Source organism: Lissotriton vulgaris, chromosome 11 (assembly GCF_964263255.1).
Source record: "Lissotriton vulgaris chromosome 11, aLisVul1.2, whole genome shotgun sequence".
NCBI lineage: Eukaryota > Metazoa > Chordata > Amphibia > Caudata > Salamandridae > Lissotriton > Lissotriton vulgaris.
In genome coordinates this window covers 135,470,220-135,614,398 of record NC_141699.1, presented here as the reverse complement: position 1 = coordinate 135,614,398, position 144,179 = coordinate 135,470,220, and the positions used below count along the sequence as shown (strand labels likewise).

The following is a 144,179-nucleotide window of genomic DNA, read 5'->3' as shown; positions in this document are numbered from 1 at the left end:
TCAGCAGCGCTGCAATCCGCGTCGCCAATATACAGGAGTGTGCAGCCCCGTTCACATCAGGGTTCCCAAGCAGACTCACTACCCCAGGTGCCACAGCGCAATCACCCAGGTCGTCCTCCCTGACTCTCCTCTGCGAGTTGCCTGGACGGAGGTGAAAAACGCAGACTCGTAGGTCCGCTCGATCGAGACCAGTGGCATGCGCCGCTGCGGCGGGAGCCTGCACAAGTGTCCGGCCGCTACCTCGGCCCCAGCACCCCCTGCTCCCCAGGGTCCGCCGCACCGCAGACAGACCGCCCAGCAAGTGACCAAGGGAGGGGATTTTGTCTCAGAGGGTGTTCCAGGGGGGGCCCGGATGCCGAGCACAGCAGCAGCAAACGCGGCGTAGCCCACCTTCAAGGAGCCTGGCGGGCCGTTAAAGGTCCGTAGTCGCGTCGGGGGTCCAAGCGCATTGCGCGCGAAACAGTCTCCGTATCCGTTTGCTGCGGGGCTTGCAAAATCTCCAAATTGGGGCCACGCAGTGCACTCCCCCCTCTAAAAAAAGGGGGGGGGTGGCGCGGGACGTCCCAGGGAGCCTCACCGCACTGCAGGCCGGCGCTTCTCTCCGCCGGATCGTCGCGGGGGTCACCGGGTCACAGCTCCCTCAGTGGCCGCACGTACAGGCACGCACGGCGGCCGGGTATGCAGGCAAGTCCGCTGCCTCAGGCCCAGTCAGCAGACGTCGTCGCACTGCCGGAGCTCCGCGGGTCTACCTCCGATTTCGCCGGTGGCTTCACCGATCGCTTTGGCAAGGGCCACAGAGCAGGTCCCCACCCCAAAAGTCCGGTGGTGGCCGTTGCTATAGGATATTTTGCAGGATATTTCGGGTGTTGGCGCGGAGCTCAGCACACACGCGTCTTACATTGACGCTGGCAAGCTCCGGCCCCCAGATTTAATTAAGATTAGAAGGGCGGAATTAAAGCAAGCAATCCATCATGCAAAGGTGGAATGGGACTATTCCAACTGGGATAATATGCTGGCCACTCTTCAGACTAGAGATGCCCGCAAATTCTGGCAGATAGTGAGAACAGGGTCTGCCGAGCCGACTCAGGCTGTGGAGGCCAACATAGCGGCTTCAGTCTGGGAGAACCACTTCCGCAGCCTCTATGAAGAGGTTAGCCCTGGCCCGCCTAAGCACCGAGATGACCTGACACCCGAATACCATTTACCTTTTGGCGGGTCTACTGCCCAATTTGAAATTGAGGAGGGCGCTGAGACACTGCAATTTTCCTTGGGGGAGGTCCTTAATATAATATCTTAACTGCCCTCGGGTAAGGCCCCTGGGTTAGATAAAATCCCAGGAGATTTATTTAAGGACCAACCCAGGGTTTGGGCCCCGTATCTGTTGGAAGTTTTTAATGCAATTCTCGGGGGAATGGCGGTCCCTAGTACTTGGCTGGGAGCAGAGATTGTACCTATCTTCAAGAAGGGCTCTCCTCTGCTCCCAGCCAACTATAGGCCAATCAGCCTCATTGATGTTGCACAAAAAACTTTTGTGAGGCTGATACTTGACCGCCTGCAGGAATGGATGATGGACCACTCTGTTTTAAGCACATTCCAGGCAGGGTTTAGGAGGAAGGTCTCGATGACGGACCAAATTTTTCATTTGGCCCTTTTGTTTTGGAAGACGGTGCGGGTGGAGGGGGGTACGTTGTACACCGTCTTCGTTGATCTCCGCGCAGCCTTTGATTTGGTTCCGCGGAGTAAACTATGGGCAGTACTCGCCGATCTTGGTATCCCTCCTGCTTTTTTAGACATCATTGTTCGTTTGCATACCCACAACTATGCACAGGTTAGGTGCGGGAGGTCGGGTACCCTCTCACAAAGATTTCCCGTTGGCAGAGGGGTAAGGCAGGGATGTGTTCTTGCACCAACCCTGTTTTGCCTCTTTGTCAACGGGGTAATCGATCACCTAAATAATTACCCCAATACAGATGCACCAAGACTCGGCGGCAGGAGGGTGCCCGCAATCATGTTTGCGGATGACACCCTCCTGCTGTCGAAATCCCCAATGGGGATTCAGTGTATTCTTCAGGGCTTTGAGGCATTCTGTCAAGATCACGGTCTCGAAATAAATGCCCTGAAGACTAAGTACATGATTTTTAATCCCCCCCAAAAAACACGCTCCAATCCCACCATAGGCCTGAATAGGCTTGAAAGAGTCCTTACGTTTGAGTATCTGGGTGTGACCTTGAATGACAAACTGGAATGGGGTGATCATCAAGTCAAGTCCCAGCTCAGATTGGGCCAAATAGCAGGGGGAATAAGTAGGCTAGTCAATGCCAACAAATCATCTATTAGACTGATAGCCCCCCCCTTGGAGATCTATAGACTCCAGGCCAGAGGTACGATTCTTTATGGCAGTGAACTTTGGGGACACACCTGCAAGAAAGAGCTGGTCACAGTTGAAAACAAGTTTCTTCTTTCTAAAGTTACCGGCTAGCACCCCACTTCTGCCTCTCAGGTTGTATCTGGGCCTAAAACCCTTGGACGCAGTTGTTGGTGTAAAGCCTCTAACCTTTTGGAGAAGATTATGGTCTACCCCTGAGCTAGCCAACTATAGGCAGGAATTGAAGGAAATTCTTCCTCTTCCTACTATAGAGAAGATCCCGTGGTTTAAATATCTAAAAACTGAGTTTGCCCGGTTGGATCTTCCTACCCTTTGGAGTGACCCTGAAATGGCCTGCCAGGGTTTGTCCCGTAAACACCTGGTGGCAACCTTTTATGCTTGTAATCTTGTATCCCACACACAGGGTTTACGCCCAGACTCCCTGGTTAACATCTTTCTTGGGGTGAAAGACTCTTAAAAGTTTGAACCAGTCTTTGATGATATTTTTCCGAACTTGGCCAGGAAATTATACTTCCAATGGCGGTATGGTACTCTTCCGCTTAGAGCATTTACAAGTAAATGGAAGTTCCACACCCTGGAAAATTGTCCTGGCTGCAATTGTGGGCTTGAAGACGAATTGCATTTAGTCTTCTTCTGCCCCGCCCACAGTGCGGCTAGAAGGTTCTGGATAATGCCACTCTGCAAAAATCTAGGGTTTGTTAAATGCTCTGAGGCCTTTAGAATTCTCAAGACTGATCTCTCAAAAGCAACTGTTTTTGCGATGGCCAAATTCCTTGAAGCAGTATGGCACTAGAGACGGCTTTTAATTTCTAGGATACCCCATCCCTGACCAGATCATGTACTACTGAGTGTGCAACCCTTTTGTATTGGTCACTTTTTTAACTAGAATCTAAATATTATATAGAATTGTCTCGTTTTTTAGATAAATAGATTGTCCAAATAACTAATTAGTATTGATCTATTGATTGTTTTTACACTATAGGTTGCTATGTATTGGGGCACCTTCTTGTTTTATTTGTATGCTATTCCGCTACTGATGTAACATAGATGTCTGATCTTGGTTTGTATGTAATTTTATGTTCATCTTTTATGGCAACTGCCGAAATAAAGATTAATGAAATGAAATGACCAAACCTGGCCCCATGCTAGCAAACCTGGACACTGTAGTGGGTCCAGTAGACCAGGTATATTGCTTCAGAGATCCCTTGTTAAAGAGCTAAGCAGCTTTGTAACAACATTTGCTGCTCTTGATAAGTTGCAACTCTAGCTAAAGAAGATGTTTAGTCCTGCAATTTATGCAACAGTTAACTGTCTTAGGTGCTGCACCTTCAGCCAAGGTTACCCTCAGGGCAACCAACGATTTCAGCGTTACAGGCAGAGAGGCAGGTGGATTCAAAGCAAGTTTGCATCCTTCTTTCCTAAAAGAGGCCAGTTCCACCATTTACGATTTAGGGGCCAAACCAGAGTTGCAGACAACTTCCAACCAGTACTCTCAGGTGAGTCTAATACTTCCTTCCGAAGTAATGTTAGGGGGCAGCACCAGAGAGTTCTTCCTCAACTGGCAACGCCTTACAACCGATGCATGGATCTTTCAGAATGGCCAAAGCTTTCAGATGGAGTTTTTTGCTGCCCAACGTTGTTTATGAGTTTCTTCCCAAATGTTCTTTTCTCAACAGGAATGGCTACTTATAGACAAAAAGGTCAGAACCCTCATGCAGAAAGCACTGGTTTGTGAGTTATTTTTGTACTTAAATGGCTTTGCAAGCCTGCTGTTTTTGTAAAGAAGAAGAATGACGAAGGTTTCTGCTAAGTAGCCTGCTTAAAGGAACTGTACCCATAGATCCTCTACCGCCCTTTTACGATTGAGGGCATACATCTTCTACAGGACATGCTCAAACAAAATGTTTGGATTTAAAGGATGCATACTTGATCATCCAAGTTTTTCCTTCTCATTACTTAAATTTTCTATGGAGGGGTCAGACGTACGTGTTCAGAACCCTAATATTTGGTCTTTCCTCAACTCCTTGCTGCTTTACCAAGGTGATGCTCCCAATGGTCAAACACTTGAGGATGCTGGGAATGAGACTGATTGTTTATCTCAGTATTATAATTTTCATATGGGAAACAACCTTTACATTGCAGATTTTACTTTGCAATACAATCACAATGTGGTCGGTACAACGACTGCGTTGTAACCACGCAGTGTCATTACTACGCAAGTCATTACATCGACTTGCAGTAGATGGGGCTCTAACATAGTATAGTTTACTATTCCAATACCTTCCCTACTGTTATGTAGGCTGGAGTTGGAATAGTAAATTATACATTTCTAAAGTTACGCCGCCATCTACTGCAAGTCGATGTAATGACTTGCGTAGTAATGGCATTGCATGGTTACAACGCAGTTGTTGTAACAACCGCGCTGTGATTGTATTGCAGAGTAAAATCTGCGTTGTAAAGGTATATATTCTTTCCATATCTCAGGACCCATGCTTTCTCAGATTGCAGTTGCATTAACCCTTTCTTTGCCTCCAAATCCTGAAGTTTATCATCAGTTGTCCCAGATCAGAGTTAATGCCCAAGCAACATATAAATGTCCTGGGCTTCCTTATTGACTTGGTGCCATCAAATCTGATGCTGCCCCTGATAAAGTCCAGGTTACTAAAGAAGGAAATTGTCTTACCCATGACAGGGATCAAATTTCATTAAGTCAGTTTCCGAGGACATAAGTCCTCCTATCCGCTTTCACTCAGTCCATTTTTCCGGGTCTCCTCCTCAGTTAGGTACTTTAGAAACAAAAGATTGGCCAATTGCAGAACGGCCTGCCTTTTGTGGACCTGATTTCCTTGTCTCAGAAATCCCGCACAGAGCTTCATTGGGGGTAACAACACATGGAGGTGATGAACAGCAGGGCGATCTTTGGATGCATTGTTGTAGTTATCTGACACCAGATTGTGCTGGGGGTCAGGTGTGCCTCTGCAGCTCCTGGAGGTACCTAATTAGAACAGAAGTTAGGTGTTCACATTAACCCTTTGGAGTTTTTAATGGGTTCTTTTGTTGGCAAATGCTGGACAAAGAACAGAGGCAGCTGTTTTGTTCTTCTGAAGGGGAACAACTTTTCGGCAGTTTGTTACACCAACAAATTAGGTGGGATGAAGTTGAAAATGCTAGCGGTTCTGGTCATGGATTTATGGCATAACTGCCTGAGCAACAGGGTTTCAGTAAGTGCAAAGTATTTGGCAGGGAAAGTCAACATTACTGCAAACTGTGCAGAGCCTAATGAGAGTTCTTGGGCCAAACTCAATAGATGTATTTGCTTCTCAACTGAATGACCAGTTACCAGGATTCCACAACTGTTGCCCAGACACCGAAGAGGAAGCATTGGATGCTTTCCTACAGGACTAGAGGTGAAGCGAAAGGGTGCATGCCATTCTCCATTTTATTCTCAGTTGAGGTGTCAAGTTGCAAAATTGATCCTTCTGTCATCCTCTTTGGAAGACTCAGGTTTGGTTTCCTATTTTATTGAAACTGTCTGTAGCATCTCAAATTCTCCTCCCTCAGATGCCCCACTTTCTCAAGAATCCCCAGGGACAGTCTCACACTCTGATCGTGTCAAGACACATTTTCCTTGTGGCGTTGAAACTATCTGTGGATGATCACAAAGGTTGAAGCGCTCTCACTCAGTTACTTTCTACCTATAAACCTCCAAAGTTGTGCAAATCAGCATTTCCGAGGTGGTCTATTTGGTGAATGGAACGGTATCTGGTTCCCATAGAAGCATATATATTTGATACTTTCAATTTGTTCTCAAAATTCGCCCAGGATGTGTTTTTATGTGGAACAATTAAGCCAAATATATCTGTTATTTCAGGGGGCATGGATTGATTTACAATCTTTCACCGGGTGCTCACCCTTTAGTTAACTAACCTAAAAAAGATCATGCTTGTCAGTTCGTCTGAAGATTTGATATTTCACTTAGTGTGATGTCAACACAGTGTTACGAATCCTGCATGCGTGGCTAGCCAATGAGGATTTGATACATAAGCTGCTATTGGTCAAGATGGTCATGGTTTTATGCCTCATATATTGTGCAAAAGTGTCTGATGTTAATGCTTTGTACTAGGAGGGCAGACCTTTACCTGTGAAGGGTTAGAACTAACAATTCATCCCAATTGGTTCTGTATTCTTTCTTTCCCAATCAACAACAACTTTGTGTTGTACTGTGCTCTAAGGGGGGCATCTTAGGGATGCCAAACAATTGCTAATATCTTGTCTCTACTGCCACCATAGTGACATGGGAAAAATGGGTCATATCTGAAGCCAGCATCAATGTTAACATATTTGGAGCCAACTCAGTGAGCGGGACCAAGATAGTGAAGTCTTATCTGGTAGGTACTTCTTTAGAAATATTATACAGATGGCCGAATTAGACTCAAATTCAGTATTTAAAATATTCAATTTCAAGTCTTTTATGAATATGGCACCTACAGTAAATAAAAATCTCTGAACAAATATAGTGGTCACTTCAGGCCCTGTCAGAGAATACAAAATGTCCTAGCTTTTCGGATCTGAGAGTTTCACTTCTATTAAGGACACAGAGACAATGATTATCCCACCAGATTTGTTTCTAAAAATTAACCAGCTCACCAGTGTCACAAGATCAGACTATATACTCTGCCAATGCTTGTTTAAAGTAGGGATGACATCTTGATACCTATGCAGCGTTTTTCTCCTGTTTTACCTCTCCAAGTATTAGTGTGATGAGGATATTTTGGATTTGGCAATGTGTGATATGTTGGTGAAAGCGTGGTTTCTTCTCTTTGATTAGGTTCATTTCAGAAACAGGAACAGTTTTCTGCAGATTCACATCCTGACAAATGGAAAAGAACTTTGTTTTCTTATACTTAAATTACCCTCGAGATGTATTTGAACAATGCTCTCTTTTTCTATAACTATGCTGGCCACCCATCTGGATTTCAGTAGATGTGTCATGCCTGTCTCATGGACAGCAACTCCCAAATGCCAAATGTCTTGCTTTTTTAACTCTATGGGGGGCAAAGGCTCCTCAGTTTCAAACAGATTAATGGGTATGACCATCTAAAATAGGAAAATACATTAGTGACATCATGAACATTTGGAATCTATTTCCGCCACTCTGGGACATGTTAGGAGTTAGATATTGCTGCACATCTTTATTGTAATATTATGTAAGGGCAAAAACCAAACACGAGACTAGTGTGGTATTGTGTCTCGTTACACAGGAACAGCGGCAGGTCAGGAGGTAATTGCTTGGCAAAGTTTGGACATGATGGCCCATAAATGGACAAAGGCATAGGGAGAGTTAGATTTGCCCATGATCAGACGGCTCGGCCAAGTAAGGGAACCAAGACTGTAAACTCATTCTAGGATCATATCTTTCGCACTATGCCACTTTTTTGTGAGTAGACCATGTTTCTGGTCCACAACTGTTCCAGGGTAATAGTACATTTATTGTATTACTTACTCATTATGGAGTTTATTTAGCAGGAGCCTAACCACATGGGCATCTGAGTACTTCAGATTTGCCAACAAACTGCGTCGGAACTAGAGAACATCAAACTAGAGGATCTAGCCTCAAGGGCAGTGGCGCACTGCATATATAACACAGAACATCAAACAAGAAACCTTTGCAACACGAAAGAGGGTGCATTAATTTTCAGGTTTCAGGTTGAGTCTGAACAGGGGAGTTTTAGAGCCTTTCAGACAGCTAGGACGTTTTCATTGATTCTGAGTTCTTCTGGGAGAAGATTGCAGGTTCTAAGCCCTTGACAAGAGAATGCTTGTTGAAGAGGTTTTTAGTTTTTGTTCATGGAGATTATCAGGAAGTTAGATGTGGTTTAGGTTCCAGGTTTCCTATCACACATTTTGTGTCCTCATGTAGCCTGATTCCAAGTAGTTTAAAACATTGGATTAGAATAATATTTTCAAGAAGTGATAGCCAAAGAGTTCCAGATATGGTTGATCGGGAGGCTGGATTTAAAAACCATGGGGCATATTACCAAGGGCCTTGTCGCAGCTGTAGCGGCCTTTTTTGCTGCTAAAGCGGCAATATTTTTATTGCCCTATCAGCAAGCTGTCGCTGACGAAAGCAACCGGTTTGGGTGCCGCCCTGCATGTCAGAGATATTTATCACTAATGGCATGCAAAGTGGGCGTTCCCGACCAACAGACCTGAGAAACACCCGCTAACAGGCCTATCGCCTATTAGCAAGGAGGCCCTGGCCCCGGTTAGCAACGTAAAAAGTTGCGCTAACCAGGGTCATTGCCGTTTTTTTAACACCTGCTAATATCAGGAGTTAACAATACCTAACATGGGGGGGATGGATTATACTGATACGACCACAGGGCCGTATCAGCAAGGATTTCCACCTTCCCCATGCAACATCGCTGGTTTTCTCGCGATGTTGGCCCTTCCCTCCCGCTATCGCTGGAATATATATCACCATGGCGCTAATTGTTGCTACTACAGTGTTAGCGTGGTGATATATTCCAGCGATAGCTGGCGATGGAAATATTTGCGCTAAAAGCGTTCTGCGATATTTTTCGCAGCTTCTTGTTAATATGCCCCCATGTCTCCTCCTTGCTCATTTTCCAACTTGGCATTACATCCCAACTAGGTTGGGTTTGGTCTTGATGGTGAGAAAATACCAGTATGTAGAGATTCCTGACCAGATTTTTAATGCAGGGTTGTCAGCATATTTTGTTGTGATAAAACAGAAATTTAGGGCAGGGTGCAGCTTTAAGGGGGTGTTACACCCCCCTAAGAAATATTTATTTCTGGTAAATAGTTGGGTACAGGTGCATTCAGTCGAGAATGGTGAGGTGTCAGTCGGATTTCAACAGGAAGTTTTACACTGATAAGCGTGGTTCAAATCCACCTGAGTGACTTACCACACTTACCTATAGTTACTCAGTAAGAAGTCAGCCGGACAGTGGAGAAGAATAAACAAGGTCATTTTATTAGGCCACAAACTCCCATATGAGAGGGCCCTGTCCGACCTCACCCCAAAGAGTGCGCCGAGAGGACTAACTCATATCATCACAGTAATACATTATAACATGGTACAGTGAAGCAAAACACGCCCCTTCTGGAAAAATACTGAACCCCAGAGAGAGGAACAATGGCATCATCCAAGAGGCATCTGCACCTGCAAAGGCAACATTTGGCTATCTCTGCCCAAGGCCGCGGAGCCGGGCCTCAGCGTCTCTGGTGCATGAGAACATTACTGATAAGGAACTTGTTAGTTTCTGCCACAGCTAGCTGAGAAACGAAAACTGCTGCATTAGGGTTTTTCTTATTCCTACGGGAGGGGGGGAATGAGCGAGTGCGACTCGCGGACACAGAGGAATGCTCAAAATGGAGGCACACAAGCTAAGCTAAGGAAACTAAATATCACCACACGTATAAATGAATAATCACATGAAGAGTAAAAATAACTTAAAGGCATAAGTATATACTTCATTAGTTAGACACATGATGCTAACTTGCATATGTAAATGTTAATGGGTGGGGCATCGAAAATGAAACCTATCAGACCCTCCTTTTAGCATCATTTGGCTAACTGGAGCGTAGCCTTTATTAGCTAAAAAGGTAGCGCCTTTACATTCCATTCTAGGGGCGGGGCACACTTCAATCAAAAATATCATTATCAATAAGCATCAACCAGCGAATATCTGGAATTTCAATTTCATTAGAAGCAGTATATTGACCAGTCACTTTTCTTGAGGGCCGTAAATTACTAGCACACATTGAGCAACAAGGGGGAAGGCAGTAAACACAAAGGCAGCACGTCAGGAGTACACCCACTACTCCTACTATCCCCATTAGTATTTTCCAGCCCCACGAGGAGAAAACACCCCAGAGCCACCCCTGTAGTGACCATGTCCCAGTATCCTGATGAAGTTCAGTCGCTAATCTATGGAGTTTTTGTACCGCTAAGTTAACTGTCGGGCCGAATCTGGAATATACACGCAGCAAGACGTCCCGATGACGTGGCAGGCTCCGCCCCTATCAGCAAGGATGACGTCTAACACCATCCTGTTTTGGATCGTGAATAATCTCATAGCCTGCATCTCAACAGACATATTAGCAGCAATGTCTGCTTCAGTATTGACCACTTTCTCCATCACCCTCGACAATCTACGGATGGCCCTACTGTTAAATATCGGACCCCAAAATGGCAATAAGCCCTTAGAGAAATCTGTCCATTGTTGTAAAGAGGTGTCAGTCTGATCTACATCTTCAACCTGGAGTGCCCTCATGCGCTGCTCTGGCGGGCTGATAAACCTACGATGAGTCTTATGATAGTCAGAAGGTGCCACATACACAGGTGGAAGCATATAGGCCAGGTAACAGACTCCACCCCAACCCTCGGGCAGCCATAGATACACATTGTCTCCGCATACAAAGTAAATATTGGGGGGCGTTACTAGAGAAGGACTAAGAGGCAGGCGGATCGATGCAGTCATGTTGCAAGAACTGTTCCCAACCTTTATAGGACCCCTCCCTGCTATACAAAAGAATGATGACGGTCCCACAACTGCTAAGGGCATCAAAGACTTATTGCTACCGTTCCCTTTTGGGGGGTGTCTATACGACAGAGAGGAATTTAACTGTAGAAAACTTTCCCTAACTTTGTCAGTGTCATTGGGAGTCATACTTTGTTTGAACATGTCTCCAAAAATATTTGATCAAAACGTCCGTCAGTAAACAACTGTCCAAGAGAAGAAGCGGGCATAGGGCGTACCCGCATTGTCATAGTAGATCCTCTGTCTGATAGTCGGGGAGATAGGAAATCCGGCTGTTGGAAATATTTGACCATACCAATCAAAGTGTACCACCCCACACAACTATTCACCGGTGTCAGGGGAAGTGCTAGAAATCTATCTTTTTTATAAGCAGCAGAAGGTAACAATCCACAAACCCAACAATCGGTCACATTATATACTGCATGAGCATGATGTAGAGTCTTAATAAAAACATTATCTCTATAGCCTTTACGTAAACTTTGTTCACCATAATCAACAGTAATCATGTTATGTTCGGGGATGGCAGAAGGCGTGGGGGCAAACACATGTACAGGATAGACTTTGTCCATAAAAAACAATATTCCCAGGACCACAATGAATGCAATGAGCAGTATTACAATGACCACTATTTTTCCTTTGCGTGATAAAGCCATCCATGGGGAATCAGGCTCTGGTCTACGAGGAGCTGCAAAAGGCTGCTCCTCGTCGGGGACGGAACGACCAAAGGGGTACATTTCTTTTATCAAAAATCAAAAAAACCCAAGAAAAAGAAAACTAAACTAGAAAAATAGTCCCAGGCACTCCAAAACCGGCCAGAGGGGTCTTCAACCCTAAAAAGGGATCTTCGTCCCTGTGTCCGTTAAAGCCTCACAGGTAGGCTTCTATTGTTCGTTCCCTAATCCCTCGTTGGAGTTGCACAGCTGCAGCAACTCAGGAGCACTAATCTGGGCCCAAACTCTGCTCTAATGTCTCGTGAAAAAGAATCTTCGGCCAAACATCAGGGCTCTTGCTAGTCCATCCCTATCACTAAGCTATTCGGTGAGATATTGTCCACACCTCTTCCTGTTCCAGTACCCTATCTAAGCCCTTCTTCCAGTGTTCAGTCCCTCATGCCTTTCTCCTTTCTGGGCCGCAGATTATAGCGAGTGCTCCCTCGCACTTCAGGATCTGTGAACAGAATGGGGATGTCTTTGGCAAGTATTGCGTCCTCTGATGTCTGATCACTCTTTTCAATGGGAGCCTTGGAGCTTGCAACAATTAATTTCTTTCTCTTTACTGTACTCAGCTCCTCTCCCCTCAGTGAAGCATCAGAGAAAGGTGTGTATCTTGGTATCACTTCACACTCTTGGTCAGCAACGCCTTCTCTCACCCATTTGTCATACGGCAATGGCAGTGGAACCCTCTTTACATGAGATGCATGGGTCCACGCCTTTTGACCCTCAACTCGAAGTGCGGTGCGTGTTGTCAGGAGCACCTGCCTCGGCTCCGACCACCTTGGTTCCAGGCAAGACTTCCGCTGATACTTCTTCACCACAACCCAGTCCCCGGGTTGTATGGCATGTCCGGCCCCTCCGGCAACGGCTTCAGGGTGTCTGCTACCTGCTGGTGAATAGAACGAAGATCTTTAGTCAAAGCATACAAGTAGCCTATCAACAGAGGGTACTCAATTTCTGAAAAACATTTTGGTCTTGGTACTCCCCACACATTAGCGGGGCGGCCGAATACCACCTCGTGAGGGGAGACACCCGTTTTGGAATTAACTGTCACTCTGGTAGAAAGTAAGGCTAGGGGAAGGGCATCTGGCCAACGGAGTCCTGTACTCTCCTGTATTTTGGACATCTTCAATTTTAGCGTTCCATTAAATCTCTCCACCAGTCCCGCAGCTTGAGGGTGTTGGTCCGCGTGGAACTTTTGGGAAATCTGCAGACCCTTACATATCTGCTGCATCAATTCAGCATTAAAGGATGTGCCATTATCACTCCAGATCCCTCTAGGCAGGCCATACTGGGAGAAATACTCCTTTATCAACATCTTGGCTGTGGAAATGGCAGTACAATCTTTTGTTGGGAATGCCTCCACCCACCTGCTAAAAGAGCATACAACCACCAGGACATATTTGAGGTTGTTAACCCTTTCCATTTCAATATAATCCATCTGAATCACCTCGAAAGGGAAAGAAGGGGGAGCGAAATTGCCCACTGGGACAGGTGTTCCCTTTCCTGGATTATGCCTCAAACATACCATGCACTGTTGTACTAAATGGGTAGCTACTTTAGAAATATTCTTGTTGCTCCACACTGGGTCCAGTAATTTGCATATACCCTTGGCACTAATATGTGCTGGCCCATGAGCCATTGTCACCACTGGGAGGACATATGCGTTTGGGAGTAACCATCGTCTTTTGTCTGTCACATCTGTCCAACATTCATCAGAATCCAATCGCCCCCCCACCATCCTTCCATGTCCTCAATTTGTCCTCAGTCGCCTTTTCTTGTATGTTCTTTACGCTCTGCACAGTATCTGCAAACATATTAACGTCTGGTACCCATCTAGCTGGTCCTGCCACAAACATTCGTGGGAGTTTCGTCCTAGCTGTCTCCTTTGCTGTCTGGTCTGCGAACGCGTTTCCCCGTCCTACATCATCCACCACCGCCTTGTGTGCACTACACTTTATCACAGCCAGTCGTCTGGGTAGCGTCAATGCTGTAAGTAGTCGTAATATCAGTGGGCCGTGTTGAATTCTCTGTCCGTGTGATGTCAAAAACCCCCGTTCTGCCCACAGTCGCCCATAACTATGAGCCACGCCAAAGGCGTATTGGCTATCAGTGTAGATATTCACATCCAGTCCTTCACTCAACTCACACGCTCGCAACAAGGCTATTATTTCTGCACCCTGGGCCGAATGATATGGAATCCTAGAAGTCTCCACTACTGTCTGTAATGTCGTAACTGCATATGCTGCAGTCGACGTACCGTCTGCAAGTTTAAAACAAGACCCATCAACATACAACTCCCCATCAGGATCATCTAGGGGTGTATCGGTCAAGTCAATTCTCCCTTTCGTCTCCTCCTCTGTCCGAAACAAACAATCGTGTATTTCATCGTCCTTTGTATCTGATGGGATGAGTAGCAACGTGGCTGGGTTCAGAGTGGCACATCGTTTTATCGTGACATGGGGTGCGAATAGTGTAATTTCATAACCAGTAAGGCGAGCACTAGTTAAGTGCTGCGTCTGCGTTCTGTTCAATAGAATATCCACAGCATGTGGTACCATTACTGTGAGGTCTGAACCCAGCACGAGCCCTGCCGATTGTCTAATAGAGACCGCAGCAGCCGCTGTAGCCCGCAGGCAGCTCGGCAGCGCTCTTGCCACATTGTCGAGCATAGCAGAAAAGTAAGGACAAGGTCTCTGTTTCCCCCCAAAACATTGTGTTAGGACAGACAACGCGCAACCTTCCGCCTCATGTACATAAAGCACAAAAGGCTTCTGGTAATCAGGTGTTCCCAAAACAGGTGCAGAACATAAAGCAGTTTTTAGTGACTCAAAAGCTTCCTGACATGCGGGGGTCCAGGGTAGGGGTTCGCGTACCTCTTTAGTAGTCAGATACAGTAGGGGTTTTGTTAGTAAAGCATAATTGGGTATCCACTGGCGACAATACAAGGTTATGCCCAAAAACGCGCGCACCTCTCGCTGTGTTTTAGGTACAGCCATGTTAGTTATCGCATTTATGCGCTCCGGTGTCAACCTCCTCCCCTCCTTCGAAAGGAGATGACCTAAGTAGGTTAACTCCGTTCGACAATATTGGAATTTAGGAAGGGACACTTTGTGGCCCTTGTGTGCCAAATGATGTAATAGTTTAACCGTAGCATCCCGACAACCGTCCTCGGTGTCCGATGCGATGAGAATATCATCCACATATTGTAACAGAACATTGCCTGCGGGTAGTTCCAAGTCATCCAATTGAGCTTTCAATGCCTGGCTATAAATGCTGGGACTCTCGGTATAGCCTTGAGGAATTCTCCTAAATCTAAACCTTCGGCCAGCCAATGAGAATCCGAAGAGATAACGGCTATCTTCATGTACAATCAATCAATCAATCAAAGGCATTTATAGAGTGCACTACTTACCCGTAGGGTCTCAAGGCGCTGGGGGGAGGGGGGTGCCGTTACTGCTCGAACAGCCAGGTCTTCAGCTTCTTCCTGAAGGAGAGGTGGTCTTGGGTCAGGCGCAGGTCGGTCGGGAGGGAGTTCCAGGTCTTGGCGGCCAGGTAGGAGAAGGACCTTCCTCCTGTTGTCGCTCTTCGGATGCGGGGGACGGCGGCGAGGGCGTGGTTGGCTGATCGGAGGTGGCGTTTGGGAGCGTAGAAGTTGATTCCGTTGTTGAGGTAGCTCGGGCCTTGGTCGTGTAGGGCTTTGTGTGCGTGGGTGAGGAGGCGGAAGGTGATTCTTTTGTTGACGGGGAGCCAATGCAGGTCTCTCAGATGTCCGGAGATGTGGCTGGTTCGTGGGATGTCGAGGATGAGTCTGGCTGAGGCGTTCTGGATCCGCTGGAGTCTCTTCTGGAGCTTGGCAGTGGTACCGGCATAGAGGGCGTTGCCGTAGTCCAGTCGACTGGTGACGAGGGCCTGGGTGACGGTCTTCCTGGTCTCGGTGGGGATCCACCAGAAGATCTTCCGTAGCATGCGTAGGATGTTGAAGCACGCCGAGGAGACGTTGTTGACTTGCCTGGTCATGGAGAGGGAGGAGTCCAGGATGAAGCCCAGGTTGCGTGCGTGGTCTGTCGGTTTGGGTGCGGTGCCCAGGGCGGGAGGCCACTAGGAGTCGTCCCAGGCGGAGGGCGAAGAGCCCAGGATGAGGACCTCCGTCTTGTCTGAGTTCAGTTTCAGGCGGCTGGTCGTCATCCACTCGGCTACCTCTTTCATCCCTTCGTGCAGGTTGGCTCTGGCGGCGGCGGGGTCGTTGGTCAGGCAGAGGATCAGCTGGGTGTCGTCGGCATAGGAGATTATGTTGAGGTTGTGTTGGCATGCGATGGCCGCGAGGGGGCTCATGTAGACGTTGAAGAGGGTGGGGCTCACCGAGGATCCTTGAGGGACGCCGCAGATGACTTCGGTGGCCTCTGACTTGTACGGTGGTAGGCGGACTCTCTGTGTTCTTCCGTCGAGGAAGGAGATGATCCATTCCAGAGCCTTCTCCTGGATTCCGACCTTGCTGAGGCGCTGTACTAGGGTGCGGTGGCAGACAGTGTCGAATGCCGCGGAGAGGTCTAGGAGGATGAGGGCCGCTGTTTCTCCGTTGTCCATCAGGGCTCGGATGTCATCGGTGGCGGCGATGAGGGCGGTCTCGGTGCTGTGGTTGGCTCGGAGGCCAGACTGTGAGGGGTCGAGGGATCCATTCGTCTCAAGGAAGGCGGCCAGCTGCTTGTTGACGGTCTTCTCGATGACTTTGGCTGGAAACGGGAGGAGCGAGATGGGGCGGTAATTCTTGAGTTCGGTGGGGTCCGCTGTGGGTTTCTTGAGTAGAGCGCTGAGTTCGGCGTGCTTCCAGCTCTCAGGGAAGGTGGCGGTGTCAAAGGAGGTGTTCATGATGTCTCGCAGGTGGGGTGCGATGACAGCGTCGGCCTTGTTGAAGACGTGGTGAGGGCAGGGGTCGGTCGGAGATCCGGAGTGGACGGAGTTCATCGTGCGGACGGTGTCTTCTGTGCTGATCGGAGTCCAGGCGCGGAGGGTGGTGGTGGGCGGCGGTGGTTCGGTCGTGGTGTGCGTTGGTTGGTTGTTGAAGCTGTTGTGTATGTCCGCGATCTTGTTGTGGAAGTATGAGGCGAGGGAGTTGCAGAGGTCTTGCGATGGGGTGATGTCGTTGTTTCCTGCGCTGGGGTTGGATAGCTCTTTCACGATGTTGAAGAGTTCCTTGCAGTTGTGTGCGTTGTTGTCCAGCCGGTTCTTGAATGCAGTTTTCTTGGCGGCGCGGATCAGCTGGTGGTGCTTCCGGGTGGCGAGGGCGTGGTTGGCTGATCGGAGGTGGCGTTTGGGAGCGTAGAAGTTGATTCGGTTGTTGAGGTAGCTCGGGCCTTGGTCGTGTAGGGCTTTGTGTGCATGGGTGAGGAGGCGGAAGGTGATTCTTTTGTTGACGGGGAGCCAATGCAGGTCTCTCAGATGTCTGGAGATGTGGCTGGTTCGTGGGTTGTTGAAGCTGTTGTGTATGTCCGCGAACTTGTTGTGGAAGTATGAGGCGAGGGAGTTGCAGAGGTCTTGCGATGGGGTGATGTCGTTGTTTCCTGCGCTGGGGTTGGATAGCTCTTTCACGATGTTGAAGAGTTCCTTGCAGTTGTGTGCGTTGTTGTCCAGCCGGTTCTTGAATGCAGTTTTCTTGGCGGCGCGGATCAGCTGGTGGTGCTTCCGGGTGGCGAGGGCGTGGTTGGCTGATCGGAGGTGGCGTTTGGGAGCGTAGAAGTTGATTCGGTTGTTGAGGTAGCTCGGGCCTTGGTCGTGTAGGGCAAGCTTGAGGGTGGTCATGTTGTCCGGTGTTGGTTCCGTTCTCCAGACTTTCTCGAGGGCTCGGCAGTTCTTCTTGGAGCTCTTGAGTTCGTCGGTGAACCATGGGGCTTTCTTGCTGCCGGGCCTGCTGGGCGGGGTCCTCAGTGGGGCAAGCTCGTCCGCGCAGTTGCTGATCCACTTCGTGAGGTTGTCGGCGGCCTGGCTGGGGTTCGCTGAGCTGGCAGGAGGGTGCTGGTGCTGGGTGGTGGCGGGAAGCGGGGAGGGATACAGAGGGACCAAAATACAATTCTAGGCAAGCTAAACAAATAGACAAATAATACAATTCTAAGCAGCTAAACAATACTGACAACAGGGCACAGGGAGAGAAGCGACGCTCAGGAGCGAGCACGGACCACGCCGCTCGAAGGAGGGGGTGTGGTCACGTGGCGGCAGCCGGACAGCGAGGCAGTAAGGCGGATGGGGCACACGCAGCAGCTGGTGGCCGTGCGGCGCGGGGGTGTCCTACAAGTAGGTCAGGAATACTGAAGAAAGCATTCTTCAGATCCAGGACAGAAAAATATTTAGCCGATGGGGGAATCATTGTCAAAATCGTTGTAATGTCAGAAACCACTGGGTACTGGGGCTCAACCACCTTGTTAATGTGGCGTTCTACTACGGACGCAGGTACCGACTCAGCGTAATTCAGTGCTGAAGTTACGGGTCTATCACCCAATTGGATTCCCGCTCACGACCTCACATCTACCTCACTAGCGCCACAAATCCAGCAGTGACCAGGTCACCACAAGACCCACGCTGCAGACAACAGGACGCCCAGCAATCCATGATCTGCTTACAGTGGCTCCATCCCGTGATGTTGTAGGTTAATTCTAGACCCACGCAGCCTTCTTCGAGACAATCAGTCTTCAGTTTCAGCTATCCTATGCCCTACGCCCAGCTGGGTTATTATTGACTCAGATGCAAGCGCTCTAATGCACCTCGGTTAATTAGCCGTGACCACGTCCGCCCGAGCACCATTGGAATTACCGTGGGCAATTCACCGTCTTGATGTTTTTATCAGGCAAACAATGGTAGTCCTGATGATGATCCGTTATCTATGAAAGGATCGAAACGCCGTCGACATTATATGTGGGCTTAACACTAGTTCACTATTATGTGCATAATTTGTTTTGTTCCCCACATTTGTGAAGCAAGTATATTACAGAGTCCCTTTCTTGCTCCATTTTTCGTTTACATGCCTGATGTATTTGTATATGTCTGTATTGTCCTTGAGTCTGTGTAAGCATTGAGGATACAGGACTGTGTCCCACTGTTTTATTGTTCCTTTTCAACTGGTTATATGAACTAATTAATACATTTTGCAAGTCCGGCTGGACTTTGTTTGCTATTATAGTGCACATTGTGGCCTATAATTATTATATCCTCCTATCTTTGTGTCAAGGGCCATTGTTTTTCATAAAATTGATACCCCAGGTCCTTGCCTACCTAGTGGGTTCCCTTGTTGTTTATAGTAGTACCCTCGCTTTCTGTGCCATCGTCTGCGCCGCCTTCTTCTGGGCCACCTTCTCCTCCCTCAATTGAAGTTCCCTAACCTCCTTCTGCCACATCCGTAATGAGTCAAACATGCTCTGACGACTACGCCTAGCGAACAATTTGTCTTGTAAATAGTCTAATTTAGCCACATCAAAAGAACCTGTCAAGGGCCACTGCAAATCCACATTGTCTTTGGTATATCTGTGCCACAAAGTACCAAACAAAATCGGAGGCAATCCATGTTTCACATACATATCAAAATTAGGAGAGCCCTCCACCGGGGCGGGCTGGCTTTCGGCCAATCTAGATTCCGATGCGCGGCAGCAGCATCCGAAGCACCGTAACTTACTGAAGCACGGCATCTTTACACCAATGCAATCACACCTTCTCACAAATTCTCTTACCTCTGTTCACTAATTACCTACTACACAATAACTCCTAACACATCCGCACATATATTATATGCATTAAATTCAAAAACACACATACATCCTATACATCAAAATCCTGCCAAACACGTGTTACCAAAATGGGACAAGACCCTACCGCAGACTGAACAGTATACTAACTGTTCTGAGGCTAGGGGACACATCCACACCTCGGGCAACACTGCGGATCGCTGCGCACTTTACCACAGGAGGCCCAGAACTCACACCTACCAAATCGCCAGCCTTAGGCGTTCGGGGTGAAGTCCGGGACCCGCCGCAATGAGCCACGCCTCCACCACAGTGCCACCGGGTCGGATGACCGCAAACAAACATCCCCACACCTCCCGTTAAGTCTGTCAGAGCACCACTCACACTCTGAGTTCCCGGGAGCACACTAGCCCCAGGAGCGCACCGGCTCCTCAAACCATTAGAGACACCCCAGTCTCTCGGAGCACTCCAGCTCCTTCAAACAACAGGCGGACCACTCACCTTCCGTATGCGGTACCGACCTCTACCGTTCTCCACCTCCGGCTGCCAGGAACAACACGGTCAGCTCCAAGTTCCGCCTTCCGGACCCCGGCGTAGGATCCGAACTGGGACCTCTCCCGATTAGCAAGGTGGGGCAGCGCTGCGAGAACCAAGCTCGGCATCAAAGTGGGTACCCAGACCCACCGTGCCGACCAGGGGGTCCCCGGTCTTCTGCTACCCACCTACGGGTGAGAAAGATCCTTATCGCGGGGTCCCTGTTCGGACGCCATCTGATAAGCGTGGCTCAAATCCACCCGAGTGACTTACCACACTCACCTATAGTTACTCAGTAAGAAGTCAGCCGGACAGTGGAGAAGAATAAACAAGGTAATTTTATTAGGCCACAAACTCCCATATGAGAGGGCCCTGTCCGACCTCACCCCAAAGAGTGCGCCGAGAGGACTAACTCATATCATCACAGTAATACATTATAACATGGTACAGTGAAGCAAAACACGCCCCTTCTGGAAAAATACTGAACCCCAGAGAGAGGAACAATGGCATCATACAAGAGGCATCTGCACCTGCAAAGGCAACATTTGGCTATCTCTGCCCAAGGCCGCGGAGCCGGGCCTCAGCGTCTCTGGTGCATGAGAACATTACTGATAAAGAACTTGTTAGTTTCGGCCACAGCTAGCTGAGAAACAAAAACTGCTGCATTAGGGTTTTTCTTATTCCTACGGGAGGGGGGGAATGAGCGAGTGCGACTCGCGGACACAGAGGAATACTCAAAATGGAGGCACACAAGCTAAGCTAAGGAAACTAAATATCACCACACGTATAAATGAATAATCACATGAAGAGTAAAAATAACGTAAAGGCATAAGTATATACTTCATTAGTTAGACACATGATGCTAACTTGCATATGTAAATGTTAATGGGTGGGGCATCGAAAATGAAACCTATCAACACACACAGACAAAAAACGCACACATACTCTTTCCCTCTCTGATTTGAAATTCTTCAAACATATGGTTTATTCTACAAAATATTGTTTCTCTCATTAGTACGCTTTCCAATCCACATTTGTCTTCGTTTCCACTGCCCCTTTACCCACTCTCGTGCACTCTGCTTGTTGTATAATGTATTTGAACATTACATGCCAGCATGATTGCGGGACACCTGAACCTCGCCCCCACCCTTCCCCTCATTCATATTGACCTAGCTACGCCCCTGGGCTGGGGTTACGGAATAAAAAGCCCAAAATGCACCCAGTGACTGGTAGTCACCACCCAACACCCACACCTAAATAAAGTGTTCTCATGGGGTGCAAGTCTGCAAGTATCCCCACACGTAAAAGTGCCCTGCAACATGATAGGAAAGTTGAGCTACGAAAGGTGAGGATTGACTGCTATCTGTGATTTTCGGACCTTATAATATTGCACTGCTACTTTGTGTGGTTGTATGTATTAGAATAACTCTCAAGTTTTGAAAATGACATCGAAGGAAGTAATTTCACATAACCAATGACATCAATGACAGCACCGAACATTACATCAGTTAATAGAAAAACAGAAGTTAAATTAAATAAAAGTAGAATTAATAAAATAACAGCAAATCTTCACTAAAGTAGTAGACTGATTACCTACAAAAGTACCGGAGAAGCACTCTGTCCAAAGCAGCCACTACCATCCAGGTAAAAGGTGGTGGTGATGGATTAAACCCAGATCTTTTGACTGGGTGTGAGTGTTTGATTGATTCAGATGCTCCGTCCATCGCCACCCCCTTTTGTACCGCTTTTGGCCGCCATAAGTGTGGTAGGGTATGCTCAGACGTGAGTCCCTTGCTCACTTTGCCACTGGATTCAAGCAAGCCGGGTTGAAGACGGCTGGAATGCCAGAAACCAGTCCTCGGAAGCTTGTTTCCCGTCCAGGGAAGACATGGCTTGGCAGTTCGGGCTGGACTGTTCCCATGAGGCACAGAGTCAGACTGATTTGCATATAGCCATGTCTGAACTGGGGTGGCAGAGTGGGCTAAAGAACAGTGATGGATTAAACCCAGATCTTTTGACTGGGTGTGAGTGTTTGATTGATTCAGACGCTCCGTCCATCGCCACCCCCTTTTGTACCACTTTTAGAAAGCTAGCATTTGCTTGTCTAACCATTTCAGCCCGCCTCTGCCAGGATGTGTATCTGCTGTCTGGGTTGTGTGAGTGACAGGGCTGGGGATGACAGGTGGTGAATGGAGGGAGTACACCAGAGTGGGTGGTGGGAGTGCCCCTTGACTCTGAATAGGGCTGTGCTCTGCCGGAGGTGATATCTCACAGATCTTAATTTAACCCAGCACATTCATTCACCTACCCACCAGAAAGGTCACAGCCTTGACCAAATCTGGACGCACAACTTATGTTATGTTATGTTATGTTATGTGGTTTTTATTAGGCGCGCAAATGCTCCAGCTAAGGAGCGTCTTGGCGCCAGACAAGGCAGCTACACAACACAACTAAATAAAACAGCACAGAACACACAAACTAAGGAAATAAAAATGTTTTTAAGGCGCGACGAAAAGAGAGCACATCGCTCATGGCGCGAATTGCCGGGGGCAAGGAGTTCCACAGAGCAGCGGCCCGCACTCGGAATGAGCGACCACCGGCCCTGCTTCGCTTAAAGCGCGGGACCACAGCCAAATCGAGATCACTACCTAACCCTGTTATCAGTCCATGTATATGGTCGGATCATTTTATTATTCATTTCACATTAGAAGTACGAGGGAATGTCAAGTCCAGACCATGCAAGAGCAAAGAATTCCGCAAATGGAAATCTATGGACCTTCCGGGATTCATTGATGTTCTAAGCAAAACTGTACCTTTGCCGCACGATGACCTGGACACTGGTGAGAGAGCGCTGTCTAATTGGCTACGCCACGCAGCTGATCTCTCAGCCCCCCTGGTACTGGTCCCTAGTATTAGAGGGAATGAAGCCCACAAATGGTTTTCCCAAGAACTGAAAGAGCTTAAATTGGGGGTACGACAAAAGGAACGGAAATGGAGACAAAATTACTCCCCACAAGCCAGGAAAGTGTACTGCGCCGCAAGAAAGGAGTTTCAAAAAAATCTTGCTCCAACATAAAACCAACTACTTTTCCCTAAAAATGTTAACCTCTTCCAACAAAACTAAAGATGTTTTTAATATAGTCAATGAGCTCTGTGACGATGATAGGACAGCTCCCTCAATAGCTCCCACCCAGAAGTTGTGTAACTCTCTGAATGAATACTTCAGAGAGAAAATTGTAACTATAAAACGCAACATTGCTAGTTCTCCTAAATCATCTCCTTTGGATGATATTTTTAATAACCCTACTACATTAGATGCCCTCCCTGCCATAGACTAAAACTTTTTCTGCTCTCCTGGCACGGGTCAAGTCTGGCTCACCCGACGACATCTGCCCACCCTACATCTTCACAGAAATAGGGCACTCTATCCCCCATGGGATCCTCCCTCTGCTTAATGATTCACTCGATCAGGGAAAGGTACCTGCAGGGTTTAAACACGCTCTACTTATTCCCTTGATTAAAAAACCCGGCCTTGATCCTCATGATCCATCAAACTATCGCCCGATATCCTTGTTGCCATTCCTTTCAAAGATCCTGGAGGCACACGTTGCTAGCTGTCTCTCTAGCTTCGTTGAAACTACTGGATACCTAGAGCCCAATCAAGCAGGGTTTCGACCGGGGCATTCTACCGAGATGGTGACATTGGCGGTCCAGAATGTACTAAGATGCAATGCAGACAAGGACACTCACCAAGCACTAGTACTTCTTGACTTGTCGGCCGCGTTCGACACGGTCGACCACACCATCTTGGTCGACCGTGTCGAACAGGCGGGCCTTAGAGGCTCGGCATTGAGATGGATGAAGTCATTTATCTCGGAACGTACCCAGGCAGTGAGATTAGGAACCTTTACAGCCCCTAAAATTAAAAACGAATGCGGAGTCCCTCAGGGCTCGTCCTTGTCCCCACTTTTATTTAATTTGTACTTACGACCCCTGCTGTTTTCATTAAAAAAGTTTAGAGCCTTAATTTTTAACTATGCAGATGACCTGCAACTGATCTTCCGTCTGGACTCCCCTGGTGCGGCCACCGAATTTCGGGAGGCCATGGTCCACATTCAGAGATGGATGAGCCTAAATCATCTGAAACTCAACCCAGGCAAAACTGAATTGATTTTGCCTGGGAAGAGTGAACTGTACTGGGGGCCACATTTTTGGCCTCCAGAAATGGGAAACCCTCCAGCTAAGTCTCAAACAGTAAAAAGCCTAGGAGTCACTTTTAACGAAGATCTTTCGCTTAAAAGTCAGGTAGGGACCGTGGTATCTGCAAGCTTTTTCCAACTTCGTAAGATCAAGAAGATTGCCCACCTATTAACCCACCCTGCTCTGATTCAGGTCATCATTGCTCTTGTGCTGTCCCGCCTGGACTATTCCAATAGCTTGTATTTGGGTCTTCCAGCTGGGCAGCTCCAGAGACTTCAACTGGTTCAGAACCAAGCGGCCAGGCTGATTTGTAAGATTCCCAAATGGCAGTCCATCAGGCCGGGATTGGCCAGTCTCCACTGGCTGCCAGTAGCGCAGAGAGCAACATTTAAAGCTGGATGCATTATCTTCAGGGCTCTACAAGGCAAGGGCCCTGGATTCATTAGCAGCCTACTTGTCAGTTACACCCCCTCTCGTGCTCTCCGCTCAGGTCAAAAGAACTTGGTAGTGGTGCCTCGGATCAGGAAACAACGCCAGGGAGGCGGATCTTTTCACTTCTTGGCCTCCTCCCTGTGGAATTCTCTGCCACTGACGCTAAGGCTTCATGAAGACCTGCTAGCCTTTAGACAGACTTTTAAAACTTGGCTCTTTAAGCAAGCTTACCCATAGTTAACTCCGTTTCTTTCTGCTATATGTTATGTTTTTGCTAATCTTCCTACAGCGCCATGAAGCCTACGGGCGTACGTGCGCTTAATAAATTTAATTTAACATAACACCACAATGCTGGCCCCAACTCCTGGAGAGCGACTGATGACTCTGCCCGACACCGGGCCCAGGAAGAGGGAGGACTGTCAACAAGGTACTCCTGGCTGTACTTGTCATCTCAATGCTGGCTCCACCTCCTGCTGTCCCTGCCCAAACCCTGAAAGGAGAAGGCAGAGTCTGCACAACAAAGTGCTCCAGGACTGAAAAGGACTAAGCAAAGGCCCCCCTGGCCTGAAAAGACAAAAGAAACTGACTATAAATGTAGGAGCCCTGCTCATAACAAATCAGATCCAGTTTTCCCACAACGAACCTCTGCCCAACTAGAAGGACTAAGAAGAAGCTGAAGGGACTGGCCTGCAATTTGTCTTGCTGAGGAAGGAGATGAAAAGATCAAAGAGGACTTTGCTTTGCTGTGCTGATAACTATCTCCAAGGGCTTGTCTGAGCTTGCCCCCTGAATTGAACCCCAGGACCAGTGGGTTCCCTGTGCTTTGGCTCGCCTGAAACTTGAAGCTGTGTGTTTCCTCACGCCGGAGGTGATATCTGCGCCCCCTCGCCACCCCTAGGGCCGTGGTACCCGTGAGCTCGCCTGCCTTTCTGCCCGTTGAGAACTTCGCTCTACGAGAGCCGCTCTCGGCCCCTCGGGTCAGGCCGCCTGCTCCTCTGCCACCATGCCCGCAATTGGAGTGCCGGGAGCGCTTCCTCGCCCCTTCTGCCGGAATCCAGGTCCTGAGCGCATCCCTAAGCCTGGACGGCCGCCCGTGCGCTGCATCGCACCCGTCCGCCCCGCTTTGCCCTCTGACCACGGAAGAGGCCACACCTCGAAGGGATCATCCTCGAGTACGGGCCATACTGAGAGGTCCCGTGCTGCACCCCGCATGCTGGAAACCATCCACCGCCGACAAAGACCCCAGGGTTCGCTCCGCCGCCTAAACGTACTCCCCAAGTATGTCTCGCCCTACTGAGGGCGTCGCGTGGCCCGGAGCACCCCCAGAAACTTCCGCCACCTCTACGCACAGTGCTTGTCACTGGCTCGGGGCCCGCCTCGTTCTTCTTTCCCCGTAAAGCACTGTGCGCTGCAACTTGCTTCTGTACGCTCCTTACCCGCTAACCTAGTACGACTCGTACCCTACAACAGAATTGACCGCGCTGTACGCGCGGCACCGCGAGACGCGTGAGAATCGGCAAGGCCGATTCTCCCTACCCGAGCGAGGCGAACGGAAGCGTTACAGAGCGCACAGACGCAACGAACCTTGCCCCAGAACCCTTACCTAGTGCCCTGAGTGTGGTGTAACTGGTTCTAAGGTAACTAGAACCAGGTGGAAGCAACCTAAGCATTCTTACCGACTTTAAAAGAACACTTACCATTGGGAAATCTAGTGGCCCCCATTTTAGAACGTTATAAAAGGTCTTGTGATAATTTACCTGCCTGCATATATTTTTACATAAAGAATACGTATTTTTATAGAATTAACGCCTGGTGTCTATTTGTGGGGGGAATCAATGTGTTTACTGTGTATGATTACAAATGCTTAACTGACTTAACGCTCCTGAGTTTAGCCTTGACTGCTCGCGCCACGCAACCTAGAGGGTGAGCAGGGGTTATTCTTAAGGGGTAATTCCCTTGCCCTGACTAGAGGAGTGGGTCCCTGCTTGTCACAAGTGCCTTACCTGTGCCAACCAGAGACCCCAATTCTAACATTGGATGCAGCGGAAGGGATTTTCGAATTTGCATTTGTGATTTAGTTACAGTAAATTATTGATCACCACATAGTGAGAGCAGACCTATAACGCAGCCACAGATTTCTGTTTTTTTTTATTTTGTTGAGAGAACTCCAATAGTTGAAGTCATGCCTGGCTCACTCCATGCTGGATGAGCATCTTCCATAATCTCTGAAATAGATGAAGTAGATTTGGAACACCGGGGACTGGAGGGCTACACAGTAGAGCAGTTGAGAGGCTACTGTCAGAAGGTCAGAGTTGCCCCCACTGGATGCAAAAAGAAAGCCCACTACATCAAGGCGCTGAGAGCCTGGAGGGAGTCAAGAGAGCCACAGAATGCGGTGGTAATAGAACCCCCAGAAGGCGTTGTGGATTTCAAGTCAAGTCAAGTCAGAATTTATATAGCGCACTACATACCAGGAGGGTCTCAAGGCGCTTGAGGAAGGGGGGGGAGGTTTACTTATCGAATATCCAGGTTTTAAGCTGTTTTCTGAAGGCTAGGTGGTTTTAAGTAAGGCGTAGGTGGGTGGGAAGGGAATTCCAGGTTTTGGCCGGAGAAGGAGAAGGATCTTCCCCCCATGGTGGCTTTGTGGATGCGCGGCACATCGGCGAGGGCTTGGTTGGACGAACGCAGCTGGCGGGTGGGGGTGTAGAAGGAAAGGCGTGTGTTGAGACCATCAGGTCCAAGTTCGTATAGGGCTTTGTGTGCGTGGGTGAGGAGACGGAATGGTATCCTCTTGTTGACGGGGAGCCAGTGAAGGTCTTTCAGGTGAGCGGAAATGTGGTCTGTGCGGGGGATGTCTAGTATGAGTCTGGCAGAAGCATTTTGGATGCGTTGGAGTTTTTTCTGCAGTTTTGCGGTGGTACCGGCGTAAAGGGTGTTTCCGTAGTCCAGACGGCTAGTTACCAGTGCGTGGGTGACCATTTTTCTTGTTTCGGTGGGGATCCAGCGAAATGTTTTTTTGAGCATGCGTAGGATGTTGAAGCATGATGATGAGACGGCGTTGACTTGTCTGGTCATCGAGATTGAGGAGTCCAGGATGATGCCCAGGTTCCGTGCGTGGTCCGTCGGTATGGGGGCTTTTCCTAGGGCCGTTGGCCACCAAGAGTCGTCCCAGGCGGAAGGGGGTGCACCTAAGATGAGGACTTCCGTTTTGTCCAAGTTCAGTTTTAGACGGCTGTGCTTCATCCACTCGGCTACTTCTTTCATCCCTTCATGTAAGTTGGTTTTGGCGGAGATTGGATCTTTGGTGAGTGAGAGGATCAGCTGAGTGTCATCAGCATAGGAGATGATGTTGAGGTTGTGTTGACGTGCGATGGTTGCGAGGGGGCTCATGTAGACGTTGAAGAGGGTGGGGCTGAGAGATCATCCTTGCGGGACGCCACAGATGACTTCGGTGGCCTCTGACTTAAAATGGGGGAGGCGGACTCTCTGAGTTCTTCCAGCGAGGAACGAGATGATCCAATCCAATGCTTTTCCTTGAATTCCGATGTTTCTGAGGCGTTGTATCAGGGTGCTATGGCAGACTGTGTCGAAGGCTGCTGAAAGGTCAAGGAGGATGAGGGCGACTGTGTCTCCGTTGTCCAATAGTGTTCGAATGTCGTCTGTTGCTGCGATGAGGGCGGTCTCGGTGCTGTGTTTGGCTCGGAAGCCAGACTGTGAGTAGTCGAGTGATTTGTTGGTTTCGAGGAAGGCGGCGAGCTGATTGTTGATGGCTTTCTCAATGGCTTTGGCAGGGAAAGGGAGGAGCGAGATGGGGCGGTAATTTTTGAGTTCGGTGGGGTCAGCTGTGGGCTTCTTCAGAAGGGCGCTGAGTTCAGCGTTTTTTCCAGCTTTCTGGGAATGTAGCGGAGTTGAGGGAGCAGTTGATGACGTCTCGGAGATGGGGTGCGATAATGGAGTTTGCTTTGTTGAAGATGTGATGGGGGCATGGGTCTGTAGGGGAACCTGAGTGGATGGAGTTCATTAGGCGAATGGTGTCTTCTGTGGTGATTGGGTTCCAGTTGAGAAGGTTATTCGGAGGAGTTACAGGTTCGGAGGTAAGTGAGGTTGAATTGTATGCAGGTTGGTTGTCAAAGCTGTTATGAATGTCGGCGATTTTGTCATGGATGAATGAGGCGAGGGAGTCGCAGAGGACTTCAGAGGGGGTGATGTCGTTTGAGCTGGCAGTGGGGTTGGTGAATTCTTTGATGATGTTGAAAAGTTCCTTGCTGTTGCGGGCGTTTTTGTCTAGTCGGTCTTGGAGTGCTGATTTCTTGGCTGTCCAGATTAGTTGGTGGTGTTTGCGGGTGGCGTTTTTGAAGGCGGCTTGGGTGATGGTGTTTGGGTCTTTTTTCCACGTTTTCTCAAGGGAGCGACAGAGCTTCTTGGATTTCTTAAGGTCATCGTTGAACCAGGGGGCGTTCTTGCTTCCTTGCTTGATTTGATGTTTTTTCAATGGTGCTAGTTTGTCGGCGGTTTGGGTTAACCATTGTGTGAGGTTGATGGCGGCTTGGTTAGGGTTCGTTGAGTAGGCCGGGGGTTTTTGAAGAAGCGATGTGAAAATCTGTTCGATGGTGATTTTGTTCCAATTTCTTCGCAGAGTTGGTTGAGGGTGGTTGTGGATCGTGGTCTTATTGTAAATGAAGTGGATGCAACTGTGGTCCGTCCAGTGGAGGGGTGTGGTGTGCGTAAGGAGATATGCTTGCTGGAAGTGAAGATAGGGTCGAGTGTGTGTCCTGCATAGTGTGTGGGGGTGTTAACAAGTTGTTTGAGTCCGAGATTGGCGAGGTTGTCCAGGAGGGTGGTAGTGTTACTGTCGTTGCTCTTTTCCAGGTGGAAATTGAGGTCTCCCAGTAGCATGTATTCTTCTGAGGGGAGGGCGTGTGGGGTGATGAAGTCAGTGATGTCTTCGCTGAATCTAGTGCGGGGTCCTAGTGGCCTGTAAAGGAGGGTGCCTCTAAGTGTGGTCTTGAGGTCGGTGTGGATCTGGAAGTGAAGGTGTTCGGCGATAGCGAGGTTGTCTTCTGAGCTGGTTGAGACGCGGATGGTGTTCTTGTGGACGATGGCGATGCCTCCTCCTGTTTGGATGGTGCGGTCCTTACGGATGATCTTGTAGCCGTCCGGGATGGCTATGGCGATGTCTGGAGCTGAAGAGGCATTCATCCAGGTTTCTGTTAGGAAGACGATGTCCGGGGAAATGGTGTTGAGTAGATTCCACAGGTCGATGGCGTGTTTGTGAACCGAGCGGGTGTTGAGAAGGATGCATTTAAGGTGATTGGTATTGGATCATTTCAGCAGAGTCCTGTCGCCAGAGGAGCTGGCGGACAGGGCAGCAACCAGGGCACATGAAGTGGAGCTGGCGAAATTAAATGGACAAATGGAAATGGAGAAACAAAGATTGTCAAAGGAGGAGAAAAAGCTCCAAATGGATCATGACATGAGAGTAAAGGAGTTGGAGCTGAAAGCGAAAAGTTTGGAAACATCTCCTCCTGGTGGCAGCACAACACCGGTGCAGGTAGAGTCAAGGGTGTACATGCCTAAGGATGTAGTAAAAGAGTACTTCAAGGGGGATGACATAGGACAGTGGTTCCGGGCATACGAAGTAGCCATGTCCTCCCACCGGGTCCCTGAGAGAGATTGGGAAGCGGGGTTGTGGGGGAAGTTCCTTAGCGAGGAACGGGACACACTGCTAGACCTACCCTCTGAAGTTTACAACTCTTATTCCCACATGAAAGATGCCTTAATGACCAGGTTTGGGTTAACTCCTGAAATGTATAGACAGAGGTTCAGAGGGTGTACTAAGATTCCTGGGAGTACCAGGGTCCACAAGGGTCCAGTGGGAGACTCAGCCAAGGGTGGGCAGGATCCCTAGCAAAGGAGTGGAAGGGGGGGGCAGGGGTAAACCGAAAGGGTTCCAGAAAAGCACCCAAAGTAATCCCAAGGGAACCAGCAGAAAGGTTCTCAGCCTCCCCCACCCCCGAAGCAGACCGGGGCCCGACAGGTAAACCTGTTCAAAGAGGGCCCATCACCTGTAACAGATGTGGTGACTAGGGTCACAATGCCACTGACCCTAAGTGTCCCCTATTTGGAAAACCCGCACCCACTGGTGCTCCACCCGGCAAATAGCTAGTGTTAATTTTGGGGAGGGAGTAGCAGTCCAAGAGGGTGGGGGTCCTGTTCAGATGACCCTAGTCTCTTTAGGAGACAGTGAGATGGTCCTTGAAAACTACTTACCCTCTAACACTAAGAAATATGGGCAAGTAGTGACTGTCAATGGGAAGAAAGTAGAGGCTCTTAGAGATACAGGAGCAAATGTGACTGCAGTGAGGCAGCACCTGGTGTCTCCAGAGCAGGTTGTACCCCATGCCTACTGCCGTGTTGTCAATGCTGACAATTCAGAGAGTCGTTGACCCATGGCTCAAGTTCCGTTTGAGTGGGGGTGGGGGGGTCTCTGGTACCCTGCAAGTTGCTATGAGAACTGCCATGGCTGTTGACTGTTTGCTAGGGAATGACCTGGAGAGCTCCCCTTGGGAAAAGGTGGAGAAGACGGCTCACCTGCGGATGGTGGGTATACCCGACTGGGCATGTGTGACCACCCGGTCCATGGCAGCCAGTAGGGGTGTTGAAGAGGTCCTGGAGCTTGAGGGAGAGGCCCAGGACCTGCCTTAGAGGGAGGGCGCAGGGGGCGTGGGAAACTGGCCCCCAGAAGTTCCCAAGGCCCAGGAGGAAGCAGACCTTGAGGGGGATGCCCTGGAGCCTACCGGGGAACAGATAGCCGAACTGGGGGACCTGCCTGAGCTGACCCATTGGCAGCAAGAAGGGGGCCCCTCCAGGGAGGAATTCTGCAGGGAGCAGAGAGAATGCCACTCTCTCATAGGTGTGTGGCAGGAGGCTGCCGACCAGGCCAATGGTAGTCAGTCCGGTACTCACTTCATTTACTGGGAGAATGACCTCCTGTATTCAGAGCCTAAGGTTGCTGAACCTGGGTCAGCCCGTGCTCTGGTGGTACCCCAGAAGTTCAGAGCCTTCCTACTGGGGCTGGCTCACGACGTTCCATTAGCAGGACATTTGGGGCAAGACAAGACATTTGAAAGGCTTGTCACCCACTTTTATTGGCCCCAAATGCGCAAGAGCTCAGATGTGCATTGCAGGACCTGTCAGACTTGCCAGGCAAGTGGGAAGAGTGGGAGGAAGCAGAAGGCTCCTCTCCAGCCCTTCCCGGTGGTCAGTACACCATTCCAGCGAGTGGGAATTGACATAGTTGGGCCTCTGGACCCCAGGACAGCCATGGGCAACAGGTTGATCCTGTTCCTGGTGGATCATGCCACCCTGTACCCTGAAGCCATCCCTCTGAGGACAGTGACGGCCCCCGTGGTGGGACGAGCGCTGATGGGAATTTCTTCCCTAGTGGGATTCCCTCTAGAGGTGGTGTCTGACAGGGACACCAATTTCATATCCAAGTATATGAAATCCCTTTGGCAAGAGTGTGGTGTAACTTACAAGATCACCACCCCTTACCACCCCCAAGGAAATGGGTTGGTTGAGAGATTCAACCGAACCCTAAAAGGCATGATCCTGGGCCTAGAAGGACCAATAAGGCGTAAGTGGGACGTCCTCTTACCGTGCCTGCTCTTTGCATACCATGAGGTGCCACAGAAGTCTCTAGGGTTCAGCCCCTTTGAGCTTTTGTATGGACACCCAGTCAGAGGACCTCCGAGTTTGGTAAAGGAAGGCTGGGAGCAATCTCCTAGGAAACCTCCCCAGAATGTATACAGTTACATGCTGGCCTTCAGAAACCAAACCAGGCGATTCAGGCAACTTGTTGAGGCAAATCTGGAAGCCAGCCAGGAAGTGATGAAGCGGTGGTACGACCAGAATGCCACTCTGGTAGAGCTTCAACCTGGACAAAAGGTGTGGGTCTTGGCCCCAGTGGAGTCTTGTGCACTTCAGGATAAGTGGACAGGTCCATTTGAGGTTGTGGAGCGCAAGAGTCCTGTCACCTACATGGTGGACTTGCAGGCTCCCAGGAATCCTTTGATGGTCCTACATGTTAACCGCCTTAAGCCCCACTTGGAGAGGTCCGAAGTGGGCATGCTCTTGGCAACTGATGATGGGATGGAGGAGGAGACTGAGCCTCTTCCTGACCTCTTGGTAGCCTCAGAGCGAGATGGGTCAGTGGATGGAGTTAACCTTTCATCTACCCTGACGCCAGAACATAAGGATGACTACTGCCAATTGCTGGGGAAGTTTCCAGATCTGTTCTCCCTGGTTCCTGGTATCACAGATTGGTGCGTCCATGATGTGGATACAGGAGACAGCTTGCCTGTAAAGCACAAGGCTTACAGAGTAACTGACAGGGTCAGAGCCTGCATCAAGGAGGAGGTCTCCAAGATGCTTGCTCTTGGGGTGGTTGAGTCTTCCAGCAGTCCTTGGGCCAGCCCAGTGGTCTTGGTCCCAAAGGCTGCAGCGCCGGGAGCCACACCTGAACTCCGGTTCTGTGTGGACTACAGAGGACTCAATTCAGTAACCATGACTGACGCGCACCCCATCCCCAGAGCTGATGAGCTCATGGATCGGTTAGGGCTGGGGTCTCCAAACCGGTCCTGGTGGGCCGGATCCATGCCAGATTTTTAAAATAACAACATGTATCTCAATGGGGATATCCAAAAAATCTGGCATGGATCCGGCCCTCCAGGACCTGTTTGGAGACCCCTGGTTAGGGGCTGCTCAGTTCCTCAGCACGTTTGATTTAACGTCTGGGTACTGGCAGATCACCTTGACTGATGGAGCCAAAGAGAGGTCAGCATTCTCCACACCAGATGGACATTTCCAGTTCCGGGTTATGCCATTTGGTATGAAGAATGACCCTGCCACCTTCCAGAGATTGGTCAACCAGGTGTTGGTTGGACTGGCTGAGTTCAGCGCCGCCTACCTGGATGGCATTGCAGTGTTCAGCAGCACATGGGAAGAACACTTGCGACACCTCTGGGAAGTGTTGATGGCACTACGCAAGGCAGGCCTCACGATCAAGGCCAGCAAGTGTCAGATCGGGCAGGGTTCAGTGGTGTACTTGGGACACCAAGTGGGGAGCGGCAAGGTGGCGCCCCTACAACCCAAGATTGAGACCATCCTGGCTTGGGAGTCCCCCAAAGCCCAAACTGCAGTGAGAGCCTTCCTGGGTCTCACAGGGTACTACAGGAGGTTTGTCAAGGGATATGGCACCATTGTTGCCCCCTTGACAGAGCTGACTTCTAAGAAGCAGCCCAAGAATAGGATCTGGACTGACACCTGTCAGAAAGCTTTTGACACCCTGAAGACTGCCATGTGCGCCCGTGCTCCTGGATCCTGATTTCTCCAAGGAATTCCTAGTGCAGACAGACGCTTCAGAGCATGGTGCAGGGGCTGTTCTCTCACAGATGACCGAGGAGGGCTGGGACCAACCTGTAGCCTTCATCAGTAGGAGGTTACTTTCCCGGGAACAAAAGTGGAGTGCAATCGAGCGAGAAGCATTTGCTGTGGTCTGGGCATTGAAGAAGCTAAGACCCTACTTGTTTGGGTCTCACATCCGGGTTCAGGCAGACCACAGGCCCCTTAGATGGTTGATGCAAATGAGGGGTGAGAATCCAAAACTGTTGAGGTGGTCCATTTCCCTACAGGATATGGACTTCACGGTGGAACTTCGCCTTGGCACAGATCACGCCAATGCTGACGGTCTGTCCAGGTTTTTCCGCCTTAGTGATGAGGAACTCCCTGGGGTAGGGTAGTTCTCCCCACATTTCAGCTGGAGGGGACACGTGTTAGACCTGGCACCTTGGCGTGAGTCTACCCTTCCACTTTTTCCTGATGTGCCTCAGATGTTTTGCTGGTGTTAGCTGCTCAGGGCACTGCGCCACAGCCAATCCGTGCCGCAGTGCAAGTGCTCCCAATGTAAAGTGTATACATTCATTGATTTCCATGATTGGCTTATTTGGTTTACTATCAGACCCCAGTAAGGTGCACCAGGAGTGCCAGGGCTTGTAAATACAAATACTACTAGTGCAGCTGCAGCGCAGGTTGCGACACCCACATAAGCAGCCTTTCAAAATGTGTCTAAGGTCTGCCATTGCAGAACCTGCATGCAGTCTGGTACTGTCATGCTGGCTGGGCAAGTGCACATACTTACCAGCCTCTAAACCATGGGTACTCACAAACTTTCTCTCAGGGGCCAATTTTACTGTGTGGTTTGTGGCCGAGGGCCGCAATGGTGGGGTCGGGGTCAGTGAGAGAGGGGGGCGGGGCTAGAGCCAAAAAAAAAACTGTGACCATGAGGTTGAACACAGGCCCCTGCTGCGTGTGTCTTCGTCCACGGAGCCAACAGACCCAGCAAACACACATCTCTCTCTCTCTGTCTCCCTCCCCCGCTCTGTCTCCCTCCCTATCTCTCTGTCTCCCTCCCTCTCTCTTTGTCTCCCTCCCTCTCTCTGTCTTTCCCCTCTCTCTCTCTCTCTGTCTCCCTCTCTGTCTTCCTCCCTCTGTCTCTCTCCCTCTCTGTCACGCTCCCTCTCCGTCTCCCTCCCTCCCTGTCATTCCCTCCCTCCTTCTCACCCTCTGTCTCCCTCCCTGTCCCCATCCCTCCCTCTGTCTCCCTCCCTCTCTCCCTCCCTCCCCCGGTCTGTCTCATTCACTCTCTCTGTCTCCCTTCCTCTCTCTCTCTGTCTCCCTCCCTCTCTCCCTCCTTCCGTCTCCCTCCCTCTATCTCCCTGTTTCCCTCCCTCTCTCTCCCTCCCTTGACTCTCTCCCTCCCTCGTCCTCCCTTGACTCTCTCCCTCCCTCGTCCTCCCTTATCTCTCTCCCTCCCTCACCCTCCCCTGACTCTCCCTTCCTCAGTCTCTCCCTCCCTCGCTCTCCCCTGTCACTCCCTCATTCCCCTGTCTCTCCCTCCCTCGCTCTCCCCTGTCTCTACCTCCCTCGCCCTCCCCTGTCTCTCCCTCCATCGAAGAAGAAGTCCACATGGGTCAGCATCAGCAACATTCTTTTGGTGCAGATAAACACAGAAGAGATAGGGGGCTTCAGTCCCTGCTGCATGCGTGTAGGGTGCTGTCTTATAGCGCCCCCGGGAGCTGCCGTACACTGGACAGCGCAACACAGCCCTAAATATGTAGACATCCCCTGCTGCTTCACAGCGCTTAGAGAACGGCGGGGACGGACGGGATAATGCAAGCGTCTGCAGATTTGCGATTAATGACACTCCTTGCTTTAGGGAAGGGTTTCTCGTAACAGTGACTTATTTGCATGAGGTAGGAACCCTGGTTCACTAGAAACCCCGAGTGAGGGGTGGGCTACGGTTAGAATCCTTATTAATTAACTAACCCGAGAAAGAGCTTGCACAGTATGATGCATAGCCGCTACCCCCCCCCAACATACACACATTTTGACTGTACCCTTCACCCACCTAATAGACTTGTGAAATAAAAGGTTTTTCAAACTGTGTGTTTTTAAAAATGTTATTGCATAGTGGCTCACTTATCCTACTCAGATATGTTTTAATATGTCGTGAGGAAGTTGTCGTAACGTATGCATTGTATACACCGCATATTTAAAGGCATTGTCAATGTTGCATGATTGGTTAAATGACCTCCGTGTTCACACACCAAGCTTTGCTCTGCTGGGTGCTTCCTGAAGCAGATCGCCCAAGGATGCCTAAAGATGAGCGTCTATCTCCTTCTGTGCAACACTTAAGCTTTGAGTGATGCTCTCAAATTGGAGGGGAGCTTCTCGCCACTGCATCTGAAGGGATTGGCTTTGTTAGGGAGACGAGCTGATTCGGAAGTGTGTTTGCATGTGTGCGAGGAGGACGGGAGACTAGTCGAGGTGTTTGACTGCTGGAAATACTGCGAGAGTTTACACAGCATAACCAGATTGGTGTGGTGTCAGCCCATGTGCTGTCCGCACCCCACTAGTGACGCCTCTGAAATATCACGAAAAGCAAGAGCTCTTTGCTGCACACATCGAACCACCTTCCCCAGCCTTCCAAAAATTTGCAGCACATTAGTAATGACACCCTAATGTAGAGTGTGCACGAGAGCCAGCTGGACCGGTGCAGCAGAGATTAGGTGTAATCCGGAGGGCAGAGATTCCAAGTAAGGCTGGGCTGGCTCAGACTATCATCCCCTCAGTGTTGATAAAACAAATGCTACACGGGGGAGCATGAGCTTCTACAGAGGTAATATCTGTGCCACATACAGGCGAGCAACGCCTATTGAGTTCAAATGGCCCCCTCCCCCGCCACCCCCCCCCCCTTCCTCCTCGTGTGTGGCAGCCCGGGATGATGACAGCTTGCCTGGCGCGCACACAGCCCCGACCACTTTACAGGTCTTTGAAAGACCATTAACGTGTTAATGAGGCTTTGTTCTGTTTCACCTCTTCTGAGGCCCCTGCAGCTCCACTCTATGGCTGAAATCTCCCGGCCCCCCTAGAGCAGAGCCTCTCCGAGTACAGGCAGCTGCAACAGGCGATGTTTCCTGACACTCTCGAAAAAAAATGTTTTAAAAACTGGTACGATGTCTGCAAGGTCCGCGGGCCGCCGGGGAAGGCTTGCCGGGCCGCTGGCGGCCCGCGGGCCGTACTATGAGAAACTCTGCTCTAAACCTTTGTGGAATTTTAGTTTGCGAACTGAACATCATCTGCGCCATCTTGTCATCCATGTACCATATGCGCGGCAGCTATTTTAGGTACCATGGTCTCCCTGTTCACGATCGATCGCCAGCGCGCTCCCCTGACCCTGCGAGCATCCCCTGCACACCCTGGCTGCCCCCGCTCTCACATGCACAAGCCATAAACCCTCTCCTTCCGCATGACTCTGTCCTTGGGAGTTGCACCCGCGCCTGACCAGCACTTCCTTTCCTTTCATGAATACCCCTCTTTTGATAAACTCTTCCTCTGCGCTCGATTGTCCGCGCGGACCATTCCTTTCATGAATATCTCTCCTTTGATGACCCCTTCCTCTGAGTCCGATTGTCCGCACGGGTCCCAGGTCATCACCTAGCCGGGGGATACAGTTTATTACCCCCTATTGTATGGAGTCGCTCCTCTTCAAAGGAGCTACTATTGATCATGGCCTCCCCACCCCCTGGGATACGATCAGGCGCACACATCCTAAGAATCGGCGGAACACTCAGCTGCGTGATAGCCCCCTCCTATTATATGTGGGGTGAGGACCTCTATTGTGGATACGTGTGGGGGTGGGTCTGAAACGGGGATTCCGGAGATGTCTTCAAAGAGTCTTTTCTGCAATAAAGAATGCTCACATGTCATAAACCAGAGTATAAAAGGCCAGACCTCAGAGAGGCTGTTAGAGCACCTCGAAACGATACCTTGTTGTCTGATCTGATGTGTTCTGCTCCGTCGGAATAAAACTTCTGTTTCCTGCCTTCCAGTCTCCAGCGCCTGCCTCTTTGTTTGATAACTAGAATGGTATAAGAGGCGGTTAGCGCCGGGCAACTTTGGAAAAGGCCAACAGCCCTACCTTTTCCCACAATTGGCGCCCAACGTTGGGCCCATCAGTGACTCGTGGATCCAGTGGGAGAGGCCCTGAAGATAGAGTGAACGACTGCAACGATCGGGAGAGCTCCTGTCCGATAGACCCTCGTCTGACAGCCGATCATCCGAACTTCACTGATTCCGAACAGACCTCTCTCGAGTGATCTACGTTCCTGACTGGGAACCATCAGGAGTGGCGCGAAGATCACGAAGAATAGAGGACGATCGGGCGCTGGATTCGGAAGACAGGAAACTGTCCATGCGGTCCGGGTAAGGTCGTGTAAGCGCGACAAATTGTGAAATGATTGTTTGATTTGGATAATACTAGTATTACTCTTTTGTTGATTTGTTTGGAGATTCGCTGTCTGCAAACAGAGAAATAACAGGCTCTCTCTTTGCAGGTAGCGAAGGATAGGTAACGCAGACTTTTGTCCCCGTTGTAATCCGTCGTGCCTATCTTCCTCCCCCACTGATTGATTGTTTGGCCCGAACTATTGTTCGCGGATTGTTTTCCGGAGATTCTCTGTCTGCAAACAGGGAAGAACAGGTTCTCTCTTTGCAGGTAGTGAAAGGGTAGGTAACGCAGACTTTTGTCCCCGTTGTAACCCGTCGTGCCTACTTATTCTCCCCATTGATTGTTTGATTGACCGAACATTGACTGTTCGATATTGGTTCTTTTGAGGTATTCACCGCCTGCAAACAACGAAGAATAGAAATATTCTGTCTAGTCTTTGCACGCAGTGATAAGATAGGTAGTGCAGACTTTTGTCCCCGTTGTAATCCGTCATGCCTGTCTTCTCCCCACTGATTGATAGCCTGTTTAGCCCGGACCGCTTATTAAAGATGAACCATCCGGCTCCACTGGAAGGCACCCCTAATAAGGACATGTTCATTAAGCATGGACTAGTCGCTATAGCTTATAACAAGTTATGGCATAAATATACAAAGAAGGACCCCGAAAGTCAGTGGCCACTGATAGGTTCCTTTGATGATCATAAAATAGAAACATTAGAAGCAGCGCTCCAGAAAAATAAGACTACGCCCACCATGCTCGATAGTATCGGCATGTGGCGCAAAGAAGCGGAACAACGAAAGAACAGAGAAGAAGCAAAAATAGGGAAAGAATTACGAAAGGCAGCCCACCTAGCCGCTAAGCAACTAGAAGAAGAAATAAAAGAAAGGAGGCTACACAAAAGCAAGAATCAGGGTTGACAGGCCAATGCCCTGTTAGGAACCCTTCTACGCTCTACCCTGAGCTGCCCTCCAAACAACGGGCGAACGATGAGTTACTGCTAGGTCCTCCAATCATCTACATGCCCCCTCCGTATGCCCCCTGCCAACCTCTGATACAGCACCTACCAGCTCCAAATACAAGCGAGAGTGACCTTAGCGCTAGTGCCCCGGCCCTTGCGGCCTCTGCACCGGCTGCATTAGTAACGACACCAGATGACCCCGAGGCTAGCAAGCAACCACCAGCCAGACCAAATAGATTGAGCAAAGATGAGCGGGATGGGATTGACAAGATAGTGAAGACACTAGTACAACGGAAGGAGAGCGAAGAATACACGATGGATATGCACAATTCACATGCCGGTAGCCACAGACGGCATTTCATTTTACGATTCAGCTACCACACCCTGAACGCATATGAGGATAGGTATCAGAATAAGGGCCCCGCTAAATTGACAACTTTATATAGAAAGGTCGATGTTGGAGATGGGACTGAACACGATGTGACGGACCTCTTCATGCAAACGCTTGAAGTCTTCCGCCACCTTACGGAACAAAAACCAGAAGTCAAGGTTACGGTCCCTGAAACGACCGAGGCCTCATTAGAAGTAACCAACACTATGATGCCTATCAGAGAAGCGGCCCCTTACTTGGTTCCGCCACGAGGTCAGGGAACAAACGACGATATCAACCACACAGACGCAAAGGGGAGGGTTGTGTACAATTGGGTTTATCAACCCTGGGATCGACAAGATATCTTAACTTTTAGGCAAACCCTGCCCGATTTAAGAAAGAACCCGACAGCATTTTATACCGAATTAGGCACAGCCTTGGGTTCGACGATAATGACTTTAGCGGACATTGACTTGTTTTTCGGGTTATGTCTGCCGGCTGACGTGTGGAAGCAAATCCGGAAAGCTGACCACACAGATCTGTTCGGACATACCTGGAATCAACTCGGTGAACTAGATAGAAAGCGAGAGCCCGGAAGGAAACCTGTAAAAGACGTACTGGGACTCCCAGACAAAATAGTTCAGAAGCTAAAGACATTAATCCCAGAGAAAAAGGTAGATTGGTCGATAGTCACGGCTTGCCGTCAGAAACCCCAGGAAGACGTATCGGAATACTTCTCCCGATTTGAGACGGTGTTCTCCGACTACAGTGGCCAAGACATGACCACCGCCACTGGACAACACCTGTTTGTACAAAATTATGTAAAGGGTCTATCACAAGAGATCTCCCAAAAGTTACAGACGAGTGAGAGTAGTTGGGGGGCCTCCAAACCCGCAGCTATCCTTCAGATGGCTCAGTATTACGAACACCAAAAGAATGAGAGTGATAGGGCATCCGAGAGAAAGAAGAAAGATTTGAAAGAAAGGGTGATGATAGCCCAAATACAAGGGGTAGCGGTCGGAAGAGAACCCCACAGGGGGAACTACCAATCAACCACCCCTAGAAATCCACCTCCTAAAGATTGCACCCCAACACCCCACATCGGACGTAGAGACATTAGCGAGGACCAGTGTGCCTACCTGCAAAGGATTCGGCCATTGGAAATCCCAGTGTCCGGTTCTGTTAGAAATGAACAGAAATAGGGACCCCAAGGACGTAGCGGGTGGACCGAGAAATAGGGGACAGGGACGAGGGTAAACAAATGACACCAACAACGACAGACCAGGGAGATCGAACACGTTTGACCGTCCCCGACAGAACCAGTATCAACTATCCGACAGCGAGAATGCCCCCGACGTTGCATAGGACTGCCAGGGGCAAGGGAGGGATCCAGTCGAGCTCTGTGTTGACCAGCAAGGTCCTTACGTCACCGCTAAGGTCCTGGGTACAAAGTCTCCATTTTTGGTAGACACAGGGGCGACACGTAGTGTGTTATCGAAACGACTGATTCCAAGGGCACCCTTGTCTGGCTCACACATTACATCGATAGGTTTCGATGGGACGCCCTCCACTAACCCCCTGTCCGTACCTATCTCCTTTGACCTAGAAAACAACCTCACGGACACAACATTTTTGCTATCCTCCAACTCCCCTGACGCCATTATGGGCATTGATTTACTAAAGCATTTTCGAGCTACCATTAGGTGTTCCCCAGATGGAGTCCGAGTCATCCTGTACGACAACCCGAGCATGTCCAAATCCTGCCCAGCACGACACATGTACTCCATAGCTGACGCTGACCTGTCCCTGCTCGACACCCTGCCCCCGTACCTATGGGCCAAAAATGACTCTGATGTGGGACGAATGATGATTGACCCTATAGACATAACGGTAAGACAAGACGCAATACTCCCGAAACTCCCACAGTATCGGATATCGCCCAAGGGCGAGAAGGCACTGGTAGCGATCATTCAGTCCCTGGTAGATGCAGGAGTGGTCGAGGAAGTAGTTAGCAATGTCTGCAACAGCCCTATCCTACCCATTGTTAAGAAGCAAGGCGAGGGAGATAAGAAAGCGTACTGCTTCATCATCGACCTGCGGGAGGTTAACAAAGTGGTCGTACCCCAGTACCCTGTAGTCTCAGACATCACCACCATTCTGACCCTCATCCCGCCCACTGCCACCACCTTCACTGTCATTGACCTCAAAAATGCATTTTTCTCTATCCCCATCCACCCAGACAGCCGTCATCTCTTTGGCTTCACCCTAAAATCCCGCTCGTACCGATTTTGTAGAGCTCCCCAGGGCTACACTGAAAATCCCAGCATTTACAGCCAGGCCCTCAAAAGACAGCTGGACGCCGTCCAGCTACCAGATGGAGTGGTGTTGATCCAATATGTCGATGATATCCTTTTGGCGGCCGACACCACCCCACTTGCAATCACAGCCACTGTCCAACTCTTACACTTTCTTGCAGAAAATGGCCACAAAGTCTCTAAAAAGAAATTGCAGTTCTGCCAGCCTCAAGTGACATACCTAGGCCATCTCCTGTCCAAAGAAGGGAGGAAACTTACGCCCGATCGAATCCAAACTATCCTAGACACCCCATCCCAAAAACCCAAAAGCAAGTCCGCTCTTTGGTGGGTCTAACCTCTTTCTGCAGACAGTGGTTACCAAATTTCAGCCTCATAATAAAACCCCTACTTTCCTTGTTGACCAAAGATGTCCCCTTCCCTCTCCCTTGGACCCCCGAATGCCAAACGTCCTTTGAAGAGTTGCGGAATGCCCTTTGTTCAGCACCTGTCCTGGGAACACCAGATTACACAAAGCCCTTCTCCCTCTACACTCACGAAAGGGAGGGGTGCGCTTTATCTGTCCTGACCCAGTCCATTGGCCCAAAGCAAAGACCGTGCGCTTACTTCTCTGCCACTCTTGACCCCGTAGCCAGAGCCTTGCCTGCCTGCCTTCGAGCTGTAGCTGCCGCTGCTATCTCTATCCGACAGAGTGAGGGGATCGTGCTCTCGAATTCCCTCACGGTACTAGTACCCCATGCAGTTGACACCCTCCTGAACCAAACCAAGACGCAACACCTGACGAGTGCCCGACTGACTGGATACGAACTGACTCTGCTCGCACCCCACATCACTCTGAAAAGATGCACCACACTGAACCCGGCAACTTTGTTACCCCTACCAGAGAACGATCCCAATGTGCCCCCTGTACACGACTGTGTGACCCTCACGGACGAACAGACTAGAAGTAGGGTTGACCTCAGAGACACGGCTTTTCCTGACCCTGACGGAGAGCTGTGGGTGGACGGCTCTTGCATCAAACTCCCCGATGGCACCACTTCAGCTGCCTATGCAGTCACCACGGTCCGAACTGTAGTAGAGACAGCCCGCATTACACAACGATCTGCACAGGCAGCGGAACTGATTGCCCTGACACGAGCATTCATCCTAGCAGCAGGAACCACAGCGAACATATACACCGATAGCCAGTATGCCTTCGGGGTGGTTCATCATTTTGGGCTCTTATGGAGGGAAAGGGGATTCCTGACGTCCCACGGCACACCCATCCTCCACGGGGATCTAGTCTCTGCCCTGATCGAAGCAGTACTACTCCCCAAACGGTTAGCAGTGATCAAGTGTCAGGCACACAAGAAGGTGACGGACTTAGTCGGACAAGGAAATGCGCTGGCCGATATCACTGCACGAACCACAGCTGAAAATAGGACAACGACACGCATGTATGTGACCAGGTCGCAAGCAGAGAAATGGACTGACGCTAGGGAGACGATTAGAGACATCCAGTCGGCCAGCACACCTCACGAACTGACTGAGTGGGCACGGGTGGGTCTGAAGGACGATGAAGGCTGCTGGCGGACAAAGGATGCGAACAAATGGTTGCTGCCTGACTCATACCTGATCCCCATACTGACTATGGCACACTCCCCCGCACATATAGGATCTGCCCCCATGGTCGAGCTCATTTCCAAAGTCTGGCACAACGACAAAATCCCCGACTCAGCCAAACGTCTGGTTCAGCAGTGCCTTATCTGCTTGCAACACAACCCCGGGAAAGGAACTGTAGTGCCCCGGGGAGGGTTTGGGATCCCCGACCACCCCTTTGAGATCCTCCAGATGGATTACATTCAGCTAGAGAGATGCCAAAGCTTGAAGTATGTACTGGTCATTGTATGTGCCTTCAGCAAATGGGTGGAAGCCTATCCAACCCGTGATAATACTGCCATGACTACTGCCAAAGTACTACTGAAAGAGTTTTTTCCTCGCTACGGCCTCTGTCGAATTTTATGGAGCGACAACGGCCCCCACTTCGTAGCAGAAGTTATCCAGCTAATTTTGAAGGGGTTGGGTGTGAGGCAGAGGTTCCATGCGGTCTTCCACCCCCAATCTGCTGGTTTGGTGGAGCGACACAACGCTACATTGAAGCTGAAATTGTCAAAAATAGTGGCCACCACAGGACTTAAATGGCCAGATGCCCTCCCACTGGCATTGCTATCAATGCGCTCCACTCCCACTAAGCACCATTTGACCCCCTATGAGGTTGTATTCGGGCGACCAATGAACCTTTGGACTGCCCCCAAACCGACCTCCATTCATGACGTCCCGGACGTCCTGCTGTCTGATTACTTGTACAAATTAACAAAAACATTGTCTGTCATTCATCAGCAGGTGCAGCAGGCCATCCCCGATGCTTCTAGGGGTCCGGGCCACGACATCCAACCGGGGGACTATGTATTAGTCCGGAATTTTCAACGAGCGAAGAGTCTGGAACCCCGGTGGACGGGCCCCTGGCAAGTACTAATCACCACCCGGACGGCTCTTCGAGTGGAGGGGAAGCGGCACTGGCTGCACGCACACCACTGCAAGAAGGTCTCCTCGACCCTGGCCACCACCGAAGACATCGACAACCAAGAAGAGCTCCTGAACAAGGATCGACCATCACTGAACTGCTATCCCGATACCGAGGCACTTGAACTTGCAAAATTCCCTGATCCCACTGTGCCAACCAGGGAAGGGTATTTCCTGCGTCAAAAGGAGGGAGCTTCGGCTAAGTAGACCACGGACTAAGTTAAATCTCAGAACGGTGACCCAAACACCACCAAGGGTTACCCGGAGAGAAGCTAAACAAAGTCTGTGGTTCTGCCCGCTACCGAGCACCTTGAAGATGATGGAAGCGCCAGATAAGAAGATGATGGAAGCACCAGATAAGAAGATGATGGAAGCAGCCGGAAATACCCATTACAGGAACCCAAAGACTGACAATATGCACAAATCAAAGACAATCGCCTTCCTCATTGCTTTCCTCTTTTGCCTCCTCCTCATGACTTCCTTCTGGATCTTGGAGGAAAGCACTCCTGCTCATCAGATATTGCTAACCACTGCTCAACCAGCCACTATGAAAGAGCATCACCTGATCTCCCTCTCACCTCAGCTCCGAGAGAGGCGTAAGGAGTTCTGGAACAATTACTTTGTATAACTGTTGCACCAGCACAACCTTGCTGCAAATGCCACCAACTGCTGGATCTGCGGACTGCTCCCGCATGCCACCGGTCACTCCATCCCCTTCATCCCTTCTCCTTTCTCAGTTCATGGCTCCTGCCTTGCCTGGTTGATCCTCATGCAAGAAAGCCACAAGTACAACACCATTTCTGGTCAAACAGTGTCACACTTCTACCATGGGTTCTGGCTGAACACTACCGGAAGGACATCTGCTCCCTTGTGTCCTGTTCCCTCTGGTTCCGCCTTCCTTATGGACATCCCTGCAAAGGAGCGAGTAGAAATGCAGGTGCTCCATAATCCAGCAAGAACCACCTTCTCCCACCTGCGGATGCGAACCGCCGCCACTCTGACTGTGGCCCTGTCTGTCATCAACGTCACTGGCCAGGTTTGCATCAAAGGCCTGGGAAGACAGCTGGTAGGTCACAGTGTCTGCCACATCACAAGGACACTGGACTCAATTGACCCCCTCTTATGTTGCTTCTCCGAATATGTACTTTGTTTGTGGCACCAAAGCTTACACCTGGCTCCCGAAAGGTTGGAGAGGCACTTGCTACATCGCTTTCGTCCTCCCCCCCCGTATGTCACCGGCAGAGACGCGCAAGTGACCTTGGACAAGCCGACTCCACTGGAGCACAGTTTCTGGATGCAGCGAAGGGACTTGTTCCTCTGTGGGGCCCGATGGCGAACAGCGGCGCCATCCGACATCTGACCCAGGCAATAGAAACAACCATCAACATCACAGCTGGCGCCCTCGCTAACAACACGGCTGAGCTTCAGGCGGTCCGCCTTGTGACCCTTCAAAATCGCCTGGTTCTAGACGTTGTTCTAGCCGATCGTGGAGGAGCATGCCGCATCATCGGATCTAGCTGTTGCACCTACGTGCCAGATAACTCGCCCTCAGTCTACAAGGCAATTGAGCACCTCCATAGACTTTCCTCAGAAGTTCATCAAGAGCAAGAAGGATGGTCGCTTGGGAGCTGGTTTTTGGACACTCTGAAGGGCTGGGGATGGAGGTTGTTTACATTCATATTGATACCGATTGTGATACTATGTGGGTGTTGCCTAGGTATTCAATGCTTGCCATCTTTGTGTGTACTCATATCTAACTGCATGTGCCCTAAGACTTTGGACTTCCGAACTGAGCACATGAGTCCCCTCTACGAGGTAGAAGTACGTGGCCTTATGGGGGATAGACCCGAATTGACAAGTTGGCGAGACATGTTAAAAGGGAGGACTGTGGAATTTTAGTTTGCGAACTGAACCTCATCTGCGCCATCTTGTCATCCATGTATCATATGCGCGGCAGCTATTTTAGGTACCATGGTCTCCCTGTTCACGATCGATCGCCAGCGCGCTCCCCTGACCCTGCGAGCATCCCCTGCACACCCTGGCTGCCCCCGCTCTCACATGCACAAGCCATAAACCCTCTCCTTCCGCATGACTCTGTCCTTGGGAGTTGCACCCGCGTCTGACCAACACTTCCTTTCCTTTCATGAATACCCCTCTTTTGATAAACTCTTCCTCTGCGCTCGATTGTCCGCGCGGACCATTCCTTTCATGAATATCTCTCCTTTGATGACCCCTTCCTCTGAGTCCGATTGTCCGCACGGGTCCCAGGTCATCACCTGCCGGGGGATACAGTTTATTACCCCCTATTGTATGGAGTCGCTCCTCTTCAAAGGAGCTACTATTGATCATGGCCTCCCCACCCCCTGGGATACGATCAGGCGCACACATCCTAAGAATCGGCGGAACACTCAGCTGCGTGATAGCCCCCTCCTATTATATGTGGGGTGAGGACCTCTATTGTGGATACGTGTGGGGGTGGGTCTGAAACGGGGATTCCGGGGATGTCTTCAAAGAGTCTTTTCTGCATTAAAGAATGCTCACATGTCATAAACCAGAGTATAAAAGGCCAGACCTCAGAGAGGCTGTTAGAGCACCTCGAAACGATACCTTGTTGTCTGATCTGATGTGTTCTGCTCCGTCGGAATAAAACTTCTGTTTCCTGCCTTCCAGTCTCCAGCGCCTGCCTCTTTGTTTGATAACTAGAATGGTATAAGAGGCGGTTAGCGCCGGGCAACTTTGGAAAAGGCCAACAGCCCTACCTTTTCCCACACCTTCCCTTTACTTCATGTGAGTCACCCCTATGGTAGGCCCAAGGGCAGGGTGCATTGTAAGTATAAGGTAGGACACGCCCTGATGTGTGTGGCATGTCCTAATAGTGAATTACAGCCATTTTCGTTTTTCACTATTGTAAGGCTACCTACTCTCCAAAGGCCAGAATGGGCTGCTGGAATTATTACACTATATAATCCCAACAGACTCAGGGAGCATGGTAGAAAGTCAAGTTTAGTATGCCTGAACTCAGAATAATAAAATACTTATTTTAGTAAAGTTTATTTTAATATCCTGTGTTTGCAAATGCTACTTTTAGAAAGTTAGCATTTGCTTGACTAACCATTTCAGCCTGCCTCTGCCAGGATGTGAATCTGCTTTCTGGGTTGTGTGAGTGACAGGGCTGGGGATGACATGTAGTGAATGGAGGGAGTACACCAGAGTGGGTGGTGGGAGTGCCCCTTGACTCTGAATAGGGCTGTGCTCTGCCACCACAATGCTGGCTCCACCTCCTGGAGAGCGACTGATGACTCTGCCCGACACATGGCCCAGGAAGAGGAAGGACTGTCAGCAAGGTGCTCCCGGCTGTACTTGTCATCTCAATGATGGTTCCACCTCCTGTGGAGCGTCTGCTGTCCCTGCCCCACACCCAAAAAGGAGAAGGCAGAGTCTGCACAACAAAGTGCTCCAGGAATGAAAAGGACTATGCAAAGGCCCCCCTGGCCTGAAAAGACAAAAGAAACTGACTATAAATGTAGGAGCCCTGCTCCTAACAAATCAGATCCAGTTTTCCCACAACAAACCTCTGCCCAACTAGAAGGACTAAGAAGAAGCTGAAAGGACTGGCCTTCAGTTTGCCTTGCTGAGGAAGGAGAGGAGAAGACGAAAGAGGACTTTGCTTTGCTGTGCTGATAGCTATCTCCAAGGGCTTGTCTGAGCTCGCCCCCTGAATTGAACCCCAGGACCAGTGGTTCCCTGTGCTTTGGCTCGTCTGAAACTTGAAGCCGTGTGTTTCCTCCTGCCGGAGGTGAACATTTTTCCCCCCACTCCCCTCCTAGGGCCGTGGTACCCGGAGCTCGCCTGCCTTTCTGCCCGTTGAGAGCCTCGCTCTACGAGAGCCGCTCTCTGCCCCTTCGGGTCAAGCCGCCTGCACCTCTGCCACCCTGTCCGCAATTAGAGTGCCGGGAGCGCTTCCTTGAGCCTCCCGCCGGAATCCAGGTCCTGAGCGCATCCCTAAGCCTGGACGGCTGCCCGTGCGCTGCATCGCAACCGGCCGCCCCGCTTTGCCCTCAGACCACGGAAGAGGCCGCGCCGCACCCCGAAGGGATCATCCTCCAGTAGGGGCCGTACTGAGAGGTCCCGTGCCGCAACCCGCCTGCTGGAAACCATCCGCCGCCGAGTAAGACCCCAAGGTACACTCCGCCGCCTAAACGTACTCCCTAAGTACATCTCGCCCTACTGAGGGCGTCGCGTGGCCCGGAGCACCCCCAGAAACTTCCTCCACCTCTACGCACAGTGCTTGTCACGGGCTCGGGGCCCGCCAAGTTCTTTTTTCCCCGTAAAGCACTGTGCATTGCAACTTGCTTCTGTATGCTCCTTATCCGCAAACCTGGTACGACTCGTACCCTCCAACAGAATTGACTGCGCCTTACGCGGCGCACCGCGAGATGCACCGGGAGACGCGTGAGAATCGTCAAGGCCGATTCTCCCCAACCGATCGAGGCGAACGGAAGCGTTACAGAGCGCACAGACACAACGGACCTTGCCCCAGAACCCTGACCTAGTGCCCTGAGTGTGGTGTAACTGGTTCTAAGGTAACTAGAACCAGGTGGAAGCAACCTAAGCATTCTTACCGACTTTAAAAGAACACTTACCATTGTGAAATCTCGTGGCCCCCATTTTAGAACGTTATAAAAAGTCTTGTGATAATTTACCTGCCTGCAGATATTTTTCCATTAAGAATATGTATTTTTATAGAATTACCGTCTGGTGTCTATTTGTGGGGGGAATCGATATGCTTACTGTGTATGATTACAAATGCTTAACTGACTTAACGCTCCTGAGTTTAGCCTTGACTGCTCGCGCCACGCAACCAAGAGGGTGAGCAGGGGTTATTCTTAAGGGGTAATTTCCTTGCCCTGACTAGAGGAGAGGGTCCCTGCTTGTCACAAGTGCCTACCTGTGCCTACCTGTGCCAACCAGAGACCCCCAATTCTAACACTGTTCTTGGCTCAACGGGTCGGATAGAAGGAGGAATTACCATTGTAACTGGAGTCTTGGTAACCTCCTCTATGTTGCTGGTACTGACCACGCGGGGCGCTTTGACTGTAACCCTCGCCAAACAACCGCCCTCGGAATCGCTCGGCCCTGCCAAAAACCAAGCGGAAAGCCTGTTTAAGAGATCCCTGAGCCTTATCTAAACCACTAAAAGTGACTACAAACTTCGTCAGCTCCTTAAGGAAGGGGTAACCAAAGAGGAGGCCTTGAGGCAGTGGACCCGATTCGGAAGAGGAGAGCTCTGCCAATTTTAGATCAAGTTTCAGAAGTATTGAGCGACGTCTTTCGCTGGAAATAGCGTAATTCACTTTACCCAGCTGACAGACCGCTCTTTGTGCCCATCCAATTAATCCATCCGGGTTAATAGCCATTACGGACTCCTTGGCTCAAAAGCCCAACTCCAAAATCTTAGTGAGGGGACCTGTCAAATCGAAAAGTTTGTCTTGGCATCACCTCCATGCCCGGTATATGCCTTTTTTAGGGTCTTTGGAATACTTTTTAAGATAAGTGAGAATAGAAGGATCCACCTCCGGTGTCTCCGCCACCTTATCTGTCAAGTCAGGGCTTGGGCACTACGATCTCAGCTGCACTCTCACATCTTTATCGAAAGCCCGCCTACTGTGAGATTAACCATACTCTGCCACCTCTGGAGGTGGAAGGCAGGCAGTGGAATTTAGATGCACTATCTCTGCCGGTTCAAAGGTTAGGGTTATAGGAAACAAGGGAACCCGAAGGTAGTACACTAGGGACCTTGGGCATTTAACTTATTACAAAAAACAGTGGACTCTAGTAGTTTGGGGGATCACAATAGGATCATATGTACTGAATATGCTTGTGAATGCTATGTACAATGGCCACTCAAACTACAATCAAGTCTGTTCACTGATTATAAGTATACAGACCGATTTTCTCACTCTTGCCTATACTTGTTGTTTTGTCTTGTTCACTGTAGGTCACGGGCTGTGCCCCCTTGACATTACTTTCTGATTGTGTGCATTGGCAAATAAATTCCTGTCCGGCTGGACAAAGGACATAAATACTATTCCAATACATGGTTCAAAGGTTAGGAGCTTAGGTTGTGAAAGTGCGTCAACATAACGCTCCTTAACTTCTTGGAAGGTCTAGGAGTCTCCCCCTGGCATGATGCTTGTTCTGAGGAGGTATCATCACCATCATCCTGAGGCAACTCAGTGATGGTTGCTGCTTAGCGGAAGTGCCATTGTCATGGTCAGAAACCCTTGCTTTGGCTAGCTTTGCAAAATCTGCCGCATGGGGATTCTTGGACCCTTTCCAACTGGCACTAGGGTGACTGCCTGAGTTGGGGAGCCAACCCTGCTGTTTTGCATAGGTGCATGAATGGCGCTTTAGTGGCTCTATGGCCCTAACCAGGGCCCTATTTACAGAGTGCTGCACTCCTGCATCTAGCGCATCCACAAGGTCCTGTCCCATGGACCCAGAGGGCTCCTCATCATAATGTTCCTCCTCAAAATGATACTCCGACATTGTGGCCTACTTAAGTGACACACTTTCTCACAGGAGGAATTGCCTGCCCCTCACACGAAGGGTTAGTGTATATAGGCAAGAACTTGTAAGCAGTTGTAGCTGATATTCAATAATGGAGAGTGGAGAAACCTCAGGCAAGCCAAAGTAGTGATAAACAAACAGTAATGTGTAAACTGTGCAAGGATTATCCAGCCCCACTCAACAATTAGAAGGGGCGTCGCCAGGAGCCTGCCACTAGCAAGTAGGAAAAGAGCAAAGACAAGCACTGCTCCCGCGCTCACTCAAACCTGAATGACGTTTCAAAAAACTGGCAAAATGGCTGCAGAGCATGCGCAGTACCGGACACCCGTCAACACAGAAAGAGGACTACGCGTCGGAATGATGCGTGTCCTTGCTCCCCTAAACTCCCTCTCGACCGGGACTCAACACGGGCACAAATGCGCCCGGTCGGGGAGGCAGAGCGCTCGCAAAACACAAGCGCTATTAATAGACTGACCCATTGTTGGACTTGGCCCTTTTCCCCCAAAAAATTTCGCCTTTCGCCCCCCTAATTTGAGATGTCTCCCCCATGGTAAAGGTTACTGAATAGGCCATGTGTGGTGTGAGACGCCATGTTAATGTGTAATGTCATGCAATAGTGTGTGCACTGATTTAACCCCCATGGTAAACAAGCACCCCAATGAAATGCTGTATATGAAATGGCTGCCATGGCTGTGCGTTGTGCTACCTGACTGCAGGAGGTTAGCAGTCTAGTTGTTAGGTACCCAGCCACCCCTAGCTTTTGGAGGGAAAGCCTGGCACCCAGGTTGCCATATTCCTCCCACTGAGCCAGCTTAAACCAGTTTGCCACAGAATTCTAGAAGGCTCTGGCACTGTCTGGGAGGAGGGTATAAGTAAGGGGGATGTGCCACCAGAGGGAGAGACAGAGCTGGGACAGGAATGTGAGGGGACCTGCTGCCAGGGGATACCGCCACTTGGGCCTGTGTGCTGGACCCTGCACCCATCTAGGACCCCCCCTACAACCTCCAGGGCTTGTAAAGCCCCACTTCAGGAGTTCAGGCTGCTGTGTGGGATAAGGGCCACGCTGCAGTGGGGATGGTGAAAGCCTACCACCCTGTTTTTTTTTTTTTTAATTTTTATTTTTGTTGTTGCTATCACATGTTAAACAATGGCAAGCAATCGTTCTGTAGAGCAGCTTCAACATTCCGCTGTCTACAATCAATAGACCAACTTTTTATATTTTACCCCCCCCCCAACATAAAACTTGCTACTTCAAGGGTTGCAATGCATGATCATGAGTTGTATTCTAATGCAACATCGGTATGTATCTAGGCGTACAGCAGCCCTAAAGACAGTCTCTGGTGATTACATTCTCTCCATCATTTATGTTCCCCAGGTCCCGGGTCAAACTGCGCATCTGGGCCTCCCCCCGCCCTTCGCTCATTACTCCAGATCCTCGTCTTCCCCTGAGCTGTCCCCATCTTCCTCTTCGGGCAAAGGCTCACAAATGTCCCCCCTGTAAGTGTTCCATGGAGTCCAAATTCTGTTCCATTTACGTGGGTTATGTCTCTGTTGATACACTGCCCTCTCTGTCACCATGAGCACATCCATATTCCTGCACCATAGCGCTAGCGTCGGTGCCTCTAGTGCCCCCCAGTTTGTCGCGATATCACGTTTTGCCATCATTACGCCAATGGTCACCCAGCCCTTTGCATGCAATGACAAATCTGTTGGGCCCCATATATTTAGGAGGCATGTTCTGGGGTCAGGCGTAAACGTGTTCTGGAGGGCCTGGCTGATCGTGCATGTGACACGCCTCCAGTATTCCTGTATGATTGGGCAGGTCCAAATAGTGTGGAACAGTGTACCCTCCTCCCCACAGTTTCTCAGGCAATACGGGTGTTCTGCTCTGTGTATTTTGTATAGTGTGGTGCGGGTGTAGTAGACCCTATGAAGTACTTTGAGTTGTATCAGCCTAAATCTGGTGGAAATACCTGCCTCCCTGGGCGATGCTAGGGCTGCGTTCCAGTCCGCCTCATCTAGGTCTCCTATCTCGTCCTCCCAGTAGCCCTTCAGCTTTCCAAGGGGGTCCGGCAGGTTGTTCATCAGCTTGCGGTAAGTGAGGGAGGTTGCACTGGACTCCATGTAGTCCGTAAGCAATCGGTCCTCTAGCGGGCCGATTCCGGAAGCGCCACACCTGGTTCCAACACTGACAAGAGTGCGTGCCTAATTTGAATATATCTGTACGTTTCGGTCACCTCCATGTTATACTGCTCCCTCAGGGTCGCAAAGGAGAGCACGCCCTCTCCTGTCCATAGGTCACCCACCGAGGAGATCCCAATGGTATCCCATTGATCAAACCCCTTGGAGCTGCGCAGGTTGCCGAGGGCTTTGGTGTCCCATAGTGGCGTGAGTTTAGTGATCACTCCCTCCCAGGCCAGTCGCCTTTGCGCTTTGTGCCAGATGGCTACCGTGTGTTTGGTGGGTCCCTCCAATTTTCTCACTATTCCTTTGTTGTAGAGTGGGGCCAGAAGGGTGGACGTGCCCAGCTGGTGCCTATCCGCCTCATACGCTGGGTCGTCGTGTGCCGCGTGGACCCATTGGTTGATCACCTTGAGGTGAGCGGCCCAGTAGTACAGTTCGAGGTTGGGGAGGGCTATCCCCCCCACTGTACCAGTCTCTGGTTAACTTCGATTGGGCAACCCTAGCCGGTTTGTCACCCCACAGTAGGCCAGACAATTGTGCCGACACGTGGCGGAAGAATGATACGGGGACCATCGCCGGTGTGTTTTCCAAGACATAGAGGAAGCGAGGCAGCGCCATCATCTTAAAGAGCGCTGCTCTACCTAATAGAGTTAAGGGGAGATTTTTCCAGTGGCGCACGTCTGCTTTCAGCCTGTCTAGCTGGGGTTTAAGATTCAGGTCGAGGAAGGTTGAGTGATCTCTCGTGATCCGTATCCCTAGGTACTTAAAGGAGACGCGTTCTATGAGTAAGTGGCAATCCTCAGGCAAGGCTGGGGGGTCACCCTGTACCATGAAGAGTATAGACTTGGACCAGTTAAGTTTATATCCAGAGGCTGTACCGTGGGTTTCGCACAGTGCCAGTAGGACCGGGATGCTGTTCGTGAGGTCCATGAGGTAGACGAGCATGTTGTCGGCGTATAGGGATACTCTATCTTCCCAGCCACCTCCCCATTGTATGCCTTTCAACAGCTGGGTGGTTCTGATAATTGTGGCTAGGGGTTCCAACACCAGGGCGAACAGTAGTGGCGAGAGTGGGCACCCTTGCCTCGTGCCCCGTGCCAGCGGAAACTCCCTGGATACGTGGCCATTTGCGGTTACCCGCGCCATGGGTTCGATATACAGTAATTTGACCCACGAAATAAACTTCGGGCCCATACCCATGTGTTCCAGGACCGCAAAGAGATAGCGCCACTCCACCATGTCAAACGCCATTTTGGCATCTAATGATAGTACCGCCGCTGGTTCCTCCAACCGTGGGGCTCGGGCCAGCACCCCGTTCAGCCGTCTCAGGTTCAGCGCCGTACTCCGGTGCGGCATGAAGCCCGACTGGTCCGGGTGTATCAAATACGTCAGGTGGGGCAGGAGTCTGGTGGCCAACAGTTTTGCCAGGATTTTGCTCTCGGCGTTAAGGAGGGAGATCGGGCGGTACGATCCGCACTCCTCAGGGGGTTTGCCGGGCTTGGGTATCGCGACAATTGTGGCCGTGCGTTGATCAGGAGGCAGTCGCCCCTGTTCCCGACACTCCTGGAACATATCGAGCAATGGCGTGGATAGTGTTTCGGACATAGTCTTGTACCATTCTATCGGCACACCATTGGGGCCCAGTGCTTTCCCCGGGTGTAGTGCTGCTATGGCTAACTGTATTTCTTCCGCTGTCAGGTCGGAGTCAAGCTCATCCCGTTGGTCGGGGGCGAGAGTGCGAGTCGGCACTCCATTGAGCGAGCTCTCTGCCATCTCCCGTGTGACCTCATACTCGGGGGTGTACACGGAGAGGAAGTGGTCTGCCAGGAGTTCCACTATTCTTGCCGGACTGGTATGCATCTCGCCAGTAGGGTCTTTCAGCTGGAGTATGGCCCTCTGACCTCCCCTTGCTTTCTCCAGCCATGCCAGGAGTTTCCCTGCTTTGTCGCCTATGTCATATACCCTACTCGTGGTTGCTGACATGTGTTCCCTCACTTGGCGGCGCAGAAAATCGGTATGGCGTTGCTGGGCCATTCGGAGCGCGTGCTGTGTGTCCCCGGTTGGGTTCCTTTCGTGGTCCTGTGTCGCTTCGTCAAGTTGTCCCTCCAGACCTGTCAGTTCCTGACGCTGTGTGTGTTTGTGTCGTGCGATCACTGAAATCGCCTGTCCGCGGAGCACCGTTTTATAGGCCTCCCACAGGATCGTAGGCGACGCCACTGAGCCCACATTTTCGGTGAGGTAGGATTGTGTAGTTCTTTTCAAGGCCTTGGCTATGACAGGCTCCCTAAGGTAGCCCGGGTAGATAGGGAAGAGTCGCCTACGGGTCCGTTCCTGACTGGAGAGAGTCAGTGTTAGTGGGGAGTGGTCGGAGACCCCTCGTGGTCTAATCTGAGAGTCAGTGTAAGTGAGGAGACCCCCTACCAATGTCAGGAAATAGTCAATCCGCGACATGCTGTCGTGGACCGCTGAGTAGTATGTGTATTGCCGGTCCACTGGGTGGAGCCGCCTCCATATGTCCACTAAGCCCTGCGCTTCCATGAAGTTCTGCAATTTGGAGTGTGCCTGTGTTTGTGTACGCATTGGGTATCGGTCTAGAGAGTCTTGAGCCACTGCATTAAAATCCCCTCCCATTACGAGCGCCCCCTCTGGAAGGTCCAATAGGAATTTACCTAGTTCCGGGAAGGCTATGGTGTGTAGTGCCGGCGGGATGTATACTGAGACCACATTAAGTGGTTTTCCCTCCCACTGTCCATGCACCGCTGCGAAGCGGCCCTGTGTGTCCACTGCTACTGATTGGACTACAAACCTGGATGAACGGTGAATTAGTATCCCGCTGCCCCGGGATCCCCTTGTGAACTCAGAGTGGGCCACCATGCTATAGCCCTTCCTGTCTAGGGCCTTAGTGGCCGTGCCTGTGAGGTGTGTTTCTTGTAGTAGGACCAGGGCGGGATTCTGTCTTTTTATACTGTGCAGGACCAACCCTCGTTTAATTTTGTCGCCCAGACCCTTCACATTCCAGGACATAAGGCTCAACGGGGACGCCCGCCCTACATCAGTGCCCTCCCCCATCGTGTTCGGGTATGCGGAGTGAGAAGTCGTGCTCGTGGAGGACCCGGAGGTCTGTGTGTTGACTCCGCGTGCAGTATCGTGACAGTACCATTCTGTGTTCATGCGCCCCTATGTAGCAATCTTGACCCCGTGTAGAAACTAAGAACCATAACCCCATCCTACCCCCAACTCCCCCCCTCCCTGCCCCCCTGCTCGACGGACTCAACACTGCCCGCCCCCCCAACTCAGCAGAGTGCTTGATCCCAACCCATAACATAGTACTTGCTCGCTGGAGTGAAGGTGTCTCCGTGGTCGGCGGCCCCCTTCCTCAGCTGCGGAGGCCTTTCCGCCCAGTGTCCAAAGCGGCCTTGTCAGTCTATGTTGTTCATCGATTCTTCCATTCAGCAGCCGCGATTCATAGCCCTCCGTCAGCACTGTCCTCATGATGATCGGTCAAAGGAGAATGTATCTCTGCGTCTTCGTCGTTGGCTTGTGGGCCCTGTCGAGAGCCGGCAGTACGGTGCTTGTTCTGTCTGTTGGACCGACGGGGGAGGCCTGTCGTTCTCCATCCCTCCAACCAATCCTGCGCCACCTCCGGGGAATCGAAAAACCAGGTCTTGTTGTCCGCCACGACCCGGAGCTTGGCCGGGAAGAGCATGGAGTACGGGATTTCCCTGGCCCTCAGTTCTTTTTTGACTTCAAAGAAGGTCCTTCTCCTCCGTGCAACCTCGGCCGTGTAGTCAGGAAAGAATGCCAGCGTCGCGTTTTGGATCTTTATGGGAGGTGAGTTCCTCGCCGCCTGTAGGATGGCGTCCTGATCCCTGAAATTGAAGAGTCTAGCTATTATTGGTCTGGGGTTGGTGCCCGTCTTATGGCGTCCTCCCGGTACCCGGTGTGCCCTTTCCACTGTGAAGAAGGCAGAGAGTCCTTTGGGCTTCAGAGTCTCTTTGATCAGGTTTTCCACGTATAGATCCATCGCCCTCGTGTCTTCCGATTCTGGCACACCTATTATACGGATGTTGTTCCGCCTCGAGCGCCCTTCCTGGTCATCCAGCTTGTCGCGAAGTTCTTTATTTTCTTTTGAGATGCGCTCCATGCTGATTTGTAGTTCCGACACGTCTTCAACCAAGGATTTGGTCACCACCTCCATATTATTCACCTTCTCCGTCATTTTATGAAAGTCCGCCCTTATAAGTGTAATCTCAGCTGAGATCGACCCCACCGTGGCTTGCACCTGTGTGAGGGCCCGCATGACGTCGTCAATTGTCGCCTTCTTGCCACTGGGCACGTCGGCCGTCTTGCTAGATTGCGATTTGGCTTCTTGCGAGGGAGAGCCGGGCTTTTCATACGCAAACCGGTCCAGGCGTGATTGGGCCGCTCCGTTTTTAGGCCCTTTGCCGGCCATTTCGGCGTCCCTTGGGCCGGCCTGATGTCGTGTGGTCGCTTCACCCCAAATTCCACTGGGGGCCGTGCCTGCCTTACCTCCTCAGACAGGTATTCGGGGATTGCCTCGGGGTTTTGAGGGCCAAGCTAGGTGCTAAGTCCCGTAGGGGTACCAGGCTGGCCAGTGCTTCGGACGTTCGATAGTATGAGGCTGCCAGTAAGGTTCCGGGCTAGTTTGCGTGGTAGGCAGTCCTGAGGGAACTGTCCCTGCCCTCCGTAATGTCCACGTGTGCCACCTCCTGCTCGTGGCCGTCGGACCCACTGCTCGGGACCTCTGATGTAGGTGGGGGGCCCCGGGCGCCCGACCCCACCGGGTAAAAGATGAGCGCCTCGTGTAAATGTCCGTCAGGTGTCAGGGCCCCAGCCTTGCGGGGGTGTCTCGACGTCACTCCTGCACGCGGGCTCTTCGCCGCTCACTGCACCTTCGGTGGCGGGGGGGAGTCACTGAATGGCGCGGTTTACCGATCTCCTGCCCCCGCGCTCAGGCCGCCGCCGGCCAAGATGGCGGTTGCCGGCTCTGTGCGCCTGTTTCCTCCCTCGTCGGGTGCCCGCAATTGTGTCTCTCTCACCTCCGATGCGTCCCACTTCAGGAGTCGCGGGCCCCCGATGTTCGGTGCAGGCGGCTGGGTGCTCCGGGTCGTCAATCGCCGCTGTTCTCCGCGGCCGTGCACTTCCGGTGGATTTGGTGCCCACGGCAGGTCACTTCCTCCCGGGCCCGCCGCTCACTGTGGTCCCCGGTCTGTATGCCACGTACAGGCCCCTCCTGGATGTTGTCGGAACCGTACTTCCCGACCTCGGATTGAGGTCCCGCTGGTCCGGTTCGTTGCCGCTTGGTCCTGGGTGTCTGTGCCTTCCCGCCCGGGAAGTTTTAAAACTCGGATAGTTGATCGGATTGATCCGGGAGCCGCCTCAAGCACGGAGCTCTCCTTCTAGGCTGCCGCCATCGCCGGCTGCTAGCCACGCCCTCCCCTACCACCCTGTTTTGATGATGCCCCCACTATCTGCTGACCTGGCCCAGTAGTGCCTAATGCTCTGTCCCCCGGCCCCTGAAGAAGGAGGGCCCCCCAAGGTCCCTGAAGCTGCCAGGACCTTGAGCCATGCAAGCGCTGCGCAAAGAAGCGCCTAGAAGGGAAGGAGTGTTGTGGACTGGACCCCCCAGGAGGTGAGAAGAGTTACTCTGGGACCCCTGGGCTTGCTGCTGGGACTGTCCGCCCCCCCCCCTGCGCTGTGCTGTAGAAGTGCTGTCTGGCCTGAAGGAACTGATTGCCTGCTAAGCGCTATAGTCTGGGAGCGCTATACCTGTCAAGCGCTATCCTCGTGAAGCTGTGCCCCTTGGAAGCGCTGTGCTGTGAGGAGCTGCCTGTTAAGCGCTATAACTTTGAAGCTCTGGGGAAGTGCTATATTCCTGCCCCCCTGTGTGCCAGAGAAAAGCAGGAACCTACCTCGCGCCTCAGAATTGCTTCAGAATTGGTGTGCCGATTGAAGAAAGAAGGAGCCTACCCCTCGTGGCCGCTGTTATCACCGTCGTGGCCTGGCGCTGTATTGAGGAGCCCCCTGCTGTTGCCATTGTCGTTGCGGCGGCCCCCGGTACCAGGAGAGGGCCGCGCTATGCCCCAAAGCCGAAAGTGCCCGCATCACGTGACGGGGCGCCCGGCCGTGTCACTGGCCGCGCCCCCGCCTTTCCTGCGCTGCTATTGGTCCCCGAGGACGACACTCCTGGCCGGCCGCGCTGTGATTGGCGGCAGCGCACACCCTCCACGAGCCGCGCATGCATTAGGAGTGAGGCCGGGAGGCCTGAAGAAGCCAGCCGGCGGTGTTGCGGGGCTCCCGTGGCGAAGAGGGAGCCCCGTTTGTGCATTGAGACCGGAGCGGGTGCCCACCCCGCCGGTCAGTGCCCCCGCGCCGGAGTGGAGGAGGAACATTGCCCGCGCCGGAAAGAAGCCGGGGGAAGAGCTGACTTCGGCGGGGCTCTCGTACACTGAGAGAGTGCCCCGCGTGTTCCCCGCACCAGCATTGAGGGAAAGGAGTCCCGGGAGGCCAAGGTAGAGCGCTGAAGCTGAGTGGGCCCTCCTGAAGTGCCCCCTCGACACAAGGAGCCAGCATTGTGGTGAAGGTCCTGGAGGAGCAGGGGACAGTCGAGGCACATACCGGTGCCTGTCCCCTGCTGGAAGACGCCCGGTGGCCGCACCGAGAGCCTGATGAGTCAGGGGCTCATTGGTGAACTGGTGGAGGGAGGGGAGGTAACGGGGCACAGGATCGGTGCCCGCCCCCCTATGACTATATAAATTGACTGGGTTACATCCTTGCCCCGCTGGACAAGGGGGCCTTTGTCATGTCGGGCCCCCTTCAAATCTACACAGAACGTCCGCCTGGAGAGTGTCAGTGGTCCTTGCAGACAAGTCGGAATCCAGCAGGTTGCCATTAGGGAATGTCTTTGTGTTGGGCCTAGGGATGACGCACCTGTGTGAGTAGGATGCCCAGATGTCCCTCTGCTGATGGCTGCCATGCCAAAGTTATGCTTCTGTGTCCTTTCTATGGGATGGGGCCTGATGTTAAGGTTTTGCACCTAATGTTGATTTGATGGTGTACTTACTTGCCCCAGTGTGCTCCAAAGAGTTATTGATGCCCTATGGTAAATGTGATTATGCCTGCCTAGGCCTAATATCCAAGTTGCATGCCTATGCCAGACGTTAATGCCAGGTGCTGCATGTTTCTTTTCACAGGAGATGCAGGCCCTAATGTGTATTTACTGTCTAATGCTTGAGTTTACGCTTACAGCTACTCCGAGGTGAGGCCAAGGATTAAGGCCTGAGTTGGCCCTGCAATATTGACCCTGGGTTTCAGCATTAGTATTTCTTTCCCTCACATATTTGGCTAAGGTTTCATGCCAATGATAACATTTTTATTTCAGCTGGACACTAATGGGCTTCCTTAACCCTTTTTCTTATTTCTCCCATTTTTCCTTGTAAATAATCCCCCTGGTATACTTTGCTCTGGCGCCAGTTGGCGCCCCATTGTGATTACTGCTGTAATTGTATTTTACCTTTGCAGGTTGGAGATAATACAAAACGTATTCGTTTTCCAACCAGAAGTGGTGTTGTGTCTCTTTTGTGGTGTGCTTGGTGTGTCGTCTGTGGGTACTGCGTGAAAGCTTCACACATGTCCTCTGAAGTTTGGCCTGCCCGCTCTGCTCCATGCTACCCCCTGTAGAATTGGCAAACCTCATTTCTAACACCCATAAAATGAGAAAAAACTGCAAAATTAATCAAATGAAAATACGCTCATCAGCGCAAAGCATACAATGAAATAGTCGTGCAACAATGCGATAACAGATAGTATTAAACAACAAGAAAAGCATCAGAATGAATAATAATACCCAACATCAGATAGAACAAATATAGTAACTGTGAATGCACTTAACTGGCTGTTGAGCAGCAAAGAAAGAGGACGCTGCCATCAGGACTGGAGTTTATATAGGGGATACTCTCTATGGTTTGTCTTGTGACACAAAGTGTATTCATGGGTACTGAAGTATTTCTGGTTTCTGCATTTTTATTGGCTGCTGAGAAAATTATCAGTAATGAAATGAGAAGCATAATCTGAGCCTCCGGTCCTGACGTGTGGCTCAATGGTTAGAGCGGCAGACCCTGATGCAGAGGTCTGGCCCGGGACCAGAGTTCAATTCCCCGCCTCGGCGGGACTTGGGCTCAAAAATTCCACAGACCTGATAATTCTCGCCTCGGTGCCTATTCCAATCATGGAGTCCCACTCTGCAACTCTGGGCAATAGCTTGCTTAATCTCCACAACGGCACCCACAACGCTAAGGATGCCTGGCTCCACCTTGGGGGTGCCCAGGAGTGGACGCCTCACAGGGAAAGCCAGGATGGGTTCCTCAGCGGTATTTGTACAAGCGCCTTGAGACCCTTGCGGGTGAGTAGTGCGCTATACAAGTATCAATTTACAATTACATAGAAATGTACTTGTCCCACTGGAAATGACCACATTTATTGCACCACCTCCTAGCAGCTGGACACTCTGTGCTGTTAGCAAGATGTGACTTGGATCCACATCTATAACAACTAGATTTGATAGATTTGTTACCACTAGGTTTAACATTGTTTCTTACCTATCTGAATTGCATATACAGTACTGTTGATCTTACTGTCTTCCGAATGCAAAACTTTAGATGACTGAATAGATCTCTCTATACCCTTAGCTATATCTAAAACCTCAGCTAATGTGGGATTATGACACGCCAATAACCTTTCCTGGATTTTCTTGGACTCACAGTTAAACACAAATTGATCTGTGTTGCGAGGCAAGTGGGGTGAGAGGAACTGAGACAGAGGCTTTGCTCGTGCTTTTGAGGGAAGGCTTTATTTTTCCAAAAACTCTTCTTTTTCTGCTAGTAAGTCTCTCTCTAGCGAACGCCTCCGGGTCTGTGTGGGGGTTTCTTGATGAATCCAGTCTGTGGGATACTGCAAACAGGATGCCACGATCCAGAGCTCCCCTCGGTCGGTGATACCAAAAAGAAAAGAAACAAACAAACCAAGGTATTAGGACAATTGTCCTCTTCTTATAACGCTCAGGGCTGGGAGTGAAGGAAACCGAGTGCTCAAGTGCCCCAGGACTTTGGTTCAAGTGCTCGGTTCAAGTGCTCGTGCTCGTGAGGAGGGAAGGCATATATGCACTATTTACAACTATGTACAAGCTTTGTACATATATGACATGTGGGACGTTTAAGGCGTTGCAGGAGGGTTGCGTCGTCCCACCCAGCCCGCTACCTTGGCCCGTACGTGTTGGAGCCACGCTCCTCCCGTGGGAACGTGGCGGGGCGACTCTTGGTAACGTTGGCCTCCTGGCTTGCAGTGGACACTCTCCGTGCTCAAGCCTTGGCACATCTCATCCGTCTCGTCTCCTTCCTCCGGGTTAGCTCTTCTCCTTCTCTCACGCTAGCCTTCCACCTCCTGGGAAATTCTGTCCGTCGTCTTCCTGGTTCCACCTTCTTTTTCTGGATCCTGCGTGCCGTCGTCATCACGAAGAGGAGGAGTCCAGTCTGGTTGGAATCCCCAGTTCAAGGAGCCGCGTTCTGTTTCTTCTTCCTGACTCCATAGGGGGCGATCGTCTGCAAACCATTCCTCATTGGGAAAAGGTTGGGGTGGCTGTTGAAAGGGGACAGAGGTTGGTGAGAGAGGAACGGCAGACCACCATTCCCTTATTTCGTCTTGTCCCATTGGTGTCCGACCCGCTCCATCACATACCTCCACCCCTGGCTTCTCCCGATCAGGGAGAGGGAAGACCCTGGACAGGTAATCAGCGTTTCCATTATCTGAGCGTTTTTTATGATGAACAGAAAAGGAATAGGGCTGTAGGGACAAGAACCATCTGAGGACCCGTGGGTTGTGGCTCTGGTTGTTATACATCCCCTTCAAGGAAGCATGATCAGTATATAGGATGAATGGATTCCTTTCTAGATAATACTGCAGCTTTCAATGGCCCACTTGATTGCAAGGCACTCTCGTTCTATTGTAGGGTACCTACATTCCCTAGGGAATAGCTTCCGGGTAACATAGAGTACAGGGTGTTCCAGCCCATCCTCCCCCATCTGCGATAAGACTGCCCCTATTCCTACGTCTGAGGCATCTGTTGCTAAGATGAAAATTTTGTTAAAGTCGGGGGACATCAGGATGGTGATCATTTTTTGAGATCCCCAAAGGCAGATAATGCTTCCTGGGAAGGATGAAGTAGGTCCTTGGGTTTGACATCTTTACGGAAGTGATCAGTTAGGGGGGTGGCCAGTTCAGCAAACCTGGGGATGAATCTGCGGTAATAACCGATGAAGCCGAGAAAGGCCCTCAAGTCTCTTTTATTACATGGAAAAGGTGTTTGTTCGATGGCCCTTACTTTCTCGGTCTGGGGTGCGATTGTCCCATCTCCCAAGACATAGCCCAAGTATTTTACTCTAAGAAACGCAGCTCTGGACTTTTTCGCGTTAACGTGGAAGCCGGCTTGTTTTAGTGCTGTTAAGATGATGGTCAGATGGTGTAGGTGTTCCTCTCAGGTATGGCTGTATACGACTATGTCGTCTAAGTAAGCCGAGCTGAATGAAGGATATGGCTGCAGAATGGTATTCATCAGACGCTGAAACGTAGCAGGTGCTCCGTGAAGTCAGAATGGAAGTACCGTGAACTCAAAAAGTCCGTCGTCTGTTATGAAAGCCATTTTTTTCCGGTCTTCCTCTCGGAGGGGCACCTGACAATATCCCTTCGTGAGATCCAGGGTAGTGATGAAAACCGCATCCCCGATTTTCTCAATTAATTCATCGACCCGCGGGATAGGGTACGCATCAAAGGTGGATATGGAGTTGAGGGCCCTGAAATCAATGCAGAAGCGTTTGGATCCATCCGGTTTGGGAACCTTGACGATTGGGGATGCCCAGCTGCTTTTTAAGGGGCGGATAATAACAAGGTCCAACATATCCCTCACTTCTCTTCTTACCGCTTCTCTTCTGGCCGCTGGGATTCTATAAGGCCTTTGCTTCACCATTTTACCAGGGTGGGTTTCGATGTTGTGTTCAACCAGTGTTGTTTTCCCGGGTAAGGCGTTCTTCAAGTCACCCCTCATCTGGTTGGTCAGTTCATTATTCACCACAAGATTATCCAAAGTGGACGATACTCCGGGTCTTGTAGGTATTAACAGGTTTGTTCTTTTGGGAGCAGGGCCGAACCATTTCTTTAACATGTTGATGTGGTAACTTTGTGACTTGACAGGAGTTAGTTGTAGCCTACAAGTTGTGTCTCCTATTGTATCCAACACCTGATAGGGGCCCTCCCATTCATTCTTACTTTTGCAGGACGCGGATGGTAATAGTAATAGTGCCCAGTCTCCGACCTTCAACCTTCTCAGCTTCTTCCCTCTGTCGTAATATTTCTTCTGTTTGTTTCGTTGTTGCTCGAGGTTTGAATATGCAAGGTTTCTTAGTTTGCCCAACTTGGACCTCAGTTGGAGAGTGTAGTCCAGTAGGGATTTCTGCTCTAGTTCTCCTTCTGTTTCCCAAGTATCTTTCGTCATTTCTAGTAATGACCTTTGGTGACGTCCATATAGTAATTCGAAGGCTGAACACCCCAGGCTGCTCTGCTTCTGTGCCGGGAGTACATAGAGGGCTAAGGGTAGTATACGATCCCAATCAGGACCTTCCGCAGTAAGCATTTTTTTCAAAGTAGACTTTAGAGTCTGGTTATATCACTCCACAAGTCCATCAGTTTGTGGATGATAGACTAATGTCCTTATGTGATGGAGGTTCAGAGTTTTGCAAACCTCCTTCATTAGGCGTGAAGTGAACGGGGTCCCTTGGTCCCTTAGGACCTCCTTCGGAAATCCTACCCTTGAAAATAATTCTAGGAATTTTTCCGTAATGTTGGACGTTGTTGGGGCCCTCAGGGGGAATGCCTCAATGAATCTTGTCGCATAATCAACAATCACCAGTGCATATAGGTGCCCCCTTGATGATTTTGGTAAGGGACCTATTAAGTCCATACCCACTCTTTCGAATGGGGTTCCGACTATGGGTAGAAGTCTTAAGGGGGCTGCTGGGGGTCTGTGAGTAGTCCTTTGGCAGACCTCACATTTCATGCAGTAGTTCTGGACGTCTCTATATATTCCAGACCAGTAAAAATGGCGCAATAGGCGGGATGGACACTTTGTGACACGTGTGCATTTTCCCAGGCATTATATAAGGTTGTATCATTAGCCTAGGCAAACCTAAAGCTAAGGGTCTAGGACCCAAAGGTTCAGGAGTGAGCAGGGTGTTTTTAGGTTCGACTGTCTTTTCTTTGGGTCTAGTTATGGTATCCTGAAATAAGGCAAGAAACCCTGGGTTATCTACCCCTAGTATTACATCTTCGGGTAGTGAATCTACAACCCCCACTCTAACAGAGTATGATTCCTTGTCTGTAAGCCTGAGGGTTACCTGGGCAAGGGGGTAGGGTTTAACGTCCCTGTGTACGCAACGAATATGAACCACCTCCCTTGGGACATATTGACTGGGGAGGACAAAGCGTTCCTGAACCACTGATCCACCAGGGAATTGGGTTTCTTTTCCACCATCTTAGAAGGAGGCATGCTTTTTCAGGTTTTCTCATTGTCCCAGCCCGGAGTTTGTGGTTGTGCCCTGGCATAGCTGGCTGCCATCTCAATGGCCTGTTCGATGGTGAGTCCTGAATGCAGCCTCAGCCATCTTTGGGAGGCATAGTGGAGGGCCTCAATAAACTGCTCGAGATATATTTTGGCCAACACTTCCTCCTTAGTGCTGGTATCAGGTTTTAACCACTTGTCTGCGGCCATTTTGAGGCAAAAAAAAGAGTTTTGGGGTTCTCGCCAGGTGTTCCCCGTTCTTTTCGGAAATGGACCCTGTAGACCTCAGAGTCCAGTCCTAGATGATCTAATATCACCTCTTTAATTAGGTGATAGGGAGCGTTCCCCATGGGGTTGGCCACTTGGTATGCGAATTGTGCTTCGCCTGTCAGTAACGGAGCTAAAAAAAATGGCTACTTCTACTCTGGCCAACCCAACGTTCGGGCAGCCCTCTCGAAGTTTAATAGGAAAGCGTCCGGGTCTTCCCCATGCACATATTTTTGTAGTGCTATTCCTGAGGGATTAGAGGCTTTGGTTCGAGTCTCACCAGTTATCACCATGTTTGGAGTCGACGCAGTCTTCTGGAGGCTTTCGATATGCGCTGTGATGGTATTCTGAAACAGTTCTCTGTCGGCCTTGGCGGACGTTAGCTGCCTCTCAACTGCCCATTCCAACTTTTCTTGCCCCTTTATCGTGTGTTGGATGAGGGCGTCCATCTCAGCGGTACAGATGGACTGGGATGTTAATCCCACTTCTGACACCAGGTGTTGCGGGGCAAGTGGGGTGAGAGGAACTGAGACAGAGGCTTTGCTGGTGCTTTTGAGGGAAGGCTTTATTTTCCCAAAAACTCTTCTCTTTCTGCTAGTAAGTCTCTCTCTAGCGAACACCGCCGGGTCTGTGTGGGGGTTTCTTGATGACGGGTCAAGGTAGCGGGCTGGGTGGGACGACGCAACCCTCCTGCACCTCCTTAAACGTCCCACATGTCATATATGTACAAAGCTTGTACATAGTTGTAAATAGTGTAAATATTCCTTCCCTCCTCACGAGCAAGAGCACTTGAACCGAAGTCCTGGGGCACTTGAGCACTCGGTTTCCTTCACTCCCGGCCCTGAGCGTTATAAGAAGAGGACGGTTGTCCTAATACCTTGGTCCCCGGAAGCTTGTTTCCTTCCCAGTATAAGAATTGGCTTGGTAGTTTGGTCTGCCTTGTTCCCATGATGCACTGGGCCAGGGACAGACTAATTTACATGTAGCCAGGTTCTGAGCTGGGATGGTGCAGTGAGCTAAAAAACGGTGATGGATCAAGCCCTGATTTCTTGACTGGGTATGAGTGTTCTGTTTAATTCAGATACTCTGTCCATCACCACCCCCTTTTCTGAATCCTAGATAAGGTTCAGTCCCCCCTCAAATGGGTTTTTCACCCGTTTTTTGGCCGTACCGGACGATATAGGGGACGGTCGTTCGGCCGCGGTTTTCACCAAGGAGCCCAGCGTGGCTCTCAGTACCATCATGGAGGTTATCAAGACTCCGGATATAACAATACCTCCTCCTTCTATCCCACTCGCAGAGCCCGCAACAAGTTCCGGAAAGGGCGTTATGGTGGAAATCAAGGAGGACACCAAAATTCCTCCGCTTCAGGTGAGATTGATTGCATTTTCAGAAGTTTTGTTGCGGGGCAGAATCCCATTTTTTCTTCGCAATTGGCAACGGGTCTCGAATGATGTATGGATTTTGGATACTGTAAAGGGTTACAAAATACAGTTCTTCAGTTTCCCCATTCAGACTCTGCCTCCATCGCCCCTAGTTTTTTCCCTTCCGGATCAAGCTGACATTTCCACGGAAATAGATTCTCTTCTGAAAAAAGGGGTCATTGTTTGGACTACCCATCATCCTCAGGGCTTCACCAGCAACATCTTTCTGGTTCAAAAGAAAGGGGGCGGGTCCAGACTAGTTCTCCACTTCAAGGACTTCAATTGCTGGGTTGTTTATCGACACTTAAAGATGGAAGGCATCCATCTTCTTCAAGATCTTCTTCAGGAAGGGGACTGGATGGTCCGCCTAGATCTGAAGGATGCATATCTGTTAGTTCCCATTTACGGTCCTCGTCGTCAATTTCTGCAATTCCATTGGCAGGGAGTCTGGTCCGAGTACAAGGTTCTCCCTTTCGGCCTATCGTCAGCACCTTGGTGCTTCACAAAACTTCTGAGGCCTGTCATGGAGTCTCTGAGAGCCCGGGTGTTCGAATGATAATTTATTTGGACGACATTCTCATCATGGTTCGTTGTCCTCGTCTGTTACTGACTCATTTGGAGTGGTCTATCGATCTTTTACAGTCTCTCGGATTTGTAGTGAATCCACAGAAGTCCGTTTTTGTCCAGTTCAATCAATAGATTTCCTGGGTTTTCTGATCAATTCCCTCAGTTGCCAGCTCCACTTACCCAATCAGAAGACCAGGTCTATCAAGAGGGAATTGAGATTGATTTTGCACAAACAGATTGTATCATTGAGATCTGTAGCCCGGATAGTCCGCCTGCTAGCTTCCTCGATCCAAGCGATATTCCCAGGTCCTCTCCACTACCGAGCACTTCAGCGACTCAAAATCCGCCATCTCCAGAAAGGCCTCAAATATTCAGATCAGATTCCTCTTTCGGAGGAGGCGAGGTGGGAGATGTTGTGGTGGTTAGAACACATGGAGTCTTGGAATGGTCGAGCCCTATTCGGAGTGTCTCCGGAAGTGGTGATAGAGTCCGACGCCAGTCGGTGGGGATGGGGAGCCTGTTGCTGTCAGGTAACTACAGGGGGCCAGTGGTCTCAGGATGAATTGCCTCTCCATATCAATTGTCTGGAACTTCTACTAGGATCCTTTGTGATCCGTCGTCTTTCTCCTCGCAAGACAAATTGTTGCATTCTTCTCCGCATGGACAATGTGTCAGTGGTACGGTATGTGAACATATTGGGGGGACGAAGTCCAATATTCTAGTAGAAATTGCCAAAGATTTGTGGCACTTTTGCCTTCAGAGGAAAATCACAGTGATTGCGGAGTATCTTCCGAGGTTCAACAATCTGATTGCTGATTGGAATTCTCGTCATCTCAGAAATTTCAGGGATTGGAGGCTTCATCCTTGTGTCTTCAGGTCTCTAATTCAGCTTTGGGATCCGAGTCAGATCGATCTATTTACCTCTCGACTCAACAGGCAAATTCCAATGTTTTCCAGTTGGCGTCCAGATCCGGAAGCTCTGGCCATGGACGCATTTCTGCAGGAATGGCCGTCACATCTGTCTTTCCCCCATTAGTGATGATTCCCAGGGTCCTAGCAAGCACAAAGCGTTATCAGTCAGAATTGATTCTGATCACTCCTCTTTGGAGGGCTCAGGCTTGTTTCCTGGTTCTTCTGGAGATACTTTGTGCAGTGCTGCAACTTCTTCCCCAACTCTGGAATCTTTTGCTGGACCCTCTCAACAACCCGCATCCATTGATAGAATCGGCACAACTCCTTCTAGTTGCCTGGCGGATTTCGGGGATCGCTGGAAAATCCCAGGCCTTTCGCGAGACGCTACCAGATTTATCAGCAAAGCTTGGTCTACCAAAACAAACAAACGTTATTCTACAGCCTGGAAACAATGGTGTAATTGGTATGCTCAACGGGAAGTGGATCCCGCTACAGTGGATGTCTCTTTGATTGTGAATTTTCTTGCAGCCATTGCTTCTTCTGGTCTTGCCTATAGAACGGTTAATAATTTTCGATCTGCCATTTCTGCAGGCCATATAACAGTCAATGAGAAACCTGCTGGTGAGCATCCCTTAGTCTGCAAGCTACTCAGAGGTATCAGGTTGATAAAACCTCCTTGCCCTAAATACTTTGAATTATGGGCTGTATCTACTGTTTTACGATTCTTGGAGGCTTGGCCCTCCAATAAATATCTGTCACGCAAACAATTTTCTGCAAAATTAACCATGTTATTATGTTTGGTTTCTTGTAAACGCAATTCTGATATCCGTGCGCTGAATCTTGCAAGTCGTAGATTTTCACCTGAATGTGTCACTTTTGCTCTCTCCAGACGCACTAAGTGTAATACTGCCTGTATTACTTATCCGAGTTTTCCTAATAATCCTAAACTTTGTGTAGTGCAATGTATTAAGGATTACGAGGTAAATACTGCTGATTTTCGACAGGATATGAGTAGCCATTTGTTGATTGCTCTGCAAAAACCTTTTTTCCCAGTGACCCCGGCTACATTATCAAGATGGGTGAGATGACTCAGGGCTGAGGCAGGAAAAAATGTTGCAACATTTGGTGCACATTAAGCTCTTGGAGCTATGGCTTCCAAGGCTTTTTTTATGGGGGTTAGTTTACTGGACATTATGAATGCAGCTGATTAGTCATATGATTCTATGTTTAAGACCTTTTATTATAAACCGATTGTGGATTTTGCATCTGTAGTGGTGGCGCAGCTTTAAACAAGCATAATCGGAGCCTCTGGTCTTGACATAGATTTAAAAATATGCGAACATACGTGACAAGAATTTTCAATTCTATTAAGGACACGGAGGCGAGGATCATCCCACCCAATTCTGCATTACATATTGTTGTTTACATTATCTGTCTTAACTGCATATGTATATTTTTATACTGTATGTATATTCCTTGTACTTTTACTGTACTTTATTCTATGAGGGAATGGTGTATTATGACGTTACATTTCTTTTCAGGTTCTGATCCCAAATGATGGTCGTTGATCTTTCTCCATGAACTATCTTATGGATACCTACAGGTTCGGGTTTTTCTGAAGATGCACACATCAAGTCTTCTGTTTCCAGCCAGTTGTGCTGTTTTCAGACCTCCAATTTCTTTCTTTCCACGTTCTTCACAAATGTTGGACTGGTTTTCCTCATCTTAACTGTTATGCTTACCAAAGAAAGAGGATATGGTGTTCTCTTATGGACCTTTTATAGGGGATTCTCTATGGTTGTCATGTGATACCCAGTGTGTGTTCATGGGTATGGTAGTGTTTATTTTCTTTATTGTTATCTGACTGGCTGCTGAGATTTCTTCAGTAAAGAAATGAGAAGCATAATCCTCACCTCCATGTCCTTAATAGAATTGAAAGTTTTTGTCACGTATGTTCGCAAATTTTGAATTCCTGCATGTGGTGACGGTCTAGTGTGCCAGGTAGGCGGAGACCAGAACCGGAAGGGCGGCCATTATAGGTTAGCGGCGGGACCCAGAGAAAGCGAGAGCGTTTCCCCGGCGCTCCGAGAAATAAACGTTACTTAAACTCCAACGAGGCTCCTGTGTGTTTATTGGAGGCGAAACGAACCTCTATAAATGGCGACGAGGCGGGACACTAGAAACAACGAGGACCCACGAGCAACACACAGGCAAAACGAGAAATAAATAAATAAACGAAGAGAAAGTTACGTCGGAGCGTGGCAGAGGGTGTGAGCCACAAGGGGGCCACAGGCACATTACGAAAGGCTGAAAAAGACACCGCGCAGCAGCGGAACACCGAGCTGGGCACAAACGGAGCCGGTGAGTGGAAAAAAATGCAGGATGCAGAGCAGCACGTGCGGCAAGGAGTCACAGCACTAGGTCAAGCTCCACACAGAGCGATCCGAAGGCTAGAGAGCACACACCACAGACCTCTCGAATAGGGGAGAGAACACCTCGGCCCAGGGGGGTGAAAAGCAGGAAGCAAACCTGGAACCCCGAGGGGCAGCAGGCGGCGACGACGGCAGCCAGGACCAGGAGGGAAGAACAGAAGAGAGGCAACCACCAGGCAGCCCGCCTAGTGGCAACGGTCAGGCCCAAGGAAATCCAAGGGGCAACAAAAGGATGGCCACACCCTCCACATCACTCACCAGCATGGTGCCTTTCCTGCCTAAAAGAGGAGACCCCACGATGCCGTGGGAGGACTGGAAGAGGTACTTCCTCAATTATCTGTTGGCACTGGAGGAAGAGCGTGACGCAGAATACTCCAGCCCAAGGAGAAAGAAGATACTCCTGCACAATTTAGGGCCGGAAGGCATAAGAGTCTACGACAACATAGTGAAGGTAACAAGGCCAACGACGGACACAGACATGTTCCAACTCGCGATAGATGATCTAGATGCGCACCATAGACCAGTCGTATGCGTGGCCATAGATCGATGCAATTTCTTCCAGAGGAAGCAGGAGAGCAGAGAGACCATTGACGAATACCTCGCAGCACTACAAAAATTGGCCTTGACGTGCAAGTTCAGTGACCTACATGATGAACTGGTGAGAGATCAAATCATCATGCACACGTCAAACAAAGGAGTACAAGAAAAGTTGTGGGTGAATGGAGATGCGTCCCTCAAAGAGCTATGGGCCTTGGTGAAGAAAGCTGAATTACCCAAAAGGTGCGCGGAGGCAGCCAGGAAGGACTCAGGGAGCAAACAGACAGTATGCAGAGTGATGGTGAATAACAAAGGGGACAAATCCAAACAATCAGGACCACCCAGAAGCCAATACGTGAAAAGAAACCAGCAGAGTGCGGGAGCGCCACCGAAGATGAGTGGGGAAAGGAGGACAAGTTGTTACAGGTGTGGTAGCACCTCACATGTGGGCAATGACAAAGTAAATGTAAATATGGGATATTAGTAAAGCGCACTGTTACTCTACCTGAGTGTCCTGGCGCTATAGACCGCTGGGGAACACGTCCTGGTTTTCCATGTGAGATGGTCCCTTACTGGGTATCTCCAGGGTGAAACCAGGCATCCCCGTCGTCTGTGGGGGGCCGTTGTGGAGATGAGCTAAGCTTAATGCCCAGAGTTGCCGAGTGTGTTCCCTGGTTAGAGTAGGCACTGAGGCGAGAATTATCAAGTCCGTTGACCCTGGTCCAAGACCCTGCCGCGTCGGGAATTGAACCCTGGTTCCGGGCCGTTCTCTGCTTACAGGTCTGCCGCCTCTAACCAGTGAGCCACACCACTCCACGAGTGTGTCCAGCATTCAGAGCGAAGTGTGCATTCTGCGGCATATTGGCCATTATGAGAAAGTCTGTAGACGGAAACCCAGAGGAGCAGCAGTCAAGTACATCGACCAAGGTAGCCCCGACGAAGAAGAAGCACAAGGAGGAGAAGAGTACATTGTGGAAGTTCTCTACATAGCGGACCAAGTGTTGGACGTGGACTGCAAGGGTTCTAGCAAACCGGTACTAAAACTGAACATTGGAGGTGTGATGATTGACATACTAGCAGACTCAGGATCTCCCATCACGATCGTGCAGAGGAAGGTATGGGAAGAAGAATTCCTAGAGGTAATAAGGAAAGAGCTACATTCCATGGATTTGAGACCAGTCCCCTACACAGGACAAAGGATACCTATGTTGGGATATTGTCCATTATTGTTTGAATTCAAAGGACGCCAAGCGGACTGTAAGCTGTATGTTTCGGAAAAGGGGCCCTCGGTGCTCGGATGGAAAGACTAAGGTGCTCTGGGCATTCAACTTAACCCGGGAGGAGTGGAGAAGGTGATGCTTATGGACACGGAACAAGGATACGAGGGAGAAGCATGAAAAAGAGAGTATCCCGAAGTGTTCCGCGGGCAGATTGGAAAATTAGCCAAGTTCACGCACATGATACACTTGAAGGAAGCGGCCAAACCTGTGAGCCACAAGGCCCAAAACATACCGTTCCGATGCCGAAAAGCCGTACAAGAAGAACTGGAAAGGTTGGAGAAGGGAGGCATAATAAAGGCCATTGAAAGTGCGGAATGGCTATCGCCCTTAGTGGTGGCACAAAAACCCAATGGGAAGGTGAGGTGTGCGTGGACCTCTTCAACGTCTACATGAGCCCCCTCGCAGCCATCGCACGCCAACACAACCTCAACATCATCTCCTACGCCGACGACACCCAGCTGATCCTCTCCCTCACCATCGACCCCGCCACCGCCAGAGCCAACCTACACGAAGGGATGACAGACGTAGCCAAGTGGATGATGAACAGCCGCCTGAAACTGAACTCGGACAAGACGGAAGTCCTCATCCTCGGATCTTCACCCTCCGCCTGGGATGACTCCTGGTGGCCCCCCGCCCTGGGCAGCGCACCCAAACCAACAGACCACGCACGCAACCTCGGCTTCATCCTGGACTCCTCCCTCTCCATGACCAGACAAGTCAACGCTGTCTCCTCGTCGTGATTCAACATCCTGCGCATGCTACGTAAGATCTTCCGGTGGATCCCCACCGAGACCAGGAAGACGGTCACCCAGGCCCTCGTCACCAGCCGTCTGGACTACAGCAACTCCCTCTACGCCGGAAGCACCGCCAAACTCCAGAAGAGACTCCAGCGGATTCAGAACGCCTCAGCACGACTCATCCTGGACATCCCCCGTCGCAGCCACATCTCCGGACACCTGAGAGATCTGCACTGGCTCCCACCCACGCACACAAAGCCCTACACAACCAAGGCCCAGGATACCTCAACAGCCGCCTCAACTTCTACGCTCCCACACGCCAGCTTCGATCGACCGGCCACGCCCTCGCCGCCGTCCCCCGCATCCGAAGAGCCACCACAGGAGGAAGGTCCTTCTCCTACCTGGCCGCCAAGACTTCGAACTCCCTCCCGACCCACCTCCGCCTGACCCAGGACCACCTTGCCTTCAGGAAGCAGCTGTTCGAGCAGTAGCGGACCCCCCCTCCCCTAGCGCCTTGAGACCCTCCGGGTGAGTAGTGCGCTATATAAATGCTTTGATTGATTGATTGATTGAGAGAGCTCAACAAGAACATACTGGTTGACAAATTCCCCCTGCCACGCATAAACGAGATGCTTACGAAAACCAAAGGAATAAAGTGGTTTTCTACTGTGGACCTATCGTCGGCATACCATCAACTAGCCCTGCACCCCACATGCAGCCACCTCACATCGTTCATAACACCGTTCGGATGTTACAAATTTGTGAGGATGCCGTTTGGACTAGCGTCAGCGGCAGCAGTCTTTCAAAAACTTATGCACAAATTGTTCCAAAAAGTTGAGGGGGTACAGTACTTCCAGGACGATATACTCGTAATGGGGAAGTCAAAACCTGAGCACAATGACAAGCTGCATGCAGTACTGGTAAAACTACAGAACAATGGACTCACAGCTGAGTGGACGAAATGCAAGTTTGGTGTACCATCTGTGACATATTTAGGACATGAAATAAGTGATAAAGGTATTGAGCCAAAGAAAGCCAACCTAGCGGCGATAAAAGACGCACCAGCCCCAGCTAGGAAGGAGGATGTCAGGTCATTCCTAGGGATGGCTGAATTCTACAGCAAGTTCATCCCACATTTTGCTACAAAAACACATCACATACGACATCTACTGAAGGAGAGAAACGGGTTCAATTGGGACAAGGAAGAACAAGAAGAGTTTGAGGCTTTGGAAAAGGAGATGAGTGAGGCCATACCCCTCAAAGGTTTTGATCAGTCAGCGGCATCCATACTAACCACAGACGCCAGCGACAGAGGGCTGGGGGCGGTGCTGATGCAAAAATCAAGTGCGGGAGAGGTCTCTACGGTCTGCTTTGCGTCCAGATCCCTGGCCCCAAATGAAGAAACATTTAGTGTAATTGAAAAAGAGATGTTGGCCGTAGTGTGGGCGATGGAACGTTTCAGGCAATTCCTATGGGGGGCTGAGTTCTTAGTGCTCACGGACCACAAACCCCTGATAAAAGTACTGACCTCAAATGGACACGCTCATGCTACACCGTGGATAGCGAAGATGACTCTAAGGCTCCTGGACTACGTATACGAGGTGGGGTACATACCAGGCCCCAGGAATAGGGTTGCAGACTTCTTAAGCAGAGCGGCAGCTAAGGAAGGAGCGGACGAACAGGAACCCCCCGGATGGGAAGGATACATGGTGGCGACCATGCAGGACCTGGAACAAGTCATCAGCGAACAAGAATGGGCGGAAGCTTACAGACAAGATGAAACCCTGGAGGCTATCAACGGGTATGTGAATCATGGGTGGCCGGAAAAGAGACATCTAGACAGCCAGATGAGGAAGTATTGGGAGGTGAGAGAAGAACTGTCGATAGGTGAGAATCCCACGTTCTTGATGAGGGGAGACAAGGTCCTTCCTCCCCAGAAGTTGGTGGAACACCTGTTGGAGATTTTGCATGAAGGACACCAAGGAATCACGAAGACCAAGGAATTAGCTAGGCAGGCATACTGGTGGCCTGCGATTGACACCCAAGTGGAGAAGTACGTGAGGATGTGTGAATCATGTTTCAGGGCGGACAAATCGCAAACCTTGATAAGGCCTCAGTTGGGAAAATTTCCTGTAACCAGCAGCCCGTGGGAAATGGTATCCATTGACATCATAGGACCCATCCTGAACATCGAAGGAGTGCAGAAATACGCCATTGTAATGGTTGACAGGTACTCAAAGTGGCCGGAGGTGGAAGTAACAGAAACGGTGGACACGGAAGCAGTGCTGTCATTTCTGAATGCGATATTTGTGAAGGAAGGGATTCCCAAAGTGATAACCTGCGACAATGGCCCGCAGTTTGTGTCAACCAAATGGGAAGCGTTCATGGCCCGGAACGGGATAGAGGTGAAGCACACCCCCATCTACCACCCGGCAGGTAATGGACTGGCTGAACGGTTCAATAGAGTGATAATGGGAACCATCCAAGCAGTAATCAGTGCCGGCCAAGATTGGGAGAAAGAACTACCCAAGATGCTATGGGCATACCGCATCACTCCGGGAAGCACAGGATACAGTCCCTTCAAAGTGTTGAAAGGAAGAGAACCGTTCACCAAGGACAACCTAGCGTGGAAACATATGGTAGTACAAAGCAAATGGTCCCCGGCAGCGGTAAAAAGAAACTTGGAGAGAGCACAGGAGGTATACACAGAACATTACAACAAAAGGCGCAACGTGAAAGAAGTGACTTTAGAGAAAGGAGACTGGGTGAGGGTGAAGATGGCGATGTTAAAAAGGAAGGGAGAAAGTAAGTTCACGCCACCCCTCAAAGTTATTGAACCATACGCCAGGTCAGCACTGCTAAGCGATGGCAAAGTATGGTCACAAGACCGGATGGCGAAATGTAACAAGATCCTGAAATGGGAGACGGCTACGGGGGGCGTGGCCAAGAGCCGAACATGGCGGACGTGTAGTTGCAGAGCTCCGTCCTTAGCCCTCGATACCAGCATAATATCCTGCCTGCCCGAAGTGCGACCCGCCTAGATATTGCGCCCGGAGCCTCAGGAGGTGAGCGGCGTGCAGCAACGGAAAGCCGCCCCCCTCGGACATTGCCGGAGACACTGGGGAACTGGAGTGCCTGCTGGGGCCTGCTGCAACGATGCGAGCCACGGCCTCGATTGGCCGGCAGACCGCACTGCTGCCGGGTGCCGGCGCCCTGTGAGAGGGACCCGCGCCGGAGCGAGCCTTGGAATCAGCTGGCTGGCCCGTGGACGCCGGCGGGCATCCGCCCCAATGTACTACCCTGATACCTCCCCACTGGCGCCGAGATCCTCTGACGGACCTGCTCTGCCGGGCGGCCGCCCGCGACCGTGGGAGACACCTGGACCGTCCCGACGCCCGCCTGCACTGTGAGGAGGCACTTGCACGGACACGAGCATTGGCGAGGCAAGTGGGGCCGGGTGTGCACGGGGACAACCACTGGCATCAAGAGACCGGGACGGCTGCCTGAGCCACACACCTGCCTTCTTCCCTTTGGGCCCCGGATACCCTGAGCGACTGACACGGCGCCCCGCACTGTCTGGCGTGCGCTGCGTTAACCTGAGGGCAGAGGCGCCGAAGACACATTGAGACACCCGCACACGGCCCCTGCACTCATCACCAAGGTGGGGGCCCCTAGGCACCTCCACAGGGTTCAACCACACGGCGACCTGCGTGCGGACCACAGTCCACGTGATCCCTGCTGCTAGGCCGGGCAAGAGGTGCCTTCCATCCTCCCGGCCTCTGATGTGACCCCCCTACCTGCAGGCCGTGACCCCCCCCCCCCCCCCGGCACCTTGCTGGAGCCAGGACTGTGGCAGGGCGCGGGGCCCTCCGCGGGGCGACGACACACCCGCCAGGGGCGCTATCATCACCGCGGCGCCATTGACCCTCCTTGCGCTGGGACCCTGCTAACTCTTGCTTCCTTCCCGCTGGTTTGAGGAGCAACGAGACCACCCTCCGGACCGGTGAGTGCGCCTTCTATAGCGCCACCCTGCAAACCAGATCGATGGGCAGAAATAGGGGCAAGACCCAGGACCGGGGTGCTCCGACGGACATGCAGTCCACGGGCTCGGAGGACCCACTGGCCTCCTCTAATGTGGACATTATCCCACCGACAGGGATGGGATCACAAGACGCCAAGCTGGACCTTATCCTCAACGAAATACGCGCCACGCGTGAGGCGCTGGAAACACGTATAGACAACATGGCGACGGGCCTCTCCCTACTCCGAGCGGATCATAACAAATTGGCGGAGCGAGTCTCAGAACAAAAAATTGCGCTGAACGACCTCATCCCCCAACAGACGGAACACTCTGCAAAGCTGGAGGGCGTGGAGAAACAACTCAAACAGCTATGGGACAGGGTGGACGATGCGGAAGGACGTGCCCGCCGCAACAACGTCCGCATCCTGGGCATTCCGGAACGGAGCGAGGAGAGGAACCCCACCCAATTCGTGGAAGATTGGCTGCGGAAAATGGTGGGCCCGGAGGATCTTACAGCCCTGTACAGTGTGGAACGGGCGCACAGGATGCCGTCGAGACCCCCGCAACCGGGAGCACCCCCCCGTCCTCTGATTGCGCGCCTTCTCCACTACAAAGATCGTGACACTGTGCTGAGGGTGGCTCGAGAGAAGGCGCCAATACGCTACGAAGACAAGACCGTCTCTATATATCCCGATTTCACGCCCACGGTCCAGCGAGCCAGATCCACCTTCATGGGTGTGAAGCGCAAACTGCGGGAGAGAGACATGAAGTATGCGCTCCTGTTCCCCGCACGACTCAAGTTCCTACATGGCAACAAATCCCACTTCTTCGACTCGCCAGAGGAGGCGGAGGAATGGATGGAGGTCTCGCTAACACCGCCGGCTTCGCAGGACCCATTTGCCGACGCCGGGAGCGACAGACAGAGGAACCCGCCAGACCGGAGGGACACTACCTCCAACGCCAGCCGAACCCCCCCTCCGGGAGGTCGCCGGCGACGGCGCAGACCACAAGGGACCGGACAACGGGTCATTCCTCAGGGATGCAGCTGACGGAGGAGGCCCTTGCCGCGTACGACGCGGTGGCAGCCGAGGATGGGGTCACTGTCACCACTGACACGCACACCGAGGTATCCGGGTCGGTGGACAGCCTACAGTTATTCCCTAAGATCACGGCCCAGATGGCAGCAGAGTTCTGAGCAGCGGCACACTGGACACTCTCCGGGTGGTACTGGCCGCTCACGACGCGGGAGCAACCGGGGACAGGATCACCGTCACCACCGACACCCACACTGAGGTTTCCGGGTCGGTGGACAGTCTGCAACTGTTCCCAAAGATCACAGCCCAGATGGCAGCGGAGTTCTGATTGGCGACACGATTGGTCCTCTCCGGGTGGTAACGTATGACCGACCCCCCCCCCCCCCCTTTCTCATGACTGGTGGGTTGCAGAAGGGCATACTCTGTCAAGGGCTACCAAGCCAGAGCGGGCTATCAAGTGACAGTCAACGGAGGCCTACTCCCCCCGTTCTGAATATGGAACACATTGACTTGTGCCCACGTTGGGCACCCTTGTTTGGCTCCCGAGCCCGTTGGCCTGGGGACCCTTTAGTTAAGGGGATATACGTTCACGGGGCACTCTCACATAATACCACAACGAACCTGCCATGGTCACTCATGAGCTCCGCTCTACCACCACACACAGAAGGTTATGGGACCGCTTAATGCCTATAATTTGTGCACCTGGAATGTAAGGGGACTGGGCTCGGTACACAAACGCCACAGGATTTTAGCACAACTTAACCGTAGAGGGACGCAGATAGCTTGTTTGCAAGAGACACATTTGAACAATGCTGAAAACGTAAAAATGCGCAAAAAATGGCGCGGACAGCTCTTTGCTACCTCCTATTCTGCGTTCTCCAGGGGGGCGGCGATCTGGCTTCGCAATTCTGTCCCCTTCAAGGCGATAGAACAAAAGATTGATAAAGAGGGGCGTTATGTATTTGTGAGGGGTTTACTAGATGGGGATGCCATTGTACTAGGTTGTGTGTACTCACCGAACACAGGCCAGTCGGAATTTCTGCTCACTTTAAATGGGATACTTGCTGCTTGGGCTGACCATCGGTGGATCATTGGCGGGGATTTCAATGCTGTACTCGATATTACATTAGATAGGTCCCACCCCCCCCTATTGGCCACTGAGAGCAGGAAACAGGCGGGCGCCCTGACACGCTGGGCTGAGGGCTGGGATTTGGCGGACGCATGGCGCAGCACACACCCACAGGAGAGGGAATATACCTTTTTCTCCCCGCCCCACCAGCTCCACACCAGAATTGACCATATCTTCTGTTCCCGCTCCCTGGCGTCCTCCATTGTCCAAACCCAACACATGGGGAAAACCCTGTCCGACCACAACCCCGTTGAGCTCACCTGGCAGTGGGGCAAGCTGCTGCCTCCTATCCCGGCTTGGAGACTACCCCCCGACTTGCTTGAAAACACAGTCTTCCGTTCATCCCTATCCGACACTATAGACACCTACTTTACCACAAATGCGAACACAGCCAACACCCGGGAGATCGAATGGGACGCATTTAAAGTTTGCCTAAGGGGGGAGGCGATGGCAGCCCGAGTGGGTAGAAAGAGAGAGGTCATCAGTCAACTAAGCGAAGTGGAGGGTTCCCTAGCATCCTTGGAGAGTGAGGCGGCGGGCACCAATGCACACTTCACACCGTTACAGGAGGCTCACATAAGACATGCAGAGCTACTAGAAGACCTGAGGCTCATAGACTACAGAGAACACACGAATAGGCAGCATACACAGGCGGACCGAGCTGGTACCCTCCTGGCCCGACTCCTACAAGACTCTCCACCTTGCCACCCAATCTTAGAAATACTGGACCAAACTGGTAAGCTGGCCACCACCCAATTTGGGATTAATACGGCGTTCAAAGACTATTATACCACGCTGTATAGCCCCCCACCTCCACAGTCAGAGTTCACTTATGAGACCTTCATGGGGGAACTGATCCTGCCCCGACTCACCGACATGCAAAGTAAAGATCTACAGCGCAACATCTCTCTAGCGGAAATTAGACAGGCGATACGGGCACTCCCTAGAAATAAGGTCCCTGGAACTGATGGCCTACCGGCCGAATTCTACACAACATTCATAGATCTCCTTGCCCCGCGTTTGCATGCTCTCTATTTGGAAGCCTTACGGTCGGCCTCCCTACCACAATCATCTATGCAAGCGTTGATCACATCCCTCTTAAAACCAGGCAAAAGCGGGATACAGCTGGCCGACTACAGACCCCTGTCCCTTCTAAATACTGATTCGAAGATCCTGAGCAAAGTACTGGCGACGCGACTAATACAATATGTGCCGCAGTTGATCCATCCCGACCAATGTGGTTTTGTGCCGGGCCGGAGAACGGCCATGAATCTCAGACGCTTGGCCCAGCTGATGCTGGGAAGCGGGGCGGACACGGATCCGGAGGGCTGCATATCACTGGATTTGAGGCAGGCATTTGACTCCCTTAGATGGGACTACATGTTTGCCACGCTCTTAAAATTCGGGATACCGCCCGAATTCGTTGCCTGGGTCAGGCTTTTGTACACTCTCCCTACAGCGAGAGTGCGCACTTCCAGGCACATTTCGGGACCTATAGCTATAGCCAGGGGCACCCGGCAGGGTTGCCCGCTCTCCCCTCTTCTGTTTATCCTCGCCCTCGAACCGTTGCTTTGCAGACTCAGGGCACTGGCCCCCCGTTATGGTATCCTGAGACATGGGACGGCACATATTGTGTCCGCCTATGCCGACGACATCATATTGTACCTTCGGGACCTGCGGGGCGACATGGGCCCCATACCCCAAATATTTGAGGACTTCCGGGAGATCTCAGGCCTTACCATAAGCGAGCCCAAGTCTTATGGATACACCTTCGGGACTACAGACTCTTCCGCTCCCCTACCCTTCACCCCGCACGAGTTTCAGATAGCGGGAACCACCTTCCGGTATCTAGGGATGCACATATACAGAGAGGCTGGCATGATGATTGACGGCAATCTTGGCAGGACCCTGAGAGCACTGAAGTCACAGATCCAATTCTGGCTGACACTGCCCCTCTCAGTTGCTGGCAGAGTGGCCATTTCCAAAATGGTAATGCTCCCTCGCCTTGTTTACCACTTCACCAACCTGCCGTTCCTGATCCCAGCCGCGACATTTAAACACCTCGACTCACTACTTACGGAACTTGTATGGGGTCACGGGCGCAGACGTTCTGGCCTAGCTAAACTGCAGCTCCCCTCAAGCTCCGGTGGTATGGGCCTTCCGGACTTTAGGGCATACAACTATGCGTGCCAGCTGCAATGGCTAGCCTACTGGGTGGCGGGCCGTAACCTTCACGAGATCAATATGACAGAGAGGGAACACGAAAGAGGGGACGTGCACAAGTTGCTCCTACCCCGTTCGGACGTACCGAGAGATGCCCCGCCACTCCTCCGGCTGGCGGTGACATATTGGCGGAAGGCAGTGAGGTACACTTCCCCCGTGACTTCGTATGCTCCCACGATCCCACTTCTGGGCATCCCGCTGGGCTCGGGCACGCTCACGACAACCAGGCTAACACCGTGGCTGGACGCAGGTGTGACGCATGTGGGAGACCTGTTCGCGGAAGGGCACCTACTGTCCTTTACGGATTTCAGGACTATGCACAGCGTTCCCAGAGGCTCATTCCTTCTGCACGCAGGCCTTAGTCACTATATAACACACACCTGGGCGCCTGAAGGACAGGAGCCAACTACTAACCCCCTGATAACGATGCACTACCTTATGGGCACGGGCGGCCATTTAACCAAATGGCTCACAGCTAGCATAAAAACCGGAAGGGCGGTCCCGCTGGCACCACTCAGGGCAGCATGGGAAGGTGACATTGGTAGGCCATTGCGAGACAAAGAATGGGAACGCATCCTCCAGTTCCCCAAGAGGGTAGCCAGAAACCCCAAGTACAAGTTTATCCAGCTGATGGTACTACATAGGGCCTACCTGACTCCGCATCGCCTGCACGTGATGTTCCCCGACGCGAGTAGTAACTGCCCCCGATGCGACGCTGACGACGCATCACTACTACATATGCTATGGCAATGCCCTAAGTTGGGCCATTACTGGGCCACCATCGCTGACACGCTTGAGTGTGCTGGCGCCCGGTCCCAACCGCTCACCATAGAACATACACTATTAGGCCTGGGACCGTCGACACGCACTAGGACCGTGGCGACACGTTTCACAGACTTAGCCCTATTACTAGCGAAGCAAGCAATCACAATGAGGTGGAAATCCCCCAGACACCCTGACCCGGACTTATGGAAAGCAGAGGTAATAAGGTGGGGCAAGGCGGAAGGCGAGGCGCTGCAGCGAGAGGAACATAGAGGTCTCAGGAAAACACTGATCTCCCTAGACTGGTTCACTGTGCTGGGGACCTTTGAGGCGGGGGAGGAGGAGGGCGGAGAAGATACGGATAACTCAATACACACGGGCTGATTGGGCCCAACCCCTCAGGACATTCATGATATAAGGTGCACTGTGCTGAGGTACGGCGAACCCCGTACCATTGACGATTCTATCCCAGCCTGCCCAAGTGTGTGGGAAAAAGCGAACACCAAGGAACTGTAATATACGGGGCAACTAGTGACCAGGATGTAAATATCGCAATTATACGCATGTTTGTGGAGTGCCGGGAGGGATCTCTGCGGGTGGGGGAGGGGGTGGGTAGGTTAAAGAAATGTTCAGTTGCAATGGTTCTGCACGAAATTGAAATATCAATGGTACTAAGCACCTGTAAATACTGAGCAGACATATGATTTCACAATTCTGATTATTGCTATGCCTGAATATGTATGTAACTGCTCCAATTACTATGCTAATAAACAGATTTAAAAAAAAAATGGGAGACGGCTACAGAAGGAGGAATGGATCTCGAAGAAGAGGTACAAGGGCATGGAAGGGAAAGAAGAAAAGAAGTGATAAGAGAGGAGAGTAAGAATGGCAACATCTGGGAAGGAAAAGACAAAGGAACTGGAGAAGAGACGATTCAGAAGGAAAGTAGGAAGGAACTGGACAAGAGTAAACTAGAAGGGGAGCAAGAGAGCAACGGCAAGAGATATGGGCAGAACTACACCCATAGATCTAATGGAGGTGCGAGCGAGCTGGAAGCAGTGAGAACGCGAGCAGGCAGAGTCGTAAGAGTTCCTAAGAAGTTCGATGACTTTACCATGAGCATCAAGTAAGACTATTCTGTTGAACTGGTTACATTCTGTTGAGGGTGCTAAAGTGGGGAGATATGTGGTGACGGTCTAGTGTGCCAGGTAGGCGGAGACCGGAACCGGAAGGGCGGCCATTTTAGGTTAGCGGTCGGACCCCGAGAAAGCGAGAGCGTTTCCCCCGCGCTCCGAGAAATAAACGTTACTTAAACTCCAACGAGGCTCCTGTGTGTTTATTGGGGGCGAAACCGAACCTCTATACTGCAGAACTCGAACATCGTATTTGAGGAGGATAGGATCACAGATACATCAGAATTAAAAATTTCAGGTTCTTCTTCACAGTGGGTGAACATCATTCTTCCCGCTCGTCGCCATTGTAAAGATGGTAATCAGCCGATGAGTTGAATGAAGCTAAAGGTTTTATTCATGTACATAAATAAACCCACAGGTGAGGAAAAACGAAGCACATTTCTTCAACCAGCCTGCTCCTCACTGTTTCTGTCCCATCCCTTACATTCCAATCCCGTTACCTGGTAACAGACCGATGACATAAATACAATTCCAACAATGACATACTTACTGAGATATTATGCATTCCATTCCATACAACATTCTCTTTATAATGACTTCCCAAGTGACATTAAAAACCCAAGTTATTGGAAAAATCTTATTAAAAAAACGTGCCACTTAAGCACTTCAATAAAATAAAATAAAAAATAGAAAATGTTGCATCCCCATGGCCCCGTTCACTTTATTTCCTAGCTCTAAAGCCAGGTAATGAGAAATTTCCTAGTTACCACAAAGGAAAGTTTCAATTCTATTAAGGAGGCGGAGGCGAGGATTTTGCTAGTCCTTTCTCCATTTTATTGGACAGCAAGTTAGAAGTAAGAAAAAACAATAAACCAAGGACTACCCAAACCAACATGGCAGCGGTAGTCATGGTAACATATCAACCAATCAGAGTCCAACAGTCAGCATATAGGGAATCCCAGCTGTTAGTCCTTCCTCTTTCTTGGGTGCTGCTGCAGGAAAGCAGTCATCCATCCACTAGTCCGCTTTTTGATCGGAGCCTAGGGAAGAGAAACAATGATAATAATATCTCGTCCAGAACAATGTTGAACAAGTCAAGAACATTGCAATGGAGTAAAAAGAACGAATTGCAGAGAAAAATTAAACATCATTGCACAGTTTACCAATAAGAACATTAATACATAGGAAAAAGATACTTCCCTTAGACGAAGTAAAATCATCATAGTCCAGTCTCGGGAGGGAAGGCTCGATAATGCCTGGGTGGGAAAATCCTCGGAGGCGAGGATTTTGCTTGTTCAAAGCTTACTCACCACCAATGATGCAGCCTCATGGATTGGCTTAAAGTAGAACTTTTTAAAAGTCGAATCCGAGGACCAATCCGCTGCATTCATGATATCTTCCAAGCGTCCACCAACCTGTACAGCCTTGGAAGCCATTGCACCTCTAGTGGAATGAGCCCCAAAGTCAGTGATGTTAATTCCAGCTTCTGACATAACTCACCTGACCCATCTGGCAATGGTGGGAGAGGAAACTGCCTTGAAAGGTTTCTTAACCGCAATAAGCAATTGTCTCTCGCCCGGAGGGCGGAGCTCAAGAGTAACATCCTCATATGTCTTGAGGCAACGAACAACACAGAGCTTTGGCGAATCCGGGAAAGCCGGGTAAGTTACTGACCTTGTATTACATTTAGTTCTTCTTGAAACAGTAAACGTAACCCCTTCTGAGGTAAAAACCCTGGCTGAGATATCCAGTGCACGAACATCTGAAGCACGCTTACATGAAATCAGGCAGAGAAGAATCGCTAATTTGGCCGACAGTTCCTTGCGGGAAAGGTACTGATTATCCTGCCAGGACTTTAGAAAATTCAAAACCACATTAACATCCCATAATCCCGAATAACGGGGCTCTGGGGGGTGCGAAAGGCGAATACCTTTAAGGAGTTTACAAACCCAAGGATGCTCACCCACCGGAGAGCCATCAACAAGGGCATGACCAGCAGAGATTGCCGACCTGAAAGAGTTAATGGTGCTGTACGCCAATTTCTTTTTTAAAAGATCTGCGAGGAAGTTAATCACGTCAGTGACAGAGGAGCCCATGGGATCCAGGTGCTTTGCCACACACCAACGAACCCATTTGTTCCATGCTGATCTATAACGTTTAGTGGTGTTAGGGGCCCAGGCTCCTCAAATGAGGAGCTCAGCGTCTCTCGAAAGCGAGTCACAAGACCAACGTCCCCTGAAATCCTCCATGCCATGAGACGTAGATGGCCCTGGAGAACCAGAGGATGCGGGTGACCCAAGGGATCCGTCAGAATGTGGTCGAACGACGGAAGCCGAAGAGGTTTGTCCCATGACAGCTCCAGAAGAGAAGGGAACCAGCATTGAGCTTTCCAGATTGGCGTGATCAGAATCAGAGAAGCTCTCTGTCTGCGGCCTGAGCCGCCACCCTTTGAATGAAAAGGAAGGGAGGAAACGCATAAGCTGGAAACCTGGACAAGTCCTGTAGGAAGGCATCCACTGCTTCCGCACCCGGATCCGGTTTCCAGCTGTAGAAGCGGGGAAGGTGGGCGTTCCACCTGGACGCAAATAAGTCCATCACTGGAAGACCCCAAAGGTCCGAAATTCTCTGGAATACTGAATGATCCAGCCTCCAGTCGCTGGCATCTCGAAAATTCCTGGACTGCCAATCCGCTACCGTGTTCAGATCGCCTGGGAGATACTCCGCCGTGACAGAAATCTGGCGAAGAAGGCAATAGTTCCAGAAGTCTTTCGCAAGATCCGCTAGGACCTTGGAATGAGTGCCGCCCAACCGATTGATGTACCTGACAGCAGTCGTGTTGTCCATCCGAAGAAGAACACAACACGAAACCCTGGTCGAGGTGAAGGAGCGGATTGCGAACGAGCCCGCAAGGAGCTCCAAACAATTGATGTGGAGGTGAAGTTCCTCCTCCGTCCACCTGCCGCCCACCGAGAGGGAGCCGCAACAGGCACCCCAACCCTGGCGACTGGCATCTGACTCGATCACAAGGTCCGGACGGGAACCGAAAATCGCCTTCCCGTTCCAAGCATCCATGTGATCTAACCACCAAAGAAGTTCCGACCGGGCTTCCAGATTTAAGGAAATCAGTTCCGAGTAAGTGAGACCCTTGCGAAGATGAAACGCCTTCAGTCTCTGAAGAGCCCTGTAATGAAGAGGGCCTGGAAAAATGGCCTGGATCGACGAAGACAGTAAGCCCACAATCCTGGCCAATTGGCGGAGGGATATTCGATCCCGTCGGAGAACCTTGCGAATCTCCTTCTTGATCTTGGAGATCTTTTCGGAAGGAAGATGAAGCGTCGCATCCGTAGTTATGATCAGAAAGCCAAGGAAAGTCATTTCCTGACGAGGAATGAGATCCGACTTCTGGGCATTGATGATGAAGCCCAGAGACTGAAGAAGGGTTATTGTAACCTGAAGATGGTGAAGAAGGAGATCCTTGGACTGACTCATTAAAAGAATGTCGTCCAGGTAAACAATTAGACGAATCCCCAGGGTACGGAGATGTTCTACCACCGGGCGCAGGAGTTTGGTAAAGCACCAAGGTGCTGAGGAAAGACCAAAGGGGAGCGTACGAAATTCGTAAACCTGCTCCTTCCACAGAAACTGGAGGAATCGACAATGAGGAGGAAAGATTGGAACCGAAAGATAAGCATCTTTCAGATCCAAGCGAACCAACCAATCGTTCTGCAACAGAAGGTCTCTCAAAAGATGGATGCCCTCCATCTTGAAGTGTCTGTAAATCAGCCATTCGTTGAAGGAGGAAGAGAAGGAAGGAGAGACGGTGGCAGAGTCTCCCCGTGCCGCTGTTCTATCAGCTGTGATTGTGTCAGTGCTCCGGCGCTCCCCACTAGCCGGTACCTGTTTTGTTGTGCTCATGCTTTGCTTTTAGATATTCTGTGATTTTAATGGTGAATAATACTTTTAGAACTCTTCTGCATACTCACCGCTAAACCGCGCTGTTTCTGGGCTTGTGCTCGTTTCTTCCCCTGCCCCGCCCCGGTCCGACACGGCAGCCAGTGCCGCTTGAGCGGAGGGCGGGACAGGAAGAGCCAGTGACCCCACCCACACTCTCGCGCTGTTAGCGCTCTAGCTGACCCCTTCAGGCAGGGCATTTAAGGCGGCGAGGAGCTGCGGCAGCTTGCGGAAGGAGAGACGGTGGCAGAGTCTCCCCGTGCCGCTGTTCTATCAGCTGTGATTGTGTCAGTGCTCCGGCGCTCCCCACTAGCCGGTACCTGTTTTGTTGTGCTCATGCTTTGCTTTTAGATATTCTGTGATTTTAATGGTGAATAATACTTTTAGAACTCTTCTGCATACTCACCGCTAAACCGCGCTGTTTCTGGGCTTGTGCTCGTTTCTTCCCCTGCCCCGCCCCGGTCCGACACGGCAGCCAGTGCCGCTTGAGCGGAGGGCGGGACAGGAAGAGCCAGTGACCCCACCCACACTCTCGCGCTGTTAGCGCTCTAGCTGACCCCTTCAGGCAGGACATTTAAGGCGGCGAGGAGCTGCGGCAGCTTGCGGAAGGAGAGACGGTGGCAGAGTCTCCCCGTGCCGCTGTTCTATCAGCTGTGATTGTGTCAGTGCTCCGGCGCTCCCCACTAGCCGGTACCTGTTTTGTTGTGCTCATGCTTTGCTTTTAGATATTCTGTGATTTTAATGGTGAATAATACTTTTAGAACTCTTCTGCATACTCACCGCTAAACCGCGCTGTTTCTGGGCTTGTGCTCGTTTCTTCCCCTGCCCCGCCCCGGTCCGACACGGCAGCCAGTGCCGCTTGAGCGGAGGGCGGGACAGGAAGAGCCAGTGACCCCACCCACACTCTCGCGCTGTTAGCGCTCTAGCTGACCCCTTCAGGCAGGGCGTTTAAGGCGGCGAGGAGCTGCGGCAGCTTGCGGAAGGAGAGACGGTGGCAGAGTCTCCCCGTGCCGCTGTTCTATCAGCTGTGATTGTGTCAGTGCTCCGGCGCTCCCCACTAGCCGGTACCTGTTTTGTTGTGCTCATGCTTTGCTTTTAGATATTCTGTGATTTTAATGGTGAATAATACTTTTAGAACTCTTCTGCATACTCACCGCTAAACCGCGCTGTTTCTGGGCTTGTGCTCGTTTCTTCCCCTGCCCCGCCCCGGTCCGACACGGCAGCCAGTGCCGCTTGAGCGGAGGGCGGGACAGGAAGAGCCAGTGACCCCACCCACACACTCGCGCTGTTAGCGCTCTAGCTGACCCCTTCAGGCAGGGCATTTAAGCCCTCTCGTCACCCTAGCGCGCAGCGGTTGCGCGCAGGGGGCGCCTTAGTCGCGCCTGAGACGAGCCAGAGAGGAGCCCGTCTGTGCCCGTCCGTGACCGAACGGGGCCAGGGGCCATGACCCCTACTCCTGCTGCTTCCACCTGTAGAGTAGCAGATAGACTAAGTTATTCCTCTAATGACTTACGTAATTTGTGGCATCCGCCGCCTAAAGGCTGCGCACAGGATACCGGCCCATGTCCCGGGGGCCCGTTTTCCTGCAAATATTGTCATTTCCAGTCACTCCCAGGTCCTCCCCTTACAGACATTCTAATTCCTGTGGATCTCAATCCTATGCTCCCCAGGGGTAATAGCATACTATGTAATGTCAGATCTCTCTCTAAGCACCATTCGGAAGTTTGGGACCTAATACACTCAAACCGCCCCGACTACTGTTTCTGCACCGAGACCTGGCTTAAACCCCACCTGGTCCCTGCTATTGCCTTGGGGGTCCCTTCGGGGTATAAGATCCTTAGGCTGGACCGCCCTGTTAAAACTGGCGGCGGGGTCGCGGTAATCTACAAGGATACTCTCTCTGTCACTCTTCTCGACCAATGCTGCACTGACGACATTGAGATACTGGTTTTTAAAGCTGCTCTCACGCCCCTATCTTATTGGAAGGGAGCATTAGTGTACCGTCCTCCGGGCCCCTACACTGAGGCTTCGTCTATCCTCCTGGAGACTCTAGCCCCCCACATCAAATCTGGAACTAATTTTGTACTCCTAGGGGACTTCAATGTTCACAGCGAATTACCTGACAACGCTGATACTCGCAACTTGCTGACTGATCTATCTGCCCTAGGCTTCAAACAGTGCAACCAGGGCCCGACGCATCAGGCCGGTCATACCCTCGATTTAATCCTATCAAACTCTCATTCCTTGACCTGTCACCCCCCTTTACAGGTGGAATGGACCGACCATTTTATAATCCACTTCCTCCTCCCCACGCTCTCGGAGAAACGCCCCAACCCCACTCCCCTGCCGCAATGGCGCAGACAGTGGCATAAGGTGTCCATTGACTCCTTTAGTAATGCCTTCATCCCTCCTGATTTTCTTCCTTCAGACTCCCCCAACTTGGCTTTGTTCAAATTTAATAATGCTCTGAGCACAGCGGTCAACAAGATCGCCCCCTTAAGACACTGTAACCAGCGGTCGGACCGTAAACAAGAACTATGGTACTCAGACTTATTGCGCGCGGAGAAAAGAGCTTGCAGAAAGCTGGAGAAATCTTGGAGACTCTCGCGAAGCACTGTTGATAGAGATAGGTATAGCTCAGCAATGAGACTCTATCATAAAAACATCAGAGCTGCCCGCAAGTCCCATATCATCTCCCAACTCTCTGGAGCCGGTCACAACCCCAAAATGCTGTATCAGGTGCTATGCACATTTACTAAGCCTGCCGCTTGCGACAGTGCAGAAGTGCTAACACAAAAACTGTGCGATGACACGGCCGGTTTTTTCTCGGATAAAATTGATGCCATCTATCAAAAAATCTCTCAATCTAGCACAGCCGTGGAGGATAATGTCCCCCCTTCAAGCTCTCAGCCTGGAACAGTCGGGGCTGCCCCAACCTCACTATCATCTATCCCTGAGATCACCTTAGACCAGGTCAACTCTCTGATCGGGACCATTAAGTCAGGTAGCCCAGTAGACCTCGTACCTGCCCGGGTTATGCACCACATTGGGAGTGTCCTCAGCCCCTGTATTCAGACGGTGATCAACCGCTCTCTATCTGAAGGGCTGGTCCCCCGGGTGTGGAAGGAGGCCATAGTTAAGCCCATCAGGAAGAACACCGCCATCCCTTGGTCAGACATGACCAACCTGAGGCCTATATCCCTTCTGCCATTCATCGCCAAATTGACGGAGAAGCATGTCAATCACCATCTCTCCTCCTTCATTGAACAGACTGGCAGCTTAGACCATTCTCAGTCCGGGTTTAGGCCCAGGCATGGTACTGAGACCGCCCTCCTCTCCGTTACGGATGCCATACGCATGTCTCTGGACAGAGGGCTGTCTGTGGTGTTGGTGCTGCTGGACTTGTCCGCAGCATTCGACACCATATCCCATGCCATTCTCCTTACCAGGTTAAAGGAGACAGGCATTGACAAAGCTGCCCTGGCATGGTTTACCAGCTTTCTTTCAGAGCGGACACAGACGGTGAACATGGGCTCCTTTAGCTCCTCCTCGGCCAACATCATCAGAGGAGTCCCGCAGGGCTCATGTCTTAGCCCTACGTTGTTTAACGTATATGTCTCCTCTCTGGCCAACATGATCAGGCCCTTTGGGTTCATGCCTATCTCCTACGCTGACGACACGCAGCTGCTGTTTACTTTTAAGACCTTTACTCCTGAGATTAGACAAGCTTTCTCTAACGGCATGACTGCAATCGCCAGCTGGATGGCCAAAAACTTCCTACAGTGTAATGTAGGAAAGTCTGAGGTCATGTTATTCGGAGAGGCGAGAACCCTCTGGACCCCAGACTGGTGGCCTCCAAGCTTGGGACAGGCACCGCTCCCCAAACAGGTAGTCAAGAACCTGGGAGTACGTCTAGACCAGGACCTTACCCTTTCTCACCATGCCAGCACCACTGCAGGGTCTTGTTTCCACACTATTGGCCTCCTTCGGAAGGTGTTCCCCCTTCTACCTGATGATACCCGGAAGACCCTGGTCCAGGCCCTCGTTTTAAGTCGCCTGGACTATTGTAATGGCTTACTTCTAGCTGCCAATGAGGGAGTGCTCAACAAACTGCAGGTGGTGCAGAACACCGCAGCACGGCTGGTGACCAACACCCCCCCCAGAACTCCGTCCCTTCCCCTCCTTAAGGCCCTTCATTGGCTTCCTATCCGGAAACGGATAGAATTTAAGATCAGCTGTGTGATACATAAATGTTTACACAATCTGGGACCACATTACTTGACAGACAAATTTGTTTTTCATCGTCCTTCCCGTAGCCTCAGGTCCTCTAATCAACAGCTGCTTCAGGTTCCTAGACATTATAAGACCAGACAGGGAGGCCGTGCCCTATCTATCATGGGTCCTCGTCTATGGAACAGTCTCCCCCTTTCCCCCAGGGAATGCCAGAGCCACACAGCCTTCAGGAAACGTCTAAAGACTGTACTATTCTAGGAGGAGCCTTTCCGACCTGTTCACCTCACAGCACCGCGCGGAGATACACCTTCGGGTGTGATGCCGGCGCGTAACAAGCAAAAAAAAAAAAAAAAAAAAAAGGAGCGGAGGTTGATTACCGGTCTGAACCCCTTGCCCTTCTTTTCCACAAGGTAGATGTTGCTGAGGAAGCCGTTTGGGTGAAGCACCGAGGGGATGATGGCGCCTTTTTGTAACATCGCCCGAACCTCTAAATCTATAAGTTCCTGTTCTGTGACAGAAAAAACTAGAGGGCGAGGACGAGAGAGTTGAACGGGGGAACCGTAAAATTCGATGTGAAACCCCTGAACAGTCTCTAGAACCCAAGGATCTGAAGTTATCGACGACCAGGCCTGGGGAAACAACGCTAACCTTCCCCCCATTTGAACCAGAGAGATGATACGAAATCTTACCATTAAATCCTCTGGAGTTGGACTGGTTTCCACCACGTCCTCTGCCTTGGCCTCTGCCTCCTTTGGAAGGGTAAAAGGTACCCTGTCGTCCATCATTCCAGCCGTTATTTCTTCTGGATTGGCCTCTATTGGGGCCTTGCTGGACCTGACGGCCGGAAGAGCGACCCCTGCCTCTGCCGGCCCCGCCAAAAACCTTTTTGGGAAAAAATCTTCCCCAACTCCTTCACAAAGGGGTCTCCAAACAAAGCACCCTGCGCAATTGGGCCCGCCTCAGAAGACGACAACTCTCCTAGCTTTGGATCAATCTTAAGAAGCAAGGATCGTCGACGTTCCGCCGAAAGCGCGCAATTGGCATTGCCAAGAAGGCACATTGCACGTTGCGACCAACCAGCAACGTCATCAACCGACATCGGTAAGCCCGACTCTTTAGAACGTTGGGCCACTTCAATTATTTTAGTCAGAGGGCCCACGACATCCAAGAGCTTATCCTGACAGGCTTTCCATGACCTATCTATACCCTTTTTAGGGTCCTTGATATATTTAGCGAAGAAGGTACACAACTTGGGATCAATCTCAGGGGTGCATGCCACCCTAAAGGGAAGGGAAGGGCGTGGGCACTCAGAACGCAGGCGAAGGCGAACATCCTGAGGTAAAGGCTGTCGAAGCTTAGCTGCGACATAATCAGCAGTAGACTGCTCAGGAAACCACTCCGATGACCTGGGTCTAACAATAGTAGATGGGTCAAACATATTAGGAAGTACATGATCACCCTCCGTAAGACTAGGAGCACTGGGCTTTGGGCGCCAAGACCTGCTCACATCAGAAAAATCCTCTGAGGAAGCGTCCTCATCCTCATCTACGTACTTGTCCTCCTCATCATCTCCCTCGATGGGGAACCCTTCCTCCGGGTCAAGGTCCTGGGTGGCAATACCACCAGTCTCACCGGGCAAGTCGTCCCCCCGGTAGGGTGCGCTTCTAAGCGTGCGCGCACTCTTACGAAAGACCTCAGATAATTTACTGAAGCCCTCCAGGTGCCCCGCATCACGCTTCCTGGCCGTACGTGGTAGAGCACATGGAACACCACTGGGCCCTGCCCCACTGTCCCCAAAAAAACCTGTATCATTCTTGAAAACATGGGCTGACAGTCTATTTACACTGTCCTGCAGAGGTGCCAGAGCTTGAGCTATCGCAGAAGAGAGAAGCCTGTCTACCTCTGCAGGAGGGTGCGAAGGGGTCAGTTGTGGCTGATCATTAGGAGCCACCACCTCGACAGTAGAAGGACCGGACTGCATTTTAGCAGAAAAACTGGTACCCATACACAAACACCCCAACTATATATAAGGGGAAACCCTTCACACAGGTACCACACAGGCTAACACCAATGAAAAAGCCTGAAACACAAAAGTTCTGACTGAAAATAAATTGAAATTTATAAAAATTCAGTCAGAAGATAATTCCTGCCGTCGAAAAACAGCGTCAGTGTGAGGGAGAGGCAAAAAACAAATGAAGCGCAAAGCCTCAGCGCGTTTCTACTCAAGCGCGAAGAGCGCTGAGGAGAACAGCTGGTCGGCGTCAGAAGCCGACACCAAGACCGCGCACGCGCGAAGAAGAAACGCTCGGCCTGAAAGCCTACAGCGTTAAATACACAATAACACAGCCTACAACAAAGGCAAAGTCCAATTCTAGTCAAAAGATATCCAAACAAAGCTGTCTACACTCAAAATCAAAACTGCCACGACAAAGATCAAGCTGAAGTAAAACGTGACTTATCTTGCCGAGGCAGCAATGGAGAAAGAGGAAGGACTAACAGCTGGGATTCCCTATATGCTGACTGTTGGACTCTGATTGGTTGATATGTTACCATGACTACCGCTGCCATGTTGGTTTGGGTAGTCCTTGGTTTATTGTTTTTTCTTACTTCTAACTTGCTGTCCAATAAAATGGAGAAAGGACTAGCAAAATCCTCGCCTCCGCTTCCTGACATAGAATCCTAATGTCCCCCTATCAAAGAAGATCACACTATGGAAGGACACAAAAAAGGATCACAATGCAAATATTTCATGCTTTCGTGCTAACAAAAGATCCATATTGGAATGGGAATTTCTGAATTTGTGTTACCCAAGTTAATACAGTTTGATATATACAATGAAAAGGTAAATTAGACGGATTTCTACTTTTTAAACAATACTGACGACTATATTGATGCATAAAATCTAAAAGATTCGTATTCCGTACTATTCAAACCATTTTAGTATCGCTCTGTATAAGGGTTCCTGTTTACTTAAACAGAACAAAACACTCCAAGATGGCCGCCATATTTTAAGCGCAGATGGACGAGGCGTAATGTTTGTCTTTCTTCTATGTTGACAGCACACTCTGAAGGTGGAACTGTAGTGGAAGCGTGTGTTTCTTTTCGGAGGAGCCGGAAGTGGCGCTCACGTGTCGCACAGGCATAGAAGAACTGCACGAAGTGGGGATGGAGTCTGTGACTGAAGGCAGCTGGCAGAGCCTGCCTGTGAAACTACATCAGGAGGTGCTGCAGAGCCTAGCGGATCTGGGTTTCACACATATGACTCCAGTACAGGTAAATGGATTTTGTTAAGAAATCTGTTTTCAAAAATCTCTGCCACGGAGAAATTGTCAACAAGGATACATGTGGTAGTAAATATGTTCTTGCAATGGTCACATAGTACATTTACATTTTTTTTATGGTACCTGCGGTCAATATCTTTGTGTACCTAGTCACTAATAGTGGTTAGATAATTCTGGTGATTAATGCAATTGCTGGAGATTTGTGTGTGCAGTCTAGTCTATTCATTGGTTCCGCTCATAAAATGAAAACAATAGTTAACAGGGATAATGTGATTGCTGCAAAGCACAGTGTACAACTTGCAGATCACGGAATTGTATTTTGCTCACTGAGTTACAACTTTTGTTGTAGAGATCCGTGTGTTACGTGCCAGCCAAAAGTTACAATACTTACAGAATAGCTAAATGAGAAATGAACCGGCATCTAAAAGCTACATGCTAGTTTAGCTGCAAGACATAGGTTCAGAACTCCATATTTTTTGTTCTCAATCTCGTTATTCTATGACTTATATAAATGGTACCTTTGCATAGTAAAATGTTCTTAATAGTAAGTGATATTTAAATGATTATTGGTGCTACCCATACTCATTTAGACAGATCTCATACATATAGAGCTTTGGAAAGCCCAAAACCTACCTTCTAGTCAACAGTTCTTCTGGCTATAACCAGAAACCCTCCACCTTCCTATGTTATGTTAAAATCACTTTTACCGCGCACGGTCACCAAATGGTTTCATGGCGCTCATAGACAACAACGGGGGCAGACAGCATAATTACTCAAAAGCGAATTGAAAGAGGTAAGTTTTGAGTAGTTTACGGAAACCGAGATAATTGGGGCAGAGTCGAAGTGTTCTGTAGCTTCCTTGCTTTAAACACTAATAGAGAGAACGACAAAAAAGTCATTTGCCAGTCTCTTAAGTGCTCCTTAGCCTTTTCACTGGGGCATAATCAATCCAGTTAATGAATGTGGCAAACTGGTGAGGATGTTTTGGGATGGGTGCACTAATACCCACACAGTCGACTATTAGATTCACTTTGTCTACACTGACCAGTCAACGGTAGTTGTTTGGATAAAACCTGTTTACATGGGAGACTGGCAGCATTGCCCATTCATGTTGAAACTCTATGACTCTCTAGGCTCATCTGTAAAACAAACCATTACCACTAGTTCTAAAATCAATGAAGACTCGCTCTTCTCTAGTCACAACAGAGTTGCTGGAGTGATGATTATTTCTAGTGCGTTAGTAGCACCTAGAGAACATCTCTCTGGAGCATATGCTATCTAGGAATGACATTACTGCATCATACCATATCTAACTACATATCTGTGAAATATGGCTCAAAATCCCCCACTCCGCTCCCCTCACTCCCAAGGCTTATATGTGTTTGGCTTTTTGATATACTCACTCTTTTGGTTGCATCTGTATGTTTCACAATTTCTGTTCTTTTAGTGAGAGGGTGTTAATGACCAGCACCCCCATTCTGAGAAATGTTCTAGCGCTATTGATGATAAACACTAAAAACATAAGGTGCTCGTAACTTCAGGGACAGAACAACAATCATTAATGCATTTTTAGTGTTAAAATGAATCCCTGTGGTCAGTGTTACAGTGTAGGTGTTGGTATTCTTCCCCCCAGAATTCATGGACTCGTTTTAATTATTTAATTTTTTTATCTGGTTTATTTTGCTTCGATACATCGCATGACTCATTTGCTCCTGTACACAAAGCTAGTCAGTGAGCTAGAGGCACCGGACAGTAAGATGATCAAAGGTGGCTGGATTGTCATGTGATGGCAGACCCTATTGTTTTAATATCGCCATCTGTGGATGCATGCTGCACATGTGTATTTGAGACCTTATTGCTAAGTTATTGCAGTAAAAACCGAATGGTTTTCAGACTCCCTTTACCCAAACAAAATAAGGGCCCCACCCAAGTTAACAATGGTAAATTTAAAGTACCAAGCTTAAACAGACTGAATTATAGGATTACCAGTATCCAGTTTGGACACCGTTCCAAGAGGGACCATTTAAAGACCCAACACATCTCTATTTCTTTTGACGTTTTTTCCCCTCCGTAGACAGGTAAAGTAGTGTGTCAGTACCAACTTTGAAATCCCTTAGGAATACCAACGTTTAGAGTACCGTATACTGAATAGTTTGATCATGATCAACATTTTCCAGTATCAGGGACGCCCAGTCTTCCCTCGGGCTTGAACAGTCTCAACTGTGAATGCATATTTAGGTATTGAGCCAACTGTGACATGATGCTCCTATATCGTAAGAAATGTTCAAACTAGTGCGTTAGTTGAAAGTGTTCTAGAATCAGGGCAACAGGCCTCAACCAAAGAAATCCTAATGGCTGGGGTGAAGAGAAAAAATATATTTTTCTCTTAGACTGGAAGGAATCAGTCCGATAGAGGCACCCTACAGGTCACCGGTATAGGAAGGTACCTCCTGACTATGGTTGCCCCCAACTTTTTGCCCTGTGTTTTAGCTGGTTTTTGGACATAGTCGACCTGGGACCCTGCCAATCAGGACCCCAGGCCTACTGCTCTCTCTCTAAAATGGATTCCATGTACACTAGGTGCGTTTCCAATTGGTACTGGGCCACCCTATCAGACCCTGTAACTCAGGGCATGGGTGTACCCAGGGCTACCAGGGGCTGCAGCATGTATTATGCCACCCCTGGCTGGCCTCCTAAATTTGACACAACTGGCTGCATGACAGCTGGGGCAAAGTCGTGTAATCACCCTTTGCTGTAGGTGTAGTATACCTATACCTAACCCTAAAATGGACACACAGATTCCTATCAGTCACTCCTATGGCAGGCCTTGACAATCCTGAAGGCAGAGTGCTTGGAATCGTGTGAGATGGTGCTCTGGCATGAGCTGAGCCTGTCTGCAGCTTGCGGAACCAAGTCCTAATAGCTGTTCCATGATATCGCATACCATATACTCTTAAGTGCATTATAATCCTCGCGGTTAAATGCTAACTTTGGTATTGCTTTATCAAAACATGTCGAGTAAGGTGTCATACGAATTGGAATACTAACCCCTCGCCAATTCTGGCGACGGGGTTAGCATTCCACCCTTCTAGAGGGACACGACATGTATGTAACTGTGAACCCCGGTTAAAGTTAACTAAAGCCTCAGCTCCACAAAATGGATGCTGCCACCACAGACACGAGTCTGACCTCCTGCTGCTGGGAGTCCTTCCAGCGAGGAGCGCTTGGACAAAGGGTTTCCTGTCAAGGGCGGTGTTCGCACCGTCCCAGACAGGGTTTGTGTATTCTGGGTAGGTAGGGCTTTTGCGAGAAGGTGACTGCGGAGTGGCACCCCGGTGCTCACTACGCATCTGCCGGTCAGAACCAGTTCCAGGGGCGCCAGCCCTGGCCTGGGGAAAGTCCGGCAGGGGAGAGGGGTGTAACTACCCCCCTTCCTGGTCCCACCCTTAGGGCAGGACCTAGTCATGTACCCACCCCTTTCTTTAGGATAAAGGCCGGAGCGGGGACCCTTCCAAATTAGATCATCTTTGAATCAAGAACTACTTTCTACGAAAGGACATTCGAGACTCTTCTCAAGATTTCTCCCTTGTGACTAAGGAGTAGTCACCCTGCATCAGCGGGCACCATCTAAGAACTCTGCGGTTTGCTGCAAGTCCTTCCTCAAGGAATCCGACGGCCCAGCTCGACGAGAACCGGCTTCCCTGGCACCTCTGACCTCTACCCACGTCATCAGCCCAGCTGTGATCTGTGGGTGCGACGAGACCTCGAGGGACCGGCCATCATCAAAACCTGCACGCTCTTAACCAGCACGACCGTCGAAGTAATTCCCTGGTGAGTGCTCTGGGGTCCGAGAAGCCCCGACCCTGAGCCGCTCCAGCACCGAAGTGCAGTCTCCCAGCATCTCCACGATCTGCGTGGGGCCCTTCTGCTCGCTGCTCAACACGTTGTCCGGTCACTAGCCGCTGGCTTGTGCCCTCCTGTGACGACATCCGACAACCAACGCTGCTGGTCTGGTTGCTCCAGACTGGCCTTTGCTTCTATCTTTGAGAGAAGCACCCCGGACCCTCCTGGTCCCCTCAAGACGCCATTTTAGGCCCACCACGTGGCCCTGAAATCTGCCAAGGCTTGTTGCCCCAATCCTGGGCCCAGCGACGCCGACAGCATCATCCTTCGTGGGACAGCTCGCACCTCCATCCGGGTCGCCGACAACGCCTCCTGGTCCGTGAGACTGCAGAGCCTAGCGTCGCCCACTCACCTAGTCGAGGTGACGGCCAACCGGTGCCCTCCTGGTACCCTCTGACTACTGGCTAGTAGTACGAACTTGGTCCCCTCTGCTTTCAGGTGTCAACGATCTCTGATCCAGGCTTGGATCTCTACGAACTATTCATCACTGGTCGCCGGCCAGCAACTCCCTTTTCTTCCGGCTCCTGGCTCGTCAGCGAAGACCCCGACGCCTGTAAGACTTGTGCAGCCGCAGCCCTCGTGGCTAGGTAACTCGGCATTTCGGTGCCTGCATAGCCTCTTTACTCTAGGGTCCTGAGTCCCTCGCTTCCGACTTGCCTTATCGGGTCCGCCCGAGACCTCTAAACTTTCCGTGTCCTCGGACACTTGTTTTAATTGTGCACTTGAAGTATTTTCCTAAGAGATTTGGTTTGTGCTTAGTACCCTGTCCTCATAAAGAGTACAGGGCTGTTGTGAATCTTAATAAATATCCTGTTTATTTTCATAACACTTGTGTGGTGTCCTTTCACTTGGTGTTCAAGGGGTACATGTGTGGTAAACAGCTGGCTTAACACGCCCTCTCGAGTCTTTAGCCTTAGACTGCTCGTATCCACGCTACTAGGATAGCTGGTCTATAGGTTGACTTACAACCAATCATCATAAGGGTCGTTTGGAACGATACATAGCGGTCGCTAGAATAGCGAACGCTGCATATCGGGCCAACTTCTCACATTGGTGAGCAGCGGTTGGGATTTGAGCTTGCTGTTGTTTTACCACACGTATCCTAAGAATATCTTGTTGAAAGATCACGTAAGTACTGTTAGTACATATAACCAAGCTTAGAATACTCTGAGTTCTACTGAACCAGCTGTTGCAGCTCCTCAAGGCCTAGCACACCTTGGCTGCAACTCTTAGCAAGGGATCAGTAGGTAAACACATAGTGTAGGTAGGTGCATCACTTACACCACACTAGAATCAGCATGTCAGACAAAGGAGGAAACTCTGAGTATCCCCTTGTGTCAGTGGACCCTCCACAGGTCCTTACTTCAAAATATGCTGCTCTTAGCTTCCATGAGATGAGACAAGTGTGTACTCTCAGGAAACTAAAACAGGGGTCTAACCCCACCACTTCCTTTCTGATTGGTCTCTTAGAGGCTTATGATGCCAGTAGGGCTGGTAACCCAGACCCTTCTAATCCAGAAGGAAGTTTGCCCTCCTTACAGGGACCCTTTGATAGCCAGGACCATCCCCTCCAGGAAGCAGATGATGCTGAGGATGAGGATGAGGACCAGTTGTCAGGGGATGAGGCAAATAAGGGACAGGTAGAAGTCATTAGACTAACCAGGTCCAACTTAAGCAGACATGAGCTTGGTACTGGGGGACTCCTGGGCCCACTCTCAGGTCAGCTTAACATTGGGAATGGACGAGTTAGGTCTCTATCAAGAGGCTCTAACAGATCCCTTCGAACCAATGGCTCTCTCAACTCTTCTCATAGAGGGATGTCTTCCCCTAAGAGGAGAGTGTATGAAGCAGAAGAAAGGGCAATCAAACTGAGGATTGAAAGGGAAGAACTTGCCCTGGCCAAAGAGAGACTTGCCCTTGCTAGAAAGCAAGAATTATGTGGGCTACAGCCCACTGGTGGCAGCAAACCTAGCAATAGGGAAAGGAGTTTTGATACAAAGCACCTGAATAAGATAGTGCCCCCCTTTAAAGAAGGGGATGACATCCACAAATGGATTACTGCTTTGGAGAGAGCCTGCACTGTGCAGGGTGTTCCCCCAAGTCAGTGGGCAGCTATCTTGTGGCTCTCCTTTGATGGTAAAGGTAGAGATAAGCTCCTCACCACAAGGGTGGAGGATGCTAACAATTACCAAATCTTGAAGAATACACTGGTTGATGGGTTTGGTTTAACCACTGAACAATACAGGATGCTGTTCAGAGACACCCAGAAAACTCAGTCTCAAGATTGGACTGACTTTGTTGATTGTGCCACTAAGGCTTTTGAAGGCTGGCTACTGGGTAGTAAGGTTACTGATTTTAAAGGATTGTATAATCTAATTATGAGGGAGCAAATCTTAAATAATTGTCAGAACCAGTTATTACATCAGCACCTGGTAGACTCTGATCTGACCTCTCCACAGGAATTGGGTAAGAGGGCAGACAAATGGGTCAGAACCAGGGTTAGGCCTAAAAACCAGGGTGGTGACCAGAAAAAGGAATCAACCAAGCCTCAAGAGAAGGGTGGGGATAAATCCACAGAGAAGACTTCCCAAGGGCCCCAAAACTCCAACAAGGGTGGTGGGTCCCAGAACACTCCTTCAGAACAGAAGAAACCTTATTGCCATACCTGTAAACAGGTGGGCCATTACAAAAGTGATGCCAGTTGCCCTAAAAATGGCAATAAGGGAAATATACCCCCAGGTAATACTCCTAAACCTCCTGTTACCACTAGTGGTAATCCCCCAGGTGGTGGGAGTGCCCCCAAGAATGTGGTGGGCATTACTTTGGGCAATCAGGAGGACTATGGCCTAGCCAGGTTCCCTGACCACACTCTTGTCTGTGAGACTGGCATGGGGTTTGCCAACTTCACTACTGGACCCCACATTTTGGGAAAGTATAGACAAGAAGTTTTATTGAATGGTCAGAAAGTTGAGGCATTCAGAGACACAGGGGCCAGCCTCACCATGGTGAGTGACCATCTGGTCCCCTCTGCTCAACTGACCCCTGGTTTTACTTATCAGGTGACAGACATTCATGGAGTGAAGAGAAGGCATCCCATGGCAGTAGTCAAGCTCAGCTGGGGTAATGTCACAGGGCCCATGAGAGTGGCAGTGACAGATAACCTACCTGTAGATTGCTTACTGGGGAATGACCTGGAACTCTCAGCCTGGGCTGAGGTGGAGCAGGAAACTCACTCCAGGATGATAGGCCTATCCAGACAGGTTAGTGGGGCAGTAATAGCTACAGCCCCAGTCCAAGCATCATTCCTCCCTGAAAAGGTTGGAAGGGCAGTGGTAGCCACTGCCCAGGCTCAGACAGACTTTCCAGAACAGGATAGGAAGGCTGTGACAGTCACAGCCCAAACACAGACTGAGTGCCCTCCTGAAAAGGTTGGCAAGGTTGAAATGGTCTCAGCCTATACTCAGACAGATAGTGAGGTTGTGAAGCCTGAAACAATGGATCACTCCACTCAAACAGAGAGCATTGAGGAGGAAGAAGAGTCTTCCCCCTCCCAGACACTAGGTGAGAGCCAGCCTCCTCAGGGAACTGACTCTACCCCTGTTGAAGGAACTGTCCCAGAGGTAGTCAGGCCTAGCCTGGCAGAGCCCCTGATGGCAGTGGACCCTTCCCAGGTGGGACCCAGTCTGGAGCAGGTAACCTGCACCTCTCTACCCTGCCTCAGTCAGCCCAGGGCTGAAGAGATCAGGGAGGCCAGTGGTGGACCCCAAAGGGCCCCCTGTCCAAAAGAACCCCTTAATCAGCAGATTAGGATCACTGAAGCTGGTAAACCTAGCCAAGTGAGAATAGAACAGACTCCTGAGGGATCCCCCTTAAAAGTAGTTAGGGAACTCCCACAGCTGGACACTGTTGGGCACAGCCAAACATGGGGCCTAAAAACCCCAGACCTGACCTGTCCCTCCAGTAAGCCAAACAGAGGGACTCAGCCTCCAGCTTTAGGTAGCCAGAGGCTGACCCTGAGAGCTCAGTGCATCTCAGCTAAAGAAAGAAAGGCCCACATGATGAATGGTGATTGGAGGAAGTTGAGCCCAAAGGTAGAGGAGCCTCACTTCAGTACTCCATCCCAGCATCAGCCTTTTTCTTTCCCAAGACACACCAGAGACAGAGATTCCCTATGGTGGGGACCCTCAGATACCCTTAGGGTGAGGGGTTGCCTAGTGGACCATGACACAGGGGGAAACCAAGCCAGAGCTGGTCCTTCCTTATATGGCCACTTAGGTAATAGAGGCTTACCTGGACAAGGATAGCCTTATCTCCTTTCGTTTGGGGGGGGGGGGGGGGGTTGTGTAGGAAGGTACCTCCTGACTATGGTTGCCCCCAACTTTTTGCCCTGTGTTTTAGCTGGTTTTTGGACATAGTCGACCTGGGACCCTGCCAATCAGGACCCCAGGCCTACTGCTCTCTCTCTAAAATGGATTCCATGTACCCTAGGTGCATTTCCAATTGGTACTGGGCCACCCTATCAGACCCTGTAACTCAGGGCATGGGTGTACCCAGGGCTACCAGGGGCTGCAGCATGTATTATGCCACCCCTGGCTGGCCTCCTAAATTTGACACAACTGGCTGCATGACAGCTGGGGCAAAGTTGTGTAATCACCCTTTGCTGTAGGTGTAGTATACCTATACCTAACCCTAAAATGGACACACAGATTCCTATCAGTCACTCCTATGGCAGGCCTTGACAATCCTGAAGGCAGAGTGCTTGGAATCGTGTGAGATGGTAATCTGGCATGAGCTGAGCCTGTCTGCAGCTTGCGGAACCAAGTCCTAATAGCTGTTCCATGATATCGCATACCATATACTCTTAAGTGCATTATAATCCTCGCGGTTAAATGCTAACTTTGGTATTGCTTTATCAAAACATGTCGAGTAAGGTGTCATACGAATTGGAATACTAACCCCTCGCCAATTCTGGCGACGGGGTTAGCATTCCACCCTTCTAGAGGGACACAACATGTATGTAACTGTGAACCCCGGTTAAAGTTAACTAAAGCCTCAGCTCCACAAAATGGATGCTGCCACCACAGACACGAGTCTGACCTCCTGCTGCTGGGAGTCCTTCCAGCGAGGAGCGCTTGGACAAAGGGTTTCCTGTCAAGGGCGGTGTTCGCACCGTCCCAGACAGGGTTTGTGTATTCTGGGTAGGTAGGGCTTTTGCGAGAAGGTGACTGCGGAGTGGCACCCCGGTGCTCACTACGCATCTGCCGGTCAGAACCAGTTCCAGGGGCGCCAGCCCTGGCCTGGGGAAAGTCCGGCAGGGGAGAGGGGTGTAACTACCCCCCTTCCTGGTCCCACCCTTAGGGCAGGACCTAGTCATGTACCCACCCCTTTCTTTAGGATAAAGGCCGGAGCGGGGACCCTTCCAAATTAGATAATCTTTGAATCAAGAACTACTTTCTACGAAAGGACATTCGAGACTCTTCTCAAGATTTCTCCCTTGTGACTAAGGAGTAGTCACCCTGCATCAGCGGGCACCATCTAAGAACTCTGCGGTTTGCTGCAAGTCCTTCCTCAAGGAATCCGACGGCCCAGCTCGACGAGAACCGGCTTCCCTGGCACCTCTGACCTCTACCCACGTCATCAGCCCAGCTGTGATCTGTGGGTGCGACGAGACCTCGAGGGACCGGCCATCATCAAAACCTGCACGCTCTTAACCAGCACGACCGTCGAAGTAATTCCCTGGTGAGTGCTCTGGGGTCCGAGAAGCCCCGACCCTGAGCCGCTCCAGCACCGAAGTGCAGTCTCCCAGCATCTCCACGATCTGCGTGGGGCCCTTCTGCTCGCTGCTCAACACGTTGTCCGGTCACTAGCCGCTGGCTTGTGCCCTCCTGTGACGACATCCGACAACCAACGCTGCTGGTCTGGTTGCTCCAGACTGGCCTTTGCTTCTATCTTTGAGAGAAGCACCCCGGACCCTCCTGGTCCCCTCAAGACGCCATTTTAGGCCCACCACGTGGCCCTGAAATCTGCCAAGGCTTGTTGCCCCAATCCTGGGCCCAGCGACGCCGACAGCATCATCCTTCGTGGGACAGCTCGCACCTCCATCCGGGTCGCCGACAACGCCTCCTGGTCCGTGAGACTGCAGAGCCTAGCGTCGCCCACTCACCTAGTCGAGGTGACGGCCAACCGGTGCCCTCCTGGTACCCTCTGACTACTGGCTAGTAGTACGAACTTGGTCCCCTCTGCTTTCAGGTGTCAACGATCTCTGATCCAGGCTTGGATCTCTACGAACTATTCATCACTGGTCGCCGGCCAGCAACTCCCTTTTCTTCCGGCTCCTGGCTCGTCAGCGAAGACCCCGACGCCTGTAAGACTTGTGCAGCCGCAGCCCTCGTGGCTAGGTAACTCGGCATTTCGGTGCCTGCATAGCCTCTTTACTCTAGGGTCCTGAGTCCCTCGCTTCCGACTTGCCTTATCGGGTCCGCCAGAGACCTCTAAACTTTCCGTGTCCTCGGACACTTGTTTTAATTGTGCACTTGAAGTATTTTCCTAAGAGATTTGGTTTGTGCTTAGTACCCTGTCCTCATAAAGAGTACAGGGCTGTTGTGAATCTTAATAAATATCCTGTTTATTTTCATAACACTTGTGTGGTGTCCTTTCACTTGGTGTTCAAGGGGTACATGTGTGGTAAACAGCTGGCTTAACACGCCCTCTCGAGTCTTTAGCCTTAGACTGCTCGTATCCACGCTACTAGGATAGCTGGTCTATAGGTTGACTTACAACCAATCATCATAAGGGTCGTTTGGAACGATACATAGCGGTCGCTAGAATAGCGAACGCTGCATATCGGGCCAACTTCTCACAACCGGCACCTACGAGACACTGCATTCTTATCATAGATATTGATTGACTCGAGAATCTTTGCAGCTTAGTGGTCCCAGGTGGTGCGCTGTAGCTGCTTTAGTGACTCTGGCTAGTTGGTCTAATGAGTGCTCATGGGTGCATCCCTACATTGAGGCTTCCTCAGTAAAGAGCTTTGCCATTTGCATATCCTGGCTCATGGGTTTACCACTTTCCATAATAGTGGTTCAACTGCCCTTCCGGATTGTCATAGCAGCAAGAGCCCTCTGAAGTCCTCGTCTAGTTCCCAACTTAAATTGAGAAAGCCACCAGCAAAGGGTGTGTCGCTGGCAAATATTTTCCCAAAACATGTATGCAGGGACTCCCCAAAGACCAGATGATGTACAAGTCATTGTCTTGAAGTGGCAAGTATTAAACTCACTGTGGGGAGGTGGAGGCATCTTGTCTTTCACCCATACCACCATCTTCCCTTTTATCTGCCTATATGGTTTGTTTTAAAAACATTTGCATATGTAATGCTTTCTTAATCAGGCTGAACTCAAGTGCAATTTAGGGGCAAAGAAGTGGGCGGGCTGTGAGGGGAGGCTACTTTTGTGGGAGGGCACTATTGATGCGTTCAGCGCATGGGATTTACTAGTAGATAGCTTCACTGACCCAGACTCCGACACTCCCAGTGCATTACCCAGGAGCTCCTTAACGCCAGCTTCCCAGAGGGATCCCTCGCATAGCTAGGCCTAACCCAGGACATAACCGAGAACAGGAGAGAAACCGTCCCTATTATGGCACTCCATGACCTACCTGTCTCTTCACACCCCATAACAGAGCATTGTAACAGGGCACAAGATAGGCTATATTGGAGAATAGTTACGGACTCAAAGAGGGAGGGGGGCGGTATTGTTTTGTTAAAGGGGAGACTGCAAATTAATCTTGGTGGTTGTGGACCTGAACAATCGTTGATTATGAGTTGCACAAATGCAAATGTGTTGTATGATGTGCAAAAACCCTATGTAAATGTGTTAAAAAAATAAAATTAAAGGGCAAAGAAAATAAATTGGGATAAAATAAATACATAGAAAATGTATCGTTATTATCTCAGCACTATATGTGTCAGTACAATATATTATTTTATACACAGCAGTTTAATGCCTATTGTGGTAAATCTTTATTCAAAGTGTTATAATAGAATACACATTAATATGTACAATCCAGATCAATTGAAGCCTTTTCTTTTGTAAAAGAATTAACTTATTTTTAATTATCGAACAATCTGATAATGAATACACTACAAATGAAATGGCCCCTAGGCATGACCAATATGGATAGAGGCAGATACCAGGGAATTATAGTTGGCAGTAACAACAAGTTTTCAAGAGTCTTTATGAAAGTTCATAGAGAATGAAATCCCCACTTCAATTTTCCGCCGTTGCCACATCACTGAGAATCACCCTGGGCAGCAACCCCCCATCTAGGAACACATTGCCAAGAAACCAAAGATGCTCTGATATCCACGCTGTGTGCTAAATAAAGTGGAGCTAGGAGTATGATCAGGTCTGAGGCACCCCACACAGTAACAAATTTACACATAAGAACTAATCAATATAAGTAATAACATTTTAACCCCCAGAATTTCAAACAAATTTCAGAAATACGTAGATAGTGAAAACAAGAGGTGAAATAATCAGATACGGGTCTGTTAATTAAAATGATGACATTTATTATACCACAAGGTGATATTTTACATTCATTGACATTTTTTAAAAACAAATTATCACATCCATTTTATTAAAAACATAACAAAAAAAACAAAAAAAGGAAAAGCACAATAACTGTCGACGCGGCGTTTCGGTGAATGGGTTTGAACACCTTCTTCAGGACAATGCTTTCTATGGTTAAAAACAATCTATGCAAGGAAATATAGACAACAAAGTTTTATGTTACTAAACATTCTTTTCAAAAACAAACCTCTATATAATTTATGATTTTTAATCACTATGGTCAGTTTAACCTCAGTAAACTGCATCGTTTTTTCTAATACGTCAAGTGGGAATACATCATCTAGCGATATTTGTTGCTATAATAAGGGGGAGCTCTCATACATGTATAGCAAAAGCAATTTATTAGGTCTTCTAACATTTGTTACCCCATGGTGCCTCGTTGTTTGATCTACTCTATCGTAAAGGATTTAGTTAGTAGGTATAGTACTCACTTCTTATCATAAAAGTCTCAGCTCTGTTCTGTTCGGCTTTACACTGGTCGTCCTCAAGGTTACTCTTCCTATGGACGCTTCTTCTATGGTTTATACTAAAACATAGAGGGAGTAAAATTTAGATAGGACACCTAGTCTCTTGTCGATTGTCGAAGATTACTGTGGGTCGCGGAATTGACTTACTTTATATTTTGTGGGGCTGGTTTTTATATATAGCCTTTGTTGATTTTTGTTCTAAATTTCTTTCTCGTGCTGCTGGTTATTCGTTACTCTGGGTCAGCTGTGGGAGCAGAGATTCCTTTACTAATTTTTATCCACTTACTTAATGCAATGTAGGTTGACAGTTTAAACAGAATACTGACCTTCAAAAAAATCAGCTTGTTTAAGGTTAATTATGTATCTATTCTTAGCCAGTCTGACCCTTCTGTGTCGATTTTCAATTTCTTCACCGGTAGTTCTATTTAGACTGTAACAAATACACAAAGTCTTTTAGGTAACTATCCAATCATGTTCGATACAAAAGGGGATGATGGACGAAGCGTTTGAGCAAATCAAACACTCACCCCCAGTCAACTGATCTGGGTTTAATCCATCACCATTCTTTAGCTCACTCAGCCACCCCAGTTCAGACATGGTTATTCGTTACTCTGGCTTGGCAGTTCGGGCTGGACTGTTACCATGAGGCTCAGGGTCAGACTGATTTGCATATGGCCATGTCTGAACTGGGGTGGCTGAGTGAGCTAAAGAATGGTGATGGAATAAACCCAGATCAGTTGACTGGGGGTGAGTGTTTGATTTGCTCAAACGCTTCGTCCATCATCCCCTTTTGTATCGAACATGATTGGATAGTTACCTAAAAGACTTTGTGTATTTGTTACAGTCTAAATAGAACTACCGGTGAAGAAATTGAAAATCGACACAGAAGGGTCAGACTGGCTAAGAATAGATACATAATTAACTTTAAACAAGCTGATTTTTTTGAAGGTCAGTATTCTGTTTAAACTGTCAACCTACATTGCATTAAGTAAGTGGATAAAAATTAGTAAAGGAATCTCTGCTCCCACAGCTGACCCAGAGTAACGAATAACCAGCAGCACGAGAAATAAATTTAGAACACAAAGCAACAAAGGCTATATATAAAAACCAGCCCTACAAAATATAAAGTAAGTCAATTCTGCGACCCACAGTAATCTTTAACAATCGACAAGAGACTAGGTGTCCTATCTAAAGATTACTCCCTCTATGTTTTAGTATAAACCATAGAAGAAGCGTCCATAGAAAGAGTAACCTTGAGGACGACCAGTGTAAAGCCGAACAGAACAGAGCTGAGACTTTTATGATAAGAAGTGAGTACTATACCTACTAACTAAATCCTTTATGATAGAGTAGATCAAACAACGAGGCATCATGGGGTAACAAATGTTAGAAGACCTAATAAATTGCTTTTGCTATACATGTATGAGAGCTCCCCCTTATTATAGCAACAAATATCGCTAGATGATGTATTCCCACTTGACGTATTAGACAAAACGATGCAGTTTACTGAGGTTAAACTGACCATAGTGACTAAAAATCATAAAATATATAGAGGTTTGTTTTTGAAAAGAATGTTTAGTAACATAAAACTTTTTTGTCTATATTTCCTTGCATAGTTTTTTTTTAACCATAGAAAGCATTGTCCTGAAGAAGGTGTTCAAACCCGTTCACCGAAACGCCGCGTCGACAGTTATCATGCTTTTTCTTATTAAAAATGTCTTTGTTTTTAACAAAATGGATGTGATAATTTGTTTTTAGAAAATGTCAATGAATGTAAAATATCACCTTGTGTTATAATAAATGTCATAATTTCAATTAACAAAACCTCTATCTGATTATTTCACCTCTTGTTTTCACGATCTACGTATTTCTGAAATTTGTTTGAAATTCTGGGGGTTAAAATGTTATTATTTATACTGATTAGTTCTTATATGTAAATTTGTTACTGTGCGGGGTGCCTCAGACCTGATCATACTCCTAGCTGTACTGTAAATCACGTCTTGATAGTAGGACTGCCTACCGCAGTCTGATCTATCACCTATAACCAGGAAAAGGGAAACCTTCGTTTTTATTGATTAAATACCCATTCCCTTTTCGTCAAAAATGGTGTCTCCCTATTTATTTTTACATTACTAAATAAAGTGGAACCATTCTCTTCAGAAAGCAACTTTAGTACCGCTGTTTAAGCCCTCGTACACTGACATTTGTATGATGGCAAGACAATCCTTCCTGGTCATTTTGACATACTACACATTGCCCAGCCTTTAAGGGTAACCCACGCGCCACAGCACATCTCATGCAGGGCCTGAAGAAACATGACATCTCTGCAATACTGATCAAAGAGCATTGGCTCTCCACACTGGCAAGCATCATTTTAAAACCTAGCTGCACTATATATACAGCCATCATGACCAGCACCCCACAAACTCACCATCTCGTGTGGTTCTTGGTACACCTGCAGGCAAGGCACCATCAGACTGAAAGCAAAGAATTAAAAAAAGATTTGAATAAAACAATGCAACATGCCTTCTTCTCCACTTCTGCAACCAGGATCGGGAACAACTTCTTGGTCCCCATCAGTACTATCCCAACCCTGCTTCAATTTAGGAAAGAGCAGAAGACACACTTCTTTAAAGAACGCTACATCATGATGCAGTAGTAGTCCACTTCTGCTCCAGTTTGGGCCATGTCATACCGTTTTTTTTCTCCAGCGATGTTACACAGCTGCCGCTCTGCTGTACAGTATGTTTTTTTATCGCAATTTTATAACGCGCACATACACCAGCAAGCCTCTTGGCGCTAAGGTAATATAGGCAACACCTGTCAGTCAGAATTAATTACTAGGCTTGTCTAAAAAGCCAGGTATTTAAAAGCATTCTGAAGCCCATATAATTGGTGGACAATCTAATGTCTGGAGAAAGAGTATTCCAAGTTTAAGGCGCCAATACAGATAAACTAGCCCCTCCTAGTCTCTTTGTTTTACTTCTTAGGACTGTGATGTGTGAAATCTGATGAGCAGATCCGAGATGACGATTTCAGGTGTAACATTGGATTCTGCGCAGCTTATGCTGTAAAAAGATTTCAAAACAATGCAGGTAGTTTTAACAATAGTTCTCTGAGCCACAGGGAGCCAGTAACTTTTTCAACAGAGGTTTAGTGTGACAATGTCTTTGCTGACAGAAAACCAACCGGGCTGCCTGATGTTGGATTAGTTGCAATCTATGATTGAAGCCAGAGGGGAGTATGAGATAGAGTATGTTAGCATAGGCAATCCTAGATATCACTTGTGCCATCAGAATATGGATAACAGCATCCACTGTGAAGTATCTTCTGATTTTTCCAGAGTTAGAAAAAGCACACAGAGGACACTGTCCCTATCTGATGTTTCAAGGATAGGTCTAAAGAGTATTCACTGACTTTTGGGGCATGGGGGAAGGGGGGGGGGGGGGTGATGGCAGAGAGGGATGTCCCATTTCCAAAGGATAAAATAAAGGATTCCATTGATGTAATGTGTTAATTATGTGACCACAATTTCAGTTTTGTCTGAATTCAACTTCAGTTGGTGGCCATTCATCCAGTCTCTTATAAAGACCATGGTATTTAAAAAAATACCAAAGATAACCTGGTGTTGTCATTGGTGAATATGAGCTGCATATCGTCAGCATAGTTGTATACTTTCACCTTTTGGTCCTGGAGACAGTGGATCAATGGGCGAATGTAGATATTAAATAAATGAGGCGATAGGGAGGAACCCTGAGGCACTCTGCAGTTAAGTTGAACCTTGTCAGAGCAAAGCAGTGGAAGCTGGACCAATTGGGCTCGATGTTTAAGAAAGGAAGTCACCCGCTCTAGTCAATACCCTGCAATCCTGCCATATTGACACAGTCGACCAATATAGAATGGGCAACAATCTCAAAAGCTGCTGAGGGGTCAAGCAAAACCAATGCCTGAGTAAAGTCATGATCCGCCTATTTCCTCCTATCATCCAAATCAGAGAGAATGACTGTCTCCGTTAAGAGGGCAGGACGAAAGCCAACCTGATGGGAATCGAGATTACCAGACTTCTCCAAGAAAGAACAGAGATGTTGCGCACCATGGGTGTCTAGCAGTTTAGCAATTTTAGTATGTCTGAAAGACATGACAAAGCCAATAACTTTCTCACAGGAATGACCTGTTGGATTTGCCATAGCTTGTTCTCGCATGTCTTAATGTTGGAAATTAGTAAAAAAGGTGGCTGTAGAATATTTTGTTAGCCTTTTAGAAAAAAAATGTTAACTTGTGTTTGGTACCAAACCAATATGTTTTTCCCTATAAACGTTTTATATGAATACTTCTACTGTTTAATGTCAATTCGGATTTTCCCAAAGTAACCTATTATCTGTTTCATGAGAAAGCTGCTTTCATCATTTTATAATGAATCCTTAGAAATATTAAAATTTTTAAAATGGTATTAGCCCAATTTATACATCACAAGGTCAGGGTATACAAAAGTGTAAACGGACCAGCAAAGCTTGATATCAAACTATTATTTTGTAGATTGAAAAAGAGTGTGTGTATGTGCGCCTAACATAAAATAGGATAACTGCTGTGTGAGGTTCCTGTTGGGGAGCATATATTAGATGGCATGCCATATTTGTTGCATAGTGTCTGGTGCAGCATAAGTCTGACATTATGGGATTATTCGACATTTAAAATAAATTGGCTTTCAAAACCCCTATTCTGGTTTCAAAATAATTTTATTCTCAAAGTCCTTAAAGCAAACGCTTTACTAAAGAAACTGAAATTTTTCTTTTTCAGTACTGGTTTTGTAAATGTTTTTCTTCCTCCTGAGAAGTGCCAAGCATACTAATGTAATGTTTTTTTCTGTTTTAGTCTGCGACTATCCCATTGTTTATGAGCAATAAAGACATTGCTGCGGAAGCAGTAAGTATATATTTTAAATTGTGGTTGATATTCTTATCTGTGTTCTTAAGAACAAAAGTGAACCCTCCTATTTACTTCCTAGGTTACAGGCAGTGGTAAAACGTTAGCTTTTGTGATTCCCATTTTGGAAATTTTACTCCGACGGGAAGAAAAGTTAAAGAAAATGCAGGTAAGAATTCTTTAGAAAACGCTAACATTATTTTACAGACTTCAGATTGCTAGTAATTCTCTAAATGATTATGCAGGGACAAAACTGTATTTGCTGACGATCAAATAGCTGTTTTTTTGCCTTTACAATCGAGGTTGAATGATCAACAGGCACCACGGAGAAGGGCCTTACCTCAATTCTTTTTACCGTTGTAAGCGAAAATGCCCCATTTCAGCTTCCTGCCTCAGTGTGCTTGTTGCACTCATGAACAACACACTCATTCAAAACACAAAAAGTTATGTAACATATGTGATCACCCTTACCTGCAACCATTACAATGAAAACATTGCTGATGGTGTACATAGATCTCACACAGCTCCACAGCTTCATGATGACTTTACTGATGTCTGTGAAGTTTGGTATGAAATTTCCCAGCGCATTAAACCCACACTGATGCCTGTGTGGGAATTAATGAAAAATGCACTCAGAGGGCCTCTTAGAGAAGCCCCCTGAAAAATGATCAACACTGGTGTAGTTCCTGGCTGGCTCCCATCCATCTGCAACCTCCAGACAGGTTTCTGGATCCCTGGGTAGAGAGCCTCCTCTTTCTGTGTCTGCAAACAAAGCACATCCTGGGCAGAGGTGTCATGCCTCCTCCCCCAGGATTGGCAGCCTTTTGCTGCTATTAGCATCTAGCTCCCACCTGTTCTTACCCCCAGTTTGGGTGCGAGAACTGGTGGGAAATTCTAGCCAGGAAGGGAGGTGTGCCAATCTTTGCCAACCCCACCCCTCTATTGGGGGAGGCGAAGAGAAGGGCATCTTGGAAACAAGGGGACCCCTCCAATTAGGAAGCGGCCTATGCTTCCCTCCCACTGGAGGGTGGCATACTAGGGGGTGTAAACACCCCAGAGAAGGGATCCATCGGTCCCAGCCTGCAAACCCCTGTAACACACCTAAATCTAGTATTTAGGGGCACCCCTGAACCTTGCCTCTTCAGAATTGACGTGACAAGAAGAAGAAGGAACGAAGAGCCGTGCTGCAGAAGAGGAGGACTAAGGCAACTGCTTTGGCCCCGGCTGCAGCCCTCCCACCTGTCTCCTGCTCTGAAAACCCTACAACTTGAAACCGGTGTTTCCTGCAGCCAGCAGCCTCCAAAGCCCCGGGTACCTGCCCTGCCTTCCTAAAGGATCTACATCACTCTGGACCCCACGGCCTGAGTTCGAGTGGCCCACCAAACCAGCGAGCTCCCTCCGGTGACCCTGACCTGTTCTCCAGCGTTAGACGACCTCCACGACCTTCTCCTTGATGCCTGCAACCTCATCCTGAAAGGTCCCTCTGACCGCGACCGTAACCGGTGAGAGGAACCCAACACAAAAGGACACCCCTGCAACCGCAGCTCCGGAGTTCTGAGGTGCCCAACCGACAGCGTCCTGGTGTTCATCAACTCTGCAACTTTATCCTCCAGTCGGTTCCCTTTGTCCAGTCCTCTGGCTCCAGCCTGCAGTCCTTTTTTGCGACCAACATCCTTCATAGAAAAACTTTGGGCACCCTTCACTTGGCACCCACCAGAGAGCACTTCATGGTCTCTGGTGGGGGCAGGATCACCTCATGGAAACATTGTTCCTTATCGGCGAAACCGCACCGTGTTACCCGAGGGGAACGAGTAGGTAACACGGTGCGATTTCGCCGATAAGGAACAATGTTTCCATGAGGTGATCCTGCCCCCACCAGAGACCATGAAGTGCTATTAAGCACTAATACATAAACAACGAGAAAGTACAATCGTATGTATAAGACGCATGTTTAAAAGTTAACAGCGTTAGAAGTAGTATGGTAAATTTATTCATCCTATTCATTTGAATATAGGAGTGGTATATACGGGGCTGGTCCCTGTATGGTCCTGACGAAAAGCCTGGGGAGCTTGAAACATGTTGACCACACACTGATTTAGCCCTATTAAAGGCAAAATAGCAGTGTCACCCCCATTTTAATATACCAAACTAGGAGCTGAATAAATTTGTTGAGACCCACTAGCACGGTATTTTTAATTCACTTACACACACTCCACCACCACATCACTTTACACCACACATAGTCTTTTCACAACAATAGTGCTACTGCGTAGTCCGCTAGTTGCAGCACGCCCCTTTTCGTAGAGAACTGGGATGGCCCCAATGATGAAGCATGTCACCGTGGGGAAACCCCGGTGAGTGAGGGGACTCTAGAAAGAAATTTTTCTTTCTTCTTCTGGTCTTTACTGACGTAATTTGAGCAGTGACCATAACACACAAACTAGGTCTCTGAATCCAGTACTTTGGATTCCTACTTTTTTTTGATAGTTGAGTAGAGACATGGATGGTGCTATAGTAGCGGAAAGGGCGGTATATATCCACAGCGAATGCCCCAAAAAGTGGGAACGAATGTGGGAATTATGGAACACCTACAGGGGAAACCTCTGCACCCCACCCCCACTTGAGTCAGGCACTAACTCAAGTTGAGTTGCATGAATACAGAAACATTACCAGCTGAGGTTGCTTATTGGAAAAGAAATAACTGTATAACCTTTGACTAATGGTTAATTGTGCAGAGAGGCGTGTAATGTGCAAAAAAGTAGCAACATCTGATCGCATGGTTTTAGAATTTCACCTGTAATAAATAAAAAGAATAAAAAAATAAAGTGCACAGCGAAATTGAAATGATTATTTAAGTACTACATGTCTTATGTCTTGTCTGGGACACTCCAAATTAGTCCTAATCAGTGATCATCCCTGCAGTGGATGGAGTGGGTAAGAGAAGGGGTTGGTAAAGCGAGGACAAGTGTTCTTGATGTAGGATGTGAGAAGTTGGCCTGATATATGATGCTCACTAGTTCTAGTGATCACCTTGTATCAGTCCAAACAACCCTTATGGTGATTGGTTGTAAGTCAACCTTATAGACCAGCTATCCTAATGGTAGCATGGACAAAGTAGTCTTAGGCTAAACTCTTTTGGCATGTGAAGCCAGCTGTTTTACCACATATAACCCCTTGAATACCAAATGAAAGGACACCACACAGGTTGTTATGAAAATAAACAATATATTTATTACTAACAAAACACCTCTGAACTCTTTATGAGATCAGAGGGCTAAGCACATGACAAGACTCTTAAGAAAAATACGTTCAGTTGCACAAATTACAATGGTGCCCTAGGGGCACGACAAACCATATACTAAGTAAATGGTATAAGGAAATCGATAGCAATTAGCCGAGTTCTTTGTAAATAAAATCAAGTCCATCCAGGACTCTTTTCTTCCTGCCTGTCCCTTGCCGGATGTTGGCGGTCTGTCCCTCCTGCCTTTTACGGATGGATTTTGCCCCTATCTCTGTGAATTTCCCCCTATTTCTCTTACCACCTCTTTGGACCTCTTGTCACGGTTGAAATCCGGCTCGCCATTGGATCCCTGCCCGGCGAAATGTCTGGGGAAAGTGGCCCCTGTGCTTAACACTCTTTTGAATCCACTTCTCAATTCTTCTCTGTCCACCGGTGTGGTCCCTTAGGCCTGGAAATGTGCCATGATCCTACAGCTGATTAAAAAGCCTAATTTGGATCCCCTCTTGCATGCAAACTATAGGCCGATCTCCCTTCTCCCTGCTCTGGCGAAAGTGACCGAGAAGCATGTACATCAGTCGATCTCCAATTTCATCGAGGAGAACGACCTTTTACACATGTCTCAATCTGGCTTCCCTGCTAATTTTAGCACGGAGACGGCCCTGCTCGAGGTCACAGACGCCATCAGGGAAGTGCTAGACTCTGGAGGCAAGGCCATGTTGCTTATGCTAGATTTGTCGGCGGCTTTCGACACCGTCCCCCACGATGGTCTCCTTTTACGACTCTGGGAAATTGGCCTACGAGGGACGGTGTTGAAATGGTTTCAATCCTTTCTTACCGGCCGCCGGCAAACGATCTGGGCGCCCCCTTTTTCCGCCGATATGACGCCGCTAGAGGTGGGGGTTCCTCAAGGTTCCATTCTTAGCCCCATGCTTTTTAACATCTTTATGGCCCCTCTGGCGGCGGTGGCGGAATCCTTTGGCGCCCAGATTATATCCTATGCTGACGACACCCAGCTTCTGTTCTCTTGTGACAGGGGTGGGGCCTTCGACGGCATACGGATTAAGGACTGTCTTGATGCGGTTTTTGAGTGGTTCCGCCAAAATGGCCTAAAATGCAACTCCGACAAATCGGAGCTGCTCTTTTTTGGCTGTACACCGGACCCCAGTTGGAAGGCCTGGTGGCAGCAGGACATGTTACCCCCGGACAATGTCTCCTCCAAAGCGAAAAACCTTGGAATTGTGATTGACTGCGACCTCTCTTTCAGACCCCAGATTATAGGGCTCTCTGGGAAATGCTTTGGTATCCTGAGGATGCTCAGGAAGTTTCTCCCTTTGCTGTCGTTCCAACACAAAAAAACCATCGTACAGGCACTTATAGGGTCGCGTTTGGATTACGCGAACGCCCTGTATTTGGGCCTACCCAAATACCTTTTGACCTGCCTACAGGTGGTACAAAATTCGGCAGCTCGTGCTATTTTTGGGCTCCCGAGACGGGCCAGTGCTGCTGAGTTTCTTAAAGCATTCCACTGGTTGCCCATTCCCAAGAGAATCCTATTCAAAAGCCTGACCTTGGCTTTTAAAGCCCTGCATGGTGTAGGCCCCAAGTATATTGGGAAACGTCTTTCTTTCTACCTGCCTAACAGGGCTTTGCGGTCAGCCTCTTTGGCCAAGGCGGTAGTGCCTTCCATCAAGCGTTCCAGAACAGGTGGTCGGTCCTTTCGCTATTTGGCTCCTCGGGCCTGGAATGAGCTACCTTTGTCTTTGAGACTGGCAAACAGCCTTTTAGCTTTTAGGAAAGCACTGAAGACCTGGCTTTTTGTCCAATAGTAGCGCTAGATCTCCCTCAGTTTTTAGCTGTTGTGTTGTTACTCTGTACTCAGTTCTCTTCGCCAAAGCGCCGGGATGCTCTTGGGAGTAGCCGTGCGCTATAGAAGAAAATGAATAACATAACATAACATAGAAGGAATGGAGCTGTCCAGAGGCTGTAGGATCGCTGGGACTACACTACCCTAACCTTAGGTAAGGGGCAGGAGGCCCACGGGACGCGTGTGCAGAGTGTGAACTCGCACACGAGATGCTTAACAAAGTCAATGGACACTACAAATTACGAAAAGGTAGGTAAAAGACAGTTCCGACTGGTTAAGACTAAAACGACTGGATATCTAGACACTAGGAAAGTCAATCTACCCTTGAACACCGAAATGCTCTCGTTACCTCACCCACGGGCTGCGGGTGCATAGGTGTGAAAGTGTGTCTGGTTTCCGCGCTGAAGTCAATGGAGCCTTGAAGAAAGATGCTGCAGGCGACCAGGAGGAAGATGTCCGGAGTGATCCAAGGGTGGATCGAGGAAGATGGAGACCTGAAAGCAGAGGGGACAATGTTCAAAGTCACTAGCCAGTGACCGGAGTGGAACCAGGAAGGAACCAGATGCGGTTGTCTCGATCAGGTGAAGAGTGGACGCTTGACTCTGCAGCCACGTGGACCAGGAGGCGTCTTCGACGACCAGGATGGAGGCACGAGCTGTCCCACGCAGGCTCTCGCTGTCGGCGGTGTCTGTTCCGGATTCGGCGTCAACAGGCCTTGGCAAAGGCAACCCACGCGGTGAGTGGAAAAGGCGTCTGGTGCGGACCAGGAGGGTCCGGGTGCTTCTACTTTGCAGGGAAGCAAGGGCCAGTCTGGAGCAACCAGACCAGCGGTGTAGATTTCGTGGATCGTCGTCTAGGAGGCCACTAGCCAGCCGGCAAGTGACCAGACAAAGCGTTGAGCAGCAGTCAAGCAAAAGGGCCCCACGCAGATCTCGTGGATGCTGGAGGGCTGATCTTCTGTGCAGGAGCTGCTCGGGGCTGGGGCTTCTCAATCCCCAAAGCACTTTATCGAGGATGCTTCTGAAGTCGTGCTGGAAGCGAAGTGCAGTTTCTTCAAGATGGCCGGTCCCACGTGTCTCGTCGCACCCACGGATCTCAGCTGTGCTGCAGATGTAGGTAGAGGTCGGAGAGGGTTGGAAGTCCGGATCTCGTCGGGCTCTGAAGTCTGGTTCCAGCAGGAAGGACGACAAAGTGAACCGCTAGGACGCTTGATGGTGCCTGCTGCTGCAGGGTGGTCACTCCTTGGCCACAAGGGAGATTTCTTCAGTCTTCTGTGGAGCAGAACATCGAAGTCCAGAGTTTCTTATCGTAGAGTTTCAAATCAGGATTAATCTAATTTGGAATGGGACCAGCTCCTACCTTTGTTCTCCTAAAGGGGGCTGTACTGTGACTAGGTCCCTCCTATGGGTGGGACCAGGAAGGGGGGTGGTTACGCCCCCTATCCTTTGTCAGGTTTCGCGCCAGAGCTGGGGCTGGAGGACCCCAGCAACTGGTTTGAACCGGGGTATGCACAGGGACACCTTGTGTGCCCCAGGCATGTCTCATTCCTTTCAGCCTGTCCTACCTAATACAAAAAATCCTGTCTGGGGTGGTGCTAGCACCTCCCAAGGCAGGAATCCCTTTGTCCAGGCCTCCCTCGCTGGAAGGACTCCCAGCAGCAGGAGGTCAGACTTGTGTCTGTGGTGGCAGCATCCATTTTGTGATGCTGAGGCTCGAGTTAACTTTAACCGGGGTGCATAGTAACCCCTATGAAGGATCTTCAGCTGTATGAGACGAAAGCGCGAGTGTATGTCCACCTCATGTGAGAAAGCCAGTGTCTCAGGCCACGTGTCCTCCTCCAAACCAGTCAGGTCCCTCTCTCAGGCCTCTTGCACTCACATCATAGTATTGGGGGAATTAGTTAACAGTTTCTGGTATGTAAGTGAAATTTCCGTTTTGGATAGGAAGTCATCCAGTAGTGTTTACGAGAGGGGAGGACTCAGGAGGGTGTTCTTCCTTTGGAATTACACTATAAAGGGCATGGCGGATTTGCAAATATCTATAGGCCTCGTTTGCAGATCAGCATATGTGAGCACTTCCTCATTTCTCCACAAGTCACCCATCTGAGACAGACTTATAAGGTCCCACTTGTTGAAGCCTCTCCGTAGGGCCAGAGTACCAAGTCGTGCTGTGTCCCATGAGGGGGTGTGCTGAGTAATCTTTACTCGTCAACCCATAGTGGCTGGTGCTGTGTGCCACAAGGAGATAGTGACACTCGTTGAGTTGAAAAGGGATGTGCAGCCTGCACCCCATAGATGGCTTGCAAATAACCCCCAGAGTGCATGTTTCCCCTATCCATCCTGTAAGCCAGTTCATCTTCCGGGAAATGCACCCAGTCATTAACGATTAGTTGTGATGCCCAGAAATATTTCTGTGTATCAGGGAGGGCTATTCCATCATCGTAACACCCCTTGTCTAATTTCTGTAGTGCTATTCCAGCGATACCCCGTCCCAAAATAGTCCACGCTACCCAATATCTGGCGCGGAAGTAAGACTGTAGTATTGGATAGGGTGTGTTTTGAAGCACATACAGAAATCTAGGGCGGGCCATCATTCTAAATTAAGCCACTTTTCCCAGAAAGGAAAGAGGCCAGGCCTTCCGGTCTTGCACGTCCCTCCTCAAGCGTGGGATTGGGGGCTCAAAGTTGTGGGTGTAAAATGCATCAGGATCTCTAGTGATAAAGATGCCAGGGTAACGAAATCCCTCCGCAACCACCCTGGCCTCAGTTGTTGGGGAGAACTGGGGACTCCCCATGAAGGACATAAATCAAGGTCTTAATCTAGTTGATAGTGTAACCAGAGTATTTACGATAGAGTGCAAATATGTGCATTACCCTGTCAAGTGTGGAGGAGGGGTTGGCAACATACAGCAGGATGTCATCCGCTTAAAGGGAGATACGATCTTGCCGGTCTGCAGTCCATCTTAACCCCCTAATCAAGGAATCACTCCGGACCTAAGCCGCCAGTGGGTCCAGGAATAAAGCGAAAATCAGGGGGTAGAGTGGACAACCCAGCCCCATGCCCCACTGAAGGGAAATGGTGCTGCTGTGCCTCCATTTACCACCACCTTAGGAAGGAGGTTCGAGTAGAACAGTCTGATCTAGGAGATGAAATAGGGACTGAATCCCAGCTTTTCTAAGAATGCGTACATAAAGTGCCATTCCACCGTTTTAAAGGCCATCCGCGCGTCTAGTGATAGCATGACCACTACCTCACAGATTTTTAACACACTCCTCCATTACCTGTGCAGCTGTTGCATGTTAAGCGCTGTGTTACTTCCTGGCATAAAGCCACACTGATTTGGGTGAATTAGTGACCTGATCACCCTAACTAATCATGTGGCCAACACTTTGCCAGGATCTTCACCTCTGCATTTAATAGAGCTAATTTGCTCTTATTTTTTTAATGATTTACTTATTAACTCAAATAATTTTCTTTTCAGTAACCATTACTTGGCTAATTGAATGACCCCTTACATATAATTTTAAGAATTCTGAAATAAGTTTCACTATTGAAACATTGTTGATGTTTTTACAGATTTGCCCCAGTTTCATTGAGACTTATACGACCAGCTGTACTACTAACAATTCTATAAAGCATTTGTCTTAAAAAAATATATTATATTTTTCCAACAGATTTTAACTATCTGATGAAAGCTTTGTTACAGAGTTGCAGCTAAAGTGATTTCAAGTGCTCTATTTCCTGACATGAGTTGTCTAATTTTGCATCCTGTGTATCTGTTTATTTCTGTTTGTGCTCAAACTGAGATTACATTGGAAGATAATTTAAATTAGCATAATTATGTGTTTTTTTTATTGTGGTAGGTGGGAGCCATTATTATTACACCAACTAGAGAGCTGGCAATTCAAATTGACGAGGTGCTGGCCCACTTCATGAAACCTTTTCCCCAGTTTAGGTGAGTCCTTATTCTAATCACCCTTTGGGTGGTTAACAATAGTAATTTATTAAAAAAAAATATTTTGTAACATCCTGCTCTTCTTCGCTTTGAAAGTGCTATAAATAATAGATGTTACTACTATCTAATTTCTTGGTATTCATTGAAGTGAGTTTGAAGATAATTTCACTCTGACCAGATCCTTGTAGTGACTTTCAGAAGTAAGCGGATGTCCGCAGTTATTGTGTCATTCAACATTAAAGTGGATGAATATTCTTGGTTTCCTGCTTAGTAATTGCTTATATAACTGAAGTGCTTTGAGCTCTTTTTCCAGTGCTCTACTGGTTGAAAACGAACCACTGTTTTTTTAGTGTTTTTTTTTAAAAAAGAGTTTTGTAAAGTCCATTACTTAAGTGAAGGTTATATGCCTGTCCTCCTAAAACCACTTTATATTTGTCTAGTGCACCTTGTTTTTATTTAATTTGACAGTAGAGCATATGCTGGGAGTAATCTGCAGCTACGCTTTCTGGCCTGACTGTGTCATTTTCTTTATGCGGCACAGCTGCACCCGCACTATTACCAGCTCAGGCAAGGAGGGAATGAGACACGTCACCATTAACCGGGAAGATGTTTAAAGATTGACATTCTTTCTATATTTTTTCATTAAGCACTGTCTTGTTTCAGCCAGACCCTTTTGATTGGCGGCAGCAATCCAGCGGAGGATGTCGAGAAGCTGAAAGAGCACGGGTATATATTTACTGTAGTTTACATTTCATTTTGTTTATGCTTCAGAATGTGTCTGTGTCCTGGAAAAGTACAATCACTATCCTCAGAATTTGCTCTCTGAAGAATCAGTCCGAGTACAGTGGTCAGAAATGAGCAGGGAGTCTGTACCAACTGCATGCTTGAGCAGGTTTCATGACTCTGCTGTACAGCTTGAGAAAGCTTCAGCATCCAGAATTCCTAATCCAGCACTAACTTTTCACAGGACAAACAGATGTGTTTGCAATATAGAAAAACTCAATCTGTGGGAGCAGTGGTCTGTCATGCCCTTCTACATGATCCAAACTATTGGAGCATTACAGATAGATTCGCAGTGGCAGATTTTTTTTTCAGGATCTCCTAATTGAATGCCCATTGGTGATTAGTAATATACTTCCTCCTGCTTTACATGTAGGGGTAGGGTTTTTTTAAAAAGTATTTTTATTAACATTCATCAACATAAAATATACAGTAGAGGATTCAGCATAACCGTACATGGTGAAGACAATCAGCAACCACTCATTACGACATTGAATTTTAGGGGTGAGTACGGGGTAGGGGCATCATCCTGATCAATGCTATGTGGCAGACGGCATATATCCCATCGGTATGCGTTCCAAGGGTTCCATATTTGGGACCATTTTTGGGGGCCACCCCGGGCCCTGTAGACCATTGTACCAGTTTAGTGTGAGCTTGTGCAGGGTGATGCGTGGCTTCCAGTCCCACAACAAGTCCCTCTGTAGGCCCTCGATTTCTTTAAAGTTTGCCATCGGGACAGGGTCCAATGAGTTTTGCAAGGCATACAAAAAACGGTGCAAGGACATCATTTTAAAAAGAGCCGCTTTGCCTTATAGAGATAGGGGAAGCGTTTTCCAACTAGCTATGTCTCGTTTTAGCTTCGTAGGAGTAGAGTTTGATTGCGTTTTACAAATTTGTATACTCATTTATAGAAGACCCATTGAGAATAAGAATTTTCTAATCTGAGAGTTTTATTGGGTTTTCAAAACAGGCATGTGGCAAGGAGCGGATACTCTGTCAATAAACAAGCGTTATCAATGCCAACTAGTCTGTCTTCCATTATAATGCATTCCTGTAATATAAACAAGTGGACACAGGGTGACACAGTTATTCAGTGCATGTGAAATGTTTAAATACAATAGGACTGTAGGAACTACTTGAAGGGTGTAACCACCCATGGTATTCTGTGCCCCTGTAACTATGAAATTAGCTGCTGCAATAGTCCACTAATGCCATATCTATCGAGATGGTAAAAAGTAATACACTTAGTATGTAACGTACTAGACTAACAAAAATAAGTATATCTAATAAACATAGTAACTCTAGAAATTCAAACAATTCTGAAACCGCATCAAATCTTAAACTGCACATGAAGAGAAATGATGTTTAAATCAGAACAGGCAGTGTGATCGTAAATTAACAAACGCATGTTTTATTCTAAAAAAAAAAACGCGGTTGTTGCGAAATCTACACAAGCTTGATGAAGATGGACATTTCTCTGGATCGTAGTCTCCGATATTACCTAATGTTCATACAGAAGCGATCCCTTGAAGTTTATGTTCAACTTTGCGTGGAGTTACAGGGCTCAGGCTTTCAGTAAGTTGTATCACACCATACAAATCTTTGTCTTAACCATGGTTGGGTAGTTTCTAGAGCATCTGTTTGTAATTCAGTCCAATATGTTCTCTTGGATAGTTTTCTTTGGGGCTGGATGAATTAATTGCATTATCCCCCCCATAAGAACATTTTAAGCCAGAAAGATACCCTTCTGAATAGTGCCTCCTTTAATAATAAGCTCTTTCATTGAAGGGTATGTTGACAAAGACTTGCCCTAACAATCACATTTTTCTGTTTGTTCAAGTTTACTTGCTGTTGTATATTGTGATCATTAACTCCAAAGGTATTGAAGAGCTGTTAATAACTCCAGGGAAGTTTTTGAGTGACTTAAGCTGCAACAGAGTGAAAAGCAATCTTTCTTTGTGTGTACATGTAATGAATGCTTATAGGGAGTCTGGAGGAAGTGTTCCAAAGTACAGAAATTGCAATAAGACTTTCAGACTATCATTCATTTATGGGTTTTTATGATGCTGCTAACTACATAAGTCCTGACTTAGAGTCCCAGCGGAAATGTATAGCAAAATACAAGCTACATAAGCAGAACATAGCTCTATATGTCCATTGCTAACAATTTAATATAGTGTTATAGATGAATAATGTTTTTAATGAAAATCATGTTTGGCTTTATGCTCAGTGATATTTTTAAATGCTAGATTGGTCTATTGGCTGTAAAAACGTACTACAAATTAGCAAAGAATCCCTATTGCTCTGTAAAGAAATTAACAACGATTCCCTTATATATACTTAGCGGACACATCATGGTGGCCACGCCTGGTCGTTTGGTGGATATGTTCAGAAGGAGGTCCGAAGGACTAGATCTAGCAAGCCGAGTAAAAACCCTCGATGTCCTTGTGTTGGATGAAGCGGACAGACTCCTGGATATGGGATTTGAAGCAAGGTACTTTTTTGAAAAATTAAGTAGTCCAGAAATTGTCCTGTTTGAGAGCACTTTGATGAATAGTGCAAAACACTCGCAACATAGCCAGTAAAAAAAGGCGCTTTGGGAATGCTATATGTTTAGTAACCAGGCAGTGATGGGAGTGGTGCTGGAATGAGTGTACCCAAGTATTCTTTGGAGTTTAGAATAATAACGTCTATGCTCGGGAAGAAGGTGCCAAAGGAGAAAACCTGATACCTTCTACTGACTTGCCACTGCTTTCTGTTATATGCAACGTCCTGCCTGCCTTACTTGAAAAGAACATAGTACCTGCCTTGCTAGAGAGGAATACTATGAAAAACATTTATGTTTTGGAACCCGCAGTCATTCTATTTCTTTTGGAATTGAATTTTAGAAAGCGCTGCATATTACACTCAATTACTAGAGAAGTAAACCAAGTGTACGGTATGAGGAGGGAGGTAAGAGAAAGCCAGTGAATGAACATTTTCAGTTGTGACTCCTGAATTGAGCAGTGTTTGGTAGGAAAGCACATCTAAATAGTCCTGTTTTAAGGAGTTTTCTGAATTGATTGTAGTTCGGCTCGGATTTCAAGGAGGGGGTGAAGAGTGCTTCTCCGCCTTGGACCTTGCATTCCTCTGTATAGAACTGTTTGTTTCATCCTCTTAAATCGTTGTTGACGGATCAGGTGGATGAATGATGATCAGAAGTTTCTAGGTTGGGTGGAGTGTGGAACTACTTTCTGTAAATATTCTAGGCCTTTGGGCCAGTGATCTTTATGTACGATGCAGAGAACCCTGAATTTATTGTTGGAGTTTACTAGAACCCCGTAAAGCACTTTTAGTGAAGGCTTAATGCTGGCATATTTGCAGATGTTTGGGCAGACTTACTTTGTGGTCCTGGATCCTTTGTAACTTGCAAATTAATTTCCTGTGGACACCATCGTAGACAACATTACACTAATCCACACATGATATGATGAGGGCTTATGGGCCGGGATGCCCGCCACCCCTTCCACCACTAATCCCAATGGGAGGAGACAGACACAGTTTGAACTTTTTAAAATATGAAACAAAAATGTATAACTTTAAATTAAAACTTTTCATGTATCATGTACAAATTCAACTTCCATTACATTTGATGAAGACAGGTATTCAGTCGAACCTTAACAAAACTCTAATACAAAGATTTCCTAATCGAGTCTAACATCATGACAAATGCATTGCATACGAATTTGTACATCCTAACGTTAGGGGCCAACGGCAAGGTCTTAACCGGTGTCAGATCCCTATCACCAAATTCCCGCCCTCACGTGTGAGTAGCGCATGCGCAGAGGACTTTACCCTCGTAGCCAACTGTAACTTACCTTGTCGTGGGGGCCCCCTTTCACTCGACGCCATCTTAAGGTCGTCCGAGTTCCCGTGCGGGGTATCCGTAAGAAGGACAGTGTGGACTCCCGCCCCCCCTTCCCCCGCACTCTCTTCCGCTGGAGTGGATATCCGGCCCCCGGGAAATTCTGGGGAGGGGCATATAGCCATCTCCCCCTGGGAGGGGCATATAGCCGTCTCCCCCTGGGAGGGGCCTATGGCCGTCTCCCCCTGGGCGACCCATCCGTAATGGGTGCCGCCCCCCGTGGGAGGGGCCAATGGCCGCCTCCCCCCTGGCGCTCCCATCCATAATGGGTGGCGCCCCCCCTAGGGACCTTGAAATCACTGCTCACCGATCATGACCTAACCGCCCGACCGAAGACTAAATAAATACGTCAATTAGTTACCTACTAGGGAAAGAAACCTATGCTTACTCTTGTAGTACAGCTCGATATATCCCCTGATTTCAACATTGCTTCAAAGGAAAAAAGGTCCTATAGCACAGAACATTCTTTATTGCATACATTCCTTAACATTTCTACAAAGGAAAAAAGGCCTATAAGCAAGTATTCAGTTACATGCATACTCTTGTCATCGACTTAAGATGAAAGCAACGATTCCCACAAAAAATGTTTTATTACATCAAATTGCAACATAGGACTTTGTTCACTCCAAATATTTTGCAACAGGGGCTGGTGGGTGGGTCAAAAAACTGCAGCTTGTTCCCTTGAGGGCTCACGAGCGACGAGTGGTGCAGCCTTCGGAGCGCAGGAACAAGAGGACGCTTTCCTGGATTCCCGCGCCTTTTATCCAGCAGCGGGAAGGCGGGGCAGCGCCCCCATCCCGCCCATAGGTACACGGACTTCCGGGCGGGTGTTTAGGACAACCCTTTTAGGCGGCGGGGGCGTGCTCCGACCACGCCGCTATGGGCATACCGGCCGGCCCGCAACGGTTTCCCGGGGGATCGGGGCACCCATCCATGCGTTCGGGGTGACCGAGTGGTCTCCCCTTTCCAATTGTCATCTCCACTGATGGTCCTCTTGAAGCAAAAAGAGGATGTTATGATTTATGGAGAACGTAACGTTTATTTCCTTGACTATTGTGTTGAACTGTGAAGAAAGCAAGACTTCAAAGTGAAAAAGTGAGCCATCGTCACTGATTTTGAGTCCTAGAAGCAGGGGTTTAAGTTTAAATACCTAAAGAGCAATCGAGGCTGGCGCAGCTTCTACCATTACAAAGATCGGGCTTCATTCATGCAGAGAAGCTTTCATTCATTTGCTGGACCATTTATGTGTTGTTTGGTCATTTGTCTAGTAGGAAGTAGATTTGCATATTCTTGTAATTCATATGGAAGTTGATATACCATTGGTTATCCGTGGACATGTGGAAGAATCAAATGTTCGGAATCAGTTTTTTGACACAGGGTAAATAGTCAGGAATGAAGAGTTTTATGCACATTACTCTCAGATAGTATATGGCTCCAGAGTATTTTTTGCATCGGGATGAAGTGGGTTGAAGTAAATTGGAGGCAAAAAGTCACTTTTCCGGAAGTGGATTTGAGGGACCCGTTTTATTCTTTTGATTAGATGTGGAGGGTCACATATAGTGTGAGCATTTTCTATTTATTACAAGGAAGTTAGACAAGTGCGTGCCTGGATGCACCAAATAAACAGTTTTTACAAAGATGGTACAGTTGCCAGTGGTGAAGGTGACAGATGTGGTGGATCTTTTTTGTTAGTGGTCGGAGAATCACAAGTAGGATACACAGAGGCAAATATGTTTGCATTGTGCTTTTAATTTCAGTTTAATGCCATGCCACAACTCCCTTTCATTATTCATCCCATTATGTATTTTCAAAACTAGATCAGGTATAAAAGTTGATTTGTATGTTTGACTTACTCAAACTGTAGGACATCTACACATTTAACAATTCTGATACGTGTTTCTTGTCATGGCACAGTAAAATGTATCCTGTCAAACAGATTTTACACCATAAATACGCTTTAAATGGTGAAGTAAAACATCTTTTTGGTTTGCAGTATAAATACAATTCTGGACTTTTTGCCAAAGCAGAGGAGAACTGGTCTGTTTTCTGCAACTCAGACTCAAGAAGTGGAGAACCTGGTCAGAGCAGGTCTCCGCAATCCTGTGCGGATTACTGTGAAAGAAAAAGGTGTCGCTGCCAGCAACACACAGAAAACTCCAGCACGCCTTCAAAACTTCTACATGGTCAGATCTAACTTCACTCACTATATTGTCTTTTAAGTTGCTTACTTTGTCTGTCAAAAAAGTAAAGAAATTAAAAATAAAACCCAAGATAGTAGCTTTGAAGCCTTTGTAAGGTTTTTTGAACTATTACATTTCTGATAAGTGTTACCAGGATTGTGACAGTGGAGATGGAGGACTTTGGTCTACCTGAGAAATTTCCATGACAATTGACTGATTTCCAGGAGGGTTGGGAAGAAGGTACCAATTAAACCTTTTTTTTAAAAATAAATTTCATAAGTGAAACCCTTTGCCTATTTGATGAAAGAGGTGATCTCGTGGTCAGTTTGGTCATTTCCTTAACTGCTGAACGGGAGGGTGGTTTGCTCAAACACTGTCTAAGTACAAAAAAGCTAATATAAATAAAACATTGCTCTGAACCTAGGAATCCGTCTTTGAGTGCCACTGATCACAATTTATGTTCCACTTACCTATTTTTTCCTTTTGCATGTTGATTGTTCCTTGTGCAGATCTGCAAAGCAGATGAAAAGTTTAACCACCTTGTTGGCTTCCTTCGACAACATAAGCAGGAAAAACATCTTGTCTTCTTCAGGTAGATTTCTTAAATATCCTTCAGTGACAATTGTCGATTAGCTATGGAGCAAAGTTCTGTGCTTGGAACACAGTCGATTTTATTCTGTTGTGCTGCAGCTGTTCCAGTTTGTTAATGCAAGGCTTCCAGAGACAGAGCACATAAAAATGAAATTCATGTGAAATATAAAGTAGCTAAATCCCCTAATTTGAATTGTCCTAAAGCCAGATGTTAAGCATGGCTTTGTAGCCTTCATGCTCATGTGATATTTGTGTATGAAAGCAAGCTCAATGCCAATAATGATCTTTGCCCTATTTACATTTGTTTAACTTGAAGGCTCCTCAAAGTAGCTTTGCCATTGATTGAACCTCAAACATTGCTTTAGTTAGCTGCAGAGCTTGAGACACTTGCAGAATTTCAAGATGCAGGTTGTCCATCTTTTGGAAGACAAGTTGGTGTCAATTAATCGGATGGTTGAGATGAATGTGCGAGACACATACTTGAGAGTTTGTGGTCAAAATTCGAATCAACCGGCTAGTCCTATATATTTGAGTAACCTTAATGTGAGTTTTGACTCTCAAATACATCTAGTCCTTGAGGTGTTTAACCTGGAAAGGGCATTAGGCTCTTACTGTTACCCACAGACTACCAATCAGAAAGAAATGTTGAGCTTGGTCCTTTAGGGTCATGCTTGAAAGATTAATCTGTTAATGGCCACAAGTCTGTAATGAGCGGTTGGATATGTTTGCAGCAGTGAGATGTGAATAGACATCAAGTAAATCCTTGGTGTAAAAACTGAAAGATTTGACTGGATAGCTGCACTCAAAATGGATATGCCAGCTGCTTTCTCCTGATTTATATTCTCTAATACGGAAGATCTTTTCAAAGTCTTTCCAGCACTGTTTAGGTTTAGGTGGAATATTTTTTATAATTGTGCTTACAATAGCCTTATTATTTGCGATAGGCCAAACGATGTTTGTTTTATGATCAGAAAAGGACTTCTAAATCTACTGACTCATATGATGGGCTAAAAAGTATTGAACTATAATAGCATTATTTTTTTATTTTTTATTGTTTCCCTCTTGGTCAACAGTACTTGTGCATGTGTGGAATACTATGGAAAAATCATTGATGCCTTGGTTAAGAAGGTGAAATTGATGAGCATTCATGGGAAAATGAAAGATAAGCGTAACAAAATCTTCACTGAATTTCGGAAATTGGACAGGTATGTGTGCTTTATCAATTTCACTATGAACAAAATACTAATTATTATAGTTCCTGTAACCATGTCTGAATCAATGTCTACTAATGAAATCTTGCCAGAAATCATGGGTGTGATCCTTTATAAGTTTGTGATTTGTTTCTTTTCCATTACTCCTTAGATTAATTTTTTTAACATATGGCTGTCCTTCATTTTTAGGTCGAGCCTGCAAGAGCGCATGCACAGCTTGCGCACATGCTCTTGTGACTATTGTATACAAAAGTAACTTGCAACCCACCCAGTGCATACCGTTTGTTGAATTCTCCTAATTGACCACTGCATGCCAAGCATCCCTTCATTCTCTTTCTGTGGAGCAGGGACCAAGCACATTCAGGATCTATTTCTTCTACCCCTACCATCATTTTCCCCTGCATGCCTCTGGCATTCCCTCCCGCCATCCCCGCACCTCCCTTCACCTTCTTCGTAACATAGCTTTAAACAAAAGAACGCTATGACTGGGACAATGCTGGCTGCCTGATAATGCTTTTTGTCTTGTCTTCAGATTATACAAAACACTTATAACTTGTGTACCATTGATTATTGAGGAAGCTTTCAGATGTGTTTCAAATGTTTGTGTCTATGGCTATGCGTGGTTTGGTAATTACACTGCACTTAAGAGCGCCCAAGGTTGATGTCTAAATTAATACAATCGAACCTTCATGTGGTTTTTCTCAAGCGTGCTAGCGTGAAACCCAGAACGATCATTTCCATTATCGCATATCTTAATTAAAAGTGTAGTGGTGCTTAAGCCATATGCTTAGATAATATCAAAACATTAATTAGGTAGAAAATACAGTTGTTATGAAATGTATGTCCATCTCACTTTGGGAACACATATTAAGCATGATAGTTTAAGCCGCTTCAGTGCTTAAAAATGTTTAGTGCATCAAGCAGGACGCACTGTTCGTGCTTCAAGAAGAATTACCTTTAATGCAACTCAGTTTTTTTGTACAGAAACAGATTGTGTTAAGAAAGAATGCAGCAGATGGGCTGCATAGTTTTCACAGCAGCTGATTTAAGAGAAAGTGAAAATGGGGTGTCAGCCGAGGTACACTGGTGAAAGTTACAAATTACTCCAAGGGACAACGTGTTCTAGTGCACTTTTTCTTCTACATATCATTGTAAATCATGACCTCAACCCTCAGAATCCATTACATTGTTAGATGAATGTCTTAGGCTGGAACATGATGTCCCTATTGGTATGGTGTTACCTGGGACCCTCAACACTGGTTCTAATTAATAATACAATGTTAGTACTCTCTTGCGCGTCTCTGTATAGTGCCCCCCTGTTGGCTCTTAGTGCTGTGGACTGTCCAAATGGTGTAATTTGACGATGTTGCACACTTCTGGAATGTCTTTACTGGAAGTTATCAAGCCGCTCTACACCACTCGGCCCACCTCCCACCCGCAATTCTAAGCTACTTTACTCTATGCCTCTTTGGCTCTTGACAAGCAGCGAGTGCAATTCTTTATTTTCTCTTGTTTAACTGGCACAACATGAAAAATTGGTTTCCTTTCCGCCAGTGTGACAATTTGGTTGTAGGGTAAGCTCGTCTGTATCTCCGAAGAGGCAGGAGCAAAGTTCTTTACTGGTTGTCCTCTTCTGTTGATTTCTAGAAAGACTGAAACCAGTGTGGACATACGCAGTCTATCACAGTGCCTTTCAGTTCAAGTCAGGCCAAGTAAGGCTCCTGTTTTCTCAACTCTGCTCTTGCAATAGTAGGGAGGATCTGTAGAGCAGATGGAAGAGTAGCATAGAAGTGTAGGGGGAGGGAAGAGGGGCTGTGTTTGTTTTGTAGCTGACGGAGAGGGTAAGTACACAGAGCAAAAGGGAGATTTGGGGTGGAGTAGACCGTGACCAGGAATCCAAGTAAAGTTGCACTAGGGTAGTGAGCGTCATATTTGATGTTGTACTTTCCTCCTCTTTTATGCTGGGACTTTTTATGGGGTCTACAATATAAGTGCTGCTCTGATGGAGTCTGATCCATCTTTTTAAAGATATAACTCGTTGAAATTTATTACAAAAAGTAAAATTGGTACTTTAATGATAAGAGTTGTTTGTTTATTGAAACATTTCAGTGGTATTTTGGTTTGCACCGATGTGATGGCTCGTGGGATAGACATTGCAGAAGTGAATTGGGTTTTGCAGTATGACCCGCCAAGCAGTGCCAGGTATGTTCCTATTCCTATGCTCCAGTGCAACCACTTCAAGTGCTTTCTGTGAAGTGTTGCTTCATGAAGCTGTTCTTGGCTACAGATGTACTATGTAATATATATATCCCATCCATATAAACCATCTTTTAAGATGTCGTTTTTTTTTCTTTTACATACACCTGTGACGATGACTTTTACTGCTAACAGCAAAAAGCTCTGGCTTACTGTGGTGTTGCATGTCCTTTCGTTCTAGTGCTTTTGTCCATAGATGTGGCAGAACCGCAAGAATTGGCCATCAAGGCAGTGCCCTTGTCTTTCTTCTTCCCATGGAAGAGTCATATGTCAGTTTCCTTTCAATAAACCAAAAAGTGAGTAACTGCTCTAAATGCAATATTGTAAGGGTTGTTCCTTATTCTTTCCCTTCATGTTAATTCCCTTAAGTTATTAACCTTTCTCCTAAGAGCTGGCATTCCCTGTAGATCTGTGATTTATTGTCTTTTTTATGTGGTATATGACAATCAGAAGCATGTCTTTGTGCTGATAGCAAATATTAATAGCTTCTACAATGGCCCTGATTTTTGTAATCCTTAAAGTGCTGAAGGGATAACTAGGCATCAATGCAATGTAATCTAGTCACTTTCTGGTTTACATGCATGTAAAATTGCAGCAGATGTATTAACCTACAGTTATATTTTGCCTACAGTTTGCTTGCTGCAGAGTTTGAACTACAGCAGGGTTCTAGCTCAGAGTGCAATACATACCTGTAACTGCATTGTCTACCAACTATTTGTATTCCTCTACTATACCTAAGGTGCAAAGCCATTTGTTGGCTGGTATGTTACAGCGGGAGAGACTGAAGACTTCCTCAGTCTTTTTGCCAGAGTCCCGTTGCAGCATATATAGTGTGTGGATATCTACTGACGTTCATGGGAATATACTGCAGACTGTAGTGGAGGACTTCTGCCTCCTGTGCTGTCTGCCTGGCATCTCTCATCATTGGTCTGTTCTCATAGTCCTCGATCTAATTACTTCCCACACAAAGCATTGAATGTGTGCGCATGACAATTTCCTTGCATCTACCTCAAAGAAAACAACAGTTTCAGTGGCTACACTCTCGCTGGGAGCAGGTATTTAATGTTAGGCTACAAGGTCATTGTCATCCCTCTTTCATTACCCATCAACCCACCCACAAACAAGTAGGTCTCCTTGAAGCCACCTTAACCAGGAAAAAAGGTAACTGTCTTCAGCTTAATATTGAAGTTATTGTTTTTTCTCCTTAGCATTTTGTTGGATAAATGTTTGCACTAAAGTTAAAATGGAATGGAATAAAAAAGACCTTCATGTCCACTTTCTGCAGGGTCACTCCTAATTGTTTTCCTACAAATTCTGATCTGTATGGATGTAAAACCTGCAAGTTGAACGCTGTTTTCTTTTAGAACATGTTTCAGCCCTATTTTTTCAGTCCTATTTTATTTAATTTTTTTCAGTGTCCCCTGCAGGAAATGCAGCCCTTTAAGAATTCTGCAGATGTTCTGCCAAAGGTGAGAGTGATGGCACAGGCTGACAGGGCAGTGTTCGAGAAAGGAATGAAAGCCTTTGTGTCGTATGTGCAGGCCTATGCCAAGCATGAGTGCAGTCTCATCTTCAGGATAAAAGGTAACCCTCCTTCATGAAAATGTGAGAAATGTAATAGGCTTGTACAAATATGCTTGAATAAATACACAAAAAATGCGTGTTTTCACTGAACTGATCCGTAACCTCAGACACATATCATCTACAAAGGGTAATACTCCTTCGTTTGGATCCTAAAATAAACAGTGAGTATTACTGAGGAAGCTAACTATGTTGTTTGTCCATCAGTACCCCTTTAGTATTGCATAGTTTGTATTTATTGTATTTCATGTAAAAAGATTGGGAGGGAGAAATGTTTCAGGCAGCATCTATACTCCCACACCACACCCCGCTCTGCCCCACACCTTTCGCCCAAATACCTCTCTATTCTACCTCCACCTCTTTATAATGCTCATGTAATGGAAACTAACTATAGGTCACTCCTATCGAGCAAACCACTCCTGCGTGCACCCCCAAAATATTTTATTGTTATTATTCATAATTAACTAGATGTTTGTAATTTGTTATACAATCCTTTAAACTTTGAAAAGCTGCATTTCTTAAACTATTTGTTTTCTAAGAGTTGCATTTCACAGATGTTGATTATTTATTTTGTGTTCTAAAGTTATTGCTTTTCCTTCCAAATTTTCCCTCAACCTGCATGTTTGAATGTTCTTCCAATCTTCTTGTCCATTAGTATTGGGCACCTGAGAACAATGCAGTTGGGTTCTAAATCACTCTAAGAAAAATCAAGTGATCAACAAGGGGTAATGATCCATCAGCGTTTCCTGAGTGATTTACGTTGAATTAATACTATATCTTTGTTTCTTGTTCACTACCTGGACATTTATTTGGAGGCAAACAGACGTTGTAAACCATCAGCTGAGCACAACTGATGTTCTGAATATACACCCACAACTCACTTTCCATAGGTAGGCCTTCCAAATCCCATGCATTCTTCTATCAGAGTTGTGTCGCACACTGCTGTCCGTGCAGACCACCTGAGGGTCTCTGCCAGTACCAGGGGCCTGGGTAACTATGCCATCTTAGTGATCACATTTCTTAAATTCAAACCAGCTTGATCCAAACCTGGCCTTCGTTACCTGAAACCACCACCTGGACTGCCTTGTATCTGTACTTCTATCTAGACAGAATCTAAAAACCTTTCTCTTTAAACTTGTTTTTCAAAGTCAACTAATGTTTGAGCAATATCTACTCTTGCAAAAATGTTAGTCACACTTTCATCTGCTTCTCGGGTACACCATGTACTTTATTCCCAGGTCTCTGACTCATGTCGTCCTATCCAATCCAAAATGTTTGGTAATCCTTTATGTTCCTATTGTAAATTTAATGTAGAGAACTGTTAACTCCTATTTTCCGCTTTTGAATTTTGTTACTCTAAAGAGCACTGTTGGTCTGTAGAGTATAGTTTATGGACAAAACAACAAATGCAACTATAATTAAGCAGGGATGTAGTCCAAACAAAACCAAAGAGTAAGACTTTATATTTGACTTCTTCTTTTTTAGCAGCATGACAAAAACCTATTCTTTGAGTACACTATTTTGAATTAAAGAAGAGGCAACCGAAATCCTCTTTTCTCAATAAACGCAAAGCTGGAGTTTTATTTTGATAGAAAACTTTGCGATTTTTATATTATTTAACCTTTTTATGCTTCTGTACAGCATCTTGCTTCTTACAGCACAAAACATCCTGGAACAAAATAATAAAAAAACATTGAGACTAAACCATAATCCCGCGTGCCTTCAACACAAACTGTGCATGGTTCACAGAATGGTGACTCGAATAATAATTAGGCTTAGTTATTAATGTTGCAGGTAGTTCAGTGGATTTGGGACATAGTGTTTGATGGGACCTCAAGTGACCGATCAGTTGCAATTAATTATTAGTTCCCAGTCAGATTTTTATATGTGCCTGATATCTCATGTGTTTGCTCTTCCGGGAGGAAGGGTGGTGGTCTGGGATGCAGGCACGAAGAGCGAGAATGACCCAAAGCAGGCAGCAGGATGCTCACATCTGAGTTGGTAGAGAAGGGGCATTTATCAATAAACTTTACTTCTGGGATAGAGCTGCGGCTAAACCAGTGCCACACTTGTGACTTTTGGAAGCAGACTGCCGGCCATTCCTTCAGCAGACACAGCAGCTTCAAGTTATGTCAGAACCTGCCTCCACGTGGCTTGCTTGGAGTGTGGCACACCAGACATCCGTATGTGCAGAATAAATCTGCAATGTGAGGTTTAGCATTGGAGTGGGCAAGGCAGAGTTGTTCTGAACTGGGTTGGAGCCTGGCACAGCATCAGAAATCTGTGCCAGGAACCCTACTTGGGCCCAAAGTCACACTTTGAGGTGATGCTGTTCTTTGCTTGTCCAAGTGTAAAACCCCAGCAGCTACATTTCTCGACTGACCTGCCGGATCCGACTCCAATTATTGTTCAACTGTGTGCTTATCGTGGCTGCTAACCCTGCTTATGAGCCCATGTGCCCAGTGAGTGAAACAAACCAATTCGACAACTAAGAAGGTGAATTATAATTTGTCCATTTGATATAGTTCTTGATAAAACCTTCTGAAACTTAGCGTAAAATGACAACATTACCAACATTTCAGAATTGGTGGTACCCTTTATATTGGTTTAGTGCTGCTCTTGATATGATCAGGCTATGGGCTTTAGCAGTTTTAATAACCATCGGTGGGAAAATTTAACTGGTGGTTTGTCAAACTCCCCTGGTCATGTCCCGTCACTATGCCCTTTTATGATCTCAGTGGCTGAAGGCACCTTTCTAACCTTTATGCTGCTTCAGTGTAACAGTCTTGGCATGTGTGGCCTTGCCCATCATCTTTTAAAAACGACATCTTCTGGTACTATACCCCTGAGAAACTTCACGAGATGGACCACACACACGAGACGCGCTCTGCTGGCGGGGCTGCGGGGAGAGGGGGTACACTGGTACACCCGTTGTGGGACTGTTCACACCTGCAGGGTTATTGGAACCAGGTGCTAGACGAAATAGATCTGCACTTAGACACCACCATTCCGAGGTTCCCCGCATATGTGCTGCTGGGCTCTCCCAATCCCATCACTTACCCCCTGCGCTCCCACAGAGGAAGGCTGATAGCTATAGCCTTGAGATCGGCGACACAAAATATTCTCACTTATTGGCGCACTACACATGTTCCCACTTTTCAGGGCTGGCTGCACCGTCTCTGGTACGTCTTGGGGATGGAGAAATTGTCACTGATTGCTAAAGGGGAGGGCGACAAGTATCCAGAATTATGGCAACCCTTCTTAACGCTTTTGGCTTCTGAATTTAGAGAAGTGACCTGCCCCAGATACCTACGCCTGTTGTGGCTGTCACAGCCGGCTGCTACAAACACCGAGGCTTGAGAGACCACTGTTAAGTGGTAGGAAAATGGACCTGGAACATGGGTAGGGGGTGGGTAGGCTGGGGGGTGGCAGGGATGGGGTCATTTCATTTGGTTATGGTTCTTTTTCCCTTTTTTGGACACTGCTAAGCTACCTCGATGCGGACCTGATTGCAGGAGCCATTACCTTGATGTGGTGCCCCACTACTCCGAGTCACCACCAATGGAGCTCTGAAGACGCTCTAATAACACTTGGACTTCAGGCCAGGGTCCGCAATAAGCATACGTCCAAACGCTCTTCTCTCCCTTTTCCCTGTTTTGACTTGTTACTAAAAGCTGTATTGACGCTGGCTGGGCTGAATGTTGACGCCACGCCAGTTTGTGAAGCATATTGGTATGATACACTGACTCTGCAGCGCAATAAACAAAGTTTATACATAAAAACGACATCTTTGCAAAATATATGCAAATTAATTTCCCATAAAGATTTAAAAACTACAAAAGAAAATCTGCTCTCAGCCTATTGTGCACATTGTAGGAAATTATTTTTTACATTGCACACAATGGTCAAAATGACAGGAAAAAACCCAAATATCAACAGCATTCATTATATTAAAGCTCTAAATCTCAACTGTACAATTCCATAAATGTAGCTCAGTCTATTTAACCAAACGTATATTTTTCACAGTTTGACAGTGATATCTTATCATTCTTTCTTTATGCATTGATTTGATTAGCTGCTATTATTATGTCGTTATTTTCACATTTAAAGGGAGTCTCTCAAAAGTTCCAGAAAAGGGAAAACCTAGAAGTTCTGAAGAATGGGGAAACATAGAATTGGAGTTTTCCACTGTAAACCAGTTCCAGATTCTCCTATTCCACCACCTTATGAACGTTTAAAAAAACATTCACTGTCTTTTTTTTAATATATATATATTCTCTGTTCAAAATCTTTAGCTCAAATGAATGTAGCCACATGTGGTCATGTATAGGTTGAAGTTTATGGCTTCCTTGTCTTGAGTCACATAATATTATAATTCTCAAATTGATAATTATGAATGTAAATTATAATTTATTTTGTCTTAAAGACCTGGACTTTGCAAGCCTAGCCAGTGGTTTTGGTTTGCTGAGAATGCCAAAGATGCCAGAGCTCAAAGGGAAGCAGTTTCCAGACTTCACTCCAGTTACTCTAGATACAGATGCCATTCCATACAAGGATAAAAATAGAGAAAAGCAAAGGCGAAAAATGCTCGAGGAGCAAAGACTACAAAGACAGCAGCATACAGAGCGGAAAAGATTCATAAAGAATAAAGCCTGGTCGAAACAAAAGGCCAAAAAGGAAAAGAAGAAAAAAGTGGCTGCAAAAAGGAAAATAGATGAGGTAAAGTAAAACATGACTGGAACTAAACAATGAATGTAATTATATTTTGGTCAATTTAGTTTGTATATTTTATTGGTCCTTGTCTACACACTGTGCTAGATCAAGTTTACATGCCTTACATCTTGTGATAATAGTTTAATGACTTTGCTCTATATGGTGCTAAATGTAGGCGGTCCTTGACAATTGTTTGTAAAAGGTTTGCCATATTACACAAGTGCTTAACAAATAGCTCCAGGAGATCATAGACAAACACTGACCTTGGTCTAAAGCCAGAATACACGTATATTGTCTACTTGAATGCATAATCTTGAGTGAGTCTTCTAGAAGAGAAAAAAACAATGCTATCCATGAATGTTCTAGCCAAGTGGGCCTGTTTTTTGAATGTGTAAAGTATGCCTGCTTTTTATTTCAACGTTGTTTTACTGTGAAACAAGATTAATAGTGAGGTAGGAAAAGGAGCATCCTTCACTGTTGCTTTGGTGGATGCAGCGGGTGTAGAAGAGGGAGGCAGAGATGTCTAGAGGGTTTGTGGATGTTCTTGCGGGTGTTGTTTTATGCTGGTCCTTGATTGCGGAGGGCTTTGTAGGATGGGCAGGTAGTGGAGCTTCCTGAGGTGGCGGGTGATGTGGGTCCATTTGCGGAGGTCTAGGATAAGTTTCGGACGAGATTGCATTGATCTGGCTGTCCAGGATGATGCCAAGGTTGGGGGTATGGTCTGTCGGTGTGGGAAAAGATCCTATGTCGAAGGGTTCCACAGGTAGGTAGGTGTTCTTCCCCGAAGATAAGCACCTCCGTTATGTCACTGCTGCGTTTCAGGCAGTTGTCTTTTATCCAACCGGCGACGTTTGTCATGCACCTGTGGAAGTTGGCTCTAGTGATGTGGGGCGGTGGGTCTTCTGATAACAAGAGTATTAGCTGGGTGTTGTCAGAGTAGAATATGATGTCCAGTCCATGGGTTCTGATGATGTTGGCTAGGAGGAGTCACATAGGTGTTGAATAGCTTGGGACTGAGGGATGATGAGCATTGTGAGAGATGCTGCTAATTATGCTTTTGGGTTCCGAGGTTGATTCTCTCGGTTCCTCAGGTGAGGAAGGAGGCAATCCATTTGAGGGCATTACCTTGGATTCCATTGTGAGGAAGTCTTTTGATAAGGGTGTGGTGAGACACAGGTTCAGGGCTGCTGTTCCTCCCTGGTTGAGGAGGGTTCTGATGTAACCTGTGGCAGCGATCAGGGCAGTTTCAGTGCTGTGGTTGGTGCAGAACCTGAATTGGGAGGTGTCCAGCAGGTTGTTGTTCTCCAGGTGTTCAGTGAGTTGGCGGCTGATTGCTTTTTCGAGGACTTTGGTGGGAAACGGGAGCAGAGAGATAGGGCAGTAGTTCTTGAGTTCGTTGGAGTTGGCATTAGTGTGACATTCTGGTTAAACTATGCAAATGGACTGTACATCGGACTCCTAAGAGAACAAATCTGCAAGCTACAAAGAATACAGCAACCAGAAAAGTATTTTGTCTAAATAGACTCACTTACATTACTCTAGCTGTAAACGCTCTTCACTAGTCACAGAGGCTTAAAGAATACTCTTCAGAGCTCTTTGCTCTGCAGACCGAGTGAGCCATGGGTCGGAAACCAACCTTCTTACAAGCTAAACTCGGTTTATACAACCAAAAGCAAAACCTTCGATCAAGTATGGCTCCATGCCTGATAATCCCCCTTATAAAAAATAAAGTGGTCTAGGTGGTAACTCTTTCTCATTACAAACTTGCAAGCCTTGGAATATACCCCCAAAAAGACTGAGGGCCATTGACCATCACGAAGAATCCTGAAGAGGAATGAAGATCTGTCACTTTCCAAATACTGAACTTGAATGAAGTCCCTTACTACAATATGGAGTAGTTGGTATATGCTGCCTGCGATCCTATCGTTGCATTCCTTTGCCTACAACTAGCGCGGAGTTCCTCTGTTATGTCTTGAGAACACTCTCTAAACACACACAACACCAAAACTGAGCAATGACTGATTAGACAGCTGCCAGTTTGAAATGAAGTTTCTAGAGTACATATATTTACTTTTCTTTCCAAACTGGCTTGTTATTATACAAGCTGTGGTTAGAGCACCTCTTGATTATTCTAATACTCTCTATATTAGTCTCCGAGCCTACTCCATATAGAGACTCAAAATGGTTTAGAACAGTGCTGCTTTTGAACTTGATGCTACGTGTCTTGATCGCAAATCTTCTGTGGACTTCTGCCTTATCTTCTGTTTCGCCAATGAATTAATTAAGTTTCTGACAGGTCTAATAAGCCGTTGTTGTGTTCTTCCATGGTGGGCAAAAAATGGTTGTAATGAACAAATATGCTCCCTTTTCATAAAAATGTGTCTTGATAACTTTTTCTTCAAATGTACTTTCTTTCCTTTCTCCAGGGCTCGGATATTGAGGACGCAGATATGGACGAGTTGCTTAGTGACACAAGGCTTCTAAAAAAGTTAAAAAAAGGTAAAATCAGTGAAGAAGAGTTTGAAAAACAGCTGACCGCTGGGAAAAGAGGCACAGCAGAAGGCGTTGATTCTGAGACTTCTGAATAATGGAAAATAAATACCTGCTCTTGTGTTTTGCAGTTCAGTTGGATAAATGAACTGTTGGAAATTAAGCTAAGGATAGACAATGTATGCATGGGCTCTATTAAGACTGTAAGGACCCATGAACTGAACAATGCATGGCTTCCGCAAATGCTCAGCAAGCCATGCACATTGGGTCCTGGTGAATGCACATCAACTAGTCAATGAATCCTTTTCAGAGGACAAAAAAAAAAGGATATCCGAATGACGAGGAACACACCTGGGCTAAGTTGTCTTCTCTTTAAAAAAAAAAAAAGCCAACCCTAATTTACTAAGATTAGGGTGAGAATATTCAGATTAGAGTGATTACCACCACTCAAATCATCTGACATTATCAACTTAAAAATTAGCTTCCGCGAATGAAGTATATAATGAACTGCCCTCAGTAGCTAGTCCAGTGTAAGTCTTTGGACTGTGGTGTTTTTTTAAGACAGCTGCCACCGTAGATGTCTTTGATAGATTACAGCTGTGTAGTGGAGAGAGGGAGTTAGAGAGAAAACAGACGAGTGGGAGTGACTAAATAGTCTCCGGGTCAGTGCAGTCATCTACAGGAACTGTTTTCAACCTGCTGGGTACTGAGTTGAACCTCAAGTGACCGACCAAATAAGGCTTCAATACTTCTGAAGTCAATGAAAGGCATGCAATTGAGTTTTGTAATAGGAACTCTTGTTTATGAAGCTATTGTTTTATTAAAGGAATTGCTGTACTTTTTAGGTATGTGGAGCACCAGATGCAGCACCTCTGGGAATTGTTTTAATTGATCAGCCGAAATAAAAATGCCTTGAAGTTACAAAAACCAAAGTGCACACATTGCATTAAGCAAGTCCTTTTCAAAATAGATATCTGCTGCAAAGTTTGAATATGAAATTGTGTACTGGCACAAAAAGAGAGTAGGCCCACATTTCAGGACAATTTTGTACAGTTTAAGGAATCCAAATGGGATATCGGGCCCAATGGAGGGAACTATTTTATAACTCCTCTTAATTTAGAAATTCAGCACAGCAATAATGCACAGGGTGCATACACCTTTTACTTTAATAGTTTAGATAAGGGGAATGGAAAGAGAATTTTTATACAAAAATGTATCTTTGTTCTTCTCATTAGTCAATTCCTGACTAATTTATTAAAACAAATCAACTTCAGAGGTTGTTTTTAACAAAAGACTTAGGGGCAGATTTATGAAGGGCTTGCGCCACGTTTACGCCGCCGTTGCGTGACGCAACGGCGCGGAAACGTGGCGCATCCCTGCGCCCTATTTACAACGTGACGCATCTAGGAGATGCGTCACGTTGTACAGCACTGCGCCATGAGGAGGCGTTCCTGCGCAGGGGGGGGGGGCGTTCCTGCGCAGGGGGGGGGGCGTTCCTGCGCAGGAACGCCTCCTGAAAGTGGCTGAGTGAAATCTATGAGATTTCACTCAGTCACTTTCTGGGCAATGCTGCGT

General features: G+C 48.5%; 1 protein-coding gene across 1 annotated transcript; it reads left to right on the top strand.

The window, feature by feature from the left end:
- The first annotated feature begins 95,686 nt into the window (after positions 1-95,686).
- Positions 95,687-143,531, top strand: DDX55 (DEAD-box helicase 55). Its single transcript, XM_086942908.1, has 14 exons — positions 95,687-95,904; positions 113,788-113,838; positions 113,921-114,007; positions 122,807-122,898; positions 123,562-123,624; positions 126,023-126,172; positions 129,576-129,765; positions 130,272-130,354; positions 131,427-131,558; positions 133,674-133,766; positions 134,002-134,116; positions 135,236-135,404; positions 139,828-140,120; positions 142,541-143,531. The coding sequence occupies exons 1-14, from the start codon at positions 95,797-95,799 to the stop codon at positions 142,700-142,702; spliced, it is 1,788 nt and encodes a 595-aa protein (XP_086799034.1). The 5' UTR covers positions 95,687-95,796; the 3' UTR covers positions 142,703-143,531.
- Positions 143,532-144,179: the final 648 nt, after the last annotated feature.

Coding starts and splice junctions, on each gene's coding strand:
- DDX55 (XM_086942908.1), top strand. CDS start 95,797: ATGGAGTCTGTGACTGAAGGCAGCTGGCAGAGCCTGCCTGTGAAACTA. Junction 122,899..123,561: donor AAACCTTTTCCCCAGTTTAG/GTGAGTCCTTAT, acceptor GTCTTGTTTCAG/CCAGACCCTTTTGATTGGCG. Junction 126,173..129,575: donor GATATGGGATTTGAAGCAAG/GTACTTTTTTGA, acceptor TTTGGTTTGCAG/TATAAATACAATTCTGGACT.